This window comes from Pan troglodytes, chromosome 10 (assembly GCF_028858775.2).
Source record: "Pan troglodytes isolate AG18354 chromosome 10, NHGRI_mPanTro3-v2.0_pri, whole genome shotgun sequence".
Taxonomy (NCBI): domain Eukaryota; kingdom Metazoa; phylum Chordata; class Mammalia; order Primates; family Hominidae; genus Pan; species Pan troglodytes.
In genome coordinates, this window is record NC_072408.2 from 32,364,542 (window position 1) to 32,508,720 (window position 144,179).

Below are 144,179 nucleotides of genomic sequence, written 5' to 3' on the forward strand. Positions count from 1 at the left end.
TTTCCCTCTGCACACTGCTTTGAATGCGTCCCAGAGATTCTGGTATGTTGTGTCTTTGTTCTCGTTGGTTTCAAAGAACATCTTTATTTCTGCCTTCATTTCGTTATGTACCCAGCAGTCATTCAGGAGCAGGTTGTTCAGTTTCCATGTAGTTGAGCGGCTTTGAGTGAGATTCTTAATCCTGAGTTCTAGTTTGATTGCACTGTGGTCTGAGAGATAGTTTGTTATAATTTCTGTTCTTTTACATTTGCTGAGGAGAGCTTTACTTCCAACTATGTGGTCAATTTTGGAATAGGTGTGGTGTGGTGCTGAAAAAAATGTATATTCTGTTGATTTGGGGTGGAGAGTTCTGTAGATGTCTATTAGGTCCGCTTGGTGCAGAGCTGAGTTCAATTCCTGGGTATCCTTGTTGACTTTCTGTCTCGTTGATCTGTCTAATGTTGACAGTGGGGTGTTAAAGTCTCCCATTATTAATGTGTGGGAGTCTAAGTCTCTTTGTAGGTCACTCAGGACTTGCTTTATGAATCTGGGTGCTCCTGTATTGGGTGCATAAATATTTAGGATAGTTAGCTCCTCTTGTTGAATTGATCCCTTTACCATTATGTAATGGCCTTCTTTGTCTCTTTTGATCTTTGTTGGTTTAAAGTCTGTTTTATCAGAGACTACGATTGCAACCCCTGCCTTTTTTTGTTTTCCATTTGCTTGGTAGATCTTCCTCCATCCTTTTATTCTGAGCCTATGTGCGTCTCTGCACGTGAGATGGGTTTCCTGAATACAGCACACTGATGGGTCTTGACTCTTTATCCAACTTGCCAGTCTGTGTCTTTTAATTGGAGAATTTAGTCCATTTACATTTAAAGTTAATATTGTTATGTGTGAATTTGATCCTGTCATTATGATGTTAGCTGGTGATTTTGCTCGTTAGTTGATGCAGTTTCTTCCTAGTCTTGATGGTCTTTACATTTTGGCATGATTTTGCAGCGGCTGGTACCGGTTGTTCCTTTCCATGTTTAGCGCTTCCTTCAGGAGCTCTTTTAGGGCAGGCCTGGTGGTGACAAAATCGGTCAGCATTTGCTTGTCTGTAAAGTATTTTATTTCTCCTTCACTTATGAAGCTTAGTTTGGCTGGATATGAAATTCTGGGTTGAAAATTCTTTTCTTTAAGAATGTTGAATATTGGCCCCCACTCTCTTCTGGCTTGTAGGGTTTCTGCCGAGAGATCCGCTGTTAGTCTGATGGGCTTCCCTTTGAGGGTAACCCGACCTTTCTGTCTGGCTGCCCTTAACATTTTTTCCTTCATTTCAACTTTGGTGAATCTGACAATTATGTGTCTTGGAGTTGCTCTTCTCGAGGAGTATCTTTGTGGCGTTCTCTGTATTTCCTGAATCTGAACGTTGGCCTGCCTTGCTAGATTGGGGAAGTTCTCCTGGATAATATCCTGCAGAGTGTTTTCCAACTTGGTTTCATTCTCCGCATCACTTTCAGGTACACCAATCAGACGTAGATTTGGTCTTTTCACATAGTCCCATATTTCTTGGAGGCTTTGCTCATTTCTTTTTATTCTTTTTTCTCTAGACTTCCCTTCTCGCTTAGTTTCATTCATTTCATCTTCCATTGCTGATACCCTTTCTTCCAGTTGATCGCATCGGCTCCTGAGGCTTCTGCATTCTTCACGTAGTTCTCGAGCCTTGGTTTTCAGCTCCATCAGCTCCTTTAAGCACTTCCCCGTAGCTCAGAGTAATTTGATCGTCTGAAGCCTTCTTCTCTCAGCTCGTCAAAATCATTCTCCATCCAGCTTTGTTCCGTTGCTGGTGAGGAACTGCGTTCCTTTGGAGGAGGAGAGGCGCTCCGCATTTTAGAGTTTCCTGTTTTTCTGTTCTGTTTTTTCCCCATCTTTGTGGTTTTATCTACTTTTGGTCTTTGATGATGGTGATGTACAGATGGGTTTTCGGTGTGGATGTCCTTTCTGTTTGTTAGTTTTCCTTCTAACAGACAGGACCCTCAGCTGCAGGTCTGTTGGAATACCCTGCCGTGTGAGGTGTCAGTGTGCCCCTGCTGGGGGGTGCCTCCAGTTCGGCTGCTCGGGGGTCAGGGGTCAGGGACCCACTTGAGGAGGCAGTCTGCCCGTTCTCAGATCTCCAGCTGCGTGCTGGGAGAACCACTGCTCTCTTCAAAGCTGTCAGACAGGGACATTTAAGTCTGCAGAGGTTACTGCTGTCTTTTTGTTTGTCTGTGCCCTGCCCCCAGAGGTGGAGCCTACAGAGGCAGGCAGGCCTCCTTGAGCTGTGGTGGGCTCCACCCAGTTCGAGCTTCCCGGCTGCTTTGTTTACCTAATCAAGCCTGGGCAATGGCGGGCACCCCTCCCCCAGCCTCGCTGCCGCCTTGCGGTTTGATCTCAGACTGCTCTGCTAGCAATCAGCGAGACTCCGTGGGCGTAGGACCCTCCGAGCTAGGTGTGGGTATAGTCTCGTGGTGCGCCGTTTTTTAAGCCGGTCTGAAACGCGCAATATTCGGGTGGGAGTGACCCGAGTTTTCCAGGTGCGTCCGTCACCCCTTTCTTTGACTCGGAAAGGGAACTCCCTGACCCCTTGCGCTTCCCAGGTGAGGCAATGCCTCGCCCTGCTTCGGCTCGCGCACGGTGCGCGCACCCACTGGCCTGCGCCCACTGTCTGGCACTCCCTAGTGAGATGAACCCGGTACCTCAGATGGAAATGCAGAAATCACCGTCTTCTGCGTCGCTCACGCTGGGAGCTGTAGACTGGAGCTGTTCCTATTCGGCCATCTTCGAAATATGCAATGTAATTTTTATGTGGGGTTACATTTGGAATTTTCCTACATTTCATATTTAGTAAATGGATTTATTATAAGAACAGTGATTTTTTTAAAGAATGAATTTAATAAGTAACTGTTTTGAAATTTTGATTTACAGATCATTATTGCCATCTGCTGGTTACATAGTTTAATTGCATTTTTAAAAATTCCCAATTGTTTTACTAAAAGACAAAGGAAAAAACTGAGGCAAGTTTTCGATATCCATAACCGGATTAGAGATCTCTATGTAAGTCAGATAATTTGCAGCCAGGTGCAGTGGCTCATACCTGTAATCCCAATACTTTGGGAGGCAGAGGCGGCAGGAGTGCTTGAGGCTAGGAGTTTTAGACCAGCCTGGGCAACATAGTGATACCCCACCTCTACAGAAATAAACAGATTAGCTGTGTGTGGTGGCCTGCACCTGTAGTCCTTGCTACTCAGGAGGCTGAGGCAGGAGGATCCCTTGAGCCCAGGAGTTCAAGGTTTCAGTGAGCACCATCACACTTTAGCCTGTGTGACAGTGAGACCCTATCTTGAGAAAAAAAAAAAAGCTAAATCATATGCAGCCAACAGACACATGAAAAAATGCTCATCATCCCTGGCCATTAGAGAAATGCAAATCAAAACCACAATGAGATACCATCTCACACCAGTTAGAATGGCAATCATTAAAAAGTCAGGAAACAACAGGTGCTGGAGAGGATGTGGAGAAATAGGAACACTTTTACACTGTTGGTGGGACTGTAAACTAGTTCAACCATTGTGGAAGACAGTGTGGCGATTCCTCAGGGATCTAGAAGTAGAAATACCATTTGACCCAGCCATCCCATTACTGGGTATATACCCAAAGGATTATAAATCATGCTGCTGTAAAGACACATGCACACGTATGTTTATTGCGGCACTATTCACAATAGCAAAGACTTGGAACCAACCCAATGTCCAACAATGATAGACTGGATTAAGAAAATGTGGCACATATACACCATGGAATACTCTGCAGCCATAAAAAATGATGAGTTCATGTCCTTTGTAGGGACATGGATGAAGCTGGAAACCAGCATTCTCAGCAAACTATCACAAGGACAAAAAATCAAACACCGCATGTTCTCACTCACAGCTGGGAATTGAACAATGAGAACACTTGGACACAGGAAGGGGAACATCACACACCGGGGCCTGTCGTGGGGTGGAGGGAGGGGGAAGGGATAGCATTAGGAGATATACCTAATGTAAATGATGAGTTAATGGGTGCAGCACACCAACATGGCACATGTATACATATGTAACAAACCTGCACGTTGTGCACGTGTACCCTAGAACTTAAAGTATAATAAAAACATATATATAAAAAAGCTAAATCATGAGGCATCTCTGTTTCAAAGATGATAAGATAATGCAAGAATATATTGCATCTTATCTAATTATAATGTGCTATTTTAATTGTCAATTAATCATAGATTAAATTATCAACCTAACTGCTTTGTTATTAGTCATTATAGTGGTTAGTTAGTTTACAGCTAAAATGTGACTCAAATAACCATTCAAAATAATGAGGTCAAAATAAGTGACCACTGTTACAGAAGCTGTAAAAACATGAAAACATCCATGATTCTATTCAACTGCACATAAAACTAAGTGTCATGATTTCCCTCTTATACACAAATCTACTCCTCTTCTTAGTAGGAGTAGATACATAATGATTTAGGCAACTTTCTCTCAGTTAACTAATGAACCTAAAACATGTATTACTGTTTAATAATTACTAACATATCACTTGATGACAAACCAAGTGAGCAAAATATTAATTGGAAGTGTTGGCAAAAATAGCAATAACTTTTGCACCAACCTAAAAATCCTCACTACTGCACTATAGGATGGCCGGTCTAGAACATAATAAAGGAACATTTGTCTAAGCATGTGCTGTGTTTTTGATGCTTTACAAGCATTAATTCATTCAATCATACCATCAGTAAGACAAATATAACTGTCTTCATTTTTCAGATGAGGAAATTAATCCTAGAGTGGCTAAATTACTAGCTCAAGGTCATACATTGGTAGTCTTCCTATATGAGTCCCGTGTGTAAAAGATTTAGAGCAGCACATGGCACACAGTTAATTTTATCTGTTTACTAAACATATGAATCATAAAATATATCCTGCTTCTTTTTTCCTTTAACATTATATCATGACTATGTTCCTATTTCATTAAATATCCATGCAAAATGACTTTAGTGGCTGTAATGCTTCACTATATGAATGTTTCATAACTTAGTGTTTGATACTGAGGCCACTTCTATTTTTTAACGACATAAATAATAGCACAATGAACATTCTTATAAAAAGATTAATTTTTTAAATGATAAAAATGACCAGATTTGTACTTTCAAGGGCTAGACCATGGGTAAGAGCATTTTGTATCCCATCAGGACACCAAGTGATGCAAAAGGCAATTGGAAACTCCAGAAAAAACAAACTGACCAAAAAGAAAAACAATCACTCCACTTCACTTATTGTTCCAAAACACATTAAAACAGTCATATTTTAAAATAAGGTGCTTTGAGTTTGCCTAGCCATTCAAGAATATATTCTTCTTAACCACCGTAAATACTTTGTATTTTAAATGGAGTATTGGATAGATAGAATTTATTAGCTGTTAAAACTTGGGCAAATAACTACATCCTGATGCTTGATTTTAAAATTTGCATACAGTTATTGCATGAATTAAGTGAGAAAACATTTTGAGCACCAAACACAATGCCAGGAATGTAGAAATGCTCCTTGAAAAAAATCTCCCAAAACAAAAATTGAGCAGTAGTAGCACTTACTGAATTTAACTGAGTGAGAAGATAAATAGTACTGTCAGTTAAGTGCTCTAGACCTTCAGAAAAAGCATAATTAATATGGGCTGGAGAAATGGGCTGGGGCTTGGAAGGTGACAGCATTCAGATGGGCAGGGAGAAAAGGATGCAAAAGCCAAGGGATGGCTTTTCCACATGAATAAAGGAATTCAGCAGTTATGATGTCTCAGGCTGTGGACTTTACCTGAAATGACTGAGATGGAAGATTTTGTGCCCGAGGAAGTGGGAAATTAAAGTTGAAAAGGTATATTGGGCAAATATTGAAGGCATTGGTGAGCAAGCCTAGGACTTGATTTGTGGGCCACGAACATTTTTGTGCTGTGTTGCATCAGGAAAAATTAACCTGGCCACAATAAGCCATGCTTTAGATTGGTCAGTTAGGGTATGGGAGTTCAATGTAATCCATCATCAAACAGATGGGAAGTGAAGCGGTGTGGGCTCCAGCATGTGGCCCGTGACAGAGGACATGGAAAATGTCAGTGGCCCCAGTGCATCTGTGCCAGCCGCTTTGGCCTCTTGTAGGGCTGTGCGGTGACTGGGAGCTAAGCGCTTCCCTCTTAGTTGGTCCTGGCTGGTGCTGAAAGCGCTTGAGGACACCGCTCCTAGGGCTGATGACTTCTGAGGAACCTTATTGGAAAAGCATTTTGCTCTAAGATTCAGTAAACGCTGTCCCGTGCCAAGGAAGTGGCGTCAACCTGAGGCTCTGGGATCAGACCCACCGGACTCACGCCGGCTCTGCCACTTGTTGCCCGCAGTCTCGGCCCGTTCCCTCTGCGTTGGCAACGGGCACTGACTGTCCGATACCTCAGCGATCGTAGGGGAGCAGAGACGTTCCTAATGCCGGGCGCACCGCCGGCGGGCCGGCGGTTCCGTTGGCTTCCCTGACACACTTCCTACAGTCATTTCTTTCAGCTGAGATCTTTCCCTTTAATACCTCGTTAATTAACGTGTAATCTTTTGGTTAAAATGTCAGAGCTAAGACTAAACCCGAAGAAAAGAATGAAACCACGGGAAGTTCTTCAGACAGTCGCCAGCAAGGTTATGGCCCGAAGTGGTGCAGGGGCGGCGCCCGGGGAAGCGACTGGCAGAGCTGTGCGCACTGGGGGTGCTGCAGGCGCTGGGGAGAGTGTGGAGAGGCTGCGTGGAGCTGCGCGCTCGGGGTGGGGGCTGCACTCCCAATGAAGCGCGTGAAGGGCAAGCGGTGATGGGTTCTGCGCCAGTGGGGCTGGGAGCCTGTCCGGGGCTGTACATGGGGCTGCGCGCAAGGTGAGGACTGCGCATGTGGGCTTGGGGCCTGCGCGCACCGGGGGCTGCAGGCGCTGGGGAGGGTGTGGGGGGATGTGCGTGGGGCTGCCCTCACCGGAAGCTGCACGCTCGGGGAAGCGCGGAGGCGGGGGTGCTGCGCGCGCTGGGGAGCACGTGAGGGGCCACTCAGGGACTGCCCGCGCGAATGGCTTCCAACGCACGCGCCCCACCCCACATTTCACAGTCGCCATGACGACCGGGAGGTCCGCAACGGCTGCGGGGACAGGTCCGTTGAGGCTGCCAGGCGAGTCAGGCCTTTCTAGACCTCGCCTGACTGGGCTGGGCTGTGCCTGAAATTGACCCAGCTCCACCATACTCCTTGATTATGAGAAAACAAAGAGTAAGCTCAAAGCGGCTGCAATCTTCCGGCCGCAGCCAGTCTAAGGGGCGGCGCGGGGCCTCCCTCGCCCGGAAGCCGGAGGTAGAGGAGGAGGTGGAAAAGTCGGCCCTAGGCGGCGGGAAACTGCCAAGGGGCTCCTGGAGGTCCTCCCCGGGGAGGATCCAAAGTCTGAAAGAGCGAAAAGGCTTGGAGCTAGAGGTGGTGGCCAAGACCCTTCTTCTCGGCCCCTTCCAGTTCGTCCGTAATTCCCTGGCGCAGCTCCGGGAAAAGGTGCAGGAACTGCAGGCGCAGCGGTTCTCCAGCAGAACCACTCTCGGCATCGGTGAGGAGAGGGCAGGAGAGCCCTAGGAGGGAGCCGCATGGCGCTTTTCTTGAGTCTTGAAGGAGATCAGTTTAACAAGCAAGGGTTTGTGGGTGCCTAGTAGGAAATAATAGCAAGGTCCGAGTAGAAAGAAGTTGGCCAAAGATCTTGTCATTGAACCAGGGGAGAGAGAGAGATAGGGAGTATATTGGTTTGAAGGGCTGTCAGATCGCAGAGAGTGTTTTAAGGTCTAGGAGTTTTAAAGGCTGAGGGGAAGGATCAAGAGAAGATGATGAGATTAAGATTCCAAGAGAGGAAATAATTAGTGGAGCAAGTCTTGGAATATTTGGGAGGGGTAGAATTAAAGGCACAAATTTGAGAAGCTAACTGTGGAAAAGAGGAGAGAGAATTCCTTTTCTGAGATGGCAGGGAGTAGAAAAGTCAGGATTACTATATGGAGAAATGTTAAAGTGGAAATAAAAGAAGTTGGGAGTGCTGGCATCTAATGGTCTTTGTTTCAGTGAAGTATGAGGCTGGGTCACCTTCAGAGGTGAGATTGATAGGATGCCGGGGTCCAGGGGACATTCTTCTGTCACAGCTTGGAAAGGGCATGTGATAAGCCCTTCAAGCATTTAGAATACTGGCATCGTTACACCATATCATTTTTTTTCAGATGTGGTATGTGGGTTAAGGGAGGGAGTGAGAGATACAGAAAGATTTTGAGCATCTTTGGAAAGCTGGATGAATTTGGTAGTATATTTGACCTTTTCCTTATATATCATCTGAAGAGTTTTTGCCAGTGTATATAATTGTTAGGAGAATTAAAAATAGGATACAAATATAGTTGAACAGGATAGTCTCTGTATATTTTAAAATTAATGAAGCCTAATAAACAGTTAATGAGCATCTTTACAACCATTTAAAGTTTTCAACCTTTTAAAAATTATAGCAACCGTGCTTGCATACAGTCCAAAAATGCACCATGGGCCATACTTTGCCTATCCTGGTATAAAACAAGTAAATCTTCCGAGAAGTATTTAAGATAAGCCCAGGACAGTTAGTAATATAGGAAAAGATCTGGATAAGCATGGTTGAGAATTTCAACATTGCAATTTTTTAATTTTTAAAAATTTAATTTCTTCAATAATTATTGAATTAATTTGCATTTATGTTGTTAGCCAAGTGAAGTAATTTTTGAATTTTTAAGAGGCTATTATTGGTTTATAAGATGACTTGCCAAGTATATTTAGGATAACCATAAGAAATACCATTATAAAATCTCAGAAGGGAGGTGGGACTTCTGGAATAGCCAAGGAAATGCACTCCTCCGTGACGACAATGAAAATACTTGGAAAATTATCAAAATCATTTTCTTCAAAACTTTGGAAATTAACCAAAGGTTTACAACAATCTAAAGGGCATTAATTCAAGAAAAGCTGCGGAACCTCTATAAGAACAGCAAAGTTTGTGGTGTTTTAACTTGTTCTATTCCCCACCCTTCTCTCTCCAGGGGAATTGAAAACAAGCAATTCCCCAACCAAACGGGCAGGCTGCGTTTGCAGCTCCTGTAAAAGCTCCATACCCAGAGGAGTGTCTCCTAGCTCCCAGGTGAAGTCTTATGTATATATGGGGCGTTGGCACAGGTGACTCCAGACTAGTCTCCTAGGCCATCTAGTAGCTCCTAGGTCTGGGCTCTTGGAAAGAGCTTGCAATTCATCAAGGGTTGAGCTGCACATTGGGGCTTTTAGATGTGCTGCTGAGGAAGTGATGCCTGCATTTAATCATCTTCTGATGAATGCTAGAGAAACTGATCTAGAGTGGCTCGTCTTGGTTAGAACTAGCTGAAGCATACTGTATATACTTACTTCTTTTAAAAATTTCATACAAAGGAATAGAAAATAATACTGAAAAAAATCAAAAAAGGTCACAATCATCCATAATTCCATCACTCTTACCAATTACCTGAAGTAAAAAAACCCTCTCAAGTTTCTCCCTTTGCTTGTCAAGCCCTGCTGCAGAGAGGTAAGCTCTGTTCAGAATTTGCTTTGTGTCCTGGATTTTTTCCTATGCTCTTAGAGACAGGATTAGCTGGCCGTCTTGCTTTGTGTGCTATCTTTCTAGACATGTAAAATAATACATTTGAAATACTTGTTTTAATGGTATTTTATAATAAAGCAGCTATTAATGACTTTCCTTTTTTTCTTTATTCCAGCCGTCTTTGTGGCAATTTTACATTGGTAAGATTTAGTTTCAGTTTGAAATATTTAAAAACATTTGAATTAAAAATTGCCATCACTCTTTGCATACAGTAAAACAATAACTTCTGGCTATATTTGTAGAACATCTTTACGTGCACCAATTTATACATGTATTTTGCTTTTTTACAAACCTCATATGTGAAACAGCATTTACAAAATAGATGCATTAGGGGAATAGTAACTTATGAATTAGAATATTTTTGCTTTACCAAATAATTCACCACACGTTTCTTTAAATATCTAGCTTTTCTAGTGTATTTTGTATGTGTAGTTCATTTAAAACCTTCCTTTATTTTATGGTAATTATATGTTGCTAGTGAAATAACTTTTTTTTTTTTTTTTTGAGACAGAGTCTTGCTCTGTCTCCCAGGCTAGAGTGCAGTGGCGTGATCTTGACTCACTGCAACCTCTGCCTCCCAGGCACAAGTGATCCTCATGCCTCAGCCTTCCAAGTAGCTGGGATTACAGGTGTGCACCATCACACCCAGCCAATTTGTTGTATTTTTGGTGGAGACGAGGTTTCACCATGTTGGCCAGACTGGTGTCAAGCTCCTGGCCTCAAATGATCCACCTGCCTCGGCCTCCCAAAGTGTTGGGATTACAGGCATGAGCCACCACACTCAGCCAGTGAAATAACTTTGGTGATAAAGTTTTAGTAACACCTGCCAATTGGAAATCAGGTAAAAAAGAAGATAAAGATTCTGCAGTGGGTATACAGAGTTAAATGGCTCTGAGTCTTTCAGTGTGCAAGCCTGTGTACATTATTTTACAAAAGTGTTTATAAAAATTTGTAAAATAATATTTCCTTCTGGAATATTTTATTTTTACCTGTGCTCAGTGATTTCTACCCTTGGGAGGTATGAGATCTGCCCCTATGTTCTATTGACACAGTGCTGCTGTAGACGTTTAGTCTGCAGGGAGATTTTGATGTTAGAACTGAGGCTGCAATGGTAGGGAATATTCATGCAGTTTTTGGTACCCTGGCATATGGCCTACATGTAAAGAAGGGTTAGTGGAAAACAGGGTTAATATATGGAACTTTGCTTTATTTTCAACTTCACTGGAAAGTCTGACTGCATAACTTAGCTATAGCATAATTGTTGACCATAGCTAATTTTGTTTATCACATATGCTCCTTTCTTCACTGCCGACAGCTGTTGAGTTTCACTACTAAAAGGTCTTCAAGTACACACCTGTATTCTTTGGCACTTGAAAGTTGATCCTTTATGTGATATTATACTTATTGTAAGTCTGCTTTGATCTAAAGTAATTTTACTTAAAATTATATTCTGAACCCTTTTCAACAGTTATGGAGGTATTTCCCAAGGCCAGTACATTAGAATCACTTGAAACTTAAAAAACAAACACTAACATGCCTCTGTTCTGATTTGGAGGCCTGGGATGGAAGGAAGGGTGAAAAAAGCCACAAGAATTTTAGATATACAATTGAGGTTTTGTTTTTTTTTTTGTTTTTTTTTTTTAAGACAGAGTCTCACTCTGTCGCCCAGGCTGGAGTGCAGTGGCATGATCTCTGCTCACTGCAACCTCCACCTCCTGGGTTCAAGCAATTCTCCTGCCTCAGCCTCCCTAGCAGCCAGGATTACAGACATGCACTACCATGGCTGGCTAATTTTTGTGTTTTTAGTAGAGACGGGGTTTCATCATGTTGGCAAGGCTGGTCTCGAACTCCTCACCTCAAGTGATCTGCCCGCCTCGGGCTCCCAAAGTGCTGAGATTACAGGCATGAGCCAACGTACCCGGCCACAATTAAGCTTAAAAACCACTGAGTTAAGGAATTTCAGGTGTGTGCCATACTGGATTATAAATGCTGAAAAACATACAAGTTAGTAAGCAAATTATAAAATTAATATTATAACAATTTATTGTTTTCTTTTTTATGGCTTTCTTATTGCTTATTTTACTGTTACTTTTGAAACTCGTTCTTATTGTAATATGATACTTCATTTTTTTCTAGGTTACATTTAGTAACACTTTTTGAAAATGATCGTCATTTCTCTCACCTCTCATCTTTGGAACGGGAGATGACTTTTCGCACTGAAATGGTTAGGTTTCTTCTTCTAACGAATTAATTTGTGGTTTAAGAATAGCGAGACTATGAGGTAGAAATGTATTAGGAATTGAAGTGAACTTCTGGTCAACTGCACTGTTTCATAAGCTATAAACCAGGTTTATTATTTAAATAGTAAAGTGTTTGAGATTATTTTTCTGTTACTTCATTATCTCTCACCCTTTCCTAATGCAGACTTCTTTTTAAGATAATAAAGATGAATTATAATAGCTGAGGAAGGAGGACAAAGAAAGCACTGAGGAAGTGATAAAGGGGAATGAAATGAGATGTTATCAGAAATTGCTTTCTCTTTGGCTACAGTTAGGAGATTCCATGTTTTACCTGGGCCTTTTAATGATGACGATTATTATTTGGCTCTCTTTTGATTTCAAGATAATCTCTTTTAAGAGATAACTTTTTATATAATTTTTAAATAATTTTCTGTTTTTCAATACTTAATCTTTAAAATGGAGTTTTGTGCTGTACATATCTCACATAATTATTGTGAGGAGTAAGTGGGATAGCAAATGCCAAAATTGTGCAATTTTACATTTAGAAGACACCACAACCGTCCATCTTCCAGATCTGCTCACAGCTGGTCGGGGGCCTAGTGAAGCATTGAAACTGGCTCTCCTCAGTCTAGCCATTGCTTTTTGTTTAAATTATGGTAAAATTTAGATTTAAATTTGTAATAAAAAATTTCAATGTTTATCATTTAAGCGTACAATTCAGTGACATTAAGTACATTCGTGTTGTCTTGCAACTATTACCACTGTCCACATCCAGAACTTTTTGCTATCCCAAACAGAAACTCTACCCACTAAACACTAATCACACCCAGCTCTATTTTCTGTCTCTATGATTTTGCCTATGCCAGGCCCCTCAGTCACTGCTTTTTAATTTTCATCCCTATATTGCCCCTATAAAGTTTCAAAGCATTGGATACATTAACATATGTATGACATTTGAACTTTTTAAAGATATTTCCAAAGACAGAATATAAAATATTGTTAAATAAAGAGTGTAACTGTGGCAGAGTCTGGACTTTGGTGACAGATCACTGGATTCTAATAGCAGTTCTGTGCTTTATTGTATGATGGCTAGTCAGGTCATCTCTCAGATTCTCAGTAATCTCGTCTGCTCAATAGAAATAATGCCAACCTTAGAGGGGTTTAGGGAAAATGAAGGGAGATAATGAATGGCAACACATAGCAGAATACTTAACACAAAATAATAGCTGTTATTAGTAACTTATTTATATATTTAATATTTCTTTAAATATAGTCTTTTGCATATTAGATATCCTTTAATTGTTGTATTGCTTTGCTATCCTCCTAAGCAGAAAGGAAAATTCTTTATGAATTCATATTTTGCCAATCAACTATGAGGTAATGGCCTTTCAGACATCAGCTAAAACAGACCTGTAATTTAGTAGTTACTCGTGTTGGATGAGGCAGATATGATTATAGCATATAGCATTTTTTAGGGAGAATGCATTTTAAACAATGTGGCCCTTTTTGCTTTTAGATTTTAGGAGCGAAAGCAAGAAATTGTTGGGGAAATAAGACACAATATGCTGTTGTTAATCCATGAATTTTAACTCAACAGCACTTTTGCTATCCTAATGAAGCCTTTATTTTATATGCTGAAGTGTAAGACACTAAAATAATCTGCTTTTTAGTACATAGTATTTGTGAGCAACAGTAGTCAATTGACACTGAGCTTTCACTTTGCACAGAGGATTAGATGGAGCTATGAATTAAACTAGAAGCACTGGATTCCTTGCTCATGATGCTTATGGTCATTATATTTTATTTCCTAAGAGCATGGGGAAAAAAGTAATTTTCTATATGCAAAGTTGTACAGAGGCATGAAGGCATCCCTGTTTATGATAGAATTAATGAGATGTCAACCTTCAAGCATCTCAAATGTGGGGGATAAAACCAGATTTGGGAAAATCAAACATATACTGTCTACACATTTTAAGACATTATTAGAGAAACTCTTTAAATTGTTTGACCATCCCTCCATCTCTTTAGTTTGAAAACCTATAGAAAATTTGAAAGAATGTTACAGTGATCACCTGAAAATACGTGTTCTTTAAAGACCAAGAATGCAAAATAGCGAGGAGTGATTAGGAAGTCTTATTATTAACCTTTTTTTTTTTTTCAGAAAAAAAGTTCTAAAGAAGTGATAAAAATAAATATTTTAAAGTTTTAATTACATTGACAATATATGTCTTTTTTTTTTTTAAAAAAAGGGACTTTATTATTCATACTTCAAGACCATTATTGAAGCACCTTCATTTTTGGAAGGACTGTGGATGATTATGAATGACAGGCTTACTGAATATCCTCTTGTAATTAATGCAATAAAACGCTTCCATCTTTATCCAGAGGTGAGTCATAATTTGAGACAAATAATGTTTGTAGAGTGATCCTCTTTGTCAGATAAAAATAGTAAGCACAATCTTCTTAAGAAAGGGAGGGGACGTTTCAGGTTTATTAATTGTGTGTATCCTTATAGTTGAGTAGAATATCATAAGTTCCTCTCTTAAAATTTAAAGACCCCAGAAACTGTTCTCTCATGAACTCGAAGAATGAACCTTAGTGTGTAAATAATGGCCAGGGTAATAGACAAGCCAAATGGAAAAGAGAGTCATAGGAGCCAAAAAGTTCTAAATAGGGTTGGGCTTTTGGCTTTGGACACCTTGTGGGTGAGCACGATGACCACGTGAAGGGACAGTGAGAGTGATGAGCTTGAATAGTGATCTTGGAGTTAAGTTAGTAAAGTAAGATTTATTTAGTCACACAGCCAGAAATCTATTACTATTTTCCAACACTTAGCCTGAAAGAGTATGGTTGTTATAGTAGTCTATAAATGCTAGAAATTTGAAAAACGGAGACAAAATTAGTGAACTCAGTTTGTGAACTCAAGATAAATGCTAAATTTGACATCATGGTAAATACTACTGTTGAGTTTAAAATTGTCTCAGAATCCAGCATATTAATGAAAAGTTACTGCTTTCTAGTCCTTTATTCATATTTTTATAGCTTTTAAAAATTATTATTCTTTAGATTTTGAAATGCTTAAAACTACAGACTTAGAAAATAATATTCAAATATGTGTGATCAACCATCTAAAATAAATAAATGCTAATCTTTGTTATTTTTGCATCAGCTATTTTAAAATAATTAAAATATTATAAATACAGTTAAAATCACCTTTGTTCTGCTTCTAGTCCAACTTATACCTTTATTAAAATTTGGTGTGTGTATCCATCCAATCTCTGTTTTCAGAGATTGTTTTATTGTATGCTTTAAGTCCACATAAATGATCTCATACTGAATGTGTCACTGTAGGATTTTTTCTTCAAAATTGTATTTTTGAACTTTCTGTATATATATATATTTCTTTAATTTTAACCGTTTTATGAATTGTAAAGTTTATGTATTTCCCCATCTTAATATATTATTTCCAATTTTTTGATTATAAGCAATGTAATCTAAAATGTACACTTTTGTATGGTTTTCTTCTGTATATGTGCAATATTTTACCTAGGATATATACCTAGAAGTGGAATTGTTGTTATAGAGTGTGTGCTTTTTCAGCTTTACCAGATATTGCTAAATTGCTGTCTGAAGCAAATGTAGCAGTTCACACTGCTGTCTAGAATTTTCTCATATCCTTATTAGATTTGAATTGTCAGACCCTGTGATTTTTACTCTTATGATGGCTGTGATATGCTTTTTTCTTTTAATTTGTACTTCCCTTATTATTTATGGGGATAAATATATTTCCATGTTTAATAAGCATTTGGATTTGTTCTTCTGTCAACAACATATATAAATCTTTGTCACCAAATCAGCTTTTTTGAGGTATGACTTACATGTAATAAAATGTGCCAATTTTGAGTGTACCATTCTCTGAGTTTTGACAAATGTATGAAGCTATATATCCATCACCACAATTGAGTTACAAAACATTTTCGGAATGCCAAAAAATGCTCCATTGTGGTAACTGTCTTTTCCCCCATTGAATTAATTGTCTCAGTACAATCGTTGAAAATTGATTGACCACATTATATGTGAATCTGTTTCTGGACTCTATTATTCTCTTGATCTATAATTATGCCAATACCACACTGTCTTGAAAGAATAAATCTTGAAAGTAGATAGTTCTCTACCTTTTTCCTTTTTAAAATTGCATTTCTATCTAAATGTTAGGGTCAGCTTATTAATTTCTCAAAAAAAAAAACCTGCTGTGATTTTGGTTGGGATTATGTTGGATTTGTACATGTATCTGGGAAGAATTGACATCTTAACAATATTGAATTTTCCAATCCACGATCATGGTATAGATCTCCATTTTGCTGATTATTTTTAATTTGTCTCAGCAATGTTTTGTATTTTTTCAATGTACAGTCTTCCCCAGTACTCTTTTATTATAAATGGTATTATTTTAAAATTTTTATTTTTCCATTTTTTGTTGCTTTGGTATAGAAATATAGTTGATTTTGAATATTAACTTTGTACCTGCATCTCGATGAAGTCAGTGGTTCTAGTAGCTTTTTTGTAGAATCCTTTGGATTTTTCTATGCACATGATGATACAGTCTGTAATTAAAAGCAGTTTTACTTTCCAGTAGATATACCCTAAATGTTTTTAAACAGCTTTATTGAGGTATAATTGACATATGATAGCTGGTCATATAGATGAAGTGTAAAGTTTGATTAGTTTTGGCCCACCTGCAAAACCATCACCAGTCAAGACAATGAGCATATCCCTCATCCCGAAGTTTCCCTGTGCTCCTTGGTAATCCCTCCTTCCTTCATTTCTCTTCGCCCACATCCCATCCCTAGGAAACCACTAATATTCTTTTTGTCATTATGGTTTAGTTTGCATTTTCTAGAATTTTATAGAAATAGAAACAGAGTTGTTCTGTGCCTAGGTCTTAATTTATGCGGTTGACTGAGTGATGACACAGATAGATCAGTGTCGCTGAAAGAAGAATTTATGAGTAATACTTCCTTGGAGAAGAGGACAAGTCACATCACACAGAGCCACAGGAGAGAGATAGTTTGGTCAGGTGGAAGCAGTATTGAGGGTAAAGCTTAGGCCATCGCTTTTATTGGGGTTTCTATGGAAAAGGCAAAACTGGGCAGAGTTTAAAAAAGAAAAGAAATAAAATCAAAAGACAGTTGACAAACTGGGAGAAGATATTTGTTTGGTTTCTTTTTGTTTGTTTTGAGACAGAGTCTCACTTCATTGCCCAGGTTGAAGTGCAGTGACGTGATCTCGGCTCCCTGCAGCCTCTGCCTCCTGGGTTCAAGCGATTCTCCATCCTCAGCCTCCGAATAGCTGGGATTACAGATGTGCGCCACCATGCCTGGCTAATTTTTATATTTTTAGTAGAAACGGGGTTTCACCATGTTAGCCAGGCTGGTCTCAAACTCCTGGCCTCCAGTGATCCTCCTGCCTCAGCCTCCTAAAGTGCTGGGATTACAGGCGTGAGCCACCATGCCTGGCCAGGAGAAAATATTTGTAATATATCTCACAGATAAAGGGCTAATACACCTAATATATAAAGAACTCTTAATTCTTTATATATTTAGCTTCTGGAGGCTTCAGGTGTCAATTTGGTGATGAAGAGAGCTGGAATGATGGCACTCTCATTCCTACAACAAGGAAAATAGCCGGACAAACTGCAATATAACACCTTTTCTTGAACCCTTCTGAAAACGGAAGTCAGAGGACAACCAACACAAAATTTCAAGAAGGACGGGTGCCTGCAGAAAGCACAAAGAACTGAGCATTCTGCAATAGGAACTGCTTGACTGAGATAGATGCTTTTGAATGCCATATAAGCTGGTACAAAGATTAAACCAGACATTTTTTAATGAACTGCTACAGGCTTAGTGTGAGCTGGTATGAAATGTGAAGGTGAGCAGGCTCTGTCAGGGAAGATTGGGGAAGTATTTAGAGAAAGTTTTCCCTATGGTGCTGGCTAGGGGACAGGAAAAGCAATCATTGCTCAGACTCTGCTCACACCCATGTTGTGAAATCTCTCCTAACGGAAAGAAAGCCATGATCTGCAGGGAGAACGGTATCAAACCCATTGTCTGAGGACACTGGTGGGTATCCAGTGAAGCTGGTGAAAGAGAACAGGCAGGAAAAAAAAAACCTAAATGTTAAAAAACAGTCATATTCCTTGAGGAAGGAACACTTATGAAGGGTGCAGCCCCCAAATCCCAAATTCACAGTACCTGTCTAAGACTGAGGCTTAATTGGAATATCAGAAAACCTGTCACGCTTCCCCCATTGCATTAACAAGCCTTTGGTAAAAATCACAGTGGAATGTGACTGAGTGAGTTTTGCAAGGCATTTTCTTTCTAGGGAGCAGCACAAAGGAAAACCCAAAACCAAGTTCAAAACAAGGTACCACTAGAGGAATTTGAAATCACTAGTGTCCAAAGCGGCAACAAACTCCAGCTTTGGTAACTATAACAATTACAAACTTCAAATCCAGCCCACCCTAACTAGATTAACACAAATCCCTACAATAAAGACCTAACGGTAAGAAAGATGTTCTTAATTTCAAGCATAAAAATACTGACCTCTATGTCTACTGTCTTATACAACATGTCTAACTTTCAGCAAAAATTATGAGGCATACCTAAAGGTAAGAAAAAGCACAGTCCGAAGAGACAGAGCAGTCATCAGGCAGACCCAAAGAAGATACAGATATTGGAACAACTGGACAGGAGATTTAAGTAACTATGATTAATATTTTAAAGACCCAAATGGAAAAGACAGATGATATGCAAGATCAGATAGATAATTTTAGCAGAGTTGGACACTATAAGAATCAAAGGGAAATGCTAGATATAAAAAAAATGAAGTAAAAAATGCCTTACATGAGCTCATCAGCAGACAGCACAGCAGAAGAAATAATCAATGAGTTTGAAGATGGGTCAATAGGAATGCAAAGAGAAAAAAAAGTGGAGGAAGGAAATGATAGAACATCTAAGAGCTGTGACACCATATCAAATATTCTAATATATGCATAATTAGAATCCCAGTGGGAGAGGAAAGGATGAGGTAGAATAAACATTTGAAAAATAAATGACTGAGAATTTTCCAAAATTAGTGACAGATACCAAACCACAGATCCAAGAAACTCAGAGAACATCAAAAAGGATAAATATCAAACAAATGCATGAATGAATAGATAAACAAACCAAACATGCATATGCAAACCTAGGGGTAAATGTAAACACATTAAAGAGTATGAGACAGAGACTATCTCACAAAGCCTAAAATACTTATCGCCTGGCTCTTTATAGGAGAAGTTTTCTGACCTCTTATCTAACAGAATGAATAGACTAGGGATATAATGTGAGTTTCTTGGGCAGCACCAAGGGCTTCATTTGAGGTTGACGGTCTTGAATTGAGAACAAAACCAGCCAACAGAATTGTGTTCCTCCAGCTATAATCAGATTCTCAAGTATAAACACAGAGAAAATGGAGAGTTGGATTTAATCATGTTGGGTCAGCTTTCCCTTGGATGTAGAAAGCCAAAAAGAACATTGCTTGTGGCCTTCCAGCAATGTCAGCAGCAACAACAACAAAAGCCAGACAGTCTTCAAATTTACAACATTTCCTGAAGCGGTCAGGGAGCTGAGGTCACAGGGCAATCAAATAACCCAAAATAAATTAAAAAGATAAAGCATGCGCAAGGAGAACAGAAACAAGCATTTAATTACATGGGTCATGCCAGTAGACACAATGGTAAAGAATTAAGCTCAAATTGTTCACCAGTCAGTCGGTAAATGCCTAGTATGGGTTAGCAAGGGTATTTGCAATTGCTTACAGACATTTTTACACAGACCTCATAAGGTGCTGACAAAAGATCAAGAGTGCTCAGAAACCATCCTCCATGGTAAAGCCTGGGAGAACAGGAGCCACTTAGAGAAAGGCGTGAAACCCACCCCCCCACCTTCGTTATCTCCCCTATAAGTCTTACACTCTCTTATCTTAAACTGCTGGGGGAAAGGTAACAAACAATGTCCTTTTCACATTACTGGTACAAAAATAGGCCACAGATCCTGATATGGTCCTTGAGCCTTACTTTTGCTAACCCCTTGATGCCTGTTTCATATCTTCTCTCTCCAGTTATCCCAAACCTCCTGTCCCCCTTTCACTCTCAGCAAATGACCTTGTTTTCTACTGTTTTCCCATGCCCATTATGTATTTCCTAGCTGTATCCCAGGTGCCTACTTCCTGGAATATGGAGTTGATTCAATATCATATTTGTTGAATGAATGAAACTATGCAAATTTCCTTGTGCTACATACTCAGTAGTCAATGGATACAACGTAAGCACAACCAAAATTTGGTTTATCTGTATCACCACCTGCATTTGGTATTGTCACTATTTTTTATTTTACTCATTCTTACACATATGTAGTGATATATCATTATGGCTTTAATTTGCATTTCCCTATTGGTTAATGACGGTGTACATCTTTTTGTGCTTATTTGCCATCTGTATGTGCAACGTGTCTTTATGTATTTTGCTCCATTTCTATTTGAATTGTTTGTTTTATGAATTTTGGATCTTAGGATGTTCCTTATATATTATAGATGCTAATTATTTTTCATATATATGACTTGTAAACATATTTTCCCAGTCTGTAGCTTGCCTTTTCATTCTCTTAAACAGGGTCTTTTGCATAGTGTTGTTGAGTTTGTCTCAATTTTGGGGGAATTTCTGTCTATTTCTTCTATCAACTAAAAGAATTAGTTGAAAATACTAATTCTAGTTTTTTGACAGAGGGATTCTGAAGTCTCCTAGTAAAATTATGTATTTGTACATTTCTCCGTTGACGTCTATCTGTTTTTCTTCACATATTTTGTAGCTCTATGTTTGGCACATATGCATTTAGGATTGCAGGGTCTTCTTGTTGAATTTTTTAAAAAATAATTTAACAATGACTTTTTCTTCCTTCTCTGATAATTTTGCTTGCTCTGAAGTGTGCTTTTTTCTGATAATGGCATCGTCACTTCTGCTTTCTTTTCATTACTGTGTGTATGATAAATTCATCATTTTCCATCCTTTCACTTTCAGCCTGACTTTATTATTATGTTTGAAGCGAGTTCCTTGTAAACGGTTGGATAATATTTTTAAATCCAATTTGTCAATGTATCTCTTAATTGTTATGTTTACCAATTGGCCACTTACATTTAATATAGTTATTAATATGTTAGAGTTTAAGTCTGTGATTTTATTTTGTGGTTTCTATTCTTGGTTTTCAATTTCTGTTTGCTTTTATTTTAACCTTCTTGTGGCAGAACATTTTATTTGAACATTGTTTAGAGTTATATTTTGATTTATCTATTTTTTAAATATATCACTTTACAAAGCTTTTTTTAGTGGTTCTAGTGATTGTATTAACACAATTTATTACAATCTGTTGCTGCTGTCGTTTTACTGTATGTTTTAATCATCAAACTTATTTTAAACTCAAGTTTTACACATATTTTATAAACTCAGGAAGAAAGTGAAAGCCTGTTTTATTTTATCCATTTTTTTTATTTCTTCCTCTTTGATGTTCCAACATTCCTTCTTTTATCATTTCATTTCAGTTTAGGGGATTTTCTTTAGCTACACTTTTAGAATAGATGTCTGTTCTAAAAGTTCTGCTGGCTGCATTTTTTTTTGTTTGTTTATTTATTTTTATTTTTTTAGTTTTTCTTAACTCAGAATGCAGTTTCTTTTCATTACTGAAGGATATTTTTGCTGGACATAGGATTCTGGGTTGATAGTTCCTTTCTTTCAGCATTCGGCAAGTGTTGTGCCATTTTGTTCTGGCCCTCCATAGTTTCTAATGAGAAATCCACTGTTAGTTGAATTCTTTTTCTCCTTTAGGTAAGGGTTTGTTTCTCTCTTGTTGGTTTCAGTATTTTTTTAAATTTCATCTTCAAAAATGTATCAAAGTATAATGTTCAAAGTTCAAACGTTTTCTAAAGTATGTTATGTTTTAGTATGGATTTGTTTAGATTTTTTTCTGTTTGAGATTTGCTCAGCTTCTTGAATATTTAGGTTTATATCTTTTGCCATATATGGGAAGTCCAGTCATTATTTCTTTTTCTTTCTTTTTTATTTATTTATGTATGTATTTATTTATTTTGAGACAGGATCTCACTCTGTCACCCAGGCTGGAGTGCAGTGGTGAAATCTCAGCTCACTGCAACCTCTGACTCCTGGAATCAAGGGATCTGCCCACCTCAGCCTCCTGAGATGGGCAACCACCATACCTGGCTAATTTTTTTGTATTTTTTGTAGACATGGGGTTTCACTATGTTGCTCATGCTGGTCTCAAACTCCTGGGCTCAAGCAATCTGCCTGCCTGGCCACCCAAACTGCTGGGATTACAGGCATGAACCACCGGGACCAGCCTCAGTAATTATTTCCTTGAATTCTTTTTCAGCCCTGCCTCTTTCCCGTCTCCTTCCAAGACTCCAATGACATGAATGTAGGATCCTTTGTTAAAGTTCCACAGGTCCCTAGGGCTGTTTTGTTTGTTTATTCTGTTAGCATCTGTTTTTTTCTCTTTTGCTCAGATTGAGTAATTTCTATTGTTCTGTCTTCTAGTTTACTGGTTATTTTCTTCTATCTCTGCCATTCTCCTCTTGTGCCATCCATTATTTAAGGTTTTTTATTTTGATTATTTTATTTTTGAGTTCTGAAAATTTTGACTTTTCTTTATGTGTTCTACTTTTCTGCTGACACTTTTTCTTCTTCCAACTTCTATTTTACGTTCATGGGATACATGTGTGGGTTTGCTGTATAGGTAAATTGCATGCAGTGGGGGTTTGGTGTATGGAGTATTTTGGCAGCCAGGTAATAAGCATAGTACTCAATAGGCAGTTATTCAGTCTTCACCCTCCTCATACCCTTTACCCTCAAGTAGGCCCCAGTGTCTGTTGTTCCCTTCTTTGTGTCCATGTGTACTCAGTGTTTAGCTTCGCTTATAAGTGAGAACGCAGAGTATTTAGTTTTCCGTTCCTGCATTAATTCACTTAGCATACTGGCCTCTAACTCCTTCCATGTTGCTGCAAAGGACATTATCTTGTTCTTTATAATGGCTGCATAATATTCATGGGGTATATGTACCACCACATTTTCTTTATCCGTTCCACTATTGATGGCATTTAGGTTGATTCCATGTCTTTGCTATTGTGAGTAGTGCTGCAGTGAACATACATGTGCATGTGTCTTTATGGTAGGCTAATTTATATTCCTTTGGGTATATACCTAGTAATGGGGTTGCTGGGTCAAATGGTAGTTCAGTTTTAAGTTCTTTGAGAAATTTCCAAACTGCTTTCCACAGTGTTTGAACTAGTTTACATTCCCACCAGCAGTGTATAAGCATCCCCTTTTCTCCACAACCTCACCAGCATCTGTCATTTTTTGACTTTTTAATAATAGCCATTCCGATTGGGTTAGTGTGGTTTTGATTTGCATTTCTCTAATGATTAGTGATGTTGAACACTTTTTCATATGATTGATGGCCACATAAATATCTGATTTTGAGAAATTTGTGTTTATGTCCTTCACCTACTTTTTTTTTCATGTTTTAAAAAAGTGACATTGTATTATTACTATCCACAGGTGGGGCCTGCATGATGTGGTAGGTATGCTGGGCTCAGGGGACATGTGGGCTGTGAGGAGGAGATGATGACAGAAAGGCTGGAAGGAAAGGGGGTGGGTTTGAAGGCCAGGCCCAAGGGGTCCTCAGGTCCACTTCTGGGAAGGGACAGCCTTGAGGAAGGAGTCATGGCAAGCCGCAGCTAGGCCACCAATCAGATTAAGAAATTTTGGGAAATCTAACTGCCCATCGCTGCTGACATCCAGTTTCTTCATGCGGTCAAGGACACCAGGGTCCTTCTGGTTCTTTGTAAAGGCAGCCAGCTCTTTATTCATGAAGCTTGGGAACTCCGTCTTGGAGAGATTGCAGTTGTAACCATCCTTTCCAGCATACTTCTGGAAAACAGCTATCAGGGACTCAATGCACCGCACAGTCTCTGTAGGGCTGGAGATTTTTGCCATGTTGGAGCTGAGCAAGGCACGGGAGGCTGTGACTGGGAGTGGCACGGAGTACCCATTTTTTATTTGGGTTTTTTTTTACTTTCGATTTGTTCCTTATGGATTCTGGATATTAGACCTTTGTCAGATGAATAGTTTGCAAATATTTTCTCCCTTTCTGTAGGTTGTCTGTTTACTCCCTTGGTAGTTTCTTTTGCTATGCAGAAGCTCTTTAATTTAATTAGGTTGCATTTGTCAATCTTTATTTTGTTGCAATTGCTTTTGGCATCTTCATCATGAAATTTTTGCCAGGGTCTGTGTCCAGAATGATATTTTCTGTTTTCTTCTAGGGTTTTCATTGTTTTAGGTTTTACGTTTCAGTCTTTAATTCATCTTGAGTTGATTTTTGTGTATGGGGAAAAGAAAGGTGAAGTTTCAGTCTTCTGCATATGGCTAGCCAGTTATCCCAGCATCATTTATTGAATAAGAAGTCCTTTTTCCTATTGACTTGTGTTGTCAGGTTTGTTGAAAATCAGATGGTTCTAGGTGTGTGACTTTATTTCTGGGCTCTCTATTCTGTTCCATTGGTCTATGTGTGTGTTTTTGTGCTAGCACCATGCTGTTTTGGTTATTGTAGCCTTGAAATATAGTTTGAAGTTGGGTACTATGATGTCTCTGGCTTTGTCCTTTTTGCTTAGGATTGCTTTGGCTATTTGAACTATTTTTTGGTTTCATATGTGTTTTATTTTATTTACTTATTTATTTATTTTAACCTTATTTATGTTGAAGGAGTATCCATATAAGTTTTAGAATAGTTTTTCTAATTATGTGAAAAATGTCATTGGTAGTTTGATAGGAATAGCATTGAATCTGTAAATTGCTTTTGGTAATATGGTGATTTTAACAATATTGAATCTTCCTATTCATGAGCATAGAATGTTTTTCCATTTGTTTTTATTGCCTCTGATTTCTTTCAGCAGTGTTTTGTAATTCTCATTGTAGAGATTTTTCTCCACTCTAATTAGCTGTATTCCTAGGTATTCTTTTATAAGTTTTTTTATTACTTTTTTTGTGGCTATTGTGAATGAGATTGCATTCTTGATTTGGCTCCCAGCTTGGACATTGTTGGTGCATAGACATACTACTGACTTTGGTAGATTGATTTTACATCCGGAAAGTTTGCTGAAGTTTTAAAAAGACATATCTAGGAGCTTTTAGTCAGAGACTATGGGGCTTTCTAGGTATAAAATTATATTGTTTACAAAAAAGATAGTGTGAATTCCTGTCTTCCTATATGGATTTATTTTCTTTCTTTCTTTTGCCTGATTGCTCTGGCTGGGACCTCCAGTACTATGTTGAATAGGAATGGGGAGAGTAAACACCCTTTTGTTGTTCCAGTTCTCAAGGCAAATGCTTCTAGCTTTTGCCTGTTCAGTATGGTGTTGGCTATGGGTTTTTCATAGATGGCTCTTACAATTTTGAGGTATGTTCCTTCAATGCCTGCTTTGTTGAAGGCTTTTAAAATGAAAGGATGTTGAATTTTATCAAAAGTCTTTTCTGCATCTATTTAGATAATCATGTGGGGGTTTTTTTAGTTCTTTTATGTGATCAATCATATTTATTGATTTGCCTGTGTTGAACCACCCTTGCATCCTAGGAATAAAGCCTACTTGATTGTGGTGGATTAGCTTTTTGATGTGCTGATGGATTCAGTATGCTAGTATTTTGTTGAGGATTTTGCGTCTATGTTCATCAGAGATATTGGCCTGAAGTTTTCTTTTTTACATTGTGGCTTTGCCACATTTTGGCATCAGAATGATGTTAGCCTTATAGAATGAGTAAGGGAGGAATCCCTCAAGTTTTTGGAATAGTTTCAGTATGATTGGTATCCGCTCTCCTTTTATGTCTGGTAGAATTTGGCTGTGAAGTCATCTGTTCCAGGGCTTTTTCTGGCTGGTAGGCTTTTTATTGGTGAGTCAGTCTTGGAACTTGTTATTGGTCTATTCAGGATTTTCATTTCTTCTTGGTTAAATCTTTGGAGGTTATATATTTCCAGGAATTTAGCCATTTCTTCTAGGTTTTCCAGTTTGTGTCCATAGAGTTGTTTGTAATAGTCTCTCAGAGTTTTTTGCTTTTCTGCAGGGTCAATGGTAATATCTCCTTTGTCATTTCTGATTGTGTTTATTTGGGTCTTCTCTCTCTTTTTCTTTATTAGTCTAGCTAGTGGTCTATTAAATTTATTTGTTCTTTCAAAGAACCAACTTGTGGTTTTGTTGATCTTTTGTATGGTGTTTTGTGTCTCACTTTCATTCAGTTCATCTCTGATTTGGTTATTTCTTGTCTTCTGCTAGATTTCGGGTTGGTTTGCTCTTATTTTTCTGGTTCCTCTAGGTGTGATGTTAGGTTGTTAATCTGAGATCTTTCTAACTTTGAAGCGGGCATTTAGCTCTGTAAATTTTCCTCTTAACACTGCTTTAGCTGTGTTCCAGCAATCCTGGTATGTTGTATCTTTATTGTCATTAGTTTCAAAGAATTTCTTGATTTCTACCTTAATTTCTTTGTTGACTCAAAAAGTCATTCAGGAGCAGGTTGTTTAAATTCCATGTAATTATGTGGTTTTGAGAGATGTTCTTAGTATTGATTTCTGTTTTTTTGCTGAGACTATCTATTTCTCTGGTAAACTTTTTAAATTTTCCATTTGTTTTAAGCATGCTCATTAGAGTATATTTATGATTGTTGCTTTAAAATCCTTGATAATGCTAATATTTCTTTCATCTCAGTATTGGAATCCATTTATTTCTCATTCAGTTTGAGATCTTTCTGGATCTTGATGAGTGATTTTCACTTGAAACCTAGATATTTTGAGTATTATGTTATGAGACCGGATTTTATTTAAACCTGCTATTTTGACTAGATACCTCTGGTATCGCTCAAGCAAAGGAAGGGGAAAAGGGGGAAGGCACCATCTTGTTGCTTTCAGGATCATCTGAGGTCAGGAGTTTGAGACCAGCCTGGCCAACATGGTGAAACCCTGTCTCTACTAAATATATAAAAATTAGCCAGGCATGGTGGTGGGCACTTGTAATCCCAGCTACTTGGGAGGCTGAGGCAGGAGACTTGGCTTGAACCCAGGAGGAAGAGGTTGCAGTGAGCCAAGATCACGCCACTGCACTCCAGCCTGAGTGAAAAGAGCGAGACTCTGTCTCAAAAAAAAAAAAAAAGCCCAGGGAAGGTGGAAGTCTAGCTTCCCCACTTGGCCTTTGTTTATACGGTAGGGGTAGAGCCACATTTTTTTTACTTTTGACTTTTTGGGTACTTTTTGTATATTTGTCTTAGTCTGTTTTGTGCTGTTTGAACAAAGTATCTGAGACTAGGTAATTTATAAAGAATAGAAATTTATATCTCACAATTCTGGAGTCTAAGAATTCTGGAGTCCAAGGAAGTCCAAGATCAAAGCGCCAGCAGATTTGGTGTCTGGTGAAGGCTGCTCTCTGCTTCCAAGATGGTGCCTTGATGTTGCATCTTCTGAAGGAGAGGAACACTGTGTCCTCACATGGCAGACAGTAGGAGAGTAAGACGCTTTAATCTCACTCATGACGGGGGAGTCTTCATGGTCTAATCACCTCTTTCAGGTCCCATCTCTTAATACTATCACATTGGCCATTAAGTTTCAATACCTGAATTTTGGATGGGACACATTCAAACTATAGCAGTGCCCATTGGCATTTCTGGATTGCCAGCCTCTTTAACTCCAAATCTGAGAAAATGAGGCACAAAGAGAGCCCATGGAACTCATAACCATATGAGTTATGGTACATTTCTAAATGTACATTTCTGCTTCTGGGCTCTACTCTATTGCAGTTATCTATTTGTCTATTGCTGTGCCAATATCATAGTGTCTTTTTACATTAGCTTTATAATACAGCAACAATTGATAGTGCAAATCCTCCTTCTTCAAGAATACCTTGACTGTATTTGGCCCTTTGCATTTCTGAATAACTTTTAAATCAGCTCATCAAAGTCAACAAAAAATGTGTTGGAATTTTGACTGGTAGAGCATTGAATCTATAAAGCTTTTTAATGTCAAAACATGCAGTGTTTGGTTTTTTGTCCTTGCGATAGTTTGCCAAGAATGATGGTTTCCAGCTTCATCCATGTCCCTACAAAGGACATGAACTCATCCTTTTTTATGGCTGCATAGTATTCCATGGTATATATTATTATTATTATTATTATTATTATTATTATGAAGAGAATGTACTTACCTCAATTATCTCTTTTTTTTTTATCTTTTTTAAGGTAATCATAGCCTCCTGGTATTGCACATTCATGGGAATAATGAATTTATTTGGACTAGAAACTAAGACCTGTTGGAATGTCACCAGAATAGAACCTCTTAATGAAGTTCAAAGCTGTGAAGGCATGTTTCTTCCAAAAATGCTGTCATTTGTAAACATTCATAAACATTTAATAATATTATGATTCACTTTTAAGAATTATTGTAAAATTCTGTTGTTGATTTAAAAAACATTAGAACTGACTCACATCAATGAGTATTTTACATTTTAAAATAGTTTTCTGAGAAGGCTGTGTACTTAAAAATTTGAGTATAAATTTTGGAATTTGAGTATTAACATATCCCATTGTAAGGCAATCTTGACTATAAGTTAGTCTTCTATTTCAGAATGAGAAGATACAGAAAGATGTTTTTTGGGGTAGCTGCAATATATAAATTTTGAGGATACATTAAATAGTCAAATATCTATTTGTAATAGCTAATGTATAAATTTAATTATGCATACATATTTAAAAATTGGATATGCCATAATAGATTGATTTAGAAATATTACTTTTTTATATATGCTCATAGTCCATGAGTACTATTAATAAAACTCTTCCTATTTATCTTCTACATTGGTTTCTTTGTCAAAGAACCACTTTTGGAATCATCTAACAGCTTTCCAGGATATGTAGTGGTCACTTCCATTTAAGATGTTTGCATTTCAGCACTTTTACAATTCAAGTATGGTGCTGTCCCTTGAGACTCTCATTCAGAGCCACTTTTATCTGTTTTCATAACACTAACACTGTTGTTTTTTCTTTGTTTCTTCAAATTCTTAACAACATGACTTACTATATTTTATGAATAAATTTTTAGACTTGTTTGTAACAACATTCAACTCTTGGGATATAAACTAAATCTATTTTCCTTACATTTTTTACTGATTCCCTCAGTAAAAATAGAATTGATGAGGATGTTTGAGGGGCAATTATACTTTTTTGTGTACAATGTAAAGGATTGGAGAAAATGCCTCATAAAATGAAAGACTTTGCAATGATTCAGTCAGCTGGAAGGTGTGACCCTGTCTGAGTGGTGAAAATGATCACCTAAGTATGGTATTAGTTACATTCCCAATAAGTGATAAGTTAGTGTTTAGCACTTGGGACACAGAGATGAACCAGCTAGATGTGGGGCCTTACCCTCATAGAGCTTATGCTGTAAGGGGGCTGTTAGCAGTTACAACTGTGATGGATATTACAAATAAGAAAATAAGGTTACTGACACTAGGAGTAAGAGAGGATAAGTATTTTAAGAATAGGGAATAATATATTCAAATATCCTGAAGCAAGAGAGAACTGAAAGAAGGCTAGAAATCCTAGAAGCGATGGAGAAGAAAAATGATGTGAAATGGTGCTGGGAATATAAGCAAGGATCAGATCATGAAAGGGGTGCACTGGTGAAGGATTTTATACTTTATCCATTGAAGAATTTTAACAGAGTTCCATTTTAAAACATTATTTAGTCAATGGTACGGAAAAAATATTAGTAAAGGAACAAAAGTAGGTTAAGGGAGGCCAGGTAGGAGACAATTATATTCTCAACAAGTGATTGCAGGAAAGATAATGTGGAAATGCCTGGGTATGAGAGAGAATTTGGAAGCAGAATGGACAAGACTTGGTAATTGTTTGGTAAGAGAGGAGAAGGTGAGTGAAGAATCATGTGAAACACAGTTTGGTTTCTAGCTTAAGTAACTGAGCTCCTTTGAGTGATAGGAAACATTTGAAGAGCAGCAGGTTTGTATTGTTATGTTTCATTGTGTATGCATGAATTTGAGGTACTTGAGAGACCTCAGAGTGGGGACATCAAGTGGCTATCTGGGTATAAGAATAAGGAGAAAGTTCTGGATTAAATGTAGAGTTGGAGTCATCTGTATATAGATCACTGGAGCCGTGGATGTGGAAGAATTTCCTTATGGAGAATATGCAGATGGAGAAATGAAGGGGGGATATGACAGAGCCTAAGGTGGTCCAATATTAAAGACTGGTACATAAAACGAGAAGTTACTAGAACTGACTGAAAGGAGCGATCAGAGAGGCAGGGGGAATCAGAAGGCCAGCCTTCAGACCTTGGCTCCAGCCAGTTAAAGTGAAATAACCTTTGACAAGTTGAATATCTTATGTTCTGTTTTCTCAACCATAAGAAAAGTATGTTTATACCAGCTAATATCATAAACTTGTTCTGAGAAAAATGTGGGATGATTGTTAAGTACATATTGCCACACACACACACACACATGATCTTCTATATGGAATATACTAAGATTCTAGCTATACATAATAATGGATCAAATGACTGGATCATTTCATATAGACTAAAGGTGTACCCTAAAGTCAAAACCGTATCTTAACTCTTCCTAGAACCTAGCAAAAGATAAAAATAATGTAATGGATTTTCTTTTGTATTTATTCATTAAGTGGTTCTACAGACAGTTCCAGACACTGAACACTAGCAGCATCACCTAAATAAATGTGAATCCCCAACAAATCATTACAGTATAATAGTAATTCATTGGAGGAAAGTATAAATGCAATTATAAAAAGTATAAAGTATAAGTGTAACTATATAATCACTCATTAAGGGTGAGCTTATGTATGTGTATGTGTATATATACACACACATATATATACACACACACATATATATGTGTCTGCAAGCACACACACACAAACTCTTATAAGGGTAAATAATTAAACACAGCAGCAATCTGGAAAGCAAATGCTTTCAGCAAATTCATGAGCTCTTGATTGCAAAGCACTGAGATAATTATGCCCAATTGCTTTAGAGTCATATATTCATTAAACACTGATTATCTGTATCTTTTCAAAGGATTGGGAGATCCTGCTTGCTTTTATGTTGGTGTAATCTTTATTTTAAATGGACTAATGATGGGATTGTTCTTCATGTATGGAGCATACCTGAGGTAAGACTACTACTGAATTAAGAGACCTTTCAGTGGGCTTTTACAGACTGGCTGATATTTGTTGATTAAATGAAAAGGAAAATTAATGAGATTAGATTCATATCAGGAAAGTTTGTGGATTTACTTGATTTTTCAGAAGCTTAACCAATATCATGTAACCAGAAACTGGAGATGTCACTAAAATTCTATCTCAAAGTCATCCCTTTTATTCTGTTGTTTAAACAGATTTCCTAACAAAGGCTTTAATGGAATATCTCCTAGTTCATGTGTAAAATTAATAAAACATTGGAGGAGATCTTTGGTTAGCAGTAGTAGCAGCTTATTTCTAATTGTATTCTCTAAGGATGAAATTAAGAAAGCAGTAGGAAAAATTGTGAATCACATGTGGCAGGCACTTACATCTGCTAGCATGTCTATCTTGATAAGAGTACCACAATGAAGCAGCAGCGAGACCGGTCTCAGGTGATAAGTTGAAATTAATTTCAACGGTCATGTGTTTTGCCCCCACACTTAATTGCTCCCTGAGATAGCCATATCAGCTAGTTTTTGCCAATGAAAACTAAGTTGAGTCAGTTTTGGTTACATCTAGTAAAGTATCTGCCTTTCTCACAAAAGGACAGACTTAGCTGCCCCTTCTCTGTTTCTTCCTGCTTTTATTACACTAGGATGTCATGCCCAGAGCTGTAGCAGTCATCTTGTGACCATAAGGGAAAGGTCATAAAAATAGCAGATATATCTGGCCTACCATCCTTCTGCTGCTGAACCAATGCCAACAGATGCTTATCTTTCATTTTCTTGTTGAATGATACAATAAACAACATCCATATTGTGTAAGCCACTTTTGTTAGGTTTTCTGTTTCTTTCAGTGGAGCGTATTCCTAGCTGAATCATCAGATTTCTTTACAATGTTATTCTTGTCATGCAAAACATTTAAAATTAAAATTAAAATTAATTGATAGCTTCACTCTTTCAACAAATATTTATTGAGTTTTCATGGGGCTTATGTCAATATAGAGATTAGTAAATATACACACTCTTTGTTTTAGGAAGTTTTCAGCATAAAAAAGACTAGCATAGAATCAATGAAAACTAGTGACATAGTCAGTGTTGTACCAGGAATACTATCCAGCACGGTACATAAAAAGAAAAGTAGTAATAAGTATAAGGATTGGAAAACTTGAAAAAAAAGAAATAAGTGTTCTTAAAAGTAGATTACATCATGTATCTAGAAAAATTTTAAAAGTTTATGGATACAGTATTTGCAATAATAAGAAAATTTACAGTGTTACTAGATGTAAGCATTAATATTAAAATTCAAAATTATAAATTTTATACTTTAGCATCAAATAGAAAATGAAATTTTGAAAGGATGCTATTTAGAATAGCATTAAAAGCATGATATTCCTCAGAACAAATCCAACAAAAGATACATATGACAGCTATGGGAAAATGATTAAAACATTCCTGAGATATGTCTAGGAAAATCTAAGTGGAGAGATATTCCACGTTCGTTGATTGAAGACTTGATATTAAAAAGCTTTATAGATTCAATGCTCTACCAGTCAAAATTCCAACATATTTTTTGTTGACTCTGATGAGCTGATTTAAAAGTTATTCAGAAATGCAAAGGGCCAAATACAGTCAAGGTATTCTTGAAAAAGGAGGATTTGCACTATCAATTGTTGCTGTATTATAAAGCTAATGTAAAAAGACACTATGATATTGGCACAGCAATAGACAAATAGATAACTGCAATAGAGTAGAGCCCAGAAGCAGAAATGTACATTTAAAGGCCTTTGATATATGGAAGAGTGGGTATCGCAGATTGGTGAGTAAGGACAGGCATTTTAATAAATAGTGCTGGAATAATTGGGAGATCATATGGAACAAGGAGAAATTGGAACTATATAAGTAATACATCCAAGTTGGATTAAACACTCAAATATGAAAGACAAACTTATAAAGTGTTCAGCGTATAATATAGAAAAAGTCACTTGGAATAAGAAGTGATTTCATAAACAAGATAAAAAAATCCAGTCATGAAGAAAAACTAATACATTTGATGAAAAGAACTTCAGTTCCTCAAAAGAGCTGTAGGATAAAAAATAAACCACAAAGTGAGTGAAGATATTTACAAAGTATATACCCCACCTACTATCCAGAAATTTCATTCATTAATTTGATAAGTATTTATTGAAAGACTGTTGTGACCAGGAGCACTGTTCTAGGTGCTTGGAATACAGGACAGAAATCTCTGTCCTTGTGAAGTTTATATTAGAGTGGGAAGATAAGGAAGAAAGACAACCTGATAGAAAAATGGACAAATTGTTTATGAACTGGTATTTCCCAGAAGAACACCAAATGGTCAATGAACATATGTAAAGTTGACCACCATCATTAGTCATAAGGAAAATACAAATTCAAACCACAGTGAAATACCAACTCACATCTAATAGATTGATAAAGGAGCTTTCATCCACCACAGGTGGACATATAAATTGGTACAACTATTTTGGTAAACAGTGTACATTATCTGATAACGTTCAAGATATAGATACCTTGTAACTCAGTAATTCTAATTTAAAGCATATATTCCCAAAAAAGTCTTGCATGTGTGTACTGGGAAGTACATACAATAATATAGTAGCATTATTTGCAATAGCTTCAAACTGGAAACAACCCAAATATCCATTAACAGAGAAATGAATACATTTTGGTTTATTAACATGGTGGAACAGTACACAATAATGAGAATGAATGAACTATACAGCTACACACAACATGGTTGAATCTTACAAATATAATTTTGAATGAATGAATCCAGGTCCAAAATTAAAAAAAATACTCCATACTTCCATTTGTATATTGTTTAAAAACAGATTAAAGCAAATCATAGTTTGATATGTATATAGAAATGGTTATGTTGATAATCTCAAAAATCAGGTCAGTAGCTGATTCTTATCTTGGAGGCTGGCAAGTGGAGACTCAGTATAATAATTTCTGTATTTCAGTTAATTATATGGTGACTACATGGACGTTCCTTTTACAATAGATCTATGAGCTAGAAATGTTATGCACTTTTCTATGTGCCATATAGAAAAAATATAAGCTCATTAAAGTATTTTGAGGGAAAAGGATTCCTTTGAGATTGTTTGGGCAGCTTTAAAAATGTTCTTTTTTTAAAAAAAGTTCTGTTTTTGGGCTGGGAGCAGTGGCTCACTCCTGTAATCCCAGCACTTTGGGAGGCCGAGGCGGGCGGATCATGAGGTCAGGAGATCGAGACCAACCTGGCTAACAAGGTGAAGCCCTGTCTCTACTAAAAATACAACAACAACAACAAAAAATTAGCCGGGCGTGGTGGCGGGCGCCTGTAGTCCCAGCTACTCGGGAGGCTGAGGCAGGAGAATGGCGTGAACCTGGGAGGCAGAGCTTGCAGTGAGCCGACATCGCGCCACTGCACTCCAGCCTGGGCGACAGAGCGAGACTCAGTCTCAAAACTAAAAATAAATAAATAGATAAATAAATGAATAAATAAGTTCTGTTTTTGAAAATGGTTTGTATTTCTTATCTTTTTTGTTTTTTCATATGGAAAATGTTACACAACAATGACTAAAATTTAAAAAATCAGTATATTTCATTAGGAGGGCTACCGAAGAGGTGCTAGTCTCTCTAAATTGGTTATATAGTCCTGGAATATAAAATACAATATTAGGCTCTATCTAGTCTTTAAGAAGGATATACAGAGTCAACCAATATTGACTGTAGAGGTGTCATCAAAACTGTGAGGATATTGGAAACTGGCATTTGAAGAACAAAAGAAATAGAAATTTGGGGAAAACTTTTGTATTTGTTACCATGGCTACCCTCCCCACTGACACTAACTGGGAAGGTAGATATTCTGCTTCTATTCTTTTGGTGGCTAACCATAAAATTTTAACATACAGATATGATTTGTTCAAGTATAAAATACATTGATATCTTTCCCCTTCTTCCAATCAAACAAGGAATCTTGGAATGCTTTTCTTCAAAATATCCTCTCGTATCTTTTTTTAATTATTATTATACTTTAAGTTCTAGGGTACATGTGCACAACGTGCAGGTTTGTTACATATGTATACTTGTGCCATATTGGTGTGCTGCACCCAATAACTCGTCATTTACATTAGGTATATCTCCTAATGCTATCCCTCCTCCCTGCCCCAACCTCATGACAGGCCCCGGAGTGTGATGTTCCCCAAACTGCGTCCAAGTGTTCTCATTGTTCGATTCCCACCTATGAGTGAGAACATGTGGTGTTTGGTTTTCTGTCCTTGCGACAGTTTGCTCAGAATGATGGTTTCCAGCTTCATCCATGTCCCTACAAAGGATGTGAACTCACCATTTTTTATGGCTGCATAGTATTCCATGGTGTATATGTGCCACATTTTCTTAATCGAGTCTATCATTGATGGACATTTGGGTTGGTTCCAAGTCTTTGCTATTGTGAATAGTGCCACAATAAACATATGTGTGCATGTGTCTTTATAGCAGCATGATTTATAATCTTTTGGGTGTATACCCAGTAATGGGATGGCTGGGTCAAATGGTATTTCTAGTTCTAGATCTTTGAGGAATTGCCACACTGTCTTCCACAGTGGTTGAACTAGTTTACCGTCCCACCAACAGTGTAAAAGTCTTCCTATTTCTCCACATCCTCTCCAGTACCTGTTGTTTCCTGACTTTTTAATGATTGCCATTCTAACTGGTGTGAGATGGTATCTCATTGTGGTTTTGATTAGCAGTTCTCTGATGGCCAGTGATGATGAGCATTTTTTCATGTGTCTGTTGGCTGCATAAATGTCTTCTTTTGAGAAGTGTCTGTTCATATCCTTCATCCACTTTTTGATGGGGTTGTTTGATTTTTTTCTTATAAATTTGTTTAAGCTCTTTGCAGATTCTGGATATTAGCCCTTTGTCAGATGGGTAGATTGGGAAAATTTTCTCCCATTCTGTAGGTTGCCTGTTCACTCTAATGGTAGTTTCTTTTGCTGTGCAGAAACTGTGTAGTTTAATTAGATCACATTTGTCAATTTTGGCTTTTGTTGCCATTTCTCTTGGTGTTTTAGTCATGAAGTCCTTGCCCATGCCTATGTCCTGAATGGCCTAGATTTTCTTCTAGGGTTTTTATGGTTTTAGGTCTAACATTTAAGTTTTTAATCCATCTTGAATTAATTTTCGTAAAAGGTGTAAGAAAGGGATTCAGTTTCAGCTTTCTACATATGGCTAGCCAGTTTTCCCAGCACCATTTATTAAATAGGGAATCCTTTCCCCATTGCTTGTTTTTGTCAAGTTTGTCAAAGATCAGATGGTTGTAGATATGCAGCATTATTTCTGAGGGCTCTGTTCTGTTCCATTGGTCTATATCTCAGTTTTGGTACCAGTACCATGCTGTTTTGGTTACTGTAGCCTTGTAGTATAGTTTGAAGTCAGGTAGCGTGATATCTCCAGATTTGTTCTTTTTGCTTAAGATTGTCTTGGCAATGCGGGCTCTTTTTTGGTTCCATATGAACTTTTAAGTAATTTTTTCCAATTCTGTGAAGAAAGTCATTGGTAGCTTGATGGGGATGGCATTGAATCTATAAATTACCTTGGGCAGTATGGCAATTTTCACGATATTGATCCTTCCTATCCAGGAGCATGGTATGCTTTTCCATTTGTTTGTGTCCTCTTTTATTTCATTGAGCAGTGGTTTGTGGTTCTCCTTGAAGAGGTCCTTCACATCCCTTGTAAGTTGGATTCCTAGGTATTCTCTTTGAAACAACTGTGAATGGGAGTTCACTCATGATTTGGCTCTCTGTTTGTCTATTAGTGGTGTATAGGAATGGTTGTGATTTTTGCACATTGATTTTGTATCCTGAGACTTTGCTGAAGTTGCCTATCAGCTTAAGGAGATTTTGGGTTGAGACAATGGGGTTTTCTAGATATACAATCATGTCATCTGCAAACAGGGACAATTTGACTTCCTCTTTTCCTAATTGAATACCTTTTATTTCCTTCTCCTGCCTGATTGCCCTGGCCAGAACATCCAACAATATGTTGTATAGGAGTGGTGAGGGAGGGCATCCCTGTCTTGTGCCAGTTTTCAAAGGGAATGCTTCCAGGTTTTGCCCATTCAGTATGATATTGGCTGTGGGTTTGTCATAGATAGCTCTTATTATTTTGAGATATGTCCCATCAATACCTAATTTATTGAGAGTTTTTAGCATGAGGGATTGTTGAATTTTGTCAAAGGCCTTTTCTGCATCTATTGAGATAATCATATGGTTTTTGACGTTGGTTCTGTTTATATGCTGGATTATGTTTATTGATTTGCGTATGTTGAACCAGCCTTGCATCCCAGGGATGAAGCCCACTTGATCATGGTAGATAAGCTTTTTGATGTGCTGCTGGATTCGGTTTGCCAGTATTTTATTGAGGAATTTTGCATTAATGTTCATCAGGGATATTGGTCTAAAATTCTCTTTTTTTGTTGTGTCTCTGCCAGACTTTGGTATCAGGATGATGCTGGCCTCCTAAAATGAGTTAGGGAGGATTCCCTCTTTTTCTATTGATTGGAATAGTTTCAGAAGGAATGGTACCAGCTCCTTCTTTTACCTCTAGTAGAATTGGGCTGTGAATCTGTCTGGTCCTGGACTTTTTTTGGTTGGTAGGCTATTGATTATTGCCTCAATTTCAGAGCCTGTTATTGGTCTATTCAGAGATTCAACTTCTTCCTGGTTTAGTCTTGGGAGGGTGTATATTTCCAGGAATTTATCCATTTCTTCTAGATTTTCTAGTTTATTTGCATAGAGGTGTTTATAGTATTCTCTGATGGTAGTTTGTATTTCTGAGTGATCGGTGGTGATATCCCCTTTATCATTTTTTATTGCGTCTATTTGATTCTTCTCTCTTTTCTTCTTTGTCTTGCTAGCGGTCTATCAGTTTTGTTGATCTTTCCCAAAAACCAGCTCCTGGATTCATTGATTTTTTGAAGGGGTTTTTGTGTCTCTATCTCCTTCAGTTCTGCTCTGATCTTAGTTATTTCTTGCTTTCTGCTAGCTTTTGAATGTGTTTGCTCTTGCTTCTCTAGTTCTTTTAATTGTGATGTTAGGGTGTCAATTTTAGATCTGTCCTGCTTTCTCTTGTGGGCATTTAGTACTGTAAATTTCCCTCTACACACTGCTTTGAATGTGTCCCTGAGATTCTAATATGTTGTGTCTTTGTTCTCGTTGGTTTCAAAGAACATCTTTATTCCTGGCTTCATTTCATTATGTACCCGGTAGTCATTCAGGAGCAGGTTATTCAGTTTCCATGTTGTTGAGCAGTTTTGAGTGAGTTTATTAATCCTGAGTTCTAGTTTGATCGCACTGCCGTCTGAGAGACAGTTTGTTATAATTTCTGTTCTTTTACATTTGCTGAGGAGTGCTTTACTTCCAACTATGTGGTCAATTTTGGATAAGTGCGGTGTGGTGCTGAGAAGAATGTATATTCTGTTGATTTGGGATAGAGAGTTCTGTAGATGTCTATTAGGTCCGCCTGGTGCAGAGTTGAGTTCAATTCCTGGATATCCTTGTTAACTTTCTGTCTCAGGGATCTGCCTAATATTGACAATGGGGTGTTAAAGTCTCCCATTATTATTCTGTGTGAGTCTAAGTCTCTTTGTAGGTCACTCAGGACTTGCTTTATGAATCTGGGTGCTCCTGTATTGGGTGCATATATATTTAGGATAGTTAGCTCTTCTTGTTGAATTGATCCCTTTACCATTATGTAATTACCTTATTTGTCTTTTTTGATCTTTGTTGGTTTAAAGTCTGTTTTATCAGAGACTAGGATTGCAACCCCTGCCTTTTTTTGTTTTCCATTTTCTTGGTAGATCTTCCTCTATCCCTTTATTTTGAGCCTATGTGTGTCTCTGCATGTGAGATGGGTTTCCTGAATACAGCACACTGATGGGTCTTGACTCTTGATCCAATTTGCCAGTCTGTGTCTTTTAATTGGAGCATTTAGCCCATTTACATTTAAGGTTAATATTGTTATGTGTAAATTTGATCCTGTCATTATGATGTTAGCTGGTTATTTTGCTCGTTAGTTGATGCAGTTTCTTCCTAGCCTTGATGGTCTTTACAATCTGGCATGTTTTTGCAGTGGCTGGTACCAGTTGTTCCTTTCCATATTTCATGCTTCCTTCAGGAGCTCTTTTAGGGCAGGCCTGGTGGTGACAAAATCTCTCAGCATTTGCTTGTCTGTAAAGGATTTTATTTCTCCTTCACTTATGAAGCTTAGTTTGGCTGGATATGAAGTTCTGGGTTGAAAATTCTTTTCTTTAAGAATGTTGAATATTGGCCCCCACTCTCTTCTGGCTTGTAGAGTTTCTGCTGAAAGATCAGCTGTTAGTCTGATGGGCTTCCCTTTGTGGGTAACCTGACCTTTCTCTCTGGCTGCCCTTAACAGTTTTTCCTGCATTTCCATTTTGGTGAATCTGACAATTGTGTGTCTTGGAGTTGCTCTTCTCGAGGAGTATCTTTGTGGCGTTCTCTGTATTTCCTGAATTTGAATGTTGGCCTGCCTTGCTAGACTGGGGAAGTTCTCCTGGATAATATCCTGCAGAGTGTTTTCCAACTTGGTTCCATTCTCCCCATCACTTTCAGGTACACCAATCAGACATAGACTTGGTCTTTTCACAAAGTCCCATATTTCTTGGAGGCTTTGTTTGTTTCTTTTTATTCTTTTTACTCTAAACTTCTCTTCTCGCTTCATTTCATTCATTTGATCGTCCATCACTGATACCCTTTCTTCCAGTTGATCGAATTGGCTACTGAGGCTTGTGCATTCGTCATGTAGTTCTCGTGCCTTGGTTTTCAGCTGCATCCGGTTCTTTAAGGACTTCTCTGCATTGGTTATTCTAGTTACCCATTCGTCTAATTTTTTTTCAAGGTTTTTAACTTCTTTGCCATGGGTTTGAACTTCCTCCTTTAGCTCAGAGTAGTTCGATCATCTGAAGCCTTCTTCTGTCAACTCGTCAAAGTCATTCCCCATCCAGCTTTGTTCCATTGCTGGTGAGGAGCTGCGTTCCTTTGGAGGAGGAGAGGCACTCTGATTTTTAGAGTTTCCAGTTTTTCTGCTCTGTTTTTTCCCCATCTTTGTGGTTTTATCTACCTTTGGTCTTTGATGATGGTGACGTACAGATGGGGTTTTGGTGTGGATGTCCTTTCTGTTTGTTAGTTTTCCTTCTAACAGTCAGGACCCTCAGCTGCAGGTCTGTTGGGGTTTGCTGGAGGTCCACTCCAGACCCTGTTTGCGTGGGTATCAGCAGTGGATGCTGCAGAGCAGTGGATATTGGTGAACAGCAAATGTTGCTGCCTGATCATTCCTCTGGAAGTTTTGTCTCAGAGGAGTACCCGGCTGTGTGAGGTGTCAGTCTGCCCCTACTGGGGGGTGCCTCCCAGTTATGCTACTCGGAGGTCAGGGACCCACTTAAGCAGGCAGTCTGTCTGTTCTCAGATCTCCAGCTGCGTGCTGGGAGAACCACTACTCTCTTCATAGCTGTCAGAGAGGGACATTTAAGTCTGCAGAGGATTCTGCTGCCTTTTGTTTGGCAACGTCCTGCCCCCAGAGGTGGAGTCTACAGAGGCAGGGAGGCCTCCTTGAGCTGCGGTGGGCTCCACCCTGTTCGAGCTTCCTGGCTGCTTTGTTTACCTACTCAAGCCTTGGCATTGGCAGGCGCCCCTCCCCCATCCTCGCTGCCACCTTGCAGTTGGATGTCAGACTGCTCTGCTAGCAATGAGGGAGGCTCCGTGGGCATAGGCCCCTCCGAGCCATGTGCGGGATATAATCTCCTGGTGTGCCGTTTGCAAAGACCGTTGGAAAAGCGCAGTATTAGGGTGGGAGTGACCTGATTTTCCAGGTGCCTTCTTTCACCCCTTTCTTTGATTAGGAAAGGGAATTCCCTGACCCCTTGCACTTCCCGGGTGAGGCAATGCCTTGCCCTGCTTTGGCTCATGCTCGGTGCGCTGCACCCACTGTCCTGCACCCACTTTCCGACAATCCCCAGTGAGATGAACACAGTACCTCAGTTGGAAATGCAGAAATCACCCGTCTTCTGTGTCGCTCACGCTGGGAGCTGTAGACTGGAGCTGTTCCTATTTGGCCATCTTGGCTCCACCCCCCACCAACTCATCTTACTTTGATTTATCCACATTTCCCCAGTTCCTCCATGTACAATTGGTCCTTGCTACTCACACATTCTTTCTTTCAATTTCTTCCTCTTTGAAGTTCATCCTTTGTATTTTCTGTGTGAAACTTTATTAAATGGTAAATCATTTCCCATGAGCTTTCCTCTGCTGTTTTCCTCCTTTCTTCATTAATTCAACCAGTATTTATTAATCTTCCAAGTGTGAAGCTGGGGATATAGTAATGAACAAGACAGATAAAGAACCTGTCCCTGTCCTCATGGTGCTTAGAATGTGTTAGGCTAGGGAAGTGGTGTATGGAGGGAAGATAAATGGAAGCATGGAAACGCTACACAGATGTGGGATTGAGCATCTGCATTGTCATACACAGACATGATCACAAAAAGGCAATTTAAGAAATGGTTTTTGGCCGGGTGCGGTGGCTCACGCCTGTAATCCCAGCACTTTGGGAGGCTGAGGTGGCCGGATCACTTGAAGTCAGGAGTTTGAGACCAGCCTGGCCAACATGGTGAAACACCGTCTCTACTAAAAATACAAAAATCGCCTGGTGTGGTGGCATGTACCTGTAATCCCAGCTACTCGGGAGGCTGAGGCAGAAGAATCGGGTTGAACCAGGGAGGCAGAGGTTGCAGTGAGCCGAGATCGCGCTACTGCACTCCAGCCTGGGTGACAGAGCGAGACTCTGTCTCAAAACAAAACAAAACAACAACAACAATAACAACAACAAAAGAAATGGTTTTTATCTTTCATCTGATTTTTGTATTCTGCATTATTGCTTCTCTGGGACTCAAGTAAAGAATATTTGCAGTAGTTTAGACAGTTCTAAGTTAATGCTACATGAAACTGTTAGAATCTCATCTTCATCTCTCAGTCCCTTAAATCCAATTTCAAAAGATAAAAATTTGCTTTTATTCAGAGTATTCAAAGGATGTGATCTAGACTCTAAAGTGCTAGCCTGTTTCTTAAAAATGATTTTATGTGGCTGGGCACGGTGGCTCACGCCTGTAATCTCAGCACTTTGGGAGGCCGAGGCGGGTGGATCACGAGGTCTGGAGTTGGAGACTAGCTTAGCCAACGTGGTGAAACCCTGTCTCTGCTAAAAGTAAAAAAATTAGCCGGGTGTGGCAGCACGTGCCTGTAATCCGAGCTACTTGGGAGCCTGAGGCAGGAGAATCGTTGGAACCCAGGAGGCGGAGGTTGCTGTAAGCCGAGATTTCGCCACTGCACTCCAGCCTGGGCAACAGAGCAAGATCCCATCTCAAAAAAAAAAAATTATGTTCACACCTTGTGTATTTTATTTAGAAAGTATTTTAGCTATAATAAATTATAAAATCGAGATTAATTTATATGTACACTTTTTAGAATTATACATTCAGGATTTAAACTTCAACCACATGGGTATGGTTTAGTACTATGATGTTTTAAATATAGAAAACTGTGATTTTAAATTCTGAGGTAATTTTGTGAAAAACTCACTGTATTTTACATGAATTTTGATTGTATTCTCTTTTTTTTTTTTTTTTTTTTTTTACAGTGGGACTCAACTGGGAGGTCTTATTACAGTACTGTGCTTCTTTTTCAACCATGGAGAGGTTTGTTTTCTAGAAAGCAATTTTTAAGAAATAGAAGAGGCTGTAGAGGAACAAGGAAATATACTCATCAAAACAATATTTAATTGTATACTACTTATGACTTCACAATATATTAAAGACCCTTGTGTTATAAGTTGATATTTTAAGCATGTTGATTGAAATGTTTAAATAGCCAGAATTTCAAACATGAAATCTCTTGCCTTATTTTTAGTAAATATATACATATACATATATTCTGTAGAGAAAAGGAAATATTGTACTTGTTGAGTTGAATCGTATCATGCACATTATCTGATTTATTCCCACTAAACTTTTTTTGTGGGTGGTGGTAGCCTCACCATACAAGTTATGAAATTTAAATTTAGAGAAAGTTAAGTTACTTATCCACATTCCACATTTACTACATGATGAAGCTGGATTTCCCATTCTATATCTGTCTGCCTCTAAAACCTCACATATATATTAATTTATATTTTATAAATTATAAAATTATAGTTATATTTTATAAAAACTTATATATTATATATATAACATATATATTCAACTTTTTTATTGTGGTCAGAATAAGTAACATATGATCTGCCCTCTTAATAGATTTTTAAGTGTACAATATAGTATTAACACAATGTTGTATAGCAGATCTCCAGAACTTATTCATCTTGCCTAACTGAAACTTTGTATACATTGCACTCCCCTTAACAACAATGAAAGAGGCCTCAGGCCTGACAGCAGGGACACAGTTAAGACACTGCCACCTGCTCCCTCACTTCTTTCTGTTACATCATGCTGTCTGTTCAGTAATGCAAAATGCTCAATTCAAAATAGACATTAACTTACTAATTCAGCCCAATGAAACATAGTCCACCTAAAAAAGAGCTCATAGAAGCTTATTTCAAATATGACGGATTCATTCAACAAATTATTGAGTACATACCATGTCCATGCTCTGCTAGATGCTGAGGATATGGCATTGAAAAAGAGAGAGATTCTGACTACTAGCTCTTGGGAGCAAAACATTTAATATGTTATGACACAGGTTACATAGGGTAGAAGTACTTTTTTTTTTTTTTCAAGATAGAGTCTTGCTTTGTCACCCAGGCTGGAGTGCAGTGGCGCGATCTCAGCTCACTGCAACCTCTGTCTCCCAGGTTCAAGCAATTCTCCTGCCTCAGCCTCCTGAGTAGCTGGCATTACAGGCATGTGCCACCATGCTCAGCTAAATTTTTGTATTTTTAGTAGAGATGGAGTTTCACCATGTTGGCCAGGCTGGTCTCGAACTCCTGACCTCATGATCCACCCGCCTTGGCCTCCCAAAGTACTGGGGATTACAGGCGTGAGCCACCACGCCAAGCCAGGGTAGAAGTACTTTTATCCATTGCTCTTGGGTTAATTTTTAAAAATCAATTAGATAAAGGAATCATAAAAATTATACATAAAATCTTTATATATATTCTTTTAAAGCAAACAAATGCATTGTCATTCAACAATGTGCTGACATAAAGACAAAGGCTTTTCTCTGAGTGTTCCAGACAACTGTTGGTATAAGTTGACTTTCTTATATGTATCATAATTCCTCTTCCAACATTTACAATTTTGGTATCTTGGAAGAGAAGCAATAACTTTTAAGACTCTTGCAAAGTAATAAGAGTTCACATTCTTTCTAGAATTTCAGAATTTTTGATGGAAAATTTTTCTGATACTCTGACCCATATGTCTTAGAAGTAATTTTAAAGTTCGTATGAAAATTTAATACTTTCATTACATGCATCACATTTGTAGTTCCCAAATACTTCTAGTTGTTTTTAAAATATATACTTAACCTTTTTTTAAGGTACATTTTACAAATTCTGAGGCAATCGTAGCTATTCGAAGTGTGTATTTATATTCATTCATACTTGTTATGTAGAAACTCTCTTGGTGCTTGCAAGTGACCTAGGTGACATTTGTTTAGCTATTTGTCTTGGCATGCATATATCCCAAAGCCTGGGATGCCAGGATCATATGCCAGGATCATATTGCAGGGCTGGGCTGTGGATCTAGTTGGTCAGTTCCAGAATTTTCACAACTCTTATACGTACAATCTTGTTTGTCCGTTGGGTTTCCTTTTGCTCGGTCTGATATATCTGTTGCTGGTTTCTGGACATGGTAGTTAATTGCTCTCTACATAATGGCCTCATGAGTTAAGAGAGCTTCAAAAACTGAGAAGCTATGCCAGACACTCAGAAATGGGATCTAGTGAGCCTAGTATTAAAATTACTAAAACAAACTCACCCCTGGTTTTTTAATATGTTTGTTGTAGTAAATAGGATGTAAAGTGGGCATTTTGTTGATTTCAGGCCACCCGTGTGATGTGGACACCACCTCTCCGTGAAAGTTTTTCCTATCCTTTCCTTGTACTTCAGATGTGTATTTTAACTTTGATTCTCAGGTAACTTCGATTTATAAAACAAAGGCAAATAAATTATAATTTAAGTTTCTTAAAATATACTTCAATTCAGCACTTTGGGAGGCTGAGGTGGGTGGATCACTTGAGGTCAGGAGTTCGAGACCAGCCTGGCCAACATGATGAAACCACAACTCTACTAAAATACAAAAATTAGCCGGGCATGGTGGTGTGCATCTGTCATCCCAGCTACTTGGGAGGCTGAGGCAGGAGAATTGCTTGAACCCAGGAGGTGGAGGTTGCAGTGAGCCGAGATTGTGCCACTGCACTCCAGCCTGGGCAAGAGAGCAAGACTCCCTCTAAAAAAAATGTAAATATATATATTACATATATACACTTCAATCTATGAAGTTGTAATTACCAAATTTAGACCATTTTTTTAGTTATTTTAAAAGTAAATTGAGTATAGAGTTAAGAAAATAATTCAAAATTGCTATTTAAAAATTGCTCTCCATTTAAGAGTGTAGGCTACAGGTTTTAGATAACTACATTATGTTTTAATAAACCAAAAGGTATGCGTTTGTATATAGTTTGCCAAGATTCAAAAGTTTTTGAGAAACAATTACCTTTTCTCTTCACAGTTTAAGTACTCTGACATTGTTTTCTAACCTGTGGTTTTGATAACTGTGCCATGAAAAAAGTGTTCTGTGTGCAAATGAATTTGGGAAATGCGGAGTTAGATGGATAAGGAGTACATATATTCACATATTTATGAAGCATTTCTGAACAGCCAATGTTTCTAACAGGACAACCAGTTTCATTTCAAACTTTTTTTTTTGGATACACTTTTTTTGTAAGGATTACATTTATAAGCATTTTAGATATTTAAGAGGTCTGAGAAATGAACAAAAAACCCCATAAGTGGTAGAATAGTATAAATAACCTTATCAGAGAAATAAGTTTGATAGAATACTAATGAGAACTCTCACTGAATGAAATAATGATCACTATCTCCTCCAAACTCCCAGAGGACCCCATTCTTCACCTACTAGTCCCTGGGAGATTCTGCCTTATATAAAAGTCATTTGTTTGTCTTCCTTGTTTTTTAAAACAGTAAATTTATGAATCTTCCACACATACACAAATTTTTATTTATTTATTCAGAGATGAGGTCTTGCTCTGTCACCCAGGCTGGAGTGCAGTGGCACGATCGGCTCACTGCAACCTCTGCTTCCTGGGTTCAAGCGATTCTCCTGCCTCAGCCTCCCAAGTAGCTGGGATTACAGGTGCACGCCACCATCCCCAGCTAATTTTTGTATTTTTAGTAGAGGCAGGGTTTTACCATGTTGGCCAGGCTAGTCTCGAACTCCTGACCTCAAGTGATCTGCCCGCTTCAGCCTCCCAAAGTGCTGGGATTACAGGTGTGAGCCACTGTGCCCGGCCAATTATATGTATTTAAAAGTACCACTGGAAACAGGGACCATGCCATATTTATCTCTTTAACCACAGAACACTGCACACGTCCATGCAAATATTTGTGGCACTCAGATAAAGCTAATTGAAGAGTGGTAAATAGTAGTGTACTGGGGTGGCACAAACCTTGAGAATGGAGCAGGCTAACTTCTGATTTCTTACCAACCTGACAAGTATATTCTGGGGTTGAATTTGGATTTAGGAACCTCCTCCTCATTCAGATTTCTATATCTTTGCTCTACACTTTGCCTTCTCTCAAAGATTAGGTGATGGAAGCTGCCCATTCTTCATCACCCCTTGCTATTCATTCCCAGTTTAATTCCTAGGAAGGTGGGTTATTTTTATTTTTTGAAGTGATATCAGTCTGGTCAGTCAGGGGTTTCATGGAATAAAATGTCTTAATTAGAACATTTAGGGTTGTATCATTGAGGGCATGTGCTATACTCTGTGTCTTAGTCAAAAGTAATTTTTGTTTGAAAAATACAAGATTACAAAGTACATAATGAGTATTTTATGATAATATTAGTAAACAATATGAACATTTAGAATTTTGTTTTTGAAAATTATATATGATTGTACAAAGATTCATCAAAATCCAATACAGAATTTATAAAAGGAAGAGTTACAGTTTTACTATTTATGTAAAATGTTTGTGTTTCTTTTTTCATATCTAAAAGTTACTGTAATTCTCTGTGGTAAAAGGTATTGGTTCCCAATACATCTCAGTAATGCAGAATGGACAATTTAAACTTCCACATGCTTCAGCTGAATTCTAGAATGATTTTTTAATTTTTAAAGATTCCTTCTCCTTAAATTTTTCCCATAGTTTTTAACTTATTACTTTGTCAGCACTTATATTTCTCTTCAAAGTTTTTTGAAGCACAAAAGTGGTGGCATATAAAAGTTGTTGCTATACATACAGGAGAAGCATGTTGAGGTGTGCAGGGGCAGCGCTGCATCCTATTTTCTGACCTCCTTGCTGGAGTAATAAATTTCTAATGTCATGCGTATGTAGAGGAAAAAGAGCTTTTGTATTTAAAATATTTAATGGTAAATTACAATGTTAATATTAAAACTCTAATTTTGATTGCTTCATGCAAGGAATGAAGTATTTCAAGTTCTTTTTAGTATACTTTAAAAAGTTAACTATATTTTGTTGTATTATCGTAAAGGTAATGGAATAATGTAGATTTTATCATTTTGCAATTAGTCTTTCTTTTCAGTGATAGCCCATTTTTAGGGTGAAACTTACTGGTATCAATTCTCTCTATTAAGGACCTCAAGCAATGATAGAAGGCCCTTCATTGCACTCTGTCTTTCCAATGTTGCTTTTATGCTTCCCTGGCAATTTGCTGAGTTTATACTTTTTACACAGGTAAGATGATTTTTTAAATTAATTTTTATTTTTATTTTAAGTTCTGGGGTACATGTGCGGGATGTACAGGTTTGTTACGTAGGTAAATGTATGCCATGGTGGTTTTTGCATCTATCAACCCATCACCTAGGTATTAAGCCCAGCGTGCATTAGCTGTTTTTCCTAATGTTTTCCCCACCCCATCCCTTGACAGGCCCCAGTGTGTGTTGTTCCTCTCCCTGTGTCCATGCATTCTCATTGTTCAGCTCCCACTTATGAGAACATGTGGTGTTTGGTTTTCTGTTCCTGTTGCTGAGGATAATGGCCTCCAGCTCCATTCATGTCCCTGCAAAGGACCTGATCTTGTTCCTTTTTATGGCTGCGTAGTATTCCGTGGTGTATATGTACCACATTTTCTTTATCCAGTCCATCACTGATGGGCATTTGGGTTAATTCCATGTCTTTGCTATTGTGAATAGTGCTGCAATGAAGACATGGGTGCACGTGTCTTTGTAATAGAATGATTTATATTCCTTTGCATATATTAATTAAGTTGAATGCAAGATGTACTTGGTTGTTTCCATAGAAATTTTTAAATATGGTTACATTTACGCCCTAAAAGATTTTCAAAATAGGGAATAAAGTTTACTTAAAGGTATGATTTTTATGAAATAATATAATTCCACATGCTTTTACTGTATTGGTTAGTTTGACAGATTTTAAGGCTCGGCATGTGAAAGACTTTTTCTATTATTTTTATTCACAAATGTTATTTTTGGTGTTTGAGATAATATCTGTATATATCTACCTATAGATTTTCCTTTTGTCCTGGGAATCATTCTGGGTGCCAAGCTACACAGCATGCTAAGGGCCAATCCTGCTCTTCACAGCAGGCCGTTCTGCTTCTAATTCAGCTGAATGTTGGCTGTTTTGTCTGTAGAGCAGAATTTTACCTGGAACCATTTCTGTGAGCTTTAATCATAAAGCTCATCATTGCTTAAGTGAGCTGAGCCCATATCCTGTTTCTAAAGCAACTACATAACTAGTAACAAGAAACTGAACTGGGGAAGCAGAGAGTAAATGGAGAATTTTGATGACATTTCTTGATCCTAAGATTTTCCATCAGAGCTCCTTCCTAAATAACAAATGCTGATGATAATAATAATATTCTATATTGGAAGTGAGAAATTCTGCCAAGAAGTCTCATGCTGCCAATAGCCTACAAAGAATGAAATTATAACCCCAGCTCAATTGGTGCTGCATGTTTAAAGTATTCCGTCTGTTTAACTTCATAATAGTTGGCCCCTTTCAGGTTATAACACAGACATTATTCTATGGTTTTCATTATTTGCACATGCCAACAGAGTAGAATAGATTTTTAATGACCATCATTTCATTGCAAGCAAATTTATTAATCCAGTGATACTGATGAAACTAAGAAGCTCTTTGGGGCCGGGTGTGATGGCTCACGCCTGTAATCCCAGAACTTTGGGAGGCTGAGGTGGGTGGATCACTTGAGGTCAGGAGTTCAAGACCAGCCTGGCCAAGATGGTGAAACTCCATCTCTAGTAAAAATACAAAAAAATTAGCCGAGCATGGTGCTGGGCTCCTGTAATCTTGGGAGGCTGAGGCAGAGAATTGCTTGAACCCAGGAGGTGGAGGTTGTAGTGAGCCGAGATTGCACTACTGCACTCCAGCCTGGGTGACAGAGTGAGACTCAGTTTCAAAAAAAAAAAAAGAAGTTATTGGGTAAGTTTGATATTGCTGTTAATGATTTTCTAGTCATTCTCTGGATATATACTAGGCTTTTATTTTTCTTTACTTATATATAGTTTTGTTTGTGTGTGTGTTTCATGCTTACAGAGGGATAATTCAATGTTATTTTCTGGGAGTACTTTAAGATTTTATTCTTAATTGTGTTTTTCGTAGATTAAGGTTAAAATTAGTTAATTGTGCAACCACATCTGGCTAATTTTTTAATTTTTTGTAGCGATGAGGTATCACCATCTTGCCCAGGCTGCTCTTGAACTCCTGGGCTCAAGCAGTTCTCCTATCTTGGCCTCCCAAAATGCTGGGATTATAGGCGTGAGCCACCATGCCTGGCCCAATTTTTTTTTTATGACTTCTGTGCTCTCCTGGAATTTTCAATCCTATCAGTTATTTCCTTGAACATTTGAAGCATAGTTTAAAGATATATCTGATTATGCCAGAGAAGTGTTTGAGTGATCTCCAAGCTAAGAATAGTTTTTATATATTTAGAGGGCAATAGAACAAAAATAGAAAAAGAATATACAAGAGACTGTATGTGACCAACAAAGCATAACATATTTATTATCTGGCCTTTTATATAACAAATGTGCTGATCCCTGATCTAAATCTTTTGTGGATCTATTTCTATCGTGTTAGTGATAGTGTCTTATCTCCATCTATGTTGGGTTATTTTTGATGTGGTGCTGGACATCATACATGAAAAATTGGAGAGGCGAGTAAAAAGCACTGATAAATCTTGAACCACCTTTATGCAATCAGATTGAGATGATCCGTAGATGGGTTTCAGTCTTTCTGAGGGCTGCTTGATTTCTGGTTCACTATTATAGTATGGCCTTTTGAAACTCCAAACTAAAGCACCCTTCTTGGTGCACTCTGCTGAATCTGCTGAAATGCCTGCTCAGCTTGTTGGTCTTCCAACTGCCTCTCAGCTGGAAGGCATCTGCCTCTGTTGAAATTGGCAGATACCTCTGGGAGAAAAGTGGCCTAAAATGTCATGCTCATCGGTATAGATTGCCATCTATCTTTTTAATTCCTCATTTGCTTTGTTAATAGTCTGTGGCTTTTATACGTATTTAAAAAATATTTTTATTTATATATTTATATTTTTCCTAGCCATTCTAGTTCTTAGTGGGAAGGTTGGTTCAAATTCCTTTGCTTACCATTATTAGAACTGTAGCCCTCCTCTTATATTTACTTTGCCTGTGAATAGTAAAGTGTTAGTTTTCTATACTTTTTTTCACTTTTGCTTTTTTATATTATTTCAGATAGCATCATTATTTCCCATGTATGTTGTGGGATACATTGAACCAAGCAAATTTCAGAAGATCATTTATATGAACATGGTAACATTTTTAATATATATAAGTCAAATATTAAGATAGGTTCTCAGAGTTTATAAAATCGAAGTGATTCTGTTTTATACGGTACCTCCTCTTTGGTAATATTTAATACATATGGTATTGGTGATATCCAGAAGGAAAACTGGAAATGTATATTATAGATGACATATTATAACAGATTATACTTTCAACTGGACTGTAGATGTGTTTTATTCTCTAGAACTTTTATTTTTGTTTTACTTATTATTATTACTACTTTTAAAACTGCCTTTTCTTTCTCAGACATGAGATTTTTAGCATTTTGCCTGAATATGACACTCTAACTGAAATTTTATATTCTTGCAGTTTTGTTTTTGGCTTAGGTCCCAAACATAGCTTCCTTAAAAACATAAGAAGTTAGTAAAGCTTCATAAATAATAGAAGTCCTGAAGTCTAACAAAAATATGATTAGTAAAACTGGTATTTATAACTAAGTCTTTCTTATTATATTACTCCATTGTTAAAACAATAGAAATCATAGACTTATTTTTCATTGTTCCAAGTAGCAGATGGAGAAAAAGTTAAATTCTGCCAGATAGAGTTTATGGTCTTGAATTTTAATACTTAGAATCTAGCAGTGACTTGAAATTCTGTTATCATTTGGCCAAGAGTCATTCATCTTTATGCAAATAAATTTGCATTAGAAATGGCTATATACCTACAAAATATGCATTATGCCAATATATGTAATAACCATAAAATGTATTTTTTTCATTTTTTTCAGATTTCAGTTACCCTTAGTTTCATTTTGATGTTTGGAAATTCAATGTACTTATCTTCTTATTATTCTTCATCTTTGTTAATGACGTGGGTAAGTGTTTAGTTCATAAAGTTGGTTTTTTTTAACCTGCCAAATAGCATGTTTTCCTGTCTAAAACAGGTATAAGAGAATAAATAGGCCCTTTCCTGATTATCACTCAACATGACAAAATTCTTCCCAAGCAAAGCTTTTTATCTGTCTTATCCTTGAAAAATACTATAGTAGGAAGTTTTTCTTTTTAAGACAGTGCCCAAGTAAATATTTAAAAATGATCATAAAGTATTAAGACTTACTTTAATCATATCCCATTTTATGATAAAAATGACTTCTTTTCTCCTAAGTCACTTGAGGAGGTTAAGTACTCATTGCAGTGACACTGCCATTGCCCAGAACATTTTTGGAACTCCTCTGAGTTTCCTTCACAGACTATGGCACATTCTTTAGTATGTCTTGCCTTTCAAGAGTGGATTTGATTTTTGGAAATGACCAAAATTTTGTGAATATTTTGTGTGATTGGGCTGGGTAATACAGATCTCGCTCAAACGATGGTGTGACAGTAAAGTCATAAGACCGATTATTTTGCACCTATAACTAAATTATTTCTGAAGGCAGTTTAGAAAGTGTAGTTCCAAACTACTTTGAGTGATGGCAAGATAATTAGAATAAGTGTGCAGTCTCCTCACGGGAACTACATGGAATGACACTCTTTTGGATATGTGTTTGGAAGGGTGGTTTAGTAAATCAGTTCTATTACATTGTAGTTATACTTCTGATATCTATAAGCCAGAACCTAGAATATTCTCCTGTACCTCCCATCTCCACACTGATCAGAAATGATACCAACTACGGTAATGCCAAAATATAGCACTTTTCCGTGTATGGTGCAGTGATTTAATCTTTTGGGATTGCCCTTATGTTTTAACATTTTTGCTTTCCATATCCTTCTTCCCTCATAGTAATCCCTCCTCTTTCTCTCCCAGAAAAAATGCTCTTTCTTTCCAACATTTTGTCAAACTATTTCACCATTACAGAGTAGAGGACTCCTAATAGTGTGCTCATCTACCTCTTTTAATGAAAACTTTTTTATTTTGAAATATAGTACAGATAAAACTGCATAAAGCAAATGTTTTGTGTGCTGACTTAGTGCTGGCTAATACTGATGAGTACAATGTCCCCTTCGTGTCTGCAGGGATTGATTCCAGGACACCCCCAACCCCTGTGGATACTAAAATCTGCAGATGTTCAAGTTTCTTATATAAAATGGTGTGTTATTTGCATATAATCTATGTACATCTTCCTATATACTTTAAATCATCTCTAGGTTACTTATAATGTCTAATGCAATATAAATACTATGCAAATAGTTGTATACTGTATTGTTTTTTCATTTGTACTTTTTAAACTGTTGTATTATTATTATTTCAAATATTTTCTATCTGCTGTTGGTTGAATCTGCAGCAACTGGAACCCATGGATGTGGAGGGCTGACTGTGTTATGTATTATGTGGCAAACATTCTTAAACTACCATTATATCAAAATTATAACTCTCTAAATGAGTGTAGAAGCCTCCATGTGACCTGTCCCAAAGCACTCCCTTGTACTGCCCTAAAACGATAATGACTATCTTGACTGCTATGATAGTAACTTTCCAGCATTCCTTTATAGTTTCATCACTTAAGTTTCTCTTTTTAGCTACAAGTTTCCTGCATATCTGCCTGGTTTTATCCTCATGAAATTTATTTGTTGAAGAACCACAGTCATAGAACATGTGGAGGATTTCATGGTCCAGATTTTGCTTTTTGAGTTCTTGTGGTGTAGCTAAGCATGTTCCTTTGTCTCATGGTATAGCTTGATATATTAGAAATTGGATCTGAAACTTGGATTGCTTCAGGCTTGATCACTTTTGCAAGTCTTTAGTATTGTTCTTTCATTAAAAGGCACATAATGTCTCTCTTTATGGTACTAGCCTTCAGTGCCTTATGCTGGCTCTGTTAATTCATTAGGGATTGCAAAGTGGTCACATTCTAATCTGTCATCTAAAGTTCATTTAGGAGAAGTAAAGTAAATGTTGATTTACCTCTTTATTTGCAAGTTTTAAAAATAATGAATTGATTCCCTGTCATCTTCCAAATGTAGGCTCTTTGAACTGTGTATGTGTGTGTTTAGGTTTCATTGGGAACATAGGGATTTAAACATTTTTGATGTATTTCAAGTTAATTGAAATTAACATCTTTACTCATTCTCAGATTGTTTCTTTGTTGACCAGGGGAGCCTCTTTAGGTTTCTCCTAAGTTCTCTGACATGACACTGGTGGTCTGATAGCATACTTGTGTCATGTATGACAAGGTTTTCCAGGTCTCTCTTGTGTACTCCTGCCCAAAACCTGGAGGAAGCCATTCCTGCAAGGCACCCTCGTTGCCTTTACTGGGGAAATGGTGTTTTAAGACTGCAGTCTGGGACCCAAGGATGCTCATTGATACCGAGTAGGTCATTGTTTCTAGGCCTTATTAGTGGGCAGAGCTAGGAAATATTATAGGTTGCAGGCTCTCTCTCTTTCTTTAAAAATCTACCATGAAAATATGTGTGTGTGCATGTGTGTATGTGCATGCATTTATGGTAAACTAGCTCACAAGTTCTGATGGGTATTTCCAAATCAAATTCAAGAATGTAGGGTTTTTACTTAACTCTTTCTATCCTGTATTTGCTTTTTGTTTCTCTTGGGTCTCAAGAAGCCAGGGGATGATAGACTATCATATATCCATTTGCCTTCTCCCAAAGTGTATGCATGAGAATTGCTATACTGCACCACGCACATGATTATGAGAAATAAAGAATTTTTTGCATATCCTTTCATTCTCTTCACCCATTTTATTTTTTTTTACTAATTCTGTATCTATATTGTCAGAACAGAGTATTGCATACTGTACTTTCTGCCTTATCAACCTTATTTCATGTTTTTATGTGAACAAATATGCATTTATTTATCACCAGTCTTTATGTCGTTATCTCCCAGTTATCTTGGTTATTTTAGTCTTGTTCTACAAGAGAATTCCTTCAATTCTGATGTGTTTGTCAGTTTGTTTTGTCGCCTTTTACTTGAAAGTGAAGTTGGCTCTATGTAAAATTCTCGTCTCTTTTATTTTTACTTTTTCTTTCTTTTCTTCTTTTTTTTTGAGACGGAGTTTCACTCTTATTGCCCAGGCTGGAGTGCAATGGTGCAGTCTTGGCTCACAGCAACCTCCAACTCCTGGGTTCAAGAGATTCTCTTGCCTCAGCCTCCCATGTAGCTGGGATTACAGGCGCCTGCCACCACGCCCAGCTAATTTTTGTATTTTTAGTAGAGAGGGGGTGTCACCATGTTGGCCAGGCTGGTCTCAAACTCCTGACCTCAGGTGATCTGCCCGCCTCGGCCCCCCAAGTGCTGAGATTACAGGTGTGAGCCACCACGCCCAGCTGTCTCTTTTATTTTTTGCTTTGAGAACTTGTTTTACTTCTGTCCAAAAGGGTTGCTATTAAAAGTGTTACAAGTTTTGATACGTTATAAACATATCACTTTCTCTTGAATACTTTTTATCTTATTTCTTTTTTTATTTCTAAAAGTTTCTTCTCTTCACCTTTTATAGCTCTTAAGGCATTATTATTATGTTCATTTCCTCATATTCCTTCTAGTTTTTTATGTCTGAAATTATTTTTGTTTTATTTCAAATTATTTGATTTCTGTCAGCTCATTTCTCAGTTTTTCTAATTTTGATTTGTGTCATTCTTTCACATATTTTAGTATTTTTAAATATCTTATTTTAAATGGCTCATTTTGAAATGTAAGTTTTGTTTAATTGTTCAGTCTTTCATCCTTAAGTAACTGTGTTAGCTATAGGATTTTTCAGAGAAGCCCTTTATCAGGTTAAAGAAGTTCCCTTCTGTTCAGTTTGCTGAGTTTTTTCAAAAATGAATTTTGAAGATATGATATCATATGGTTTCTCTTTTCTGTTTTGTTAATGTGCTGCATTATATTGGTTGATTTTCAAATGTTATAGCATATTTGCATTCCTTGAATAGACCTCACTTTGGTCATGCTGTTTTATTATTTTTTGTGGGATACAGCTTTCTAAAATTGTACTTACGATTTTGCACCTAAGTTCATGACAATAATTGGTTCATAGTTTTCTTGTGACATCTTTGTCTTTTTTGGTATCATGGCAATGCTGGCCTCATAAAATGAGTTATGAAGTGTTCCCTCTTCTCCAGTTTTCTGAAGAATTTGTGTAAAATCCTTATGATTTCTTCCCTAAATATTTGGTAGAATTTACCAGTGAAACCATCTAGGACTTTCTTTGTAGGAATGTTTTTAACTACAAGTTCCATTTCATTAATAAGGTATAAGGCTATTCGTGTTATCCATTTCCTCTTGAGTGAACTTTGGTTGTATCTTTCAAGGAATTTTTAAATTTTATTTACGATGTCAAATTCATTGACAAAGGCATAATATTTTATTTCTTTTATGTATCTATAGTATCTGTAGTGATAGTTCCTCTTTCATTCCTGGTATTAGATGTTTGTGTTCTATTTTTTTTTCTGATCAGTTTGGTTAGAGGTATATCAATTTTATTAATTTTCTTAAGGAACGAGCTTTTGTTTTCATTGATTTGCTCTACTGTTTTTGTTTTCTGTTTCATTGATTTCTACTCATTCTTTATTACCTCATTTCTTTTGCTTCCTTTGGGTTTTGCTCTCCTTTTTTCCTAGTCTTTTTTTTTTTTAAAGGTATAAAGCAAGGTCATTGACTTGAGACCTTTCTTGTTTTTTGTTTTTAAACACAGGTGTTTAGTGCTATAAACTTTTCTCAAAGTATGGCTTTATCAACATCCCACATATTTTGATAAAGTACATTTTTAAATTTATTTCATGTTATTGTCATACATTTTACTTAAACATGTGATATAGAAATCTCAATAAATTTTTGTTTTTACTTAAACAGTAAATTACCTTTTAAAAGTATTTGAAATTTTTAAAATGTTATATATTTACCCTGTAGTTACCATTTTCGGTGCCTTTTACTTGTGTACAGCCAGATTGACCTACTGTATTCCTGCTGTCTGAAAGACCTCCTTTAACATTTCCTTTAGTGCAAATCACCTGGTCATGAAGTCTTTATTTTGCCTTCATTTTTGAAAGGTATGTTTCCTGGGTGTAGAATTGCAGGTTAACAGCCCTTTTATTTAAGAATTTAAAAGATGCTGCTTGACTTGTCTTGTTGTTTGCATTTTTTTCTTATGAAATCTGTTGACATCCCTACGCTTTCGTCTGTAAATAATATGTTACTTCTCTAGCTATTCCTAGCTAGAGATAAGATTTTCTCTTTACCACTGATTTTGAGCAGTTTGTTTATGTAATGTGCCTTACTATAGCTTTCTTTATGTTTCTTGTATTTAGGATTAATTGAAATTCTTAGATCTTTAGGTTTACAATTTTTACCAAATTTGGAAAAATTTTGGCCATTATTTCTTCAAATATTTTTCTGCCTCCCCACTTCACTTTCATTTAGGGACTCTCACTACATGCATATGGGGCTGCTTGAAATTGTTCAGTGGTTCATGGAGCCTATGTTTATTTTTGTTCTTAATTTAATTTTGGATAGTTACTATTGCTGTGTCTTCAAGAGTTCACTAGTTGTTTTTCTGCAGTATCTAACCTGTTGTTAATCACATCCAGTGTATTTCTCTTTTAAGTCATTGTAGTTTTCATATCTAAAAATTCATTTTGGATCTTTGAAGTATTTTTGTGTCTCTAGTTAACATGTTCTTTCTCTGTTACCACTTCTTCACCATGTGTAATACAGTTATACTAACTGCCTCAGTGCCTCCACCTGCTAATTCTGTCATCTGTGTCGGTTTCAATTAATTGTTTCTTCTTCTCATATCGGGGTTGTGTTTTCTTAAGTGTTTGCATGCTTGGCAATGTTTACTTTGATGCCAGGCTTTGTGACTTTTACCTTGTTAGCTGCTGGATTATTTTCTTATTCCTATAGATATTCTTGAACTTTTTTCTGTGATGCAGTTAAGCCACTTGAACATAGGCTGATCTTTTCAGGTCTTGCTTTTAAGATTTGTTAGCTGGAATGAAAGTACTGGTTAGTTTATGGCTAATATTGCTGCTCTCTGAAGCAAACTCTTCTGTGTAGACTACCTGATGTGCCCTTTGGCTGCACTATTTTATATTCCCACCAACAGTGCATAAGCATTCCAATTTTTCTACGTTTTTGCCAAGACTTGTTACTTCTGGTTTAGTTTTGGTTTGTTTTGTTTTATAATGGCCATCCTAAGTTTTGAGGTGATATCTCATTGTGGTTTTGATTTACATTTCCCTGATGATAAGTGATGTTGAACATCATTTTAAATACCTGTTGGACATTTGTATTTATTCTTTGGGGAAATGTTTATTCAAGTCCTTTGCTCATTTTTAAAAGAAATATTTGTGTGTGTGTGTGTGTGTGTGTGTGTGTGTGTGGTTTTTTTTTTTTTTTTTTTTTGCTATATTCATCAGAGATACTGGCCTGTAGTTTTCTTGTAGTATCTTTTTCTGGATTTGGTATCAGAGTAATGCTGGCCTCATAAAATGTGTATAGAAGTGTTCTCTTCAATTTTTTGGAAGAGCTTGAGAAGGATTGGTGTGAATTCTTATTTAAATGTTTCATAGAATTCTCCAGTGAAGCCATCTGGTTCGAGGTTTTCCTTTGTTGAGAAAATTTTTATTACTGATTCAATCTCCTTATTAGTTATAGATCTGTTGAGTTTTTTTTTATGTTTTCATAATTTACTCTTGGTAGGTTGTATGTTTCTAGAAATTTATTTCTTATAAGTTATCTAATTTGTTGGCATATAATTGTTCATAGTTGTCTCTATAATCTATTTTTCTTGGTATTTTAGTTTTTTAGGGTGAGAAAGTAAATGTGGTTCCTGTTATACAAACTTGGACAGAAGCAGAAGTTTCATTCTGATTGATTTTAGTTACTTTGGGTGAAACATTACCATGTTTCAATGAGGAAGATATATGTATATAATGATACTCAGAAAATACTTCCCACTATTCCTTCCAGCACATTCGCTCCACCTTTCTTTTCACCCTGTTACTGCCTATTCCCTGTAGGTAAGAAATCTCATTAGTTTTCTGGTTGACCCATTTAGTTGGCTTTTTAAAGTACTAATAACTGTTACATGTATATTTTTTATATCTCCTCTTCTTAAATTAAAGATAGTCTTTTGCCTTTTTTTTTTCATTTAACAACCTATCCTGGTTATCAGTTCATAGAGATTTTCCTCATTCTTCTTGGTAGTTTCCTAGTGTTCTACTGTGGATTTACTGTAATTCAGTCACTCTCCTATGTCTGGGCATTTAGGTTGTTGCCTAACTTTTGCATTTACAAACAATGTTGCAATGAATAATCTGATACATTTATATTTTCCTATTGGAAGTTTAGTAATCCTGGCTCACTTTGGGAATTTCTACACCAACTAAATGATACAAAATTGGAATCCAAGTCTAAATAATACGCAAGTCCGAGAATTCAGTTTCTCATGAGAGCACTGTTTTCACCCCAAACTTGGGAATAAACAAATAACCTATCAACTTGTAGAGATGGTAGGTGAAGTATTCTTAGTCACTGTGTGTCTTAGTCTGTTTGGGCTGTTATAACAAAAGTACCACAGACAGGATGGCTTAAACAACAGGAATTTATTTCTCACAGTTCTGGAGGCTGAGCAGTTCAAAAATCAAGGTGCCAACTGATTTGGTTCTTGGTGAAAGCCCTTTTTGTGGTTTGCAGACAGAAGCCTTTTTGCTGTGTCCTCACATATTAGAGAGAGACATCAACTCTCTAGTCTCTTGTAATATGGGCACACTAATCCCATTCATGAGGGTTTCACCCTCATGACTCAATTACTTCCTAGAGGCCCACCCTCCAAACACTATCACACTGGGGATTAAAGATTCAGTCTGTGAATTTGAGGTGCACACAAATACTCAGTTCATAGCACTGCAGGTATAGTTTTGAGGACCCTAGCTTTATGTATTAGTGTCAATTACAACTTCTTACCTTGCATAGACCCAAGGCCTCTTCTGCTGCCCTCCCCTTACAATACAAGCCTATAGTTGGAACCTTATTCTACAGGCCTTTATAAAGACTGCCAGGGGTGGTGCTTCTCTGCTGATTAATATTGTATTTTTTAAAAATAATCTTTTTTCTAGCATTGGAGAAGTTCTTTCTCTTTCACATGAGTATACATTTTTAAAACATGTTTAAATATTTTATTCGGCAGTTTGGAGAGGAAGGATTTTCATGTTAGTTTAGTTCTCTAATGTTGCTGGATAACTGACATACAGACTTGCATGGTTGTTCTCATCTGCTCACATACCATTTATCTTTGTAGAGGAATTAGCCTGCAGAAAATGGCCAGGGTATTTAAGCGAGGAAATAATGAGGCAACTTTTTGACACACAAACCATTTAACTCTCACCTCAAGGAAATTTGCCAAAATTTGTCCAAAATTTGAAAAATCAACAGTTAAGGAGGAAAATGGCTGGTGATAGCTGACATGGAACAGGGTGGCTATATAATTTTTGAAATGTACCATTTATACAAAATATAAATGTTAATTGTATTGAATTGTTTCATTTTCCCTTATGTGCATTTTAGGCAATAATTCTAAAGAGAAATGAAATTCAAAAACTAGGAGTATCTAAACTCAACTTTTGGGTAAGATTCAATGTTTTTAATGCAGTTTATTTAAATTCTACTTTTTATTTCTATAAACTGAACACAGTATGCTTTAAAATGCTAATGATTTATAGTTAATAAATAGCTACTGTCTTAAAAATAGTTACCATCTAAGGTAGATAGATATGTAAGGAAATAGTCCTTAGCAAGGACTAGAAATCATTTTCAAGAAGTTAGCTCACATATTTCACAACTAACTTTCAGGCCACTCTTCCTTTATGTTTCATTCTGCTATATCCATACAGCCTTGCTTTTTAAAATTTGTTTGTCTTGAGTTTCTCTCTTTAGCTTCAATTAACCTTCCCTTCAACATAACTCAAGTATGTAGTTTCTTGCCAGCTTTCTCCTTTTCTTTCCTCTGCATCTATCTGCATCTGTCTCTCTTTCCTTCTGCTTCCAACTTTAGACTCTATTACTTTTGTCCTTTTAACATTTTCCTTACAGTCTCCCAGCCCCTTCTAATTTGAACTCAGCCACTACCTAATTTTTGTTTGGCTTCTTCCCAAATATGCAGATGGATGGCCCATATTACCTCCATGGTTTCCTAGTAAAATAAGTTATTAGGCAGGTAGTGCAACTCCTAAATTCTCTTAATATGAGACAGACAATATTCTTTTTCTCTGGTCTGTGATGTTCTTCTATTAAAAAATAAACCCTGGGCCACACACACTGGCTCACGCCTATAATCACAGCACTTTGGGAGGCCAACGTGGACAGAGAGCTTCAGCCCAGGAGTTTGAGACCAGCCTGGGCAACATGGCAAAACCCCGTCTCTACAAAAAGTAGAAAAACTAGTTGGGCATGGTGGCATGAACCTGTGATCCCAACTACTCAGGAGGCTGAGGTGGGAGGATCGCTTGAGCCCTGGAAGGTTACAGTGAGCCATGATTACCCCATTGCACTCCACCCTGGGTGACAGAAGAAATGAACTGTTATCTTTACATGTTATATATTGAAAGGATAAGTCTGGAAATGTTACAAGTTGAGGAGGTAGGTTCCCACCCACAATACAAGAGAACAAAATGGAAGGAGTTGCTATTTTCTCCTTGGAGGCGTTCTCCCATCCTTTATGGTGAAAATATAGAAAGATTTGTCCACTAAGTTGTTGAATGAATGGCATGATGCTTTTTTTGTCTTTTTATTATTCTTTGTTGGTTCTACCAATTTGACTCTTTACCCAGGTCACCTGTCCTTAGGCATGCAGGCTTTGTAGAAATTCACATGTCAACATTACACTTGTAATATATAATTCTTTCACTTCAGAAAAATTGAGCAATTTAATAACTCAAAAGGAGGTCAGAATTTCAGTTGCAAACTATTGAAAAATGACAATAAATAGAAGAGTGTCCATAAACATCAAAAAAAATTTTGCCAAGGCTGCACTCAAAGGAAAATTAACTGTCTTCATTTTCAACAACATTTTCAGTAATAGACTGGAAAGAACATGAATTGACTAAGTTTTAAAATCAAGAATATCAAAGAAACAAAAAATCTAAGGAGGGAAAAGTTGAGATTTAACCAAATGTTCAGCTTACATGTTTTTTAAGCTTCCCTAGGTATTATTTTCTGTTTTTAGCTCTGTGTATCTTTGGCAAAAATAAGTATTTATTACACACAACCTGAACAAGGTATTTTTAGATCTAAGTGATTCACTTTAGAGTTTAATGTCAATAGAAGCAAATTCACTGTTTAATGGGAGACTCCAGTTTTTGGTGACGAAGTAATTGTTGAATTGAGCTCATGCTGAAATTTACAAAATTTACAAAGGGGAACTTTGTGTGCATCATGAAGCATGAGAATCATTACAAGAAGGGAAATGGAACCTCCAAGATAATCTAAAGCTCAGTACTAAGGCCAGATAAGGATAGTATGAGAAAGGATATTCTTACTTGTGAGCATAGATTCAAAATTTCACCTAGATTAAAAACATTCCTTACACACAAAAGTGTAAAAGATTAGTAACCCAAGAACAGCCATATATTTGATAAAGATAATCCACTTGTGATAAATCTGGCTTATTCTAGGAATCCAAAGATGTTTCTGGAAAATCCAAAAATGTAAATTATCACACTAAGAGATTAAAAGAGAAAAATATCTTATGATCGTCCCATTAGATGCAGAAAATAAAATTGATAAAATTGAACACCCATTTATAATGAAAACATTTAACACAGTATAAATAACAGTTTTCTCAACCCAGTAAAATTCTTCAGCAGTCATTAGTCTTACCGATAATAAGGTATTTAGAGTGTTCTGTTTAAAATCAATATAAAGATAAATGTGCTTTTTCACATTTTATTAAAGGTCCAAACTAGCCTAGTAATGCAAGAAAAGTAAATAATAGGAAAAGGAAAGAAACAGAAAGAAGCAAAATTTATTATAGTATCATATTTACCTAGAAAGAATAAAATAATTGACAGACAAATTATTAGAAATTAGAAGAATTCAGTACCATGGCTAGATATAAGTTTAATATTAAAAAATCAATTGGATTTCTATTCTTTGGCAACAAACAGAAAACATATTTTTTAAAAATATGCCTTATGTATTAGGAAGAAAAATGCATAGGATCTGAATGAATCTAACAAAATACATACAGTATTTGTATGGGGAAATTTATTTTAAAATTTCTAAGATATAAATAGAAAAATAAAACACATTTATGTGTATGAAGGTTCGTGTAATGCAGTTCTCCCCAGTTGATGTTCAGATTCAAAGCAATTTCAGCAAGATTGTCTTAAAGGTCACATGTCACTAAATGATGCTGGGATAGTCTATCTATATGAGAAAAACCAGATGTTATACACAAATATCAGTTCCAGGCCTAGCCATTTTGAATGTTCCTAAGCTGGATGTCTTTTTGATATGTCTTTATAAATTTATAATGCTCCAGGCTTTTCTTGATTTTCCTTGTGCTAGCCTTGGAATCAGCCATTTTTCCAAGGAGCCCTGGTTCCTTTTAGAGGAGAATGGTATTTGGAAACCAAGACCTGAGTGGTATGTGCACTCATTACTACCAGTGTGTCCTTGTTTCTAGGCCCTTTCACTGCACGTGTGTGCACACGTGTGTGTGTATGAAATCATGATTTCATAACTATAGCTCCAATCCCAGCCTAATGCTATAGAAAGGCAGACTAGTTAGGTACCTCAGAACGCACAGAAAAACACCACAGCCTGCCATCTCCTGAAACTCCATCCAGCGGCAGAAGACACTCAGAAAGAGGTTCCAGGGAAATGCTCTCTATGCTGTGGGTCTGGTATCTACTATTCCCTCCAAGAAGCCTGCCCATGCAGGTAGCAGCAGCAGGGAACTAACAGGTGCCCTGCTAGGACTAGGCAGCCCAGGAAAGAGCCCTCTGCTCTTTACCGACCTCCTAGCCCACAATCCTGGTGTCTCTCACCCTCCACCTCATGGCAACAGGACATGGGAAGTACATTCTTCCTACACTGGTAGCATGATTTGGGGCTGAGACGGAGCACCAGGGCACCAGATGAATCAAGCTGACCAGAATAGCACTAGCACTGCAAAGGCTCTGAAAACTAAACTGTCATTGTAACTATAGTAAACAGAAGTAGGCCAGGACTCGTGTGATAAACCTAAAAACAAAGTGACTATCTGCTGAAATAGAAATTTAAAATAGGATCCACAGTCTCTAACATAATATAAAAAATGTACTGGACACAGTAGAAAAACCACTCATCATACCAAGAATGAAGAAAATAACAACTTGAATGAGAAAAGACAGTCAACAGATGTCAACACTGAGATGAATAGGATGTGGGGATATGTGACAAGGGTTTTAAAGCAGTCATCATAAAAACACTTCAATGAGCAGTTTTAAATACTCTGGAAGCAAATGAAAAGGCTATAAAAGCTCACCACAGAATTTTTTTTTTTTTAAGAGAGAACAACTTGGTGATTAGAGAACTGAAAAATACAATAACTGAAATTAAAATTTAATAAATGGACTTGGTAGCAGAGTGAATATTACAGAGGAAGCAATCAGTGCTCTTGAAGACAGAACAATAGAAATCTCCCAATCTAAATTGAGAGAAAATCACAGGAAAAAGGACAGAGCCTCCGGGACCTGTGGTGTAGTAACAAAAGATCTAATATTTGTATCATCAAAATTTCAGAAGGAATGGAAAAAGAGAGTGGGGCTGAATAGTATTTTAAGAAGTAATTGCTAAAACTCCCCAAATGTGGTGAAAGACACACCTGCAGAATCTGTACCTGCAGAGTGAAGATACTGAGCGATTCCCAAGTAAGACAAACCCAGATAAATCCATGCCAAGATACATTATAAGTTAACTTTTAAAATGAAAAGAAAAAAATCTTGAAAGCAGGTATGGAGAAATGACACATCACCTACAGGGCAAAATTGAGTTGAATTGTAGCAGACTTGTCATGTGAAAGTAAGGAAGCCAGAAGGTTGGGGCAGAACATTTGTCAAGATGAATTACATATCCAGTGGATGTTTCCTTTAGGAATGAAGGGGAAATAGACATTCTCTAATCAATGAAAATTAAGATAATTTGTGGCTAGCAGAGAACCTTAAAGAATGGTTAATTGAAGTTCTTTTGTAAGGTTTGTGGAAGACCAGATGGTTGTAGATACGTGGTTTTATTTCTGAGTTTTCTATTCTCTTCCATTGGTCTATGTGCCTGTTTTTGTACCAGTACCATGCTGTTTTGGTTATTGTAGCCTTGTAGTATAGTTTGAAGTCAGGTAGCCTGAGGCCTCCAGCTTTGTTCTTTTTGCTTAGGATTGTCTTGGCTATATGAGCTCTTTTTTTTGATAGCATGGAATCAACCCAAATGTCCATGAATGATAGACTGGATAAAGAAAATGTGATACATATATACCATGGAATATTATGCAGTCATAAAAAGAAATGAGATCATGTCCTTGGCAGGGACATGGATGGAGCTGGAAGCCATTATTTTCAGCAAACTAATGTAGGAACAGAAAACCAAACACTGCATGTTCTCACTTATAAGTGGGAGCTGAACAGTGAGAACACATGGACACAGGGAGGGGAACAACACACACTGGGGCTTGTCAGGGGAGGGTAGGGGAAGGGAGAGCATCAGGAAAAATAGCTAATGAATGCTGGGCTTAATACCTAGGTAATGGGTTGATAGGTGCAGCAAACCACCATGGCACATGTTTACCTATGTAACAAACATGCATATCCTGCACATGTACCCCAGAACTTAAAATTTAAAAAGTTCTGGAAACAAAAAGGAAATGCAAGAAGGAATCCTAGAATGTAGGGAAGAAATATAAAACAGCAAAATAGATACACAGAGGGGCAGATATAATAGACTATTCTTCCCATGAGTATTTCCTTTCGTGTACTTTTTTTGCTTTATTTTGTTATTCTTTATTTAGATTTTTAAGTCAAGGATTTAATTCATTTATTTTCACTCTTTCATTTTTATTGATAAAGCTTTTGAGGCCATGAATTTGCTTCTTATCCTTGCTTTAAATGTCTTCCTTAGTTTCCATATGGAAATGGCATTTGCCTGCCATGCTGCTGCCATCATTCTATTTTTCACCTTTCTGAATCTGTTTTTGTTTGTCTTCCCTGTGTAGCATAAATTGAGTCTGTCTTTGCTTTGTGAGATAATGTGAAAACCTTTGTTGTAAGTTTTATGTATATTTGACTATATTTGCTTTGTTTCTGTATATGATCCTCTTTTATTTTAAACTTTTTGAATTTAGGAAAGTTACTGTTATTTCCTCAATTGTTGCATATTTGAAACTTTTTAAAATAACGTCTATACTTGAATGACAGATTGGCTAGATATAAAATTCTTGGTTTTCAATTTTTAAAGTTTCTTAAAAATACATCTACACCACTGCTTTGGTTTGTATGTTTCTTTTAACAAGTCTGATGCTAGCCAAATTCTTCTGTCCCTTATAAATTATGTGACTTTTGTGCCTGGAGGTTCTGAGGAATTTTTCTTCATTTTTCATAGTTCTACTGAAAGATGTCTTGAGTTAGTTTACCATACCAGATTAATTTTTTCCAGTACCCCCTGGATCCTTTCCAAATGCCGATTCAGGTCTTCTTTTATTTCTGGAAAGTTTTCTTGGATTATAATTTAAACACTAGTTTTGATTCATTGCTGTGGTTTTCTTTTTCAGGCACTCCAGTTATAATTATGTGCCTTTCTTCCATTTCTACCACTTTCTCGGATACTTCTCACATCTTTCTCTGGTATCATTTTCATTCTTCATCATTGTTTTAGTGCCTTTACTTCAATTCCTTCATTATTTGAATTTTTCTTTTTATCATCTTGTGATTCAGTTTTTATTTTTTTTGATAGTATTCTCCTTTTCTTCCATTCCCTTTCTATGTCTAATAAACTCTTTATTTCTTTCTGCTTTTTTCCCCATTTCTGTTCTTGGTTTTTGAATTTCTTGTTTAAATTGCTTTTTTAATATTTCTGAATGCTCATTTGAGGATATTTAGTTCAACTTTTAATTCTGCATAATTTTCTTCTGTTTTGTGAGATTTTATCGTTCAGTGGTGTGGATTTCATTAGCTGAAATATTTGACTTTCATGTTTGTTATCTTCTTAAAGAAGCTTTGGATATTTATAAAGGCATTTTTTCATCTATTAATTATTTTGTGTTTTCTAGTCCAAATGCAAACCTCTTCTGAAAATGTAGCATAGTGTGATTTTTTTCAATGAATAACTTTTCTCTTTTTTTGTGCATGATGGCAGTAGTGATGGATAGTCTTTTGGTTTGGGTTCTCATTTTTCCTGCTGGATACTTTTTCCTTCTTGCACTCCCCTTTTTATCCTCCTTTCTTTCCAGAAATAATGCCTTTCTAACATCAGTGCTTTTGTCCCTACTCACTGTTAGGCCCTGCTCTGTACTCCCATTTACCAACCTCCCAGAGCTCTTTTTACACATAGGATGGACTTTTCTCTTTCTTGGGTTATTTTATTTCCAATTTTGACCCCTGTCTTTCCTTTTCTTCTTTATCCTTTTATGGGTCTCCCCTCATTCTCTGCAAAGGCTTAGGTCAGGGACTTGAGGTATAACTCTATAGATTCATTGCCTCCTTTTCGATTCATAGGTAATTTGAAGTTTTTTGCCATGTATGTGGTTGTATTGCTCTACTTGTTGGTTGATATATGCAGAGATTTGAATTTAGGCTGCTGTAACTTTCCCCAGGCTAACCGGAAGTACACAATTGTTCCCTTTTTAATCAAGGCTAGTCAAAAAATAAACAACAACAACAACACAGAAGCCTCATTGCCGTTCTAGTTCATATTCCTCTTTCTTAAAGGAAAGCTTAAGTTTTCACATTTCAAACTGTTATTTCTTGATGATGGGCTCATATATTTCCACAGGAGTGGTAGAAGAACTTTTAAGGTAGTGTTTTAAAAAATGGATTTTCAGCTGAGAAATAATATTTGGAAACAAACACATAAACACTCCCTTTTCTTAACAGAAATCAAAAGGAAGTAACCTTTTAAAACTTCCTTTAGATTGGCCGGGCACGGTGGCTCACGCCTGTAATCCCAGCACTTTGGGAGGCCGAGGCGGGTGGATCACGAGGTCAGGAGATCAAGACCATCCTGGCTAACACGGTGAAACCCCGTCTCTACTAAAAATACAAAAAATTAGCCGGGCGTGGTGGCGGGTGCCTGTGGTCCCAGCTATTCGGGAGGCTGAGGCAGGAGAATGCCGTGAACCCGGGAGGCGGAGCTTGCATTGAGCAGAGATCGCGCCACTGCACCCCGGCCTGGGGGACAGAGAGAGACTCCGTCTCAAAAAAAAAACAACCAAAAAACTTCCTTTAGATTTAGGATATGTATAAGCAGCCACTTTTCCGATGCACACGGGGTTTTTTCTTTGTTCAAATCCCCCCTTCCTCTGTCTCTGTACGGGGAGCTGTTTTCTTCTTCCTTCTTTCTTTCTTGACTATTAACCTTTCACTCCTTAAGACAAAAAAAAAAAAAAAAAAAAAAAAAAAAAAGATTTAGGATATGTAGAATTCTAGTGTTGCTATATATTTTATACCAGTGTCATCAGTTTTAATTCTTTGCTTTTAAACAAGATTTTCTAAAGGAACTTTTTTAAAAAACTTCACCATTTATACCTCACATAATTAAATTTTTTCTATGTCATTTATAGATATAATTGAATACTTTAGCTGGGTGATTTGTAGTTTTAAATACTGGACTTCTATTTTATTTTCTAGCTAATTCAAGGTAGTGCCTGGTGGTGTGGAACAATCATTTTGAAATTTCTGACATCTAAAATCTTAGGCGTTTCAGACCACGTAAGTACTTTTTAGTTAAAACATGAAAGTTCTTATAAATATGTAGCTGAATGAAAACTTTGAAACCATCTATTCTTATCTCTTCATTTTACAGAGGTTAAGTGCCTTCTCTAAGGTCTCTAGACGAGTTATTGGCAGAGTCAATAATAAAGTCTTGCAGTTCAGTGATCTTTGCAACCCACTAAAAAGAAAAAATATTCATGAATGCTGACTTGCCCTTTTAGTAAAAAAATACTAATAGTTTGTTAAGTAGTTATTTGTTTATATTTCAGTTAAAATACAAATAATTAGTTGTTTACATCATAAGTTATCCATTTATTGCAGATGTTAACATATGGGAGGCTGTCCTCAGCTTTGAAAATATAGAACTCTTAAAATCTCAATATTGTTTTATTTATTTATAACTATGGACTAAAATCAATGTATGATTTGATGTTTTAAGGCCTTGTTATATAAAAAGAGAATGTTAAAAAATTTTGATCTTTTCATTTTCTAGGACATACATGCAGAGCATTTATCTCTCATGTAGTATTTCTGTTTGTTAATGTTTTAAAGAGCAGCCCTTTTCAAGGCCTAAGTCCCTGCTTAACTAACTGGTTTAGGGAATAGAAAACAATGCATGAATCTACTTTTTATTTCTAGCACTTTCTGTTTAGAAATAAGCATACATGAGTATATCATACAATAATCAATTTTGAAATTTACCTCATTTAATGCTATCCAATTAGGGCGCTGTTTGATGCTGAAATTATGTACTTTGGTAAGGGATTATAGTATTACTTCTTTAAAAGGTCAAATGCTATCTCTATGCAATATAACATGCAACATGTTTATATTAAATAAAATTTCTAAATGTAAGCATTTGCCACTTATTGCTAGTTTTGCATGGTGGTTTATTAGTGTATTTGTTGCTGCTGTTCTCTGGCATGTCTGACAGATTTCCCCATTCTCCTTTCCTTTTTATTGTTTTTAACTTTATTATATATGTCTTATGATAAACTTTATTTAGACCTTCTAAGTTATTTATTTATCTGTTAAGTTTGTTCATGATTATGTTTCTTGCCTTACTTCACATTGACCCCCAGATCTTTACAAATCTAAATCTTTTTTTTTTTTTTTTTGAAACACAGTCTCATGCTGTCACCCAGGCTGGAATGCAGTGGCCAATCTCGGGTCACAGCAACCTCCATCTCCTGGGCTCAAGCGATTCTCGTGCCTCAGCTTCCTGAGTAGCTGAGATTATAGGCACGTGCCACCACACCTGGCTAATTTTTGTATTATTAGTAGAGATGGGGTTCCAGCATGTTGGCCAGCCTGGTCTCAAACTCCTGACCTCAAGTGATCCACCTGCCTTGGCCTCCCAAAGTGCTGGTGATTACAGGTGTGAACCACCATGCCTGCCCTACAAATTAAAAAAAAAAAAAATGCAAACACACTTCCTTGGTAGTCCTGAGTGACTTCCTTTATGTGACAGTCACGAGGAATACCTGAGATTATAGTGGTTTGGTTAAATTACTGTTAGTCACCAGGCCTATTCTAAATTAGAAAAATAAAGTGCAACTCTAAATTATCCTTGAGTACTGGTAGATTAGGAAAAATAATTGAATGAAAACCACTCATAATCATCAAATTTGTTATAAAATAATTTCTGTCACTATAAAATAATTTGAATTAAGAGTTTACTTGCCAAATATTTTCCTTTTTCTGGACTTCTGAGGATGCTGTGGAAAAATAATTGTCTCACCAAGAGCAGGTTGTATATAATCAGTAGAAAAATAGAAGTTCTGCATTGGGTTTGGTTGTTGGTATCTACTTTTAGCCTTGGAGATCAAATAGCTAAGTCAAAGATCAAAGTCGTATGTATAATTATTGTAATTCTTATGAGGATCAGGTCTTATATTCAATGGTTTGAATATATGTCTATAAAATATCAAGAAGTACCAAATATTGTAATCAGTCTGCGAGGCTTTGTGAAAATGACAGTGCACAGAAAGCTTATGACCTACAATGTATGTTGAAAGAGGTTAAGTAAAATAGTTTTTCATGATAAATTGTCTTATTATAAAATGTAATTAACTACATGGTGGTTTATTCTCAGCAGATATTGATTTTAGCTCACTCTTTATCATCTTCTCTTTATTTTTTCTGACTTCTTTCTACTTTTCATTTTTCATGATATTTCTCTTTATTTTCAGTTATCTTGAGAAGTCAGCACATGGTATATTTGGTTCACTGTAGTTTTTTGTTTTCTTAGAGGGATGTCTAAATATATTGGATTTATCTGCTCTATAAACTTTGTTATTCTTACATCAATAAAGTATTACTGTCTATAGGCTATAATCACTTGTGTAATTTTAATTCATTTTACTTTATTTTCTCCCAGATTCGCCTGAGTGATCTTATAGCAGCCAGAATCTTAAGGTATACAGATTTTGATACTTTAATATACACCTGTGCTCCTGAATTTGACTTCATGGAAAAAGCGGTATGAATGTTTCTTTTTTCCTTCTCTACTAATATGAGTTTTTTGCTCCAGGTTTTTTTAAAATCTGAAACTCAAAATTTTTGCTCAGAAACAGTCAACTTATTTTATATTTTTTACTGTAACTTTTGCTAATCTACATTCCTCACTTGTTTTTTTTGTCTGTTAAAAAAAAAAGATAGCCTCTATCTTAAAGAGTTATTGATGATGGTTAAATGAGATAATCTGAAAAGAGTATTTAACATACTATATGACCCATAATAATTACTATTATTACAAATCAATTACTTTTGATAATCTAGGCCACTTGGAAATATGGGACCATTCAGGAAAAAGTCTAAATTCTTGTTTCTGTTTTTAAGAAATTCAGTTTTATTACAGTTAACACCCCAAATATTATAACATTTTTAACAAGGTGTTACCAAGAAAGGTATGCTACTGATGAGTTTTAATGAACATATAAAAATTCATTTTAAATTATACAAATGCAAGGTATTATTCTTTTTAAAAACTTCATGTTATACAGCTTTAAAATATAGGCTGGGCGTGGTGGTTCATCCCTGTAATCCCAGCACTTAGGGATGCTGAGGTGGGTAGATCACTTGAGGTCAGGAGTTTGAGACCAGCCTGGCCAACATGGTGGTAACTCCATCTCTACTAAAAATACAAAAATTAACCAGGCATGTTGGTGCATGCCTGTAGTCCCAGCCTGAGTAGGAGGCTGAGACAGGAGAATTGCTTGAACCCTGGAGGCGGAGATTGCAATGAGCTGAGATCGCACCAATGCACTCCAGCCTGGGTGGCAGAGTGAGACTCTGTATCAAAAAAAAAGAAAAAAAAATTGGCCTCTTTGTAGAATCATGGAACACAAGATCAGGAAGGGCTCTTAGAGACCATGCCATATAGTTCTTTCATTTGCAGATAAAGAAAAGCTTAAAAGATTTGCCTAAAGCACACACAAGCCAAGATCAGGACGTGGATTCTAATGGATTCTAGAACTCTCAATCCAGGGCTCTTTCCTCTATTTGTAGCTCAGTTTTCTTCATTGGACATAACAAAGTTGCTACTGGATTGATTATTCCTTGTGTAATCATTATGAATTCTGAATTAGTGGTACATAATAAAATTTTACATTCTTCTCTTATCCATCCAACCAGTCATCCCATTCATTCAAAAACTATTATTGACCACTATATGAGGCAGTTTGCTATAGCACGACAAATAGGAAAATGAACTGGTTTCTTGCTTTTAAGAAATGTATAATTTAGTTACATGGTAAATTACTCCTTATCACAATAACAGGTCATCAGAATTAGTTAGCCAATGTTATTTCTGTACTTATTCATAGTTTTAGTCATTAACTTTGGTTAGCGTTCTTTCTTGTTAGCTCTAGTTTCACTAATGAAAATAATGGAGCTGTGTAGTACAGAAAGTTACAACGTAGGACCCAGGGATCGGTAGACACACATTTTAAAACTTAGTATTATGTAAATAAAAAACAGAAAAGAAAAAATAGATATAGCAATTCTAGTTTTATTAAAATAATAAATTTTTCATTAAATTTTTGGAATACTTTTTGTAACTATTTTTATAATTTTAATTATTTTATTAAGGCATGGAAGACAATAAATATATATTCTGCTGATGACAAAGAAATTTAACCTTTTACTTTTAAGGAATGTTATCATGGCACTTAGTTTGACATAGATGTTTACTAATTTAATGTAAAAATTGTAAGTAACCATTTTGAATAATTTGGTATATTTCAGACTCCGCTGAGATACACAAAGACATTATTGCTTCCAGTTGTTATGGTGATTACATGTTTTATCTTTAAAAAGGTATTTTTAAACAAATTATTATTTGTTTTTGGCATCAATATAAGGACTATAAGAATGCAAATTGCTCAGAATTCCATGTTATTTTTAGGATGAACTCTTTCTCTCTCTAAAAGTTTGCTTTTTATTTAGCTCTTTCATCGATCTTTTTATAAAAAGCCATGATAAAAGGTATTCTTATTTTTTCTTTCAAAAGATACATACCAGTCACCAACTGTGTATCAAGGACTACATTAACATTGTAGGTACACCCGGACAAATAAAACCTGGCCGCTCCTGTCTTGGAACTTACAATCCTGGATTATTGGGGGTGGGGGTGCAAACATGAAGCAAATAATCACACAAATGTCTAAAGAATTAAAATTTTTATAGGTGCTATGAAAGAAAAGTCCAGTGACAACAATGTTAGTATCTTTCAAATATAAAGCACAGTGAAGTCTTGATCTATTTTGAGTGGGCCTGCGTAGAAGAAATCTGTATAGCTAATTAAAAAATACTTTTCTACATGTTCACTGTTTTCATGACAGAAGAAAAGAACATCTCAATGAAAAAAATAATCTTTAAAATACCACTGGTAGGTTTTCTTGGTCTGGGTGGAGTTTATCTAAAAGCATGGTTAAAGACAGTGGGTATTTTTTTAAGCAGTCTTGAGCCATCTTTATTTATATTATTTACAAGCTATCAAGTCTTAAGCCAGTATGTATTTATTGTATACTTTTAAGCAGATAACAATAATGCAGTTTCCCTACCACCATACCAGTTGTGTTCTTGTTGAAAGGAGTTTTCTGTATTTACAGTCAAATTGCATATCTTCTCTATGTAGTTTTAGTTGCCACACTTCTCACTCCTTTGTTTACACAGAGATGTGAGTAATTTAAGAGTGAGAAAGGTATCTCCCTCGACATCTCTGTTGTTTCACCCTTGATCCAGTTCCCTGCAGACCACGTGGGAAGAGTCAGGATAAAGGAAACAAGGAGGAATGAGTAAAATGTGAGCAGGTTTACCGCCCTGCATCCTTTCGGCCCATGCTGGCTTAGAATGAAGATTTTCTCTACTGGCCTGTTTCTTTTCCATCAAGGCAAAATGTCAAATTATTCTTCTAAGGCTCCACTTAGAGGGGCCAATGCATGAATTAACTATTCAGCGGAGAGTCAGCAATGTGAGAGAAACTGATAGCTAGATCCGCAACTGCTATATTTTAAAAAATTAAGATCCAAGACTTATAAATACATTACTAGTTTCCAGACACACCACAACCTGAACTATGCATGTGCACTAGCAGGGGCATGTGCATACACACACACACACACACAGACACGCACACACACGTCCCTGCAGCCAGTCAAGTTTCATACACACACACGCGCACGCACACACACACACATACAAACATCCCTACAGCTAGCCAGGTTTCATACACACATACACACATACACACACACACACAAATCCCTGTAGCCGGCCAAGTTTCATACACACACACACACACACACACACACTATCTCTCTCTCTCTCATCCCTGCAGCCAGCCAAGTTTCACTCCTTCCTTTCTGCTTTCTTATAAACCCCTCAGTCTTTATTTGTCCTATTGTGGCTTATTTTTCACCCCAAGGATACTTCTGATGGTCATTTAGTTTTCAATGATGTGAAGTCACTTCTCAGAAGGAGAAAAGGAAGGCATCTATAGTATGACCGTCCTGTTCCTGAGGACTCCCTTAAACATTAAAAAATACTTCTTTCCTAGGCAGAGTGTTTATATTAATGAATCAGAGCATTTTAAATATTGCAGTATTCCTTACAAAAGTTTCATTGATTTGATTCTATTCACAGACTGTTCGTGATATTTCGTATGTTTTAGCTACAAACATTTATCTAAGGTAATTATATCATCATTGTTTTTAAAACATACAGTATTCCATTATTAAATAACTTACTGTAACATTAATTTTTCAAATGAATATGCATTAAACTTTAGCATTGTGATTAAGAAAGGAAATATGAACCAAACTTAAATGTTTCCTTAAAAATATTATTCTTACAGATTTCTTATATCTATTTGGACTTGTTTTGGAGATATATATATTTGTGAACCAACTCAAAGTTTAAATTGATAAATTATAATATTAGAATTTAAAGTCAGTAAGCTAAAGATTTATTTTTTTATTTTTATTATTATACTTTAAGTTTTAGGGTACATGTGCACAATGTGCAGGTTAGTTACATATGTATACATGTGCCATGCTGGTGTGCTGCACCCATTAACTTGTCATTTAGCATTAGGTATATCTCCTAAAGCTATCCCTCCCCCCTCCCCCTACCCCACAACAGTCCCCAGAGTGTGATGTTCCCCTTCCTGTGTCCATGTGTTCTCATTGTTCAATTCCCACCTATGAGTGAGAATATGCGGTGTTTGGTTTTTTGTCCTTGCAATCGTTTACTGAGAATGATGATTTCCAATTTCATCCATGTCCCTACAAAGGACATGAACTCATCATTTTTTATGGCTGCATAGTATTCCATGGTGTATATGTGCCACATTTTCTTAATCCAGTCTATCATTGTTGGACATTTGGGTTGGTTCCAAGTCTTTGCTATTGTGAATAGTGCCGCAATAAACATACGTGTGCATGTGTCTTTATAGCAGCATGATTTATAGTCCTTTGAGTATATACCCAGTAATGGGATGGCTGGGTCAAATGGTATTTCTAGTTCTAGATCCCTGAGGAATCGCCACACTGACTTCCACAAGGGTTGAACTAGTTTACAGTCCCACCAACAGTGTAAAAGTGTTCCTATTTCTCCACATCCTCTCCAGCACCTGTTGTTTCCTGACTTTTTAATGATCGCCATTCTAACTGGTGTGGGATGGTATCTCATTGTGGTTTTGATTTGCATTTCTCTGATGGCCAGTGATGATGAGCATTTTTTCATGTGTTTTTTGGCTGCATAAATGTCTTCTTTTGAGAAGTGTCTGTTGATGTCCTTCACCCACTTTTTGATGGGGTTGTTTGTTTTTTTCTTGTAAATTTGTTTGAGTTCATTGTAGATTCTGGATATTAGCCCTTTGTCAGATGAGTAGGTTGTGAAAATTTTCTCCCATTTTGTAGGTTGCCTGTTGACTCTGATGGTAGTTTCTTTTGCTGTGCAGAAGCTGTGTAGTTTAATTAGATCCCATTTGTCAATTTTGGCTTTTGTTGCCATTGCTTTTGGTGTTTTAGACATGAAGTCCTTGCCCATGCCTATGTCCTGAATGGTAATGCCTAGGTTTTCTTCTAGGGTTTTTATGGTTTTAGGTCTAACGTTTAAGTCTTTAATCCATCTTGAATTAATTTTTGTATAAGGTGTAAGGAAGGGATCCAGTTTCAGCTTTCTACATATGGCTAGCCAGTTTTCCCAGCACCATTTATTAAATAGGGAATCCTTTCCCCATTGCTTCTTTTTCTCAGGTTTGTCAAAGATCAGATAGTTGTAGATATGCGGCGTTATTTCTGAGGGCTCTGTTCTGTTCCATTGATCTATATCTCTGTTTTGGTACCAGTACCATGCTGTTTTGGTTACTGTAGCCTTGTAGTATAGTTTGAAGTCAGGTAGCGTGATGCCTCCAGCTTTGTTCTTTTGGCTTAGGATTGACTTGGTGATGTGGGCTCTTTTTTGGTTCCATATGAACTTTAAAGTAGTTTTTTCCAATTCTGTGAAGAAAGTCATTGGTAGCTTGATGGGGATGGCATTGAATCTATAAATTACCCTGGCAATTTTTGGAATTCCTCCCTCCCTCCCTTCCTCCCTTCCTTCCTTCCTGCCTTCCTTCCTTCTCTCTCTCTCTCTGTCTTGTCTTGTCTTTCCTCTTCTCTTCTCTCTTTTCTTTTCTCTTTTTTCTTTTCTCTTCTCTTGTCTTCTCTTGTCTTCTCTTCTCTTCTCTTCTTTTCTTTTCTTTTCACAGAGTCTTGCTCTGTCAGCCAGGCTGGAGTGCAGTGGCATGATCTCTGCTCACTGCAGCCTGGACATCCCGGACTCACGCGATCATCTCATCTCAGCTCTGCCAAGCAGCTGGGACTACAGGTGTGCATCACCATGCCCAGCTAATTTTTGTATTTTTTTGTAGAGAGGGGGTTTCACCGTGTTGGTCAGGCTTTTCTTTTTCTTTCTTTTTTAACTTTCAGAGGGGGTATAATTATTTGTGTTCCTGAATATTTATGAATTTTCTTCTAAACTTATTGTTAAAACTATTTATTGTATAACATTTTTGGATGGTTTTAGTAATGTCACTAGCATAAGCAGATGCCAGCAAAATGTATCGTATCAGTCACACATAAGTAAATTGCTACAAAACTCAAGAAGTAAATTGTGAAGAAAATTTCCTTCTGAGGGAAATATGATCTCAAATGACATGTTTTTTAGTGTTCAACTTTTATTTTTGATGCAGGGGGCACATGTACAGGCTTGTTATATGGGTATATTGTATCCAGGTAGTGAGCATAGTACCTAATAGTAATTTTCAAGTTACATTTTATATTTGTAAATAGAATATTTGATTTTATTTTGTGACTTCTACTTTATAGAATAGTTTTAGATTTATAGAAAAATTGTGAAGACAGTAGAAAGAGTTTCTATGAACTCCATACTCCATGCTTGTATTTTTAATAAACAGCTGTGTATGGTTGTCAGAAGAGCTAATTAAGCTCTTAGGTGCATCTGTTGAAATTGTTTCCAAAATAAAGGGGATAATAGAACCATTCTATATTGTTCCAGACAGATGGAGCACAGGGAAATGTGTCTTGGCATTCTAAAAAAGAATGAATGGAGAACCCTGGACACTGTTCCCATAAGGAGTACATGAAGGGACTTGGGATATTTAATTGGATAATAGAAGATTGAAGGGTATGTGGCAACTGTCTTCATATATTGCAGAGGGTGTAATGTGGAAGCGACAGACTCGGAGGGGTCAATGGATGGAAGATAATTACTCAGAATATGGAAGTCTATGTATTGATTACATATTTGAAAGTGACAGGCCTGTTGTGTATGGGCAGAGGGTTCCGGGTTAAATCTCAAAAATAATAATAGCAGGGGCTAGTAGTAATACATTCTGAAAAACCAGCGTATCAAAAAGAGAGGGAATACTCCCCTCTCTTAGATCTGCTCCCCTGGGTGCTGATTGTAAGTAGCTTTGTATGTTTTATTTTAGAAAATACATATAGAAACACAATATTAAAAAAAAATAGAATTGTATTCTTCTTATTCTGCAACTTGTTACTTGTATTTAATAGTGTGTCTTGGGCCTCTTCCTTGATCTTCATTATATTTTATAATGGTCTTAGGATTTTATTGTTGACCATCATGCGTGACTGCCTTTCCCATATCAATGAAAGTTTAGATTATATATAACTTTTGTCTTAAAAAAACCAATGTTTTGAGGATTGAACATCCTGGTTCGTGTATCTTGGTACACTTATTCTAAGTATTTCTATAGTATGAAATATTTGAATTTGGACTGCTGATTATGAGGCCTGCATATTTTAGAATTTGTTAAAACTGAGAAATTATAATGATGAGAATGTCCATTTCTCTGCAACTCCACCAACATCGTTATCAAGCTTTTAATTTTTTCTGATAGGTAAAAACAATTCATTTTATTGTATCGATTCTTTGTCAGTGGAGTTTTGCAGCTTTTCATGTGTTTGTTTACTATGTTTCTTTTTGACCTTTAAAAGTTGTTTTGTGGGTTTTTGTTGTTGTTTTGTTTTGTTTTGTTTTTTTGTCTCGCTGCTGTGTATGCAGTGGCACAATCTCGGCTCACTGCAACGTCTGCCTCCGGGGTTCAAGCAATTCTCCTGCCCCAGCCTCTGGAGTAGCTGGGATAACAGGCACCCGTCATCACACTCAGCTAATTTTTATATTTTTAGTAGAGACAGGGTTTGCCATGTTGGCCAGGCTGGTCTCGAACTCCTGACCTCAAGTGATCCAGCCACCTGGGCCTCCCAAAGTGGTGGGATTGCAGGCATGAGCCACTGTGCCCGGCTATGTGTTATGTTTTTGCTTTTTCCATAGACGTAACGTTTTGTCTCTTATGTGCATTACATAGTTTCTTCCAAGATGTCAACTTATAGTTCATTTATGGTCTCTGCTTTGTAGAACCTCAAAATTTCTGTACAATCACAGTTATATATTTTTTCTGGGTTCATATGTTGCTTAGAACACTTCCCTATACGAAAAACATGAAAATTTTTTTTCATATTTTCTTTCATAAGTTTCTATTTACATATAGGTTATTTATTACTCTTGCGTTAATTTTGTGGTATAGTGACATAGAGGAGTCTACCTTTCCCCCTCTAATGAGGTATTGTCCCAACACAGTGTTGCATAAATCTTTTTTCCAAATGTCAGCTTTTATCACTTATCAATTCTCATTGTACTTGAGTCTGTTTTAGATTGTCTCTTATATTGATCTTTTAGTTTATAGGAAAGCTGCTTTACTTTTTTTTTTTTTTTTTTTTGCAACACGTTTTTATCTAGCCACATTATCAAACTTTCTGGTTCTGATAGTTTTTCCATTGATGTCTGGATTTTCTAGGCAGGTTATCATATAATCTACAAATGGTAATAACTTTCTAATATTTATACTTCTTTACTTTCTTGTCTTGCTAGAACTTCCAGAACAATTTTGAATTGCAGTGATGATGGGCTTGCCCTTATTTTGTTTCTGACTCTAAAGTGAAGAATGCCTTTAGTGTCTCACTGTTTCATTTGCTGTTAGTATATAATAGATAGCCTTTATTTCATTAAGAAAGTTTCCTTGGCCAGGCACGGTGGCTCACGCCTGTAATACCAGCATTTTGGGAGGCCAAGGTGGGCGGATCACGAGGTCAGGAGATTGAGGCCATCCTGGCTATCATGGTGAAACCCCGTCTCTACTAAAAATACAAAAAATTAGCTGGGCATCGTGGTGGGCGCCTGTAGTCCCAGCTACTTGGTAGGCTGAGGCAGGAGAATGGCGTGAACCCGGGAGGCGGAGGTTTCAGTGAGCTGAGATCGCGCCACCGCACTCCAGCCTGGGTGACAGAGTGAGACTCCGTCTCAAAAAACAAAAAAAAAAAAGAAAGTTTCCTTTTGGTTTGTATAAACCAGGATAATTTTAAAAATTAAATTAGAGATAGATGTTGAAAGTATATAATGTGTGAATTGTAACTCAATAAAGCAGTAAAAAATGAATGTTAAATTTTTAAAAAATGGCTTTAAAAATATTTTGGGGATTATATATTTTTTCTTCTTATTAATAACTACACTTGTTTTTAAAATTTGGTAAGAATGCTTAACATGTGATCTACCCTCAATGATTTTTTAATTGTATAATACAGTATTGTGGACTATAACATTCTATAGTCGATCTCTCGAACTTATTCATCTGGCTTAACTGAAACTTTAAAAATATTCAGTAAATCATGCTGTGACAGATGTGCTGTCATCCAGGCTTTGTTGTTCCATTTGTAGAGTAGAGGCAGAGTAGATTTAGCATAATTCTGAAAAAAGGCCTCAGGATTTTCAAAGTGGTAAATGAACATTGGCTTCAACCGAAAGTCACCAGCTGCATTAGTCCATAACGAGGTCATTCTTTTTTGGATTTTTCATAAAACCAGCTTTTGGTTTTATTCCTTGTATTTATGAAGGTTGTTCTCCATTTTATTAATCTCTGTTCATATGTTTATGTCCTTAGTTTTTCTTTTGGTGCACTTTTGTTGTTTTTCTGTGTCTAAAGTTCACATCATTTATTATCAATCATTATTGTGTCCTAGTAAATACATTTAAAGTTATAACTTTTTCTTTGAAGAAAACGCACACTGTATCCCATGATGTGTGTAGCATTACCATTAATGTTGATTTCTGTGTAGTCTGTGATTTGAGTTTTGATCATTTAATCCAAAATCACTTAGAAGAATGTCTTAAAATGTCTAACTAGTTTTAGGCCAGGTTCGGTGGCTCATGCCTATAATCCCAGCACTTTGGGAGGCCAAGGCGGGCGGATCACGAGGTCAGGTGATCGAGACCATCCTGGCCAACACGGTGAAACCCCGTCTCCACTAAAAATACACAAATTAGCTGGGTGTGGTGGCACACACCTGTAATCGCAGCTACTCGGGAGGCTGAGGCAGGAGAATCGCTGGAACCCAGGAGTTGGAGGTTGCAGTGAGCCAAGATTGCCACTGCACTCCAGCCTGGCAACAGTGCGAGGCTCCGTCTCAATAATAATAATAATAATAATAATAATAATTTTTAAAAATGTCTAACTAGTTTCTTCTGTTGTATACTTTGCCTTTAAAATTAACTTGCTATTTATTGAGATTGATGTTCAGTTTTAGTAAATGCTCTGTGAGGATTTTTTAAATGTTCATTTCTTATTTAGGGGAAGTTCAAAGTTACATGTTATATCATGTTAATTAATAGTGCTATTCTAAATGGTCTAGTACATCAACTTATTTTTCTACTTTATCTGTTTTCTTAGAATGCTATCTTCACATACAACATTAAAAATGAATTTTTCAAAATTGTCTTGTAATTTTAATAGTGTTTGGTTTATATAGATAGTGCTGTTGTTCATTGCATGATTATTATAGGATTGTACTTTTATTATAAAGGATATTCTTTGCTTTACTTAGTGGTTTTTTGCTGTACATTTTTCTTTGTATAAAATTAATATCGCCACATCTGCTTTCTTTTTTATAGATTTTCCTGGTTTACCTGTATTTATGCTTTTTTTAAACATTTTTGTGACATTTTGATTTAGGTATATTTCTCATTGTTAGATTTTTTCTATTCAAATTCCTCTAATACTCGTTTTCTAATTGGTGAATTTAACCCATTTTCATATTAACTGTGATAACTGCTGTATTTGTACTTCTCCCTGCCATCTGATTTTATGTTTTATATTCATCGTGCTTTTCAAAAATTATTTTCTTGATACTCGCTGAATTGTTAGCTATATCCCATTTCTGTATTTCCTGGTGGTTTCTCTTAAATTATTAGCAAATATATTCATCTTGATATTAAGAATTCATCAGCATCTAAAACCTGTTACCACCAACGATAGTAGCTAACAGTTATTATTTCCTGTGTGTCTGACAGTATTTTAAGCTTCTTACCAGTATTAACTCAATAAATCCTCACAGTCACCTTGTGAGAAGGGAGTCAGTTATTCCCATTATTTGCAGATGAGGAAACCAGTAAGAAGGTAAGTAATTTTCTGAAAGGCACACAGCTAGTGAGTAGTGGAGGCAGAATTCATACTCAGGCTCTGTACCTAGAGACCTGCTTGCTTCAGCGCTGAGCTGTTGGAATATTTCTACTTGTCCCTGCCTAGACACCCTCTCCTTCCAGGTTATGCTGAAATTTACTTTCTAGATTGTTGTCTTATCTGTTATGTTTTAAGAAGTCTCTAAACATTTACATTAAAGACACCAGCAATCTTTGGACTTGACTTCAAATTTTACTGATTTATTTTTCCTTGACATGTAGAATTGGCATGCTTTCTGGGTGCTTTCTTACCTGAAAAATGGCTTTATTTTGCCCTCATATTTGATTGATAGATTGGTTAATAGATATTTATGGGTTTCATTCAACATTTTGTTGACATTGCTTCTTTGTGTTCTAGCATTGAGCATTACAGATGAAAATTCCTATACAGTTTTTCTCTCTGGAAATTCATAAGGTTTGGAGGGGTGATGTGTGTGTGGTGTTGTTCTCTTATTCTTTCACTTTAGCCTCTCTTTTTTGAATTTCTGTTATTACTTTTATCACATTATCTATTTCTTTTCTTTCTGTGTTCTCAGAGAATATCATCACTGAGTCTTTAATACTGTCAACTTCAGCTGTGTACATTTTGCTCTTCAACTTTCTTTTGAGGCTTTAAATTAGGCAAATATATTTTTCTTAGAATTTCTGAAAACTCCTTTTCACTGGAGCTTATTTTAATTATATGGATGCAGTATCCTCTTAAACTTCTGTGAAAACAATAATTGGAGTTTTCATTTGCATTGGCTGTTTCATGAGAGGTCAAGCTTTTTGCTTATTTATTTTGATGTTTCCTTTTCATGATATCTGTGTCTTGGGATTTGGTTGTATATTCACATTTTTAATTAGCTACTTGATTTAAATAAAGTATCAGTAGTTACTTTCAGGGTTCTTGGTGATTATAATAATTACTCACCTACCAGGCTTCTTCCTTGCATGCAGCTCACTACAGGAATCTGTTGTGCCTAGAAGATTTCGGGACAAGTGGGGAAACCCCACTCCGTTAACTGCATACACAGGGAAGGAGCTATGAGGGAGACAGAATAATTTGGTCTCTACTATTACCTTAAGAGACCTTCCCCTGTCTTCGATTTAAAAAAAACTACTGCATACAAAGGGTAGGAGCTACAAGGGACATAGAATAATTTGGACTCCACTACTACCTTAAGAGACCTTCCCCTGACTTCTCTTTTAAAAAACCTATGGGTCTCTGTACCCCTGAACTTACTTTCCACACCTATTTCTCTCTTCAGCCCCAAAATCCATATTAGAATGCCCCTGCAGGCTATAAAGCCTTTCATAAAAGTAAAATACCCAGTCTTTTCAAGAGAACAATAAAATAGGCAGTCTCCTACCTCTTGTGTTACTCTAATATAAACTCCATGAAGATAAGTATTGTCTCCATACTGTTCATGCTGCACAGCAGTTGCCCTTATCTGCAGGGCGACGCATCCCAAGACCCCCAGTGGATGCTTGAAACTGCAGAGAGTAACACACGTGATTGCCACCATCGGAACACATTTCTGTTCACGTCTTCCACCCACAGATTTAATGCCTTTTCCGTCTTAACTAAGCACTCATCATGGACTGTGGCCATAACTTTTGCAGTTTTAGATGCAACAGCAAAACTAACATTAATTTTTTCTTCTTCTTCACAATTTCATGGGTAGATTTGTTCTTACCGTAGATCTTAGCAACCTCAGCATATGATGTTTTTTCTTTTGAGAACTTTCACCTTTTCTCTTAAAGAAAGCACTTTACAGCTTCTCTTTGGCATATCTCAACTGCCAGCATCACTGCTCTTGAACTTTGGGGCCATTATTAAGTCAGAAAAGGGTTACTTGAAAACAAGCACTGAGATACCACCAGAGTCCATCTGATAACTAAGATGGTAACTACATGACTAACAGGCCGGTGACGTATACAGCATGGATATGCTGGACAAAGGGGTGAGTCATATCCCAGGTAGGATGAAGCAGGGTGACTTGAGATTTCACTATTCAGTATGGTGCACAATTTAAAACTTAGGAATTGTTTATTTCTTGGAACTTTTCGTTTAATGTTTTTGGACTACAGTTAGCCACAGGTAACTGAAACTGTGGAAAGTGAGGATCGGAGGATAAGCAGAGACTGTGGTATTCATTTCATTGCACAGTGCCTAGAATACAGTAGGTGTACTATAAATATTTTGTAAAGGGACAACTTTTCTGAAACTAAAAATATTTATGTTTTACCCAATAATTTTTCTTCTGGAAATTTATGCTAAGGAAATATTCAGAGATGCTTACAAAGTTTTATGCATGAGTGTCCATGTTATTTGTAATTGTGAAAAATGAAAATAACTCGAAAGTTTAACAGTGGTCATCTAAAGTATTGTATACACTGTATATATAGGTTGAATAGAAGGTCATCCTATTCATTTATTAATGAGAGGTACAATCTCTAGGGATCTGTAAAATCTATTTTGTCTTAACCAAAGAACAAATTTTTGACGTATCTTGAATAGGATGACTATAAATTATGACTTTTAAATTGTTGTAATTTTTGTACTATTATCTGATATTTTTATTTTTATGTATGTTCCTAAGTAGTTTAGAGATAGTCACATTTTAAAAATCTAAGATCAAGCAAATGAAGCTTATTTTTATGTATTCATAGTATAAAAGACCTTCAGTAAATAGGTAATATTTTTGTTTTATTCTAGAAAACAGCTCCTTGAACACAGTGAGGTAAAGCTTTCATTTTAATCTCTGGTAGACTTGTGTATTAAATTCTAGTTTGAGGATAATTGACAAAGGTATAACCTTGCTGCTGATGCACCTTCAGTAGTGAGTAGTTCAGCATTGGTGATAAATTTCTGCTGATCCTTCTCACTCTTTCATCTGCTCTTACTTTTGAATAGTAATAAGGATTTAAAAGCTAGAAGGCTGATTTATGACTATAGTACAGAATTAAATTAAATTGCATTCATTTAACAATAACAAGCATTCAGTTTCTAGCCTGCTGAGCTAATCAGCTACAGTCCATTAGGGCAGGCACCCTTGGCCCTGTGACTGGTGGCCATCTGCCACCACGTAGATTTGCTGGTCAGTGACAAACTCAGAAGTGTTGAAGGATACACAAGATACTAAAGTCATGTTCCTGCCCTTCAGTATGGTAATTTTACAAAGGAGACAAATAAGACAACATTTTATATGGTGTAAAATTATTTTGTGGCATAAAAAGGAAAAGATCAGTGTGGGCTGGAAATATTTCCTATTTGATAGAACTTTAAGTGGGTCTTGAGGTAAAGGTCAACTTTACAGGAGTGGGTAACTGAATTTGAACTTAATAGAGATAGTTTATGACACATGTTGAGTATCCCTTATCCAAAATGCTTAGGACTAGAGGCTTTTCAGATTTCAGATTTTATTGAATTTTGGAATATTTACAGTGTAGTTACTAGTTGAGCATCCCTAACCTGAAAATCCAAAATCCAAAATGCTTCAATGAGCATTTGTTTTAGCATAACCTTTGAACATCATATTGGTACTCAAAAGTTTCAGATTTTGGAGCATTGTAGATTTCAGATTTTTGGATCAGGGATGCATTAGTAACTTTGTCACTTTACAGTGAGGCCCACTGTGTTGGTCCTCCACCTCCTCACACCACCTCCTGCTCTCCCTAGCTCCTCTGCCTGCTCCATTTTCTTGCCAACTGCACTTATTGCCTTACAGTAGACTATGTAATGGATTTATTTATTTGCTATTTCTATGTATTGTCTGTCTTTCATTACTAAATGTAGTTAAATGTAATACAAGGACAGAAATTGCTCACTGCTGTATCCGAAGCACCCAGAAGAGTACCTGGAACATAGTAGACATTCGATAAATTATTGTTGAATGAATACTGATAGGCTTATTACTAAGTTAGAAGATCCTTGTCTTAATGAATAATATAGTTTTAATATACTTCATTAATTTAAAAATATGAAAAGTAAAAATGTGATTTTGTCTTATTTGTGTTTTATAGCTGGCTTTTCACACATTGCAGTTGTTAGTGTTTACTGCCCTTGCCATTTTAATTATGAGGCTAAAGATGTTTTTGACACCGCACATGTGTGTTATGGCTTCCTTGATATGCTCTCGACAGGTAAGGGATTCATTCTTGTATAACAATACTATAAAAACTATAGCAGCTATACTTAGTAGTTACTGTGGCTTTGCTGACTAATTCAAAATATAAACACACTAAGTGTTTTTAACTTAACTAAGTTAAATGATTTAAAATATTACTTCATGATTCACTATAAGCAAGAAAAGCAATTTCAAGTGGCTTTGAAAAGTATTTCTGGATTTTAATTGATATTTCTATAACAAGTGATTAGGCAAACATTTCCCCTCTGTTAATATCCTGTCCATGAACATAACCTTTTAGAGTTCAGGTTTGTGTAAGAGTGCCTGGCACAGTGGCTCACACCTGTAATCCCAGCACTTTGGGAGGCCGAGATGGGCAGATCACTTGAGGCCAGGAGTTCGAGACCAGCCCGGCCAACATGGTGAAACTCCATCTCTACTAAAAATACAAAAATTAGCCGGGTATGGTGGCGAGTGCCTGTAATTCCAGCTACTTGGGAGGCTGAGGCAGGAGAATCGCTTGAACCTGGGAGGCAGAGGCTACAGTCAGCCAAGATCGCATCACAGCACTCTAACCTGGGTGACAGAGTGAGACTCTGTCTCAAAAAAAGAAAAAGAGAAAAAAAAAAGAGTTTCCTGGTGGCCAGGCACAGTGGCTGACACCTGAAATCCCAGCACTTTGGAAGGCCGAGGTGGGCAGATCACTTGAGGTCAGGAGTTCAAGACCAGCCTGGCCAACATGGTGAAACCCTATCTCTATTAAAATACAAAAATTAGCCGGGAATGGTGGTGTGTGCCTGTAATCCCAGCTACTCAGGAGGCTGAGGCAGGAATATTGCTTGAACCCGGGAGGTGGAGGTCGAAGTGAGCTGAGGTCGCACCACTGCATTACAGCCTGGGAGACAGAGTGAGACTCTATCTCAGAAAAAAAAAAAAAAAGAGTTTCCTGGTTCACCAAAAGTACCCTGAAATACTCATCCAATACCAGAGTAGATGCAGAGTAATTGCTCTAATATGGTCCTGTTTGGCTCGAAGAATCTATAAGAAATTCTGGGGTTCTATCACCGTTATCTAACGTACAAAAGAACTAGATAAATTGCTAGAATATTGGGCCTAAGGTACTTCTACAAACACCTTACTTCGTTTTTATTATGAGTGTATAGCCTTAAAATATCATAATGCCTGTTTTCCTGAGAAGAATCTATATATATCATGCTAATAGGGCTTCCCTACTAACCATGTCCACAAAAGGCAACCAAGGATGAAAGGATTTAGTTCTAAGATGTTTCACAGTTGTGATTTGTTTATTTTAATCCTTAGTAGTAAATTAGTACTAGAAGGATCAGGTATATCTTCCTTAATTCTTCCCAGGGGAGAGAAAGTTCCATTTTCACCTGGGCCCTGTAATGCCAATATATTCGTTGCTTTAGAAACAATCGGAGATGATAATTCTGTATACATGTGTGCTGATATCAAAGGGTAATTCACATTGGTTTGAGTAACAAGGTGAGAATTTATTGTTGACCCTACAGTACTCTTCATATAAGAACTAGAAATAAACGGTTTCTTTCGTTTCAGCTCTTTGGCTGGCTCTTTCGCAGAGTTCGTTTTGAGAAGGTTATCTTTGGCATTCTAACAGTGATGTCAATACAAGGTTATGCAAACCTCCGTAATCAATGGAGCATAATAGGAGAATTTAATAATTTGCCTCAGGAAGAACTTTTACAGTGGATCAAATACAGTACCACATCAGGTGTGTAGGTATTTGGTTATATGCTAGTTTTATACAAACATACAGACACATTTGTGTATACTATATATAATTATTGTCATTTCTGATATATGTGTGTATGTGTGTATGACAGATTTACAAATAGGCATTCATACTCTCACAGACTTTGAGCAGACTATTGCAATGTCAATCAATTAAACCCTTCCAAAAGGCAATTTTGCACCCCTTTTAAGCCCCTCCCACATAATTATCAAAGAATTTAAATTAGCACCAGGAAATTAATGATTTTTCATAAGTTATGTCCTTTAACTCTCAGACAGCATTATAGCATTTTAACCATAACAATGACAAATCAAAGAAGTAAATCTTTAAAAATGAAATTTCACACCTTGTGCCAGGCTACAGCAGAAGATACTTTTGATGGTGGGGAGTTAACCAGCACCGCTTCTGTCACTGCAATCAGTGCTGTCTCCTCTAATTCTGTAAAACAGGTCATTGGCAGAAGAGTTAAAATCTTGGATATTCTATTTTCTTCACTAAATCATCTCACAGAGATAGTATACATCCTACTTTTCAATACTCCAAAATTTTCTTTTTAGCTTACCTTCTTTTCTTCCTGTTTTTATTCAGAACTACCTCAAGCAGATAGATATTTTTAAATACCTTTCCAGAGAATAAGTCTATAACATTTTCTGTAACTAAATTTGTAAATCAAAGATTATTTTTGATATTTAGAAACTTACTCTGGCACAAGTTCTTCACTATGATTTATTTAAATTTTCTTATGACTCCTGAGCTTGTTTCCTTTTATTTCTTATTTGATAGCCACTTTTTTGCTAATTAACCTTCATTAAGGTAAATCTTTATAAGCTCTAAGTAAGATACTTGGTCTATAGCTTTCAAAGGGTGTAGGTGACAGTGCCTCGTTAAACTGCCAAGCCAGTTTAATTAGAATTTTAAAAGTAATCCCCAACTGACTTTTTCCACATAGGAGCTCAAGGTAATCACTCCCTTTCTTTACTCTCCCTTGCCCCTCCCCAGTTATAGCTATTTTTCCCAAGCTTTTAAAAATAGCTGCCCTTTTAATCTTTTCTTGTGTCTTTCTTTGTTCCGGTGTTTGTATTGGGTTCCTGACAGAGAGCCTACATTTGGCAACTTATCCTTCTAAGATAACTGCCACAAACCCCTGTCTCACTTTTAGATGCCTCTTCTTTGATCTTCTTTTTAATCTGTCTTATTCTTCTAACTATTCTTATTATGAGTTATCTCATGGTTACCACATATTAAAAGCTGTATGAAGTTTTGTAGTATTGGTGGAACTAGTGCTTATATTGAGGTCTGCCATATACGGTTGTATAGTTTGTGCACTGCACAAAGGTGACCAATTGAGAGGATAAGTGAAAGCTTAAATCCAGCTTGTGGTCCACTCATCAAGCCATGTATAATGGGGCTCTGTCAAGTCAGGGGAATACCTTTTTCTAATCTGTGTAGTAGGCTAAATGGAGACTTCCATACAGTGATAGGAAAATATCTGATTTTTCCTTGTTATGCTCATTTACTTCACAGCCAAAAAGACAGAAGGTGGAGTGGGAGGGTATTTCTTCCTCTCTGTCTGCCATAGATGACAACTCAGTGGGTCCAGCTCTTGCTGGACAGGTGTGCCTAGTTTTTTTTGGAAGACCCTGGCCCTGGGCTTTCAATTCTTCTTGCTCAGCATTTCTCAACCTTAGCACAGTTGACATTGAGGCTGTCCTATGTATTACAAGAAATCCTTGGCCTCTATCTACAAGATGCCAACAGCATCTCCTCCCTCCTCCCCATAGCATGACATCGAAAAATGTCTCCAGAAGTTGATAGTGCTCCCTAGGGAGCAAAATCATGCCTGCCTGAGAACCACTTCTCTAGCTTAACAGCTTGTCATCATAAATTATTGAGTCTCCAATAATAAATACACATTCTTTGACTAGCTTACATATTTTCAAATTTGAGGCATATAAAGAAATTTTCATTCAAAGTTGCACTTAGAATGCTTAGTTATACTGGAAAGTAAACACTCAGGGTTCTTAAAGTTTTTAATTTATGTGGGTACAGAGCAGGTGTATATATTTATGGGGTAGATGGGATATTTTGATACAGGCATACAATGTGTAATCATCACATCCGGGTAAATGGAGTATCCATCACCTGAAGCATTGATCCTTTGTGTTACAAACAATCCAGTTATACTCTCTCAGTTATTTTTAAATGTGCAGTAAAATTTTGTTGACTATAGTCACCCTTCTGTGTTACCAAACACTACATCTTATCCATTCTATTTTGTTTGTGCACATTAACCATCCTCACTTCCCCTCCACCCCCTCACTATCCTTCCCAGCCTCTGGTAACCATCATTCTATTCTTGATCTCCATGAGTTCAACTCTTTTAATTTTTAGCTCCCACAAGTAAGAACCTGCAAAGTTTGTCTTTCTGTACCTGGCTTATTTCAATTAATGTAATGACCTCCAGTTCCATCCATGTTATGGATAGGATCTCATTCTTTTTTTATGACAGGTTCTCATTCGTTTTTATGGCTGAATAGCACTGCGTTGTGTCTACGTACCACATTTTCTTTATCCATTCACCTGTTGATGGACACTTAGGTTGCTTCCAAATCTAGACTATTGTGAGAAGTGCTGCAATAAACATGGGAGTGCAGATACCTCTTCTAAATATTTATTTCCTTTCTTTGGGGTATATATCTAAGAGTAGGATTGCTGGATCATTTTGTAACTCTATTTTTAGTTTTTTGAGGAACCTCCAAACTCTTCTACATAGTGGTTGTACTAATTTACATTTTCACCAAAAGTATATGAGAGTTCCCTTTTCTCCACATCTTTTCCTGTCTTTTGGATAACAGCCATTTGTTATTGCCTGTCTTTTGAATAATAGCCATTTTAACTGGAGTGAGATGCTATTTCACTGTAGTTTTGATTTGCATTTCTCTGATGATCAGTGATGTTGAGCACCTTTTCATGTACCTGTTTGCCACTTGTATGTTTTCTTTCGAGAAATGTCTATTCAGATCTTTTGACCATTTTTAAAGTAGATTTTTAGATTTTGTTTTCCTACAGAGTTGTTTGAGCTCCTTATATATTCTTGTTATTAATTCCTTGTCAGATTGGTAGTTTGCAAATATTTTTGCTTATTCTTTGGGTTGTCTCTTCACTTTGCTGATTGTTTCCTTTGCTGTGCAGAAGCTTTTACACTTGGTGTGAACCCATTTGTTCATTTTTGCTTTGGTTGCCTGTGCTTCCCAGGTATTTACTCAAGAAATCTTTTTCCAAACCAAAGTCCTGGAGAGTTTCCCCAAAGTTTTCTTGTAGTAATTTCAGAGTTTGAGCCTTAAATTTAGATTTAAGGCTTTAATCCATTTGGATTTGAGTTTTGTATATGGCAAGAGATAGGGGTGGAGATTCATTTTTCTGCATATGGATATTCAGTTTTCCCAACACCATTTATTGAAGAGATTGCCCTTTCCCCAGTGTATGTTTTTGGGACTGCTGTAAAAAATGAGTTTACTGTAGATGTATGGATTTCTTTCTGGGTTCTCCATTCTGTTCCACTGGTCTGTGTGTCTGTTTTTATGGCAGTACCATGATGTTTTGGTTACTATACTTCTGTCGTATAATTTGAAGTCAGGTATTGTGATTCCTTCAGTTTTGTTCTTCTTGCTCAGGGTAGCTTTGGCTATTCTAGGTCTTTTGTGTTTTCGAATAAATAAGGATAGTTTTTTCTATCTCTGTGAGGAATATCATTAGTAGTTTGATGGGGATTGCATTGAATCTGTAGATTGCTTTGAATAGTATGGACATTTTAACAGTATTGATTCTTCCAATGCTTGAACATGGAATAGCTTTCCATTTTTTGTATCTTCTTCAATTTCTTTCTCCAGTTTTGTATAGCTTTCATTCTAGAGATCTTTCATTTCTTTGGTTAATTTCTAGGTATTTAATTTTATGTGTGGCTACTGTAAATGGAATTACTTTTTAAATTTTCTTTCTCAGGTTGTTCTCTGTTGGCATATAGAAACATTAATGATTTTTGTATGATTTTGTATCCTACAACATTACTGAATTTATCAGTTCTAATAGTTTTTTTTTGGTGGAGACTTTAGGTTTTTTCTAAATATAAAATCATATCATCTGCAAACAATGATAATTTGGCCTCTTCCTTTCAAATTTGGATGCCCTTTATTTCTTTCTCTTGTCTGATTGCTGTAGTTAGGATTTCCAGTACTATGTTGAATAATGTGGTAAAAAGTGAGCATCCTTGTCATGTCCCAGGTCTTAGAAGAAAGGCTTTCAGTGTTTCCTCACTCAGTATGATACTGCTTGTGCATTTGCTGTATATAGCTTCTTTATGTTGATTAATGTTTCTTCTATACCCAGTTTATTTGAAGGTTTTTTATCATGAAGGTATGTTGAATTTTACCAAATGATTTTCCCGCATCTATGGAGATGAGATGATCATATGATTTTTCCCCTTCATTGTGTTGATATGACGTATCACATTGATTTGCTACGTTGAACTATCTTTGCATCCCTGAGATAAATCCTATTTGGTCATAATGAATAATCTTTTTAATGTGTTATTGAATTCAGTTTGCTAGTATTTTGTTGAGGATTTTTGCATTAACATTAATCAGAGATTTTGGCCCGTAGATTTCTTTTTTTGATGGGTCTTTGTATGGTTTTGGTATTAAAGTGATATTGGTCTCATACAATGGGTTTGGAAGTATTCCCTCTTCCTCTATTTCCTGGAATCGTTAGAGTAGGATTGATATTAGTTCTTCTTTAAATGTTTGATAAAATTCAGCAGTGAAGCCATCAGGTCCTGGGCTTTTCTTTGCTGAGAGACTTTTCATTAGAGATTTGATCTCATTACCTGTGATTGGTCTGTTCAGGTTTTGGATTTCTATATAGTTCAATCTTGGTAGGTTTTATGTATCTAGGGATTTATCCATTTCTATGTTTTCCGATTTATTGGCATACAGTTGCTCATGGTAGTTTCTGATGATCCTTTAATTTCTGCAATATTGGTTATAATGTCTCCTTTTATTACCTCTGATTTTATTTATTTGGGCCTTCTCTTTTTTTGTTAGTCTGGCTAAAGGTTTGTTAATTTTATCTTTTCAGAAAACCAGTTGATCTTTTATACTGTTTTCTTCATTGCAATTTCATTTATTTCTGCTCTGATCTTTATTATTTCATTTCTCTTACTAACTTTGGGTTTTGTTTGCCCTTTTCTAGTTTTTTAAGAAGCATCATTGAGTTGTTAATTTGAGGTTTTTCTTCTTTTTTGATGTGGGCACTTACAGCTATAGACTTCCCTCTTAATACTGCTTTTGCTGTATCCCATAGGTTTTGATGTGTTGTGTTTTCATTATCATTTGTTTCAAGAACATTTTCAATTTCATTCTTGATTTCTTTATTAACCCACCGGTCATTCAGGAGCATATTCTTTAATTTGTATGTTTGTAGAGTTTCCAAAATTTCTTTTGCTACTGATTTCTAGTTTTTTTTCCATTGTGGTCAGAGAAGATACATTATATTATTTCAATTTTTAAAAAATGTTTTAAGGCTTGTTTTGTGGCCTATCCTTGTTTTGTGGTCTATCCTTGAGGAATGATCCATGTGCTGAGGAGAAGGATGTGTATTCCGTAGATGTTGGATGAAATGTTCTGTAAGTATCTATTAGGTCCTTTTGATCTATAGTGCAGATTAAGTTCAGTGTTTCTTTGTTGATTTTCTGTCTAGATGACCTGTCCACTGCTGAAAGTGTGGTGTTGAAGTCTCAGGCTATTATTGTATAGGGATCTGTCTCTCTCTTTTGCTCTGATAATATTTGCTTTATATATCCGGGTGCTCCAGTATTGGGTGTATATATATTTACAATTGTTATATACTCTTGCTGAATGAACCCCTTTATCATTATATAATGACTTTCTTTGTCTCTTTTTATAGTTTTTGTCTTGTAAGCTATTGTGTCTGATGTAAGTATGGCTATTCCTGCTCTTTCATGGTTTCCATCGGCATGGAATATAATTTTCCATCCCTTTGTTTTCAGTCTATATTTGCCTTTATAAGTAAAGTGTGTTTCTTGTAGGTAACAGATTCTTAGTGTTTTGTTTTATTATTCAGCTACTCTTTGTTTTTTGATTGGAGAGTTCAGCCCATTTACCTTCAGTGTTATTATTGTTAAGGACTTGCCCCTGCCATTTCGTTATTTGTTTTCTCATTGTTTTGTGGTCTTCTCTTCCTTCCTCTTTTTCTTTCACTGAAGGTGATTTTCTCTGGTGGTGTGTTTTAGTTTATTGCTTTTTATTTTTTGTACATCCATTTTATGTTTTTAAACTTGAGGTTACCATGAGGCTTGCAAATAATATCGTATAACCCATTATTTTAAACTGATGACAACACTGATTGCATAAACAAATAAGCCAAAAGAAAGCTAATAAAAATTCTGAACTTTAACTTCATCTCCCCACTTTTTACCTTTTTCTTGTTTCTATTTATATCTTATTGTACTGTCTCTTGAAAAGTTGTTGTATTTATTTTTTATTGGTTCATCTTTTCGTCTTTCTACTTATCATATAAGTAGTTTATATACCATAATGACACTGCTATAATATTGTGTTTCTCTGTGTACTTACTATTACCAGTGAGTTTTGTACCTTCCGATTATTTCTTCCTCATTAATGTCCTTTTCTTTCAGATTGAAGAACTCCCTTTAGCATTTCTTATAGGTAGGTCTGGTGTGAATGAAATTTCACAGCTTTTGTTTCACTGGGAAGTCTTCTCCTTTAGGTTTGAAGGACATTTTCTCTGGATACACTACTCTCAGGTAAAAGGTTTTTTCCTTCACTTTAAATATGTCATGGCATGCTCTCCTGGCCTGTAAGGTTTCCACTGAAAAGTCTGCTGCCAGATCTATTAGATCTCCATTGTATGTTATTTGTTTCTTTTCTCTTGCTGCTTTTAGGATCCTTTATTTATCCTTGACCTTTGGGAGTTTGATATTAAATGACTTGAGTTAGTCTTTGGGTTAAATCTGCTTGGTGTTCTATAACCTTGTGCTTGAATATTGATATTTTCTCTAGCTTTGAGAAGTTCTCTGTTACCCTTTTGAATAAACTTCCTACTGCTGTCTCTCTCTACCTCCTCTTTAAGGCCAATAACTCTTAGATTTTTCCCTTTAAAGGCTACTTCTAGATCTCGAAAGTATGCTTCATTCTTTTTTATTCTTTTTTCACCTCCTCTGTGTATTTTCAAGCAGCCTGTCTTTAAGCTCACTAATTCTTTCTTCTGCTTGATCAATTCTGCTATTAAAAGACTGATACATTCTTCAGTATGTCAGTTGCATTTTTCAGCTCCAGAATTTCTGCTTCTTTTTAATTATTTCAATTTATTTGTTAACTTTATCTGATAAGATACTAATTCCTTCTTTGTGTTATCTTGAATTTCGTTGACTTTCCTCAGCACAGCTATTTTGAATTCTCTGTCTGAAAGGCCACATATCTCTGTCTGTCCAGGATTGGCCCCCTAGTGCCTTATTTAGTTTGTTTGGTGAGGTCATGTTTTCCTGCATGGTTTTGATGCTTGTGGATGTTTGTCAGTGTCTGGGCATTGAAGAGTTAGGTATTTATTATAGTTTTTGCAGTCTGGGCTTGTTTGTACCCATCCTTGTTGGAAAGGCTTTCCAGGTATTCAAAGGGACTTTGGTGTTGTGATCTAAGTTTCTGGTCACTGCAGCTGTATCTGCACTAGGAGGCACCCCATGCCCAGTAATGCTGAAGCTATTGCAGACTCTTAGAGGTACTACCTTGGTGGTCTTGGATAAAATCCAGAATTCTCAGGATTAGCAGGCAGAAGCTCTTGTTCTCTTCCCTTACTCTCTCCCATATGGAGTCTCTGTCTCTCTCTTTCTCTGTGCTAAGCTGCCTGGAGCTGGGGGTGGGGTGTGATATAAGCATCTCTGTGGCCACCACTACTGGGAATGTGTTGGGTCAGACCTGAAGCTAGCACAGCACTGGGTCTTACCCAAAGCTCATTGTAACTACTGCCTGGCCACCACCTATGTTTGCTCAAGGTGTAGGGCTCAACAGTCAGCAGGTGGCAAAGCAAACCAGGCTGGTGACCTTCCCTTCAGGGTGGCAAGATCCCCCAGGTCATAGTCAGATCCAGAGATGCTGCTGTCCAGGAGCCAGGGCCTGGAGTCAGACACCTTAGAAATCTACCTGATGCTCTATTCTACTGCAGCTGAGCTGGTGCTGAAACCACCAGACAAAGTCCTTCCCACCCTTCCTTCCCCTTTCCCCAGGCAGAGTGGTCTCTCCTCATTTCCACCACTACCACAGGCCCATGGGAGGTAGTGCCTGGCTACCGCCGACATTCACTTAAGGCCCAAGGACCTTTCAGTCAGCTTGTGGTGAGTGCTGCCAGGCCTGGAACTCACCCTTCAGGGCAGTGGGCTCTCTTCCAGCCCAGGGCAGGTCCAGAAATGCCACCCAAGAGCCAAGGCCTGGAATTGGGGACCACAAGAGCCTGCTTGGTGCTGCTCCCCACTGCGGCCAAGCTGGTACCTAAGCTGATTTTTGGTTCTTATGAAAGTGCTTTTTGTGTAGATCGTTATCACATTTGGTGTTCCTGAGGGGAGGATGAACAGTGGAGGCTTCTACTTGGTCATGATGTTCCACCTCCTCTCCAACGTAGTTTTTTATAGTAGATCTGAATAATGTCTTATCTTTATTACTGATTTTATTGTGCTGATTAAAAATGATAGTAACCTTCACAATTTTGTAATTGTTTTTTATACAAAAGTACCAGGAAGTAAGCATTTGGTCTTCTGGTATTTCAAGAGATGAAATGGAAGCCAGATAGATTTTGATGTATCTCTAGTTATGACCAAATTTATACATGTTATTACTCCAAAAAGTACTGGCAGCAAGTAATGAAATGATTTCATGGCATGTATAAATGGTGTCAAGTCAAATGGTAACTCTGAGAACTGAAAGATGATCTGTGGGAAGAAAACAATGTTTTCCTTTTTTATGGCACATCTGCAGGACCACAGTTCACCAGCCACAAAAGTCATTGGAAAAAATGTCCCATGAGACTTGCCCTTCATAGCAGTCTCTCAGCTCCTGGCATTTCACATTATTGGAACAGATGCGACATTTTACATTCTTTTTGTTTCATGTGTGTCTGTAGTCCTGCTGTTAGCATGGTACTCTAGCATAGCAGGAAGCTTGAGTGAAGCAGCTAAGAGGGCAGGCTCTGGAACTTCCTAGCTGTACAGTCTTGGGCAAGTCACTTAACTTGGCTGTGTCTCTTCATCATCTACAACAGCAGTCTGCAACCTTTTTGGCACCAGGGACTAGTTTCGTGGAAGACCATTTTTTCCACAGAATTGGGGGTAGGGGGTGGTTTCTGGATGAAATTGTTCCACCTCAGACCATCAGGCATTAGATTCTAATGAGTGCACAACCAGACCCCTCACATGCTCAGTTTGTAGATTCTACAAAGTAAGAACAGAGGACCTACCCCTTAGAACTGTGAAGATTAGGTTATTTCTTGTTAAAATATGGAGCACAATTTCTAGCCCCAAGATAGTATTTAACAAAAGTCAGCTATTATTGTAGTAGATAATGAATAACTATTGAGTCAATAAAAGAATGAGGTCCATGGTCATGTAAATAGGCATCATCCTTCTTAATTTGGGTTCACATATTAGAGGTAAGTTTAACTTCTGATTTTCTTTAAAACATTTAATTGAAGAATATATCCTTTTTTTTTTTTTCAGATGCTGTCTTCGCAGGTGCCATGCCTACAATGGCAAGCATCAAGCTGTCTACACTTCATCCCATTGTGAATCATCCACATTACGAAGATGCAGACTTGAGGTTGGCAGCTGATGAGTATTTCTTCAAGACTCACTTGGCAACTCCCAGTTCTTAGGAATTGGGAAAATTTTTACACACACACACACACACACACACACACACACACACAAACTCATCCTCATTTTCATACTGGAAGTTAAAAAAAAATGACAATAACCATCCAGAAATGACAATACGTACCTGTTGCCTCTGGAGCAAGCAGACCTCTGAAAAACTGAAAAATGCAAAAGCCAGTTTTTCCCAAAGTGACAAATGTGTCACATATTTATGATGTGTGTGTGTATTCCAGTAAAACTACTAGGTAGTTGGAAGAGTAGGTAGGATGGATTTTACTCACAGCCATGGTTTGCCAACCCCTGCTCTACACCACAAGCCCCACTCAGATTTAAGAAATGATTTCTAGATCTTACTGGTGGCCAATGACTAGCTTTTTGTGACAGGTAGAAAAAGTACATGAAAGTTGCTATTATATATTACGTGCTTTCATGACAATGTAGAGTATTTTTACTAGTCGATTATGAGAACTCTAGTTTCCATTGATGTCTAAAAGTTTTGCTTTCCTTAAATGGCTGGTTTAAAAAATTATTTTGGTTATTCTAGTAGTTGTCAGGGTAATCGTTTTTAAAAGTGGACTTTTGGCCTATTGTTAGAGGCAAATGTTTAAATTATTTAAAAGTTTTAGGTCTGCTGTCTAGGAGCCAGGGCTTGGAGTCAGACACCTTAGAAATGTACCTGATGCTCTCTCTGTTCTACTGTGGTGAACTGGCGTGGAAACCACTGTGGTGACTGAGCATCCCATATGCTTGAAATTCTAAGCAACATCCAATGCATAAGTGATAATTTGTTAGGATTTTGTAAGAACTCCCACTACGGTCAAATCACCTATTGTACCATATTTTGGTGACCATCCCCATTTCTCAAGATTCTGCAAAGGTGCTTTTCCTACCTCTTCTGACACCCTGGATGCCCATTGTCTAAGTGTTCTACTTGATACACTAAATTTCAATTCATGTATTTGTCAGAGCTTCTTTAGATGAAATTAAGCATTGAAAGATGTGTTTTCACTACATTCAGTCTCTGTCAGAATATATTCTCTGAAAACTGTGTGAATTATGAGAAGAAAATTGTATATCCTAAGCTGCTCTCTGCTACCCAGTACAACTTTAGACTATCTTATACAGTAATGAGCAGTATATGCCAAATTAAATTGCTGTAAGTTTTCTTACATTCAAAATATAAGTAGGAATGTGGAAACTGCCATCCCCAAAATAATTGATGCTGTTTTGAGTCATGTATATCGGTGTTCCATCCAGTGAGTATTGAGATTTCAATTTGCTAGTAAGATTTTTTTAGTCTATTCTATTATCATTTATTTTAAAATCTTTTAAATTATTGTTTAAATTTAAAGGGCTCGGACAAAAATAGTTTATTCTACATATAGTCGAAAATCTGCCAAAGAAGTAAGAGATAAATTGTTGGAGTTACATGTGAATTATTATGTTTTAGAAGAGGCATGGTGTGTTGTGAGAACTAAGTGAGTATTAACCCTGTGCTATCTGATATGGTATATTTTTGAGCAACAAATGTTTCACTTTATTACAGTAGTCCTGATTCTTTAAGAATTTTTATTTTAAATTTATTAAAATATTATCCTGGTACCTTAGTTTAAATTATTTCATCTAGAGACATAAAACTATACTATCAATGAAGTAGAATTTAATTCCAAACATTATAGTATATTTAATATCCTGATTTTTCAATTTAACATCTTCCACTTAGCTTTTTTCATAATTTTTGAAATATTTATGAAAATTTTTATTAGCTATCTGAAATATGGATTTGAATTTACAACAAAGTGAGATATTGGCATTCTGTATTATAGCTGAATTATATTGGATTTGTAAGACTTAAAAGAAAAGTGACAAAACCCAAAATGACATAAGGAAAACATTCCTAATTAAAATTTTTTAATTTCTGAATTTTGAATCTCTAAAAATCATAAAATTCTAAGATGTGTAATTGATCTTATGAGGCCTTTGTTTAGGCTCCTAAGCACAGATATTAGCTGCTGCACATGACAGGAAATTCAGGCACATTAATTGTCTCCTAGAATGACACATTGGCAATCAGAAGAACAAAACAGGTTCTACAGTCACTTCAGTATATCATTTACAATGTGCAAAAAGTTTCAGGGATGCAAACTAAAATGAGAAAGTATGACCAATACTCTGAAAAAAATAAGTTAATAGAAACCGATTCAAGTAGGTCCAGATGTTGGATTTAGCAGCCAAAGACTGCAAAGCCACTATTACAAATACATTCAAAGGCTTAAGAAAAATGTATTCAATGAATTAAAAGAAAACATGGTATCCATGAGTGAAGAGCTATGGAATCTCAGCAGAAAAATAGAAACACTCCAGCCCCCACGGAAATTCTAGAGCTGAAAAGTATAATAAATGAAATGAAAATCATTTAAATGTACTCAACAACAATTTTGAGACGAAAACAGAACATTTGAACAGAAAATGCAGTGAATTTGAAGATAGATCAAGAGAGAATAGTTAATCAAAAGAACAGGAGCCAAAAAGATTGAAAAATAACCAAAGTCACAGACCTATGTAACATTAAGTAGTTCAACACATGCATAATTTTAGTATTAGATGTAATGAAAAAAAGAAAATTACCGAAAAAATATTGAAGAAATGTTGGCCAAAAATTTCTCAAGTTTGATAAAAGCTACTAACTTAGAGATCTGCTAAGCTCAACAAATCCAACTGGGTGAAGCCCAAAGAAAACCAAAGCAAGGAACATTATAGTCACAACGGTAAAATCAAAGATCAAGAGAAAATCTTGAAAATAAGAGAAAAAAATGATATGCTATATAAACATCTGACTTCCCAACATAAATAGTGGAAATTATCAGACACTGGAATGATTATTCAAAGTGCTGAAGAAGAAAAATCAACAATTCTATATTTAATGAAACTATCTTTTTAAAATGGAGGCCAAAAATACATTTTTCAGATCAACAAAATCTAAGATAATTTGTTGGTAACAGATTTATACTTCAAGATGGACAAGAAGTTCTATCAGCTGATGAGAAATGATGCCAGATGGTAACTCAGATATACAAGAAATACTCAAATACGCTGGAAATGGTAAATATGCAGATATTAATCACTATACGTTTTTCTTCTCTGAAAATCTTTAAAAGACATTATTTAAGGCAAAGGTGATACCATTATATTTTTTAGTTTATGACAGAAATTAAATATACATGTAGCACAAAAATTGAGTAAACTGTGGAAATGTACGATTTACTAGAAATAACCCAATTTAAATGGTAAGTAAATCATGATATGTTAAAGATGCTTGTTGTCATCCCTATCAAAACCACTCAAAAAATAAATAAAACAGTGGGGAAAAAAAGAGCGTAATGGCAAGCCTAGATATGGATAAGCCTGGATACATTAAGTGAAATAAGTCAGCCACAGAAAGATGAATAGTCCATGTTGTCACTCATGTGGAAGCTCAAAGAAGTAGCTCATAGAAGTAGAGTAGAATTGTGGTAATTAGAGGCTGAGTGGGAAGGGTAGGGAGGAGAAGAAGATAAGGAGAGGTTGGTTAAGAGATACAAAACTACAGATAAATAGAAGGAATAAATTATAGTGCTCTCTGGCACTGTAGAGTGAATATTAGTTAACAGTAATTTATCGTTATATGTCAAGAAAGCCAGAACAGAGGATTTTGAATGTTCCCAGCACAAACAGATGGTAAACGTTTGTGGTGATGGATAGCCTAATTACCCTGATTTGATCATTACACATTGTAATGATGCATTGAAATATCACTCTATACTCCATAAATATGTACAAGTATTACTTGTCAAGTAAAACTAAAAGGGGAAAAACCCTAAACATATAACTAACTTAAGACCCAGCAATTGTATTGGGCATTTTTTCCCAGAAAGGTGGAAAGTTGTGTTCACACAAAATTCTGTAGAAAAATGTCTATAGCAGCTTTATTTGTAATAGCCTAAACCTGAAACAACCCAGATGTTTTTCGCAAGGTGAATGATTAAATAATAGTGATCTATTCATACCATGGAATACTGCTCAGCAATAGGATCAAACTATTGATACACTCAAGATCCTGGATGAATCTCCAGAGAATTGTTTGAATGAAGAAAAGACAATCCCCAAAGGTTACATACTATATGATTCCATTTGTATAACTGTCTTCAAATGACAAAATTATAGATATGGATGATTTGTGGTTGTGAGGGGTTAGGGTGGGGTGGGAATGTGGGGGGAGTATAGTGTGTGTGGCTATACAAGGGATCTCTGTGGTGATGGAAATGCTCTCTTTCACCATTCTGTCAATGTGAATTATCTGGCTGTGATATTATACAAATGTTCAAGATGTTACCATGGTGGAGGACACTGTCTAAAGACTGTACAAGAGCTACTTGTATTATCTCTCACTTAATGTGGATCTCCAAATGTCTTGAAATAAAAAGTTTTTTTAAAAAAACAAAAGAGCACTATAGCAAGCCTATATCAAACCATATCAGTAATTTCAAAGTGAAAGAGGACTAAATTCTTCCAAACAAAAGGTGGAGATTGGCAAACTGAATACAAGAGCAAGACCTATCTATGGACTGCCTGCAAGAGGTGCATTTTAAATACAGATATGTATATTGGCTGAAGGAAAAAGAATGGAAAAGATATCATGTGAGTAAACATTAGAAAAGCTGAAGTGAAAAATGTATGAATATCAGAGAAGATAGATGTTAAGACAAAGAATATTACTAGAAACGACTATGTTTTATAATGCAAAATAGTTCAGTACAGGAGAAAGATACAATAATTTGAGTGCATATGAACTTAAAAGAGAATTTCAAAATATATGAAGCAAAAATTGACAGAACCCAAAAGGCAACAAACAAGATTAACATGGAATTATAAAAATCACTCAATCCAAAATAAGGCAGAAGAAGTGGAAAAGGGAGATGAAGATCAGATGGAACAAAGAAAACACCGAGATGACAGACTTAAATCTAACCATATCAATTATCACATTAAGTGTAAATGGACTTGTGGTAGGCTGAATAATGAGCCCCCCATGATGGCCATGTCCTAATTCCCAGAAATTGTGAATTACGTTACTCACATGGAAAAAGGAAATTTGCAAATGTGATTAAATTAATGCTCATGAGATGTGGAGATTATCCTTATTATCCAGGTAGGACAAATGTAATCACAAAGTCTTTATAAGGAGGAGGCAAACGAGTAAGAGATCAAAAAGGCGATGTGATGGTAGAAGCAGAAGTTGGAGTGATATAAGGCCACAAGCCAAGGAAGGAGGCCAGCTTCTAGGGCTGGAAAAAGCAAGGAAGTGGATTTTCTTCTAGAGCCTCCTGACGGATTGGAGTCCTGCCAATACCGTGATTTTAGACTTACGAGCTCCAAACTTTGAAAGAGAATAAATATATGTTGCTTTAAGCAACTGTTTGTGGTAATTTGTTATAGCAGCAATAGGAAACGAATATAGCTCTAAACACCACAAATGAAAAGCAAGAACTCTCAGATTGCACAGCAAAGCAAGACCCTACTATAGGCTACTTTCAAGAAATTTACTTAAATATAAAGAAACGAAGAGGTTAAAAGTTAACAGATAGGAAAAGGACATGTGATGCTACTACTAGTCAGTGAAAGGGTGTGACTGTAATAACATCAAAGTATATTTGAATGCTAAGAATATTATCAAGGTTAAACAAGGATTTTTAAATGAAGAAGGGATCTATATTTCAAGAGGATGTAGCAACCCTGAACATTTATGCACTTAGATAACAGAGCTTCAAAAATATGAAATACAACTGATAGAACTTTAGGAAAAAATAGACAAATCTACAGTACAGTTAGAAATTTTAATGGCCTTCTCTAAATAATTTGTAGAACAAATAAAAAGAAATTTGGCAAGAATATGGAAGACTTGAATGATGCCATCAACCAATATGACCTAATTGACATTTATAGTACATACCACCCTAGAACAGCAAAATAGACATTCAAGCACACGCAGACTATTTATCAAAAAAGACCATTTTCTAGGCCACAAAGCAAGTATTGACACATTTAAAATACTTTAGATCATGTAAAATACAATCTCTGACTACAATGAAATTAAATTAGAAATCAGTAACAGAATTCTATATGGAAATTCCCTCAAATGTTTAGAAACTAAGTAATACACTTCCAGATAATCCACGGTCAAGAAGAAACAAAAGGAGGGTTAGTTTCAACGTATGTTGACCTAAGGGAAAATGAGAACACCATCCCGCTATTTGTGGGATGCAGATGCAGCAGTAGAGAGATTTGTTTTTATGTTGAATGCCCATAATAGAAAAAGAAGAAAGGCCTCATATCAGTCACTCAGCTTCACCTTAAGGAACTAGAAAAAAAGAATAAGTAAACTCCAAAGTAAGGAGAAGAAAAGAAAGCATAAAGATTAGAATCAAAATCAGTGTGTATTTCCTCCCCAAACAGGGAGAAGTCAGTAAAACCAAACACTGATTCTTGAGAAGATTAATAAAATTGATAAATTCCTACCCGAACTAAAAGATTGAAGACAGAAATTACTAGTATCAGGAATAAGAAAGATTTTATCACTACAGGATCTGAAGAAATGAAAAGCATAATGAGGGAGTTTTAGGAACAACTTTATTCCACTAAGTAGGACAAAATAGATAAAATGGACAAGTTCCTTGAAAGATGCAAAATCAAAGCTCACTTAAGAAATAGAAAATCTTATATCTATTACCTTATTATGAATGACCTTATATCTATTAATAAAATTATATTTGTAGTAAAAAGAATAGTCACAAAGAAAACTTCAAGACAGATATCTTCACTGGAAATAATTCCAATTCTACAAACTATTCCAGAAAATTCAAAAGGAGGGATTACTTCCCAACTGGTTCTGTGAGGTCAGCATTATCCTGATACCAACATGAGAGAAACATTACAATAAAAGGAAACAACCAATCAAAATTTATCATGAACACATATGTGAAATTTTTAAGTAAAATTGCAACAAATGAATCTAGCAATATATTAAAGAAAGACAATACATAATGTACAAGTGGAGTTTATCCCAGGAATGCAAAGTTGTCTCACTATTTGAAAACCAATCAAGTGAAGTTACCATAGTAACAAACTGAAAAAGAAAGACCGCATCATCGCGCATCATAGTCTCGTACATTCAGGAAAAAGTATTTGACACAATTCAGTATCCATAACTGATTAAAAACCCTCAGCAAACTAGGAGTAGAAGGTAACTTGCTACTAAGAATCCAAGAATATAAAATTTCTGGAAGAAAATATGGAAGAAAATTATTGTAACCTTGGATTAGGCTAAGATTTCTCAGATACAGTAACATAATCATGATCCACAAGAGAACACATTGATAAATAGGACTTCATTAAAACTGTAAACCTCTGCTTTTTTATAAACAGTGTTAGGAAGAATTAAAAGATAAACCACAGTCTGGGAGAAAATATTTTCAAAGCCTATGTCTGATAAAGGACTTTCTCTAGATGTATAAAAAACTCTCAAAACCCAATAATAAGAAAACAACCCAATTAAAAATGGACAAAATAGGCCAGGCGCAGTGGTTGGCTCACGCCTGTAATCCCAGGATTTGAGGAGGCTGAGGCGGGTGGATCACCTGAGGTCAGGAGTTCGAGATCAGCCTGGCCAACATGGCAAAACCCCATCTCTACTAAAAATACAAAAAGTTAGCCAGGTGTGATGGTGGGCGCATATAATCCCAGCTACTCGGGAGGCTGAAGCGGGATAATTACTTGAACCTAGGAGACGGAGGTTGCAGTGAGCCAAGATTGTGCCGTTGCACTCCACTTGGCGACAGAGCAAGACCTTGTCTCAGAAAAAAAAAAAAAAAAAAAAAAAAGGACAAAAGGACAGATGGCAAATAATCACACAAAAAGATGCTTGATGTTACTAGTGATTTGTGAAATGCAAATGAAAATTACAGTGAGACGTAACTAAACACTTAATAAAATAGCTATAATTGAAAAAAAAACTGCCAAGTGTTGCTGACACTATGGAGGATTTAGAACTCTCATACACCAGTGGTGCAGAAGTAATATGGTACAACCACTCTGCAAGACAGTTTAGCAATTTTGTAAAAAGTTAAACATACAACTACTGTATTTATTAAAATAAAAGAAAGCATATATCCATCCCAGTAATTGTACACAAATGTTCATAGCACTTTATTTTCTGTATTAGCCCCAAACTGGAAACAATCCACTTATTTATCAGCAGATGAATGTATAAACACACTATTAGAATATCCAAACAATGTAAATATTACTCACTAATAAAAATGAATGAACTATTGATACAGCAATATGGATGGATCTCAAAATAATTCTACTGAGGACAAGAAGCCAGACAAAAAAGAAAGCATGCAATAATTAGGATTACAAAAGGGCAGAAGTAAACTTTTGGGAGAGATGGATATGTTCATGATTTTTATTGTGGCTGCTGTTTTACAAGTGTATACCTATGTTAATATGTATCCAAGTGGATACTAAATATGTGCAGCTTATTGAGTAATTATTGAGCAATTACGCCTTAATACATCTGCTAAAAAAATCTGGCAGACTTTTACCCAGAATATACAAAGAACTCTCACACCTCAATAAGAAACAACACAAAATTTGGCACAATATTTGAATAGAAATTTCACCAAAGAAGAGATTTTGAATCATCCATAACCATACTATAATGATTAAAATTACAAAAACTGATACAACTTAAACTCTCATGCATTGTTGGTGGAAATGGAAAATGGTGCATCTACTCTGGAAAAGAGTTTTGAACTTGCTTATAAAGATAAATCCACACTTAATCATACATAACCATGCAACCCAGCAATTCCACTCCTAGGTGTTTCCCTAAGAGAAATGATAACATATGTCCACAAAAAGCCTTGTCCATGAATGTTTATAGTGGCATTGTTCATGGTCACCAAAAACTCAAAACATCTCAAATGTTCATTAACTCGCAAATGGATAAACAAATTGTGTTCTCTATATACAATGAAATATTATTTAGCAACAAAAAGGAAGGAACTACTGAACCACAACAGAAGTTGTAGGAACTACAGCTCAGATATGAGTATCAAAAACATGCTATGGCAAAGAAGCCAAAAATGAAGACTACATAATATATTTATATGAAATTCTAGAAAAAGCAAAACTATAGTGCAGAAAGCACAGTAGTTGCCTGAGGCCATGTTTGGGGAAGATGGTAGATTGCAAAAGGGCACAGGGAACTTGTGGGGGTGATGGAAATTTTCTGTATTACGATTGTGGTAGTTCTTACACATCTATACACATTTGCCCATACCTGGCAAACTTTACACATAAAATGGGTGAAGTTTTATTGTTTATAACTTATACTTCAATATAGATATTAAAAAATTAGAAATCAATTTTGTCTGACTCCTTCCCTTTAATGACTGCCATGCAGGATTACTCTCTAGGGAGGAGAGTGTCTCATTTAGCCCAGTCATAGGGCCACCCAAAATGGGAAAGCATTGAAGAAAACAAATTGCTGTAAGAGTCTCCTGTCCCTGCCTTGGATCATTTCATGCTAATCCAAGGCAGTTTACGCTAAAAAATGTGAAATTCATCAGGAATTCGATTAGGTTTTAATTTGTCTTATTTTACTACAAATGGGCCTTATGTTTAGATGGTGATGGCACTTGGAAAGTATATTTATGTTTGTTTCATCTTGAAAGTGTGCTTTTACATATATATTTATGAATGTATATTGAAGCTTTATTATTAGGATATGTCTTTCCTTTGGTTAAATGAGATGTGAAAATGCAACATGCTTAATTTCATTCTATTTTTTAAATTTCTAAACATTGAAATTGTTTTTTGAAATGACGCTTTAAAATATTTAACTTATGAAATAAATTTGTCTCTGAAAATCTAGATGTTATGTATCTATTGTCTCTAGACAGGAATACATTTCTAATATGGATATATATGTCTGTCTTTTTTCAGGCCTGGTTGCAGTATGCTTGAAATCTGGGATGTGGAAGACCCTTCCAATGCAGCTAACCCTCCCTTATGTAGCGTCCTGCTCGAAGACGCCAGGCCTTACTTCACCACAGTATTTCAGAATAGTGTGTACAGAGTATTGAAGGTTAACTGAGAAGGATACTACCCATTATACTATGGCACAATGCCGTGTGTCAAAAACAATCACCCTTTGGCTTATTCACATTAATAAAAATCACAAGCTTTAATAACAGACACTTAAGATAAAAATGGATTGGAAATTTTTCTGATTACTAAAAGGTAAATTACTTTTCTGTTCATTGAATGTCAGCCTTATTAAGCTTGTCATATAAGTTATTAAATCATTCATGTCATACTGCTTAAACAAATGTTCATTTCAGAATTTTAAAGAGAAATGTATATAAAAGAACAATGAATTTTAATAAATCAGGGGTACGTAAGTCCTTTTTCATCCAACTAGGTGAATTGCTTCAGATTTTCTCTAGTACCAGAGGGTACCTGCTCAGACTCTTTGAACCACTTAAGGCAGAAGAATGCAAGCTCTGAAATGACATCCTTAAAATGCTGATACTGGTCACAGCCTCTTTACCTCTGTGAGGAAATTGTAACAGTGTGTCTTTAAAGGTGTTTTTATTTTACCAGCCCTTAAGAAAGATCTCTAATACCTTTTAATACTTTTTTTTTATAATTTCAAGTTGAAGTGTTTTTAAAAACACTTTGTTTTGTAATGTTTTGAATCTCTTGAGATGTGTTTACCCCACTAGATACATATTTGCCACTGGTTAGTTCTCCATCTAAGCTCAAGAGGTTATTCATCTCTCTTTAGATTGCAGTGGTTTTTCTTTTAACATCCAGGTAAAATAGAAACTGCTATGGTATACAACCAAGTTTTGGGGTTAAACATAATCAGAAAAGAAAATCCAGTTAAATTTATGAAGTGAGATTTTCAGATCCTAGATCTCGAATAAAGGAAAGGTCTTTTCATCTTGATGGCCCCAAAGCTTGTTGGTCATGGTCTTTATTTCTGGCCACTATCTTCTTAAATAATATATTTTTAAGCCCTTATTTATTTTTGGTTTTGGATGAGGAAAGTCATGTTTTCTAAGTCCTCTCCCCTAATAAAACCTACCCAGTAATAGTGCTTTGAAAAGTGGTAGTTATCTTGAAGATACTCTTGCCAAATGCAAAGATAAACATTCTTTTTGTCTGCTTTATAAATATGAAATATGCCAGATCTATAGTATTTTAATGTGCATCTACTTTAAATGAGTCATCTTGGGGTTTTTATAATTCCCTTATGTTCTTGCTCCTCTACACTTGAAATAACAAAATGCCTTAATTTTATAGATTAGTTCTCTTATAGTAGACAGACAGCTATATGCAGCAAAACCAATAAAGTTATTTTTCAACTTTCATAGTTGTAAAATATTTTATAACAGAATACAAAACAGCTAAGAAAACATGCCACATTTTATTTTAGCATTTTCAAATAATTTGTTTTTGGTGTAAGCACAGGATGAAAAAGGAGAGTGTCAAAGAAAAGAGACATAACACCTAACATTCATAAAAATTAACAAAGTATATTTTGGATGATGTTTTTACAGGAAATATTTTAAATAAGTTGGTAGAATTTTTAAAATGGTACTGTATTAGCTAATAAAATATTCAGTACAAATATGTGTTTGGATTTATGCATTAAAAACTAATAAAATTATTTCCAACTTTTGTATTTGTAAATTATTTTGGTACAGGAGACAAAGCATCTAAGAAAGCATGCCACACATTTTACTTATTTTAGCATTTTCAAATAATCTGTTTAAGTGATGTGTGGGGCAAAAAAGGAAAAGAGACATAACACCTAACATTCATAAAATTAAAGTAACACATTTCAGATGATGTTACAGTAGCAAAGACTTGTAACTAACCCAAATACCCATCAATGATAGACTGGATAAAGAAAATGTGTCACATACACACCATGGAATACTATGCAGCCATAAAAAAGGATGCGTTCATGTCCTTTGCAGGGACGTGGATGAAGCCATCGTTCTCAGCAAACTAACACAAGAACAGAAAACCAAACACCGTATGTTCTCACTCATAAGTGGGAGTTGAACAATGAGAACACATGGACACAGAGAGGGGAACATCACACACCAGGGCCTGTTGGTGGGGGGTGGGGGTGGGGGGCAAGGGGAGGGAGAGCATTAGGACAAATACCTAATGCATGCAGGACTTAAACCCTAAATGACGGGTCGATAGGTGCAGCAAACCACCATGGCACATGTATACCTATGTGACAAACGTGCATGTTCTGCACATGTATCCCAGAACTTCAAGTAAAATAAAATTTAAAAAGTCAGTAGAACTCAACAAAAAATGGATGAGCTGTACTAATAAAATGTTCCATACACATACGATGTTTTCACATATATGTTATTTTCATGTACTGTCTGTGTTAAGTAACTGTAAAGCCCTTGAAGATCCTGTTTTCTGTCTTTTCTCATCCTTCACAATGCATACATTTTGAAATTGAAATTGTTCTCATATAAAGGGAGAAATCATAGGTTGCTGGGCTTACTAGCCATGTTTACACTGGCAGTGCTCTTTCTTAGCCATTTAAAAATGATTCTGTATAGTCTTACACAGAAGGCAATATACTATGATGGAAATAGTGTGAGCTGTGCAATGAGATGTATCTAAGTTTGAATACTGCTTCTTCCATTAGTTAGGTACCTACCATGTATTCAAAAGATATTCATTAAACACTTACTGTATGTCAGGCACCCCATGGTGGGGGCAGCTGTTTCCTGCTGTCAGTTCTGCAAAGGTCAGGTATTGTTGCTGGCAGGTTTGCTTTGAGTCCTCTCATAGTTACTATCAACTGACCAATATCCTTAAGTTTTTTTTTTTTTCAGACAGTTTCAAACTCACAAAAGTGGAGATCAGATTCAGATTTGATTTTTGACAAGAGCACTTCAGAGGCGGTACTTCTGATTGCAACAGGTCAGGAGGCATATAATGGCCAGCTGTTTCTCTTTTTGTGTTGTTAAGGTTGATCAAGTGGGTTCAGGTATTATCAACCTGGTCCATCTAGCATAACTGTCCAATCAGCCTTTTTCCTAGTAGTATTGGTTGGCATTAGACTTTTTTTTTTGAGAGAGAGTCTCGCTCTCGTCACCCAGGCTGGAGTGCAATGTCGCAATCTCGGCTCACTGCAACCTCTGTCTTCTGGGTTCAAGCGATTCTCCTGCCTGAGCCTCCTGAGTAGCTGGGATTACAGGTGCCCACCACCACGTTCAGCTAATTTTGTATTTTCAGTAGAGACGGGGTTTCACCACATTGGCCAGGCTGGTCTTGAACTCCTGACCTCAGGTGATCCGCCCACCTTGGCCTCCCAAAATGCTGGGATTACAGGCGTGAGCCACACTGCACCCGGACTCAGTTGGCATTAGAGAATGGCATGGGATAGGATAGGGAATAAAATTAATTCAAGGACAGAAGATTTATGGGAACAACTTACTCCTGTTCGTTCCATTTTTTTCCCTGTGACAGCTTTCATCACCTCTTTGGTCTTAGACCTAGTGGACCTGCCTTTGACTCCTATGGTGTCAGGGTGAACAAGCCATCTTAGAAGTTTATAACTGCAAACCATAAGCAATTGAGTATGCATATGTTTGTTGGACTTACAACAAAAATGCTCTACATGTAGCAGGTGTTCAGAGAAGGTTAGCTGTTATTGTCATACGCTATTTTAAATCCTATGTTTGTTTGTTTGTTTATTTATTTTTTGAGACAGAGTTTCACTGTAACAACAGTGAAACTCCAGCCCAGGCTGGAGTGCAATGGCATGATCTCGGCTCACCACAACCTCTGCCTTCCGGGTTCAAGGGGTTCTCCTGCCTCAGCCTCCTCAGTAGCTGGGATTACAGGCATGCGCCACCATGCCCAGCTAATTTTATATATATATATATACACACACACATATATATATATACACATGTATATATATACATGTATATATATACACATGTATATATGTATATACATATGTATATACGTGTATACACATATATACACGTATATACATATGTATATACACGTGTATACACGTATATACGTGTATATACGTATATACACGTATATACATGTATACACGTATATACATATGTATACGTGTATACATGTATATACGTGTATATACGTATATACATATGTATATATGTATATACGTATATACATATGTATATATGTATATATGTACATACATATGTATATATGTGTACATGCATATGTATATATGTATATATGTACATACATATGTATATATACATGTATATATGTGTATACGTATATATATACACGTATATATGTGTATACGTGTATATATATACGTGTATATATATACGTATATATATATACGTGTATATATATATACGTATATATATATACACGTATATAGTATTTAGTAGAGACGGAGTTTCTCCATGTTGGTCAGGCTGGTCTTGAACTCCCAACCTCAGGCGATTCGCCTGCCCCTGCCTCCTAAAGTGTTGGGATTACAGGCATGAGCCACTGCGCCTGGCCAAAATCCTGTTTTTAAACTTCATTTGGTAACAAAAATAGTTTCTCATGTTATAACTAATGCTTTGTAAATTGTTTTATGCTATAGATATCCAAAAATGGGTATGTGGATATCCATTTTGAGGATGTGCCATAATTTATTTAACCTCTCCTTATTTTTAGGTATTTAAATAATCTAAAGTTACACTATAGTGTGTATTTGTATAGTTCAGCTTTCTAACCTAGAATTCTCATAGTGTTTAGCAGCCAGGCTCATCTTCTGTGTACAGGGCATTCTGTCCATCAGACAGCACTTTTCTTAGGTAAAAATCACCTAATCTTCTGAAGTGCAATCCAATGGTAGGAATTTGTTGATAAAAGTTTTCAAGCAGCTAAAAATGATGCTGTTCAATCCAAGCACTAAAGTCACTGTATTGAACTTATAAGAAAGTGCACTGGTGCTTTTTCAGAGACTATTTATTCTTCTCTTATGTGTAACTAATCCAGTTTTTCAACTGATTTCCCAACTCTTAAAAAAATAAGGGATGGGAAACTAGAAGGCAATTTGAGGAAAGATATTAGATGGAGGCACAGTGGAAACTGAAAGGAGTAACTGACAGGTTGACAGTGATAAAGGATAAGGAAAAATTATAAATTCAGATGGAAGAACACAAAGGCACAAGACTCTAAGCGATATGATGTGTTTCATAGAGATTTACACAGTCAGTCTCCCGAGTCATCGAATTACAGCCTGGAATAGCAACAAATATTCTTAACGATGACTTTGACATTTTAAAAAATGTTTAATATTTTTCTGTTTAAAATAAGGGCACTCCTGGTGCGATGCTCATGGCTGTAATCTCAGCACTTTGGAAGGATGAGGTGGGAAGACTGCTTGAGCCCAGGAGTTCGAGAGCAGCCTGGGCAACATAGTGAGACTCTGTCTCTACAAAAAGCTTTTGAAAATTGGCTGGACACAGTGGCACGAACCTGTAGTCTCAGCTACTTGGGAGGCTGAGGAGGGAGGATCGCTTGAGCCTGGGACATTGAGGCTGCAGTGAGCCATGATTGCAACCCTCACTCCAGCCTGGGTGATAGAGCAAGACTCTGTCTCAAAAAACAAAACAAAAAACAAAACAACAACAAACCAAGGGCAGTCTGTAAAGCTATAGTGTATAGTGGTAAACAGCCTAGGCTCTGGATCCCAGTCTACTGAGCAATGTCACTTATTTGAGACTGACCTTAGGCATGTACTTAAAGTCTCTAATATTTATTCTTACCTATGAATTTAAAAAAGTAACATTACCTACCTCATGCGGTTGTGCAAAGATTAAATTCGGTAATGTATTTGAAGCACTTAGCAATGAGCCTGGATAATAAGCACTCAGTAAATTATCACTATTAAAATCAATAGTTGTAAAACAAAATTCTCCTAAAAAAGTTTTATTAGAAATTATTTTAAAACAATAAAAGGTATCATTAGAAAAATTAAGGTAATGAAATTATTTTTTTCTTGATGATATTGTGTTGGTGAGGCATTAGAGTGATAAATACTAGTTGATTAATTTAATTTAATTAATCTTTTTCTTTTTGAGACAGAGTCTCGCTCTGTCACCCAGGCTGGAGTACAGTGCTGCCATCTCGGCTCACTGCAACCTCCACCTCCCTGGTTCAAGCAATTCTCCTGCCTCAGCCTCCTGAGTAGCTGGGACTACAGGTGCATGCCACCACACTAGGCTAATTTTTGTATTAGTAGAGATGGGATTTCACCATGTTGGCCAAGCTAATCTTGAACTCCTGACCTCAAATGATCCACTCACCTCGACCTCCCAAAGTGCTGGGATTACAGGTGTGAGCTGCTGCGCCTGGCCAGTTGATTTATTTAAATATCAGCATCACAATTAAAGTCAGGCATCCTAATTAAAATTTTCTGACTCTTAAACATAAAGCTTTATGTTGATTTAACAAGCAAATTTAACAAATTTAACAGTAGCTTCTTCTTGTTCAGACTAGAAAAACAAAACATTTGTTGGCCTTTATTCTTATTGATTTATATGATATACAATACTAGAGGAGATCATTATTCTATTTGATCCAGCAACCCCATATTAATACTACAGTCTTCCAGCCAGGAGATCAGGAGAGGACTTGGTCCTAGCTCTGTCATTAGCTTTCTGTGAAATCCTGAGCAGGTCATTTGGGGTCTTGACCACTGTTTCCTTACCTGTTAAATGAGAACATAACTCAAATGCTCTTGCTGGCCTGAGAGCACAAACAAGGCCACATAATTCTGATGGCTCTTATCAGCCCTTGCTCCACCCAGGTTTCTCACCCTGCAGTCCCTGCAGCCTATTACTTCCGATATCCCTGGGTAGTGGAGTGGGGAGGCATCTCAAATGTTCTCTTCAAGTCTGATCTGGTTTCCCACAATCTCTTATTGCCAAGGTACCTTAGTACCACTTCTTTTGCCAATGCCCTTCCAGAGAATGATGGCTTCAAGGCCATTCATTGTTGATCTTGAGTCCTCAGAGTATCCCAAACTGCACTGAGCCCATGGTACAGTGAGGATCAGGCATGATCTCCAGCCAGTTCTGCTCGACATTTGTTAACCCAACACCAAACTTGCTCTCCTTACTCTCAGATACTCATGAAATCATTCACAAAACTAGTTCTTTCAGCATCTATCCCCCAACAAAGGCTCAAAAACAGCTCTTTCAGCGACTGGCAGTTGATTGCCATCTCGTTTCCCTCCTCTGTCTGGCTATTACCTCACCCCAGAACTTTAATCTTGCTCCCTGACCCTCCCACCCAAAGCAAAAACCAGATCCTTTCCTAGAAACCCATGGAAACATAGAATGATTCAAAAAGAATTGATTTCTTAAAAAAAAAAATGAGTAGGCCGTGCATGGTGGCTCACACCTGTAATCCCAGCACTTTTGGAGGCCGAGGCAGGCAGATCATGAGGTAAGGAGATGGAGACCATCCTGGCTAGCATGGTGAAACCCCATCTCTACTACCAACACAAAAAATTAGCCAGGTGTGGTGGTGGGTGCCTGTGGTCCCAGCTGCTTGGGAGGCTGAGGCAGGAGAATGGTGTGAACCTGGGAGGCGGAGGTTGCAGTGAGCCGAGATCGTGCCACTGCACTCCAGCCTGGGCGACAGAGCGAGACTCCATCTAAAAAAAAAAAAAAAGAGTAATGAGGTTCTATATGTAGTCAATGAGGTTCTTTATGTAGTCAATACTAATTTATAAAGAAATTACAGCTGTCCCTCTATATTCATGGGAGACTGATTCCAGGACCCCCTGCAGATACCAAAATCCACAAATGCTCAAGCCTCTTATATAAAGTGGTGTAGTATTTGCAAATAACCCACACACATCCTCCTGTATACTTTAAATAATCTCTAGATTACTTATATAATGCCGACCCATCTCCTCATTCATGTGGATTCAACATAGTGCTCAGTGTGTGGCAAATTCAAATTTTGCCTTTTGGAACTTTGTGAAGTTTTTCCCCCCTAAATATTTTTGATCCATGGTTGGTTGAATCTACTGATGTGGAACCTGTGGATACAGAGAGCCAACTGTATTTCTATTAATGTTTCCAGTTATTTCTATGATATTTAAGAGAACAAAAAATATTTGTATCATCTTTAAGCCTGTTATGAGTCCCTCATGTCACATGGTACACAGCAATCCTGTAATCAAATTCATCCCAGGCCACATTCAGCATCAATGATTAACATGCTGCCCATGATGCTACTTCATTTCCTGGAGGCTGCCAGAAAGAGGTGGTACAAACAAGAGTTTCCTGACATAACTCCATGTGCATAGGAATGTAAATTTAAAGCTAATCACTGAGAAATAAAAATTTTGAAATTGTTCAATTTTTAAAAATTCACTCTGTTCCTAGCACCACCAGCCAAATAATCCTACCTTAATTCTACCCTAATCCTGTTTTACAGCCTGGACTCAGCTAGACCCTGCTACTAAAACATTAAACCAAAGGATATTGAGGATTCCTTTCCGCTCTGTATCATACGGTTATATACTAAAGGCACATAGTATTGCGAGGGCGATAAATACAAACAAAATTAAAGAGAACAAAAGACAACAGTACTGAAGGAGCACAGAAAAGAAGAACGACATCAGGGAATGATTATTAGTCTTAGCTTTGGAACTGGAACTTGAAGAATGAGTAAGATTGGCTGGGTGGAGTTGAGATGATACAGTTTGGCTGTGTCCACACCTGAATCTCACCTTGAATTGTAATAATCCCCACGTGTCAAGGTTGGGGCCAGGTGGAGATAATTGAATCACGGGGGTGGTTTCCCCTATACTGTTCTCATGGTAGTGAATAAGTCTCGCGAGATCTGGTGGTTTTATAAACAGGAGTTCCTCCGCACACGCCCTTTTGCCTGCCGTCACGTAAGTCGTGCTTTTGCTCCTCCTTTGCCTTCTGCCATGATTGTGCGGCCTCCCAGGCAGGTAAGACTGTGAGTCAATTAAATGTCTTTCCTTTATAAATTACCCAGTCTTAGGTATATGTTTATTAGCAGTGTGAGAACCAACTAACACATGAGGTAAGGGCAACCCCCAGGAGAGAAAACCATAATGTTCTTTTGGAGAAGAACTCTCTCTCCTTTGTTTTTTGTGAGTCTTTCATAATTTTTCTTTTAGCAGTTTGTTTCCATCAGTTACTTTAAATTTAATGTCATCTTCTCACGAACAAATTAGTATTACAAAGCAATTTATTGTCTGATCACTGAGCCAGTTATAACTAAATGCTACTGATTAACATGGATATTTGGTCCTTGCTTAATGTTATTTCAAAAATTAAATTTTCAACTTGTTGAACTGCCTATTCTCAGATCTTTTCATAGGAAATAATCTAGTGCCTTAAGCTGCTTGGACTATACAGGAGCCCATTAAAGTTGATAACATTTTAATTTGTTTCTAATGAATCCTATTTATATTTATTCTCCCATCATATTGTTACTTATCAAATTAACTCTATTTCACTTGTCACTTTTTTTATAGAAAAATGGAGTTTATTTTCTGTCCATTTTAAAGCAAAACGTCTAGATTTGTTTTCTGTAGCATGAGATTCTAAGGTGAATTCCTTAGCCTATAAAGCAAGGTTTCTATTTCTTCTTCTTCTTCCTCTTCTTTTTTTTTTTTTTTTTTTTTTGAGACAGAGTCTTGCTCTGTCACCCTGGCTGGAGTGCAGTGGTGTGATCATGGCTCCTGCAGCCTTGACCTCCTGGGCTCTGGTGATCCTCTCACCTCAGCCTCCTGAATAGGTGGAACTACAGGCACGTGCCACAAAGCCCGGCTAATTTTTCTATTTTTTGTAGAGACAGGGTTTTGTCATGTTTCCTGGGCTGGTCTTGAACTCCTGGGCTCAAGTGATCAGTCAGTCTTGGCCTCCCAAAGTGCTAGGATTATAGGCGTGAGCCACTATGCCCTGCCCATGGTTTCTACTTCTAAAACCACCAGAGAGACTGTTAAAACATCATTTTTATCTATAAAACCAAGTTTTGGTTAGGACATATAGAACACTGAATGGAAAACTACATTGGGATTAACAAAACCTAGTCCTATATTAACTTTGCATCAGATTTGTATCATCCTGGATAAGCACATAAACCTCTGAATTGTGGTCTCTTCATTTCTATCATCATTCCTGTTATGTTTGTGGGAATGGTGGGAGGGTTAAAGCATTGTCAAAAGCCTTAGTTTATTCTTTGAATCCTGTGGTGCTTTTGAAAACTATTGTTCAATCAACTTAATCTGGGATGAGGTAATATATACAGTAGTGCAATACTAGAAATCATTGCCTGGTGACCAGAGCCAGTGATTTTAGGTACATGAGTTTAAGTATAATTTCAAATTTAAACTTTAATGTAACCAAGTAGGTATCTCTTTGTGAAATCTCCCCTACTATCCTAGAAATTTAATTTCTCCTTTCTAATTCTGTACCTTGTATAACTAATCTGGCACATATCTTGATATACTGTAATTTTTAGGGTCCACTATTGTACTGCACATTCCTTAAGGAAAAGCGCTGGGCTTCATATATTCTCAAGGGCAGCAGGGTGGAGAATGAGTAAGACACAGGCTCAAAAGCCAACCTGCTGGCTTTAAATCCAGGTTACACCACTGGCTGTCTCTGTGATCTTAATATCTCCCTCCCTTAGTTTTCTCAGTTTTAAAATGAAGACATTAATAAAAGCATCTTGCTAGTTGGGATTAAATAAATGAATATATGTCACTGGGATCAATTCAAGTTTTATGGACCTAAAGTTTAAACAATTTTGTAGTACTCCTTAAGAGAAAGAAAACAAAATTTTGTGTGGAAATATATTTAAAGTGATGAAAGAACAAGCTACACACACACAAAAAATAAAATACAGAATGTAGCAAGCTATCTTAAGAAAACTAAGAGCCTAATATAGCTCTATAATTTTTCCTTCTTCTTTGGCTATATGTTCTTTGATTGTATTTTCATATAAAAAGTTAAATATTGAGATAACAGAAAGATTTTAGTATTTAGCATAGCTGATTGAAGTTTGTTTTTTATTAATCATTTAGAAACGTTTATCTCTGCTTTACAGCTCATCAGTAGTGTCATACACATTTTTAGGATTATTGTCAAATTTGGGAAAGCCTCTATCAAGATATTATTTCTGGGCTGCAACTTCATGTTATAATGCCTGGTGAGTTTTCTTTTCTTTTTTTTTTTTTTTTTTGAGACGGAGTCTCGCTCTGTCGCCCAGGCTGGAGTGCAGTGGCGCGATCTCGGCTCACTGCAAGCTCCGCCTCCCGGGTTCACGCCATTCTCCTGCCTCAGCCTCCCGAGTAGCTGGGACTACAGGCGCCCGCTACCACGCCCGGCTAATTTTTTGTATTTTTAGTAGAGACGGGGTTTCACCGTGTTAGCCAGGATGGTCTCGATCTCCTGACCTCGTGATCCGCCCGCCTCGGCCTCCCAAAGTGCTGGGATTACAGGCGTGAGCCAGCCTGGTGAGTTTTCATGGTGAGTGGTTGGAGCGTTCCTGGAGGTCAGTCCAACACTGAATGACTAAAAATAGGTTGCTTCTACAAGACAGTGACTGCCAAACACAAATATTCTCTAGAACAGAAACTAAATATATGATGAATTTAATTTCCCCTTAACTGGATCTGCAAAATTCTTGTGGTAACTTCCATGCCACTCAACATGACATTTTGCAGAATTTTAGGATGTATCTGTTTAGGTGAACACATTGCTAAAACCTCTTCCAAAGTTTTGAAAGGGGCTGTGGAAATGAGGGGACCTGAACGTTAGCTTCATTAGCTTCATGGTAATCTGCCTGCTGCTTACTAAGAACTGTGTAACAAGTGACTATTCCAGCACAGTTAGCACAGCACACAAGCAGGGGCACACCAAAGACTCAAACCGCTAGAAAGACATCTTCCTTCTTCATCCTAGCTGAGAGTTAATTCCTCAGTGTGGAAGAAATTAAGACTGCTACCAGCCTTCCTTGAATTCCCTCCAAACCCATGTGAGTAAACTTCTGCATCATTTTCTCTGCTTAGCACTCTATTTTCTCACCAAACTGATGCCCTGTCAGGAGTTCCAGTTCATTTGGCTAGAGTGAGAACATCTGTTTAAGTTATCTGTTGTTGCCTAACAAATGTCAAAGAAAAAAATTATTCGTGACACTCGGTAAAGCACTGTAAGGCAGACATTTTTCAGAACATCTTGGTAGGTGAAGGGATGGCACAGTGGGGTCTTACAGTAGGGGAGAGAGATTGTGCTCAACCTCAAACAACAAAAAAGTGGACATTTCTATCTAGAAAAAGCAGGGTGGGGTCAGTGGGTGGAAAATTACTAACTGGAAACATCAGGGGTAAGGGAAGATTCTGGCTGAACTGACCTAACAGGATTCTTGCTAAAGGCAGGCAGTGCTGATCAGACATCACCTGGATGCCGGTGGAGGGGGAGGAAAATGATCAGGTATCGAAGGTGATCAGATACTGAGGATGGGGAATTCTGGCTAAATGGACTTGGCAGGATTCTTGTTAAAATTGCATTCTATAAGGAAGGATACTGGAGTCCAAGAAGAGACTGATCTAACTTTGATTCTTTGTCACAAAGTATCGAAAAACAGCTGCTTAAAACAACAATTTTATTGTTCATAATTCTGTGGGTTAGGAATTAGGTGTGGTTCACTGGGTATATCTCATCTCCCTTCCATGTGGTATCAGCTGGGGTCACACATGCTGTTGCATTCAGCTGAGAGCTCAGCTGGGGCTGCGACATTCAAGACGGCTTCACTCACATGGCACCTAGGCTAAGTGTGACTGGAATGGCTGAGGACTGGCTGGATCTCTTTCTCTCTGTCTCCCGGAAATCCATTATTTAACAGCACGACTCTTGCTTCCGTGCTGGCTGGATCCTAACACAATGAAAATGGAAGCTGCCAGGTCTCTAAAAGGACAGACCCAAACTGGCACTGAGTATTGCTGCTACATTTTCTTGGCCAAAACAAGTCACAAATGAGCCCAGATTCAAAGGGAAGAAAGATAGGTTCTACCTCTTGATGGGAAAGGCAACATGCATGTTGGTGGCTGTCTTTACAGACAATTTTCTACAAGTGTCCTCTGGCCACAACAATTCACGTCTCTCCCACAGGCAAAATATACCCAACCTCCTTTCCTTCTCTCTACCTGCTAAAGCCTCATCTAGTTACCCATTAGACTTAAACTCCAGTCTGCATCCAGTCCTGATAGCTCTCTGTAGAGAATAAGAGACTTTGTAAAGAGAGAGACCATGCAGAGTGGAAACAATGGATCCAGGTTGACAGCCAGCACCAAAGCCCCAGATGGATGAGCAAGACCATCTTGGACCCTCCAGCCCTAGTTGAGGGTCTCAGACAGCACCATGTGGAGTGGAGAAGAATCACCTCAACTGATCCCTGCTGGAATTTCTAACCCACAGAGTCATAAGTAATAAAATTATTGTTTTAGGCCACTAAATTTTTGGATATTATACAGCAACAGCTAGCTGAAACAATATTCGACTTAGACTTTATCTTCATTTATTTCTTGCTTCTTTTATTACCATAGGATTTGCCTTGGATTCACCTTTTGTCATTAAGCCTGACATTGAGTTTCCATTCCTCCACCCCGTATCCCTTAAGCTTGTTTGCCCCAGATTCCTCATTCTCTGTATCAGTGTCTGTGGCCAAAATCATCAAATGTTTCATGCCTCCCTTCCATACAACAAAGATCATTGGATTTGTGATTAGGATCTCATAAGTTTCCATTTCCATGACAGATATGTGGATAAGAGCCAGGTTGTGAGATTGAGGAGTGGTGAAAAAAACCCAAAAATAGCCTGTGTAAACTTTACAAAGTTTGAGAATAAAAGGAGAGTAGGGGATGAGGAGATAGGTTAAGGGGGGTGGGGATGGGGCTAAAAGAGGAAAAAAGAAATAAATAGAAATTATATAAATAAAAATAGATGTGTATATAGATATTTACACATCTATATACCTGTACCTGTCTATACTTGTACCTGTCTGTGTATCTACATCTATATCTTTATTCCAGGCCAAGATGTGTCTATTTGAAGACCTGAAGTAGTTCTGAAAAGATTTAGGAAATATAAATCCAAGGTGTCTAAAATCTCACAAAATCACCAAGGATGATGATTGAGAAAGCATAGAGAGCAAAGTTATGAGTCAGAAATACAAACTTCTTGTAGAAAATGACTGAAACAAATCCTTCATACAGTATCATATTTCATGACAAAATTAGATTAAGAAAATCCCATCACATGCAGAGGAAAATAATTGTGACTTGCTAGCTTCTCTATCTTCAAATAAGCTTATGCTGAAGATAGAAAATCAAGGAAGCAGACAAAATGTTGAAAATTCCATAAGAGACTGCATGACAAAGCTGGCATATGAGGCCATTATGATCTTATATTTACTAATATTACTGTTCTAACAAGTTCCTCAGTGTGATATTCTGAAACATTACCATGTGGCAGAAATCAAAAGTAAATGTCTCAAAATTCACTACATACCCTGAAAGAGAATTTAAAGAGACAATTATATATTCAGTACCTTCAAATCCATGGAAATACCTGTTACACTGAATTGGTTCTAGGATACGGTACAACAATGAATTTTGTGAGGATTAAAAATGCCTTCATGGGATGGAAGATTATCATATCTCTACTTCCAATGCAAATGAGAGACTAGTTCCTAAATCACATACTATAGTATCACTATATACTCATGAAATAGTACTTCCAGAGACAGAAAATCAAGTTGCCCTAAAAATGACGTCACGAAGGGCTCACTCGTATACAAATGGCAGCAATAGCCTGACAGCCTTACCACAAAAGGTTACCTCAGGCAAGAAAATGATATATGTGATCATTTTACCAAATGTTTTGTCATGACATAATGAGTTGCCATTTTTCTGTTTCCTGTAACACTTTCCTTGCCCCCTCCCCTACCTACATGGTTTTTGTTCCATCAACACCTCACTTCTAGGTACCAGTAATTGAGTCAGTTTTTGCTGTGGTAACGCTGCAGAAAAACAAGCTAAATGTATTCATTTTCACAATACATGTGGCTTCAGGCTGCAGATGACTGAGGGCTGGCTCTATGTGTCTTCTCTTCTTAGTTTGGGACTTGGTCGAAAGAGCCACCTCTCACTGCACATGCTGTTCTATCATGGCAGAAGATGGGAACAGCAAGCTGTGATGAATCAAGCAATTGTGCTTAAAGCTTTTGTGCAGAATTGGCACATTGCTACTTCTGCTCATATCCTGTTGGCCAACCCCCAAAATCAAGGAGGTGAGGAGAAATACTCCTTTCATAGTGACCACCTTACACGACAAAGGGCGGGGGTGGGATATTCTATTACAAAGAGGGGCTGGGCGTGGTGGCTCACACATGTAATCCCAGCACATTGGGAGGCCGAGGCAGGTGGATCACTTGAGGTCAGGAGTTCAAAACCAGCCTGGTCAACTTGGTGAAACCCCATCTCTACTAAAAATACAAAAATTAGCTGGGCGTGGTGGTACACACCTATAATCTCGCTACTCGGGAGGCTGAGGCACGAGAATGGCTTGAGCCTGGGAGGCAGAGGTTGCAGTGAGCCGAGATTGTGCCACTGCACTTCAGCCTAGATGACAGAGTGAGACTCTGTCTCAAACAAAAACCAAACCAAAGGAAAAGAAAACCCCAAAATCAAACAGGGAGCAAGGAGTTGGAAACAATTATCTAATCTATTGTCACTTCAAAATAGTTCCTTATTTCAGGGTGACATTAGTTCATTCATTCATGATTTCAACACTTATTGAGTATCAAATATATACCGGATATTGCTCTTAGTGCTTGGACTACATCAGCAGACAAAACAGACAAAGCCTTCTCTCATGAGGTTTATATTCTAGCTAATATTTCTAAATAGAGTACTGGAACCTACACTTCAGGTTTGCTTGCTGTTGTCCATGAAGTTAGGTTTGGTGGTGATCTTTCACTTGCTTTTGGACTGCTCTTTATTTTGTTTTGTTTTAAAATGATTCTACCTCTGCCTCAGCAATGCTATTTATGAACATTTTGAAGTAGGAAGTGATGCCAGATTATAATTACATGGGTTTATATATGTGAATTCTCTAAAATGTTGCCAGATGATGTTATGTAAAAATGTTAAGTATAAATTGGGAGCTGAAATAATGCCCAGAGAAATATTTGTTATCCACACTAACCAAAATTTTGAAAAAGGGTGCAAAATATTATTAGAATGAAGAAGATCTAGCATTCGATAGCACAACAAGGTGACTATAGTCAATAATAATTTATTGTACATTTAAAAATAAAAGAGTAAGACTGGATTGTAACACAAAGGATAAATGCTTCAGGGGATGGGTACTCCATTTCCCTGATGTGATTATTACACATTGCATGCCTGTGTCAAAATATCTCATGTACCCCATAAATATGTACACCTATGTACCTACAAAAATTGAAAATTAAAAGTAACAAAACAGAGGAAGGAAAGAAACAGAAGACACCATCTGAAAAGGCAGAGATCCAGCATACAGAGAAGATGGGGAGTTAGACTTTCTATATCCCTTCCTAAGTCATACGTTCACTCGTGATTCAGTTATTTATCCAGTGCTTCTTTCGCATCTCCTACTATGTTCCCTGTTCTCTCGTAGGTGCTGGGAATACAGTAGTATGCAAAAGGGACAAATCTTGACTTCATGAAGCCTATGTTTTAGCAGAGGGAGAAAAACAAGTAATTAAGTAAAATACGTAAGATGCCACATGATGTTTGGAAAGCAGTTTGGAAAGTAAAGGTCATTGTCAAAATGGTGAGAAGAGTCTAATTAACTTAATGTAGTTAATAAAGAGCTTAATAAAGGTTAGTAATTAATAAAACAGTGCTTAAAGCACAAGGGCTATGCTATGCCCTGGAGCTAGTAACAGGGAGAAGCTCTTAACACCTGAAAGTAAGGAGAGGGAGAAGTTACTCAGAGAAGGGAGCTGAAGGGAGAGACCTGCTTGGTAGGGAGTGTGGTCCTCACAAAAGGGAGGCAACCAGCTGGCCATGGTGGCTTACACCTGTAATCCTAGAACTTTGGGAGTCCAAGGCAGATGGACCACCTGAGGTCAGGAGTTCAAGACCAGCCTGGCCAACATAGTGAAACTCTGTCTCTTCTAGAAAAAAAAAGAAAAAAAAAGGCACAAAAATAATTAGCTGGGCATGGTGGCACGCGCCTGTAGTCCCAGCTACTCAGGAGGCTGAGGTAGGAGAATCACTTGAACCCGGAAGGCAGAGGTTGCAATGAGCCGAGATCACGCCACTGCCTCCAGCCTGGGCGACAGAGCGAGGCTCCATCTCAAAAAAAAAAAAAAAAGAAAAAAGAAAAAAAAAAGGGAGGCAGCTAACACACTGGGACTTGGCAGGAGTGGAGCTGGGAGAATAAATTCCCAACCTCTTTCTCTTCCCTCCTTGGGTCTCGTTCTGCTGCCTTTTATTGGTCAAACCCGACAGGAAGCGGAAGGACAGCAGAGCTTGTTGATGGAGAGCATCCGGTCAGCCTCCTGGTACACGTGGGAGGGCTGAGACGGTGGCAAGTGAATATGGGGCTGGGGCTGGAAGACATCCGGGGCAGATGACGGTAAGTGCTATGGTGAAAAATAAAGTAGGAAAGAGAGACAAGGAGGAAATAGGGTAAGGGACTGACATTTTGAAATAGGGGGCTCAGAGGAGGCCTAAATCAACAAGATTGTGATATTTAAGCAAAGACTTGGAGGCTGAGGAATCTGAGGGAAGAGTATTTCAGGCAAGGGAACGCAGATGAGAAGTCTCTGAAGCAAAACATTCCCTTGGGGCTGGAATGGAGTCCAGCTGCAGCCACAGCGGGGATGAAAGCAGTCAGCGAACTGCCCCGAGTGGGGCAGCTTCTGTGACCCCTCCACTTTGGGGTCTGAGTGGGCACCGCTCCTACCTGTTCTCTGCCTGTGAGCACCTGGGAGAGACTCTTAGGGTGTAAGTGAGGAGGGGTGGTAGTGGGGCTCTATCTTTTGTGCCATGACCCTGAAGAAAAGAACCTTTGTCCTTTTGAAATGGCATCGTTTGTGTGGGATAAAACTTGAGGTTCATTGTCTAATGCCAAGGAAATCGAGGATGCCGACAAACACAAGGAGTGAGTTTAAGAGTAGAGGCTTAATAGGTGAAAGAGAAAAGAGAAAAGCTCTCTCTCCTGCAGAGAGAGATGGGTTTCCGAGTGGGTCTTCCAGTTTTGTGGTGAAATGCACGGGGTTTTATAGACGAGCTTGAGGATGCGGTGTCTGCTTTACATAGGGCCTGAGATATTGGTCGGACCAGTTGTGCTGTTTGCATAGCACACGAAGAAACTGGCCGCCCCACCCTAATCTTTTATTATACAAATGGGTTTCCTACCTGGCTAATGCCATGTTGCCTGTCTCTTTACTGTACACGTGGTTGACAAAAGGGAAGATGGAGCCTCCATGTTGAGCATGCCTGGCTCCCATTGTAGCCTTTTCCTGTTGGCACAGCTGCCAGCATTCACCCGTGCGAGCTTCTAGCTTGCTTTTCTATGCTTGCAGCTTGATTTTTCAGGCTGCTCTTTGTTAGAAAAGAAATGATTTGGGGGTTGCTTTTGCATTAAAAGAGAAACCTTGCCAAGGACTCTCTTTCCCTCACTATCTGCCTTAATAATTTCTTTCTAGCTCCTGTATCACTTTCTCTCCCTCTCCCTATCTTTCAAATTTTCCTTGGTTAATAGAGGCAGATGAAGGAATAAAGCAATCTTTTAGAGATGCAATGTTTCTGACTTTTCTTCTTAATTTCTAAGCAGATTTGAAGAAAATTACCTGATTTATGTGTGTATGTTTGTATTTATTTCTATTTTTTTGAGACGGAGTTTTGCTCTTATCGCCCAGGCTGGAGTGCAATGGTGTGATCTCGGCTCACTGCAACCTCTGCCACCTGGGTTCAAGTGATTCTCCCGCCTCAAGCCTCCTAAGTAGCGCCTGCCACAACATCCAGCTAATTTTTGTATTTTTAGTAGAGACGGGGTTTCACCATATTGGCCAGGTTGGTCTGGAGCTCCTGACCTCAGGTGATCCACCCACCTCAGCCTCCCAAAGTTCCGGGATTACAGGCATGAACCACTGCACCTGGCCAAATTACCTGTTTCAAAGAAAACGATTGAGAACCTTAGAATTTTAAAATTTAACCTCCCCCCCAACCCACCCCATTCCTTTGAAGATATATGTGAGTATAGGAGGGGAGCTATAGCAAGAAACTCATCCTCTCACTTGTGCCATGGTGTGTACACCATTCTTTTCTGAAACACAGAGAACTGTACTGAAAGATATATTTTTCGAATTAACTTTTCCATGGTGACACTAAAGTGAGTATGATAGAATTGTAAGAGGAAAAAAGCAATTCTGAACAGTTGACCCTGTCTTTAGAGAAAATGTAGTCATTTTACTCATCTATTTTATCTGCTTAAATCATATGGATCAAATAAAATCTTAGGTACAAAGGGTGAAAATGCTTGTCAGAAGCCTTCATAAGAATAAATTCCTATTCAATAGAAAGTGATGATGCTGTGACTGTGTCTAGATTTTTAAGAGGATTTTGGGTTATTATTCATGTCTCCATTGGGCCTACGCAGACTTTATTATTGATCCTTCAACAGCAGGAAAGTAAAAGCAGCAGAAGTGTTAAATGTATAGAAAAATTATCTTTCATGAATTGTGAAGAATATTCCCATGAATAACATTACGATATGATCTGCCAGAAGAAAAGCAAGAAAGTCAGATTTTCTTGGAGTGATTTTTCTAAAACAATCATTAGTTTGATGTTTAAATGTTTTGAATTTCTGATTTCCATTTCTTCTGAATGCAGTGGAAATTACAGATTATTCCTTTACCGCCTTTTAAAATGTAAAGTCAGTCTGTAGTGTATAAATTGGGTTTCCTTTGAATCCACAACTACACTAGAGTGAAAGGTATATTACCACTTTGATTTCTGTTCAAGAAAGAAATATATTCAGTATTATAAAGAGAAATTGAAGCAGGCTGCTGGATAGTATATCTGATCTGTGACTTTCTTGGATTTGGTGACAACACAGATGAATATTTCACTCTTAGTTTTTTAAAAAAGCTGTTGAAGTTGCATTGGCTATTATTTCTACGATAATAACTTTCCCAGAAGAGTCTAGACTAATGCAAAATCTTCTGGAGTCACGTAAAGTAAAATGTTGTTAAAATGTCTAATTGTCTGAGCGCCAGTGCCCATAAGTGCCATAAGTTATCATTATGGAATCTGTAAACAATTAATAGAGCAGCTAACTTTCCAGAAGTTTCCTAATTCTCTTCTCATCCAGAACAGTGAAATAATGCTGAATAAATAGAGGATATGTTACATACTACTGAAACTGCATATGGGTAAAGAAGGCTGGGAAAAGATGCTGTGTTTAAAAATAAGTATGGCTGGTTGCGGTGTCTCATGCCTGTAACCTCAGCACTTTGGGAGGCCGAGGTGGGCAGATCATTTGAGGTCAGGAGTTCGAGAGCAGGAGAATCGCTTGAACCTGAGAGGCAGAGGTTGCAGTGAGCCAAAGTCGTGCCACTGCACTCCAGCTTGAGCAACAGAGTGAGACTCCTTCTCAAAAATAAATAAATAAATACATAGAGTAGTACAGTATTGTCTTGCAAACTGACACAAACCTTTTGGGCATTTATACTTCTTAGATAATTTTTTGATAGCGATAGATTATAGCTAATATTTGAAAGTAGGTTTGTTGTCAACTTGACTGAGCCATGGGGTATCCAGGCGTTTGGTCAAACATTTTGGGTGTCTGTGTTTTTGGATGAAATTAACATTTAGCTTGGTAGACTGAGCAAAGCAGATGGCCCTTCTTAATGTGGATAGGCCTCATCCAATCAGTTAAGGCTTGAGTATCACAAAAAGGCTGACTCTTCCTCAAATATGAGGGAACTACTCCTCCCTGACTGGTTTGAGCTAGGACATTGGTCTTTTCTGGCCTTTAGACTCAGACTGAAACATTGGCTCTTCTTGGGTCTCAAGCCTGCTGCTTTCACACTGAACCTTGGCTCTCCTGGAGAGAACCTGGCTCTCCTGGTGCTCAGGACTTGGGACTCAGGCTGGAACTATACATTGGCTTTGCTGGGTCTCCAGCTTCCTGACTGCAGACCTTGGGTCTTAGACTCCAAAATTGCATGAGCAAATTACCGATTATCTGTCTGTCTGTCTGTCAGTCCATCCATCCATCCATCCATTCATCTGTCCATCCATCTATTTATTCTTTCATCCATCCACCCTCTTGGTTCTGTTTCTCTGGAGAATTCTGACTAATACAACACCCAAAGAAATTACACACACACACACACACACACACACACACACACACACATACACATAATGTATACATGCGTATCCCCTAGAGAAAAAAGTAACTTCCTATTTTATGGACCAGGAAAGTGGAGAACATTATCCAAGAACACATATAGAAATAGATGGACTTGGGATTTGAATCTAGGTGTGTCTGACTCTAGAGGAGACCTCTGATGAAGACTATTATCTTTACTGGCTTGAACAATGAGCAGTTTACTTAGCAAATTGTGGATGAAATACACATGAGGAATAGTACATGAAAAAAATAATTCCTAGGGAAATTTCTATTTTGTATTTAATATTCATTCTCTTGTTCTTTAGAATATATCCTGGATCCTTAAAACAGCACAGATGAGTTAAATCTATGAATTTATTCCCAGCAAATGAGTGCTTGGGAATATGTCTGATGCATATTTGAGGGTTTAACAACTCCGCAACATGCTCTAAAAATAAAAATAACACGGCACATGCTGTACATTCACTTGTCAAATTCCTTACATCACTGTGTGAACAGTTTTGTGATTCCTGGAAATACTGACTCGAATGTTTTTCTCATTGGCCCTTACAACTCATAACAAATCGAGGAAGCTTCTGAGAGACTCTCTTAATGGAAATCATCTTTTAAAATGAAGAAGCTTTATCGATTAAAATAAAACAGCAAGCTCCAAACATATGGCTCTTAGTTTTAGGTTTTATCAATACTTGTATGGCTTAGGCAAGTTTATGCATATTACTCTGATGAAGAATTCATTTTCTAGTAACAGAGATGGAAGTTAGCAGCAGATTCTTTTTCTCTCCTTGCATGAGTATGCCTTTCCTCAGAAATACCAACCCACAAGGTACAAATAAGGTAAGCAGGCTTTAGTGCCTCAGCTTTCCTTTTTTGAGGTCCAGTGGAGAATGGAGATGGAAGTGCTAGCTAAAGAGAAGAGATGTACCACAGTTTATTCTCCAGGACGAATGGAGCATGGATGTTCTGTTCATGGACACTTGGGTTGTTTCCAGTTTTAGTTTTTATAAAGATGCCATGAACATTTTTTGCACAAAAAATAAATGAGGAGAGATGGAGGCTACAGTTTTTTTTACTCCAGGGAGAATTTAGCTCATGCTGGTGTGGAAGAGGAGGGTTGGGTCCTCTTGGCAGCCTGCGGGTCTCTGAAGGAAATTGGGACTTCCTAGTTGGTTTGGTGGAGTCACTTTCATCAGAGATGGAGAAGCATTGACTGACAGTAGAGGTGTGGACATCATGTGCACTGTGTTGTCTCAGGGTCAGCAGCAGTGTGGCCACCAGGCATTCCCTGGTGTGGGGCCAGTCAGGGACTGTCCTTCCTGACTCTTATTCACACTAGCCAGCAACTTGGGGACTAGTCTCCCCAGGCACAAGTCATCACCAGTTCTTTAACAATACACAGTGAAAGCCAATCATGTTCTTATAATTCATAGAATAGATGCCTAAGTTAAAATAGCTACATTATTAAGTTGTTTTCAGCCAGCTTATCAACTGAGTGTTTGTGTGTGATGCCCAGGGAAATAAATTCTAAGTATAAACTGGCATTTGTTCCGGGGAACTAAGTCACGGGGACTCTTATGGGGTGGTTCCCAGAACTCCTACCAAAACACAGCTTTGCATTAATATGGTTGTGCGTTAATAAAGATATTTCACCTAACTTTGTATAAACTGCCTGAAAAAAATACTTTTTTTTCCTTCAGTGTTTCTGTTGTTTTCCTACCAGTGTTTTTCCTATTAGTGTATCAGTACATTCTGTTCTTTTAAAAAACTTCTTTTATACTTGAGAAATTTTTGCTACTCTTTATATAATTTTGTTCCTTACTTTTCTCCTCCATATTATGTCATATACATCTTCCATATTGGCATAGTTAAAAAAATGTATTCAGATATCATTCACATACTATAAAATTCACCCTTTAAAGGAATATAATTCAGTGTTTTTCAGTATATTGTGGTTGTATTACCATTAACACTAATTCCAGAAGTTTCAGCCCCCCAAATAAACTTCATACCTGCTGGCAGTAACTACCCATTTCCCTCTTTCTCCAACTCCTGGAAACCACCAATCTATTTTCTCTCTATATAGATTTGTCTATTCTGGACATTTCATGTTAAGTGGAATCATATGATATGTAGCCTTTTATGTCTGGCTTCTTTTAGTTAGCACAGTGTTTTCAAGGTTCACCACGTTGTAGTATAAATCAGTACTTCATTTTTTTGGCTTAGTAGTATTCCATTGTATGGCTTAGTCTTTTTTAAACAATATTTTTAGTGAATACATAGTATTGGAAAGGTGGCTATACCATCAGTAATATTATTCTATAGAAATTTAAATTTTTCTGTTACAGATAATGCTGAGGAGAATTACTTGTGTGTTTTTTTTTCTCTCAGATTTAGAATTGTTTTCATGGACAGTGCCTTCTCTCTGTACCCTCACATGGTGGGAAGGAAGAATGAGTTACCTTGTGCCTATTTTCTAAGGGCACTAATTCCATTCATGAGGGCTCTTCCCTTATGACCTAATTACCTCCTGAAGGTATCACCTCCTAATACCAGTGCCTTGAGCATTAGGATTTTAACACACAAATTTTGGGAGGATATAAATATTCAGCTTATAATGAGAGAGAAAGAGAGAAAAAGAGAGCAATATTAATAGAGGTTGAAAGAGATAGAGAGACCTTCAGAGACAGAGGTGGCCCAGCCAGCAGACATCTTGGAGGACAGTGGATTTGATTTGGGGCCTAAAAGAGAGTAAAATATGGATAGAAAGAATGCAGCAAGGAGGATATTCTTCAGAGAAAGGATTTACAAAAATAGATATGGCTAGAGTAAATCTAGCATCCATGGCAAGTGAGAAGTGAAAGGTAGGACTATAGGGTAAAATTGCAGAAGGGTTAGTAGGCCAAGCTAAAGAGTATAAGCTTTATTCTAAATGTAATTTGAGGCAGGGCCCAGTGGCTCACACCTGTAATCCCAATGTTTGGGAAGCAGAGACAAAGAGAATTGCTTGAGGGCAGGAGTTCAAGACTAGCCTAGAAAACATATGAGACCCTGTCTCTACAAAAAATACTTAGTCAGGCATGGTGTTGTGCACCTCTATAGTCCCAGCTACTTAGGAGGCTGAAGCAGAGGAACGTTTGAGCCCTGGAGGTCGAGGCTGCAGTGTGCTATGATTGCACCACGGCACTCCAGCCTGGGTGACAGAGTGAGATCCGGTCTCAAAAACAAAAAATGTAATGGGAAATTATTGAAACTTGTTGAGAAAAGTAGAGCATGAGAGGAGTGGTATTTTTAAAAAAATTAATATAGACAGCAGGGAGACACATTAGGAGGCTGTAGTAATAATCTTGGAATAGAACTGGGCCTATTCTTAAGAAAGTGGACCTTCTGGAAGTATTACCAAAAATAGAAAACAAGAATCATTTTAAAGAGATAGTTATAGGACTTTATTAAATAAGAATTATAAATAAAATTAAAAAATAAAGTCAACACATCTGCATTCAAGACCAGGGAACAATGGGTGTTTCATTATTGACAGGTTTATTGAAGACAGAAGCGGGGGATCTGATTTGGGGATGATTACAAATTCAGAATTGAGACATACATATTTGGTTGAGACCATAGTAGACTATATTAATACACACTTTCCTAAAACATATGCTGCTTTTGTACATCTAATGAAAATTTGCATTGGGAGTACTTACTCCTTCAAGGAATCTTTGGTCAACCCTTTTGTAAAAATAAGATACTTTATTTTATTTTTATTTTTTTGAGACAAGTTCTTGCTCTGTTACCCAGGCTAGAGTGTAGTGGCATGATCACAGCTCAGTGCAGCCTTCACCTCCCGGGCTCATGTGATCCTCCCACCTCAGCCTCCCAAGTAGTTGGGACTATAGGCACATGCCACCACACCTGGCTAATTTTTGCATTTTTTTGGTAGAAACAGGATTTTGCCATGTTGCCCAGGGTGGTCTCGAACTCCTGGGCTCAAGCAGTCCACCCACCTTGGCCTCCCAAAGTGCTAGGATTACAGGTGTGAGCTACTGTGCCCAGCCAAAAGAAGATATTTTAATGTAAATTTTGTTTTTTTTCTTTTCTTTTCTTTTCTTTTTTTTTAAGACGGAGTCTTACTGTGTCACCCAGGCTGGAGTGCAGTGGTGTGATCTTGGCTCACTGCAACCTCCGCCTCCTGGGTTCAAGTGATTCTTCTGCCTCAGCCTCCTGAGTAGCTGGGACAACAGGTGTGTGCCACCACGCCTGGCTAATTTTTGTATTTTTAGTAGAGATGGGAGTTTCACCATATTGGCCAGGCTGATCTCGAACTCCGGACCTCATGATCTGTACCCCCTCAGCCTCCCAAAGTGCTGTGATTACAGGCGTGGGCAACTGTGCCTGGCCGCCCGTTTTTGTTTTTGTTTTTTTTTAAGACAGGGTCTCGCTCTGTTACCCAGGCTGGAGTGCAGTGGCACCATCTCGGCTCACTGTAACCTCTGCCTCCCAGGCTCAAGTGATTCTCCTGCCTCAGCCTCCTGAGTAGCTGGGATTACAGGAGTGTGCCACCATGCCTGGCTAATTTTGTATTTTTAGTAGAGATGGGGTTTTGCCATGTTGGCCAGGCAGGTGTCAAACTTGTGGCCTTAAGGGATCTGCTGGCCTCAGCCTTCCAAAGTGCTGGGATTACAGATGTGAGCTACTGCGCTCAGCCTTAAATCATTATTTTATAAATTTTGTTTTTCCTTTGTTGAATTTTTGAAAGCAGCATATACTTGTAATGTTAGCTGATTGTCATCTGTGAAAGCTAAAGAAGAACTTCGCTATGTATCCTTCCTTTATTTCCACCATGGCCCAGAGTCACTTACACTGCAGCCCTAATTCTCAAATTTGGCTCTATATTGGAATTGTCTGGGGAGTTTTAAAAAATACTGATGCCCGGGTTTCACTCTTAGGGCTTCTGCTTTAATTGGCCCAAGGAGCCCTGGGCATTGGGATTTTTAAAAGCTCCCAAGTGATTCTAATGTGTAGCAAACTTTGAGAATCACTGATTCACATCCAACAATCATGGAAGAGAAACATTTTCCTGTGGGCTGAAGCCTAAAGGTAATCAAGATAAATTTAGTGAGTATTAGAAAGTTTAAGATGAATGATCCTTGCCTTTGTTTAATTCTGTTTGCTTGTTTTTTCAAATGTTCACAATCAGCGAAGGAATGGTGAGTACTGCGAGGCAGCCAGTATTTCCAATGAATTCAAGAGATAGAGGTTGCAAATTCTCCAGATTTCTAGCCACTTTGTGGTACTCGGGGGAGTGAGATGGTGCTCTCATGGTACCCAGGGAAAGGGTTACAAGAGTGGATGGGGCTCATGGAGATGAGTGCCAGCACCGGGGCCATCCATCCTCAGGAGGTGGCCCTCCCTGGCTTGCTAACCACCTCCTCTGCCTCAAATGTCTGGAAACTCTGACATTAACACCCACCTATGATGGGTCTCCAATTCCACTACTCAGACACTCAAGCATTTTCCATATTATATTCCTTCCCCCTTTACCAACTGAAAACAAAAATAAATTGTAACATCTACTGACCCAAAATGCCTTGCTATATTTTATAATTTATCCCATATTCTATATTATTTCCAAATAAATGGGTTACCAAATAGTTTGCCATAATGTCAAAAGCCCTGTTGACGCTAGCTACTAAATAGAGTGAAGAATGGCACCTATGGTAAACACCTATAAGCAACAATTTATTTAATCAAGGGAGATTAAATTAACTGCCCAAGAGTTACTGTAACTTTATGAACACAAAATAATTTAAAATATAGAACAGTTTAATCTGAAGGTTAAATTTCATTACAAAACAATAAAAAAACCAAACCAACTTTCAAAACATATTGACTGGCCAGGTGTGATAGCTCAGGCTTGTAATCCCAGCACTTTGGGAAGCTGAGGTGGGTGGATCACCTGAGGTCAGGTGTTCAAGACCAGCCTGGCCAACATGGTGAAACCCCGTCTCTATTAAAAACACAAAAATTAACCCAGCATGGTGGCAGGTGCCTGTAACCCCAGCTACTTTGGAGGCTGGGGCAGGAGAACCGCTTGAACCCAGGAGGCAGAGGTTGCAGTGAACCGAGATCGCACCACTGCACTCCAGCCTGGGCGACAGAGCGAGACTCTGTCTTAAAAAAACAATAAACAAAGAAAACCTGACATGCCTTATATGTGGACATCAAAGCATAACCAGCAGGTAATAATATTTAATTGAGAAACTTGCTTACTTAAGCAAGGATCATAAGCTGTTTAAATTATTTTAGTTTCAGTTCTAGGTTTCCAAGATGGTAGGTGCTGCATTCCAACAGGAAATGTGAGATACTTGCGTTATTAAAGAGTTGAATTAAAACTCATTGTAATGATGCCTGAATTGCTCTTCCACATAAGGTTGTAAATGAGTTAGAAGTTTGGAGATTGGAGGAGGATTTTGAGAGGGCTGTTTTGTCCTAGGAGGTCTTACATCCTCCTCCCCAAAGGCAGGGTGTGTGTGTGTGTGTGTGTGTGTGTGTGTGTGTGTGTGTGTGTGTGTTTCTTCCAGCCTTGGGACTGCATTTATCTTGTCCAAGGGTGCTGCCTTGAGAGAGGTGAGAACCAAGAGAAAGGAAAGTGGAGATATATGCCAGGGGATAAGAGGAAAGCTGCAGGTGACCACCCAGAAAAACTGTTTCACTCTAGGGAAAGGAATACTGGGGAGAGTCCCTGTGATCAGCCTCCAAAAGAACTCACTGAAGCTGCTCAGTGAGAAAACAGTGGCATCAGCCAAGTAAGAACCTTTTTCTCCTCATTCCTTCTTCAAACCACCTGCCTCCAAAGACCATAAACTTGACTAACAGTCTATCTGAAGATAGGCAGAAGCCAAGAATGTCCCTTTTTGTTTCTTAGACAGTCCAAACTCAGGGAGACTTGAAGATTAACCTTGAACAGTTTTTGACTGTTTCAGTGGATTGGACATATCAGTTACTAAACTGAGTTTATGTTTTTGGCTAAGTGATGGAAAACTTTTTATTGCCTAAAAATGACCATCAAAGTTGTAGAAGTTGCTCTAAACATTTTCAAGGTCAGAGAAATACCTAGTCTCACTGAAAGGCTGTGGAAAAAATGAAGCCATGTTTTGAATAGGCACCATAAGTTTTGCATGCTCTATTTATTTTATTATTATTTTATTTTGAGAGGGTCTTGCTGTCACCGAGGCTGTAGTGGGGTGGAACAGCCAGAGCTCACTGCAGCGTCAAACTCCTGGGCTCAAGTGATCTTCCTGCCTCTGCCTCTGAAGTAGCTGGGACTGCAGGTGTGCACCACCACGGCCTGCTAATTGAAAACATTACTTTTTTTTTTTTTTTTTTGGTAGAGACAGGGTCTTACTATGTTCACAGGCTGGTCTTGAACTCCTGGCCTCAAGCAGTCCTCCCACCTTGGCTTCCCAAAGTGTTAGGATTACAGACATCAGCCACTGCACATAGCCTGCTTGCTCAATTTTAGTGATATAGGCCTGTTGTACTGCAGGAGAATTGCTGGTACCAAAACATGAATCCTACAAAAGGAAATTGCTAAGTAGTAGACATTGCCTGCTGGAAACTCACCTGAAAAAAGTATAATAACATTTGAACACTCCTCCCTATGCGTTTTCCACTGGCCCCAGAGAAAAGTAAAGAGGATACCCACTACCCATTTATTTCCAGAGTGGGTTCATTAACCTATGAGCACCACTTGACTGGGGCAAGCTTAATATGCAATCAAAAATCTGACTTTAGGTAATACTGGCTGCTCTAAAAGGGGTGGTATTCTTTTCTCTTTCTACTAATGTACAAGTCAGAATGTTTGTTTGTTTGTTTATTTATTTTTAAGACAGAGTCTGACTCTTGCCCAGGCTGGAGTGCAGTGGCATGATCTCAGCTCACTGCAACCTCCACCTCCTGGGTTCATGTGATTCTCCTGCCTCAGCCTCCTGAGTAGCTGGGATTACAGGCATGTGCCACACCTGGCTAATTTTGTATTTTTATTAGAGATGGGGTTTCACTGTGTTGGTCCAGGCTGGTCTTGAACTCCTAACCTCAAGTGATCCACCTGCCTTGGCCTCCCAAAGTTCTGGGATTACAGGTGTGAACCACTGCACCCGGCCCAGAATGTCCATTTAAAAGAATCTTATTCTTTGTATTTCTAAGGTGACAATATGCAAATATAAGAAATAATCAGACATGAGGAAATGATTTTGACCATCTAATAAATATGGTGTCTAGTCTCTGAGGCAGTGCTAATTATTCTAGTTTTGATAATTTTACATCAGGAAGGAGTAGACAGTTGTCCCACGGCAGTGGAAAAATATTTCTTCTACTCCTATTATATTTCATTCCCTCTACTGCTAAATAAATACAGTCGTGGAGGTAGGTGGTAGGGACAGTTAAAAAAGAAGGGTCAACATGGGAGAGCTGAATGCAAATTTTGGAAACTGAAGCTTATACTATTATTACTTATTTATTTATTTATTTTTTAATGAGACTCTGTCTCATTCTGTTGCCCAGGCTGGAGTGCAGTGGCGCAATCTTAGCTCACCGCAACCTCCGCCTCTCAGTTAAAACGATTCTTATGCCTCAGTCTCCCGAGTAGTAGCTGGGATTACAGGTGTGCGCCACCATGCCTGGCTAATGTTTGTATTTTTAGTAGAGATGGGGTTTCACCATGTGTCCAGCCTGATCTCAAACTCCTGGCCTCAAGAGATCGGCCTGCCTCGGCCCTCCCAAAGTGCTGAAATTACAGGCATGAGCCCCTGCACCCAGCTTATTACTGTTATTATTTTTTAATTTAAGAGATGATGTATTTCTGATTATACTGTGGATTCTTTTAAACCTCATCCCCTTGATTTATAGCTTAGCTTTACTTCTCAATATTTTCTTGCCTTTCTGTCTTACAGTTCATCTCTGAGAACATGTTTTGCACTTTTTAAAGGCCCTGCTGACGTTCTCAGTACCATTTTCTTTATAAATTGTTTTTGGTAACCTGGTGCATTCTAAAGGTAAGCCATTCTATAGCTTAAGTTTTATCCACAGTTTTATTGCTACCATATTTTATTTGGCAAGTACTATCTTCATGGAAAGTACCAGTTAGACAGAAAAATCTAAATAGATTTTTTTTTTTGATTTCCCAGGAAATTTGATTTCCTTGAGATTAACCTGAGGCTTACTTTAACCTAAAGGTTATTATTAAAATTCTTGCCTGGGTGCAGTGGCTCATACCTGTAATCCCAGCACTTTGGGAGGCCCAGGCGGTCGCATCGCTGGAGTCTAGGAGTTTGAAACCAGCCTGGCAACATGGTAAGACCCCATCTCTCCAAAAACAAAAACAAAACAAAACAAAAAAAAATTAGCCAGGTGTGGTGATCCATGTCTGTAGTCCCAGCTACTCAGGAAGCTGAGATGGGAGAATCGCCTGAGCCTGGGCGGTCAAGATTGCAGTGAGCCGTGATTGCACCACTACACTCCAGCCTGGGTGACAGAGTGAGATACTATCTCAAAAAAAAAATTTTTTTTTAATAATCATTTCAGTTTTATCATTATGACCAAACTATACGTGATTTAGTACCATAAATGGCATTCTGTTTTTGCTTTGCATATTCATTTGTTAAATATTTTAATTTCAGAGATTTGACCTATTTTAGGAAACTTCTTCCATAGTACTACTCTTTAAAACTTCTATTAACATTTTTTGGGTAGTTTGTACTGATCTTTGACATAAACAGAGTGTTTGCTAGATAAAGTATTACCAATTATATTTGAACCTTGACCACTTAATAACCTTGATATCAGAGTATAATACATTTCCCCTTGACTATGGTCTATACTTTTGTAATGCATTTTTATAGCTAACTATTATATGAGATTTACCTCAATTTTCAGGAATTTATTTCTTTATAAATATGATATCCATTAAAAAGCTTTATATGCTTTAAAAATAGTTACTTGCACAATATATTTTAGGTAAATACATAAATAGTATCATTTTATAGATTTTCTTAAAGGTCCAGTATATTTTTTTCTTTCTTTTATTTTCTGTTTAGGCTTGGATTTCCCTATCATTACTCTCCCTGCACCCCTTACATCAGCTCTGGTATCCTGGAGTTGGGTGAAGGAGCTGATGTAAGGGGTACAGGGAGAGTAAGGATAGGGAAGTGATTCATAACTTAGTATGAACCACTCCAATGAATTCTATGAATCAATCCAGTAAATCAACCTGCAGTTTTCCTTGCACTTATGTAATAATACCTTACTGATATGTGTGTATATATATGTATGTATGTGTGTGTGTGTGTGTATCCAAATAATATAGGACTTCCAAATACAGGGATCTCCTTCTCACTTTCACTTCCCCAACCTCACCACAAGTGTAATTTTATATGATTTTTTACTTCTTGCAAACTGGAAAAGAAGTAAAATTAGCCTTATATGTAGACAACATGATCTTACATTTAGAAAAAGCTAAAGATTCCACCTCAAAGCTGTTAGAATTAATAAACAAATTTAGTAAAGTTGCAGGATAGCCAACATATAAAATCAGTAGCATTTCTATATGCCAACAGCAAACAATCTGAAAAATAAATCAAGAAAGTGATTTCATTTACAATAGCTATAAATAATATAAAATACCCAGAAATCAATTTGACCCCAAATTTGAAACATCTCTACCAGAAAAACCATAAAACACTGATGACAAAAATTGAAGAGGGCACACAAAAAGGATATTCCATGCTCATGAATTGGAAGAATGAATAGTTTTAAAAGATCATACTACCCAAAGCAGTTTATAGACTTAATGCAATCCCTATCAAATAGCAGTGACATTCTCCACAGAATAAAATAGACAATCCTAAAATTTATGTGAAACCACAAAAGGCCCCCAAAAGGTCAAAGCAATCCTGAGCAAGGAGACCAAAGCTGGAAGTGTCACACTACTTGACTTCAAAATATGCTACAAAGCTATAGTAACTAAATCAGCATGGTACTGACATAAAAACAGACCCATAGATCAATGGAACAGAATATATAAAAATCAAATAAAAATGCATTAAAGACTTAAATCCAAGACGTGAAACAATGACACTAATAGAAGAAAATGTTGAGACAATGCTCCAGGACATTAATTTGGACAAAGATTTTTTGTGTAAGACCTCAAAAGCACAGACAACAAAAGCAAAAAGAGATAAATGGAATTACATCAAGCTAAAATGCTTCTGAACAGCTAAGGAAACCATCAACAAAGTAAAAAGACACAGAATAGGAGCAATATTTGCAAATATCCATCTGACAAGGGATTAATAACCAGGATACATAAGGAGCTCAAACAATTCAATAGCAAAAAACCCAGATAATCCAATTAAAAATAGGCAAAGGATCTGGATAGGCATTTCTCCAAAGAAGACATACAAATGGTCAAATGTATATAAAAAATGCTCAACATCACTAATCATCAGGGAAATGCAAAACAAAACTACAATGAGATGTCATCTCACTCCAGTTAGAGTAGCTTTTCATCAAAAAAAGACAGGGAATAGAAGATGCTGTTGAGGATGTAGATAAAGGGGACGCCTTGTACACTGTTGGTGGGAATATAAATTAGTATAGCTACTATGGAGAATGATATGTAGGTTTTTCAAAAAACTGAAAATAGAATTACTATATGATTCACCAATTCCACTCCTGGGTATATACCCAATATAAAGGAAATCAATATATTAAAGAGGTATCTGTACTTATATGTTTATTGCAAAAAAACTCAAAATAGGCAAAATATGGAATCTGAGTATCCCTTAGTGGATAAATAGATAAAGAAAATGTGGTATATACACACAGTGGAATATTAGTCAGCCATAAAAAGAATAAACTCAGTCATTTGCAGCAACATAGAAGTAACTGGAGGTCATTATGTTAAGTGAAATAAGCCAAGCACAGAAAGACAAATATTGCCTGTCCTCACTCATATGTAGGAGGTAAAAAAATGGATCTCACGAAGAGAGAGAGAGTAGATTGGTGGTTGCCAGAAGCCAGGAAAGATTGGGAAAGGAGTGGGTGAAGAGAGGTTGTTAATGGGTACAAATATCCACTTAGAAAAAATAAGACTTGGTGGTGGACAGATCAGTAGAGTGACTGTAGTTAACGTTAATTGATTGTACATGTCAAAATAGCTAGAAGAGAATAATTCAAATGGCTCAGGCATAAAGAAAAGATACACTTTTAAAGTGAAAGATATCCCAATTACCCTGATTGTATGAATATAAGAAATTATTATATGACCCACAAAAATATGTACAGTTATGATGTATCAATAATAAATAATTTTAAAAAGAAACTTCAATGACCAATACATTTATAAACTATATAAATACATGACATGGTGGGGAGGAGTGTCTAGCTTATACCTAAATGATTTCTATTGGGATTTAGAAATACCTGGCAGGTTGATGAAGTGAGTCAACCAATATCCATTTATGTGAAGGTGAGGAGACTCAGGGAAGGAAGGAGTGAGAACTTGTCTTGAGGGAAGAGAACAGGCAAGCATCAATACAAAACAAGTCATTGGAGGCGGAAGAGGCAATTCTGAGCATTGCAATTACTGCTTAGATGAGTAGGTCTCTGTTTTTCTCCCCAAAGCTTTCTGTCTGATTCATAACATAATGCATGCAGCTGGGAGGAGGTAGAACAATGTAGATGATGACTGAGAGGCTGTTTTCTTAAAAGGGGCTCAGCACCGCTACTTTTATATATTACTCAATAGAAATGGACAGAGGATTCTGCCCCTTAACTATGAAATACCTTGAAGTTTTGTATCTCTGGCCTCAGGGCATCGGTATCAGTGTGACCAGCAAAGGTAGTGGTTCCATGCAGAAGTGGCAGCAATAGCAAGCCTACCTCTCATATAAATAGACTGAGTGGTACCCAGTGGAGGTGGCAGCAGTAACTTACGGAGGAAGATGATTCCCTGGATTGAGAGTGGAGCCCAACAATATTGGTGGAGCCCAAATAATATTGCTATTCCTTTTTCTGGACACCTGAGTTAATGGCAAAGTCCCTACATGCAGTTTTTCAGGCAGTGGAGACTGCAGATATCTTTGAAGGAAGCCAGGTCAGGAGAAAGAAGAAATTGGCAGATGCCAAATGGTAGTCAGCAGGGCTTGTGTCTCTTCTCATGTGAGATATATATGGGCACAATTAAAAGGACTGTGGTCTGGCTGGGCACGGTGACTCACGCCAGTAATCCCAGTACTTTAGGATGCTGAGGTGGGTGGATCACTTGAGCTCAGGAGTTTGAGAGCAGCCTGAGAAACATGGTGAAGCCCTGTCTCTACCAAACATACAAAAAATTAGCCACATGTGGTGGCTTGCACCTGTAGTCCCAGCTACTAAGGAGGCTGAGGTGGGAGAATCGCTTGAGCCCAGGAGGCGGAGGTTGCAGTGAGCTGAGACTGTGCCACTGTACTCCAGCCTGGGTGACAGAGTGAGACTCCATCTCCAAAAAAAAAAAAAAAAAAAAAAAGACTGTGGTCCTATAATAGCAAATGGAGACGTGAACTAGTATTAATAATATGGCCTCCATTTAAAATCTCCATAGTGTGGCATGAGGGGAGAAAAAATAGAGAGAAAACTGTTGAATTTCACTAGTAGTCAAAGAAATTCAAATCTAAACAGCAATGAAATATACCCCTCTTCCCGTTTCATGTTGGCAGGTACTGAGCAAAGATTATGAATATGCCCAATGCTTCCAAGAGTGGGCCATTCTTTTATGCTGCTGATAGGTCTATACA

At 37.2% G+C, this 144,179-nt stretch overlaps 2 protein-coding genes across 23 annotated transcripts; one reads left to right on the forward strand and one right to left on the reverse strand.

Annotated features, from left to right (window-relative positions):
* The first annotated feature begins 6,459 nt into the window (after positions 1-6,459).
* DPY19L2 (dpy-19 like 2) lies at positions 6,460-110,530 on the forward strand. Of its 22 annotated transcripts, none has more exons than XM_016923122.4 (22): positions 6,460-6,937; positions 9,830-9,854; positions 11,851-11,938; positions 14,204-14,341; positions 28,333-28,453; positions 31,202-31,295; positions 43,038-43,095; positions 45,432-45,523; positions 48,227-48,326; positions 51,341-51,418; positions 52,179-52,265; positions 60,905-60,964; positions 69,214-69,294; positions 71,678-71,779; positions 73,546-73,617; positions 75,445-75,491; positions 85,601-85,625; positions 86,908-87,027; positions 88,590-88,764; positions 98,585-98,684; positions 100,093-100,218; positions 108,788-110,530. In XM_016923122.4, exons 3-22 carry the CDS (start codon positions 11,918-11,920, stop codon positions 108,936-108,938), a joined length of 1,848 nt encoding a protein of 615 aa, XP_016778611.3. In that variant the 5' UTR covers positions 6,460-6,937; positions 9,830-9,854; positions 11,851-11,917; the 3' UTR covers positions 108,939-110,530. The 22 variants fall into 22 exon arrangements, 21 of the variants coding, with proteins under 21 accessions (XP_016778611.3, XP_016778610.3, XP_016778604.4 ...); XM_016923115.4 differs by having other exon boundaries at positions 6,936-7,638; XM_016923120.4 differs by lacking the exon at positions 6,460-6,937 and adding an exon at positions 6,980-7,202.
* LOC129136630 (protein S100-A11-like) lies at positions 23,685-27,077 on the reverse strand. The gene has a single exon (XM_054664184.2). It carries the CDS (start codon positions 24,055-24,057, stop codon positions 23,743-23,745), a length of 315 nt encoding a protein of 104 aa, XP_054520159.1. The 5' UTR covers positions 24,058-27,077; the 3' UTR covers positions 23,685-23,742.
* Positions 110,531-144,179: the final 33,649 nt, after the last annotated feature.

What these genes read in the sequence shown, in the direction of transcription:
- DPY19L2 (XM_016923115.4), top strand. Translation starts at nt 7,302, where the DNA reads ATGAGAAAACAAAGAGTAAGCTCAAAGCGGCTGCAATCTTCCGGCCGC. An exon ending in TGACTTTTCGCACTGAAATG is followed by an intron (nt 11,939 to 14,203) that starts GTTAGGTTTCTT and finishes TTTTAAAAAAAG; the next exon opens with GGACTTTATTATTCATACTT. An exon ending in ATGTATGGAGCATACCTGAG is followed by an intron (nt 31,296 to 43,037) that starts GTAAGACTACTA and finishes TTTTTTTTACAG; the next exon opens with TGGGACTCAACTGGGAGGTC.
- LOC129136630 (XM_054664184.2), bottom strand. Translation starts at nt 24,057, where the DNA reads ATGGCAAAAATCTCCAGCCCTACAGAGACTGTGCGGTGCATTGAGTCC.